Source organism: Pleurodeles waltl, chromosome 5 (genome assembly GCF_031143425.1).
Source record: "Pleurodeles waltl isolate 20211129_DDA chromosome 5, aPleWal1.hap1.20221129, whole genome shotgun sequence".
NCBI classification, from domain to species: domain Eukaryota; kingdom Metazoa; phylum Chordata; class Amphibia; order Caudata; family Salamandridae; genus Pleurodeles; species Pleurodeles waltl.
This window is the reverse complement of record NC_090444.1, coordinates 715253049-715397227: the sequence shown is the minus strand read 5'-3', so window position 1 is coordinate 715397227 and position 144179 is coordinate 715253049.

Genomic DNA, 144179 nt, shown 5'->3' with positions numbered 1-144179 from the left:
GGAGAAATCGAAATTATGCTGATACCTAGAAAAGAATCTGATTCATTCATACAAATTGGAGACAGAATGGCCCAAATTGACAAAAGTGCAGTGAATGGAGGTTTGGTAAAGAATGAGTCTGCCCCAGCCCTTCTGACAGTGCAAGAAAAGGGAAGCTGTGGTGCAGCAGATAAAAACCTCCGTGCTGATGTGTGGGCTGAAGCCCCAAGTGATCCTCCAGAACCTGCAGTGAATATAACAAAGGGCCCCAAAAATGTCCTGCTGATTATAAAACAGGTAAAGAAAGAGGAAGGGTGCAGTTTAAATGAAAAATGTTGTTTGCAAGAAAAGTCATACTTGTTTCTTTTGCAGATCCTACCACGTTTCACCACTGTCCCTGAGTGTGCTGTGTGGTCCCCCTTCCGGTGTGTGCGTGTGGGGTCGGGGAAGGGACCGAACCCCCAACCTGAACCTGGCTGAGTAAAGTGCCAGCGCCATGGATCCATTTTGCGCAAACTGCGCCTTCAGTTCAAGTTCAACTTGTTTGATTGCATTCTTCCACTGGAACTAAGCTGTGTTTTTTTTTTCCCCTTCTCGTATGGAACTCTGACTTTTGCTTATCTTCCAGCAAACCTTTCGGTGGACCGTGCACCTTTACCTGAGTAGAACTCATGCTACATCAAATTGCCAACACTGTTGAATTAGAGACTCATTTAGAGTACAAATTGCTCAGTCTTTTCTATGTAGATGTATCTGATGTGAAAGGTTATGAAATTAATGTGTTAATTCACTTCTATTGCTTTACAGGGATTGCTTTGATCATTCAAATCTGATTTGCTGATAATGTTTTTTTTTTTGTGCTGATGTTTTTTTTGTTTTTGTTTGAAACAAGAGATATGTGAAACAAAAATTCATTGGTCAAAGGGCGGAATGTACTGCCATTTAATGGAGTTTGTTTGACCAATGATTTTGTGTTTCACCACTGCGCATATTAGTTGCTCAATGTTCACCAGTAGCACATGGTATGTTTTGTTCAGTTGAGCCGCCTATTGGCTTTGACATGGCATTAGCCATTACTTTCTGTATTCAGTTTAGCCGCCTATGGGCTTTGACATTGCATTAGTCATTACATTCTGTATTCTGCCTATTGGCTTTGACATGCTGTATCCAGTTTCACCGCCTATTGGCTTTGACATTGCATTAGTACATTCTGTATTCTGCCTATTGGCTTTGACATGTTGTATCCAGTCTAGCTGCCTATTGGCTTTGACATGATGTATTCAGTTTAGCTGCCTATTGCCTTTAACGTGGAGTTAGATCTTGCAGTTGAGAATCCAAGCTGTATTTTTCCAAGCTGTGTTTTTGCACAAGATGAACCAAGATGTTTTTCTCACAGTAGACTAGACCTGATAAGAGAGGGTACATGGGTGTTTTTCTCTCCGCTTGAGCTTGGGAACAGGAGTAGTCTCGGAGACCTGGCCAGTCTCCAAAAGGCTTGCTCAGTTTTCCCAGGTCTGAGAGGAGGGGGCACACCTTTGTAACGAATGACACAGGCTGCAGAGATTCAGATTCGAATCTGCCGGACCTCGTGCTGGAGGTTGGCGCCAGCTGCCAGCAATCCCGTGTGGGTAGATGAATCTCTTTCTCGCGGCTGACAGGGGGTCATCAGCTTGCAGACCTTAGAAAGATGAAGCTGTAAATAGTTTCCCACACGGTGAAGTATTTGTTTTGCTTTGCATTCAATATCTTATAAATATAACCTGCTGTGTATATTGCAAACTGATATATTTTGTTTGATTAACGCGGGCTTGAAAGCTACTAATTTGTCATTCATAAATATTGTGGTTGGGGAAGAATTAACAACAATAAAAGTCTTCTTTGACCTCAGAAGTGCATTTCTGGTGTGTTATGTTAGTGCTTAAAACTAGATAAGAGGAAAGCACTACAGGGGCCCAGCCCGACCTCCGTCTTACCGCCCTGTTCAAGGATCACCAATGCAATGGAGGGCAAGGCCTGGAAGGTCAAAGTAGGTCTCTGGAACAGGAGCTCAGGAAGTTGCTGCTGCTCTGCACCGGGACCTATGAATAGTGAGCACGTGGAGTTGGGCTGGCTCCCTTATATAGAGCCTGGCCCAGGCCACAACCACCCCCAGTCATGCTGCAGAGAAAGCTTCTGGAAGGTCCTAGAAAGGGACCACACCCTAACACACTCAGTAAGTCTGCAGCAATACCTTGCAAAAGAACAGTTATTGAAAACATCATTAATAGTGTTTTTCAAGGTTAAAGTCTGCAATGCAAAAGGTTAACATACTGCATATAAACACAATGCATGAATTATGTTCTTGCATAAAGGCTGTGTTTTTTCATTGTAGTCGCCTGTAGAGCGCGCACTGCCCTGATGTTGACAAGGACACCCATGGATGGGGGGACCAATCCATGGTTAGTGCATGTAAGTATATAAATATATTTTTTTAAGTTGCATAGGGGCGCCTGACTTGGGCCCCTTTACATGCCATTGTGTCCAATGGCCATGGCCAGCTTCTTGAATGAATCTTTTCTCATGCATGACAATGAAAACCCTCAAAAGAGAATTTTATTATTAAGCACAACCCGCAAATTACTAATCCTAGGGAATTGTGAAATTTGGATGAGGGATGGAACATTTAAATCTATACCCCATCCATTGACCCAAATTTACACTTTACATGCAACAAAAAATAACACTACGGTCCCCCTAGTGTATACATTGTTACCTGGCAAATATTAATCTGCTTACACTGAGTTTTTATCAGCAATCAGAACTAAAACAATGAATAAAAGACCTAGAAAAGTAATAATTGATTTTGAATTGTCAGTGATAAACACAATAATAAAAATATATCCAGAAACACAAATACAAGGATGCTTTTTCCATTTTTCACAGGCATATTGGCGTAGAATTCAAAAGTCATCCTTAAGTAGAGAATATTTCTCAGCTTTCATACTACAATTTGAATTAAGGAAACTAACTGCATTATGCTTTGTACCACCTGAAAAAGTAGATGAATATTACACAAGTATCACAGATTCTAACTTTTATACGGCAAATGAGGACAAATTGGCACTATTACCAAATTACTTCGAAGAAACGTGGATTGGACACCTAAGCAGATCAGGTTGCAGAAGGAAACCAAGATTTCCAATAGAGTGGTGGAACTGCTACATGACCTGTTTAGAAGGAGTGCAAAGACTAATAATGCCATTGAGGGATGGCACAACTCCTTCAACAAAGCAATTGGAAAACCCCATCCAAACCTATATCATTTCATGGAAATTTTGAAGAAGGAGCAAAGTTTCCAAGGAATGAGGCTTCCTCAGTCACTGTCAGGTAGCCTGAACCCACACATAACCCAAAAAAGCAAAGAAATGTCAGATTTGTTTTTGGCTAAAATACAAAAATTTCCTTTAATGGTGGCTTCAGACTACCTTGACAGTCTAGCATATATATTACGTTTCTAACAAACACTAACCTAATCACCATTACTTGCCAGTTTTAAAAAGAACATGAATTAAATTGAAATTTTTGAAATTATTTTAAACTAAATTATTCCAACAACAAAAGTTCCTACCTTTGGCAGTTTTCATGTCTTCACGCTAAAATTATACCATCGCTGCATCTGTCACTGTAGAAATCTTCTTCATGAGTGATATAGAAGAAGCATTTTAGACTGCAAAATTAAAAATAAATAAATGAATCATCCTGAAAATAATTAAAATTGGTCATACAAAATGGATGATAACAAAAAATATATATACGATAAGAACATTACAAAAAAAAACAAAAAAAACATTTTACCAAACTACAAACTTTGTGAAATACCCAAAATTATATAGGCCAAAAAAACATTTTATCCCTAACAAAGGAAAAAAAGTGACTCACCAACTGGCCAAAGCTACAACATTTAAAAAGAAAGACATGAAAGACATGAAAACGAAACAAAAGAGAGTAATATTAAAAAAAAAAAAGTACGAAGGCTGTTAGGATACTGTAAATAATTCTTTTTTGCCTCCTCCATCGACCACAAAAAGAAAATAATTACAGGCAAAAATAGAAGGCAAAAATACAACATTACATTTCTATTTAAAAAGCAGTACAATTCTTTAAGGACAGAAACACTGCTAGACATTTTTTTTTTTAAACTGATGCCAGTATCCAATGCTAACCTGTACCGGAACAAAAATTAAACATTATAAACAATTTAAACTTTAGAAAGCTACTCTCTGACTTACAATTACCTCCGATATCTATCTCTGTCATAAAAGTAAACTCAAACATACTGTAAAAATAATTTTAATTTAACTTACCTGACCGAGGTGTCTGCTTCCATCCAGTCTTGACCACGACGCTCCACCGACTGAAGACAGAGACGTCAAACGACGTAAACAGAGAAAAACAGTAAAAATAGAAAACTGACTATTTCTCTCATAGGAAATAAGAGAAAAGAGAAAGAAATACCACTGAAAAGGGTTAAAAAAATGTAAATAAATTTTTTAAAAATATGTTAAAATATATAGATATTAAGTTATGAATACAAATATTTCTTTGCATTTTATAAACTATTTTAAAAACAAAATAAACATTTTCAAAAAATCTGAAAATGTGATTTTAATTTTAAGAAAATATGTTTGCATTAGAATTTTTTTATTATTGGTGCAAAAAAATGTCTAAACTGTAACAGAATTAAAGAAAAAAATGTAAAATATAATTTCTCTGATTTTTAAATAAAATAATAAAGTTGAAAAAAGACGTTAATATTTAAATAAAATATATTTGTGTAATTATGCATCTAAAAAAATAATTATAAAACACATAATACATACATGTAAATATTTATATTAACAAACAAATTCTATCATTTCCAAATTAATAAAAATAAAAATTAATAAGTATTCAGAATAATCCCCCCAAAAATGTACAAGTATTAAAAATTAAGAAAGAAATAATGTAGACATTAAAATGGAAATATAAGGAAAACTCTTTTGAAAATAGGAAACATTTTACATATTAACCATAAACATATTAGTCTCTAAAATACATTTATAATAAATATTTAAGTATTATATTAATACATAACTATTTTAGATTAAAAAGAAATAACAAAAACATTTTACAGAGGACAGCAAAGTATATAAAAAGAAAAAAAAATAGTTCACTGGTATTAAATTTAATACTTGAGTATTAATCCACTCCCCATCCATTACCCCCGCATCCCAAATATCCCGCCCCTTATTCTGCTGCATCTTTATTTTAAAAAAAAACCTGTGTTTAAATTAATGCCTGAGTACTAATACACTTCCCCACCTATAACCCCTGGATCCCATATATCCCTCGCCTTATTCTGCTGCATGTTTATTTGCAAATAATTACAAAAGCGATTACTCTGGTGCCTAAATTGATACCTGAGTATTAATACACTTTCCCACCCATGACCTCTGTATCCCATATATCCCGCCCCTTATTCTGCAGCATGTTTAAAAAAAAAAAAAATTACTCAAATGTTTAAATTAATACCTGAGTATTGATACACTTCCCCACCAATAACCCTGTATCCCATATATCCCGCTCATTATTTTGCTACATTTTAGTAAAATCTTCTAGATTTTAAAACCTATAAAAAAAATGTTAATCCACGCCAAAGCAACCCTAGTAATAATGTTGGTCCCAGAAAAAAAAATATATATATTCTTCACAAATAAAATGCATATATATATTTTTTTTAAATACAAAAAAATACTCACCCATTAAAATTAATACCTGATTATTAATACACTTCCCCACCCATAACCCATCATCTCACATATCCTGCACCTTATTGCGCTGCATTTTTGTAAACAAATACAAAAAACTATGCAGCTTTTAAATTAATACTTGAGTATTAATACACTTCCCCACACATAACCCCTGCATCCCATTTTTCCCACTATTTATTCAGCTCCATTTTAAAATGATCTTCTAAATTTTAAAACCTAAAAAATATATACACTCCCCAAAAATAATAACCCTAGTAATAATACTACTGCCACAAACAAAAAAAATACTACCCCTCTATTCCTAACATTCCGTCCATACAAGAAAGTACATAAAAATGAATATATATACATATATTTATATGTATATAAATATACATAGATATATATATAAAATATATATAGATGTATAAATTTATATATACATAAATATATATATTTCTACATTTAAATATATATATATATATATATATATATATATATATATATTTATATATATATATATATATATATATATGCTTATAAATATATTTCTCCAAATGGCCCCCTCTAGGTGCCCTCCATAAAGTCGGTGCTCGTGTCAGGGAAGGGCCAATCCCTGTATGAAATTCTCCACAAGTTGACAGAAGTCAAGCATGGCACTCCCATGAATCCTTAAGTTTCTTCTTTATTCAATGATCGATTTACCCAACACCAAAGCGTTTCAACCAACAAGATCTTGATCATGGTAAATGAGTGATCCATTTACACACAATATATAGGCCCTCATTATGAACACAGCGGTTAACACCGCCGTGTTCATGCTGGTGGTCTTTCTATAGACCGTCAGCCCCCCTGGGACCCCACTGGCCGTATAATAAACATTCTGCTGGGCCGGGACATTGTCAATGCCTCTGTGCGGCGGGTGTAGCTGCACCCATCGCACAGATCACTGCCTGTAAATCGGGCAGTGACCTACGCGATGGGGCACTGCACAGGGGCCCATGAACTGCCCATGCACAACATTCGGCCAACCTTTCCCTGGTAGGGAAACCCGCCAGAGTAAGGCTGGAGGAAGTGGGATCATTATCCGAGTGGGAGCAGCGCTGCCCTGTCGGATAATGATGCCGTCCACTGTCAGGCTGCCTGTCGGAGGCAGCCTGGCGGTGGAGGAGGGTCGCCTATGGTGGCCCTCCATGTCTTAATTATGTGAGGGTCTTGGCCGCCATGCCGGATGGCGGTATTAACCGCCACCGCTGGCATGGTGGCCCAGACCGCCAATTTCATAATGAGGCCATAGTCTCTCACATTTCATACCTCAATGGGGCATTGAATAAAGAAGGAACTTAAGGATTCCTGTGAGTGGCGTGCTTTACTTATGTCAACTTGTGTAGAATATATATATATATATGTATATAAATAATTCTAAAAAAGTAACAATTCATATAAAAACTTTCCTAAAAATAAAATCTAAACAAATAATAAACCATAACAAAAACGTACCTTAAAATCTGTTGTTCATGCAATCGTTGTTGAGGCAAAAACGTTTTTTAGACAGTAGTTGTTCTGTACTTCGTGGTGGAGACTTATTAGTTGTTTAGGAGTAGTTGTTCAGGCAGGTCATTGTTCACACCTCGTTGTTCAGGGTGTTTTCCTAAGTCATGGTACTCAATGCTGTTAAAGATATTGTATTGGTGTTGGGAGCGTCCCTTCAGCTTGATTACAACACCAATTGATCACCTACCATCAAAGAGACCATATAAAAATATAAGACTCAGGAAGTGGCTCAGCTTTGACAGTGACTCTGGGATGCTCTACCAGCCTCCCATTGACTTGTGAGATCAGTTTGGTTCATGAACGTATTGTTCAATTTCCAAGAGAGTTAGAAAGATTTTGTAAACTAGGAAGCTTACACATCTTGGTGGGGAAGTGATGGTTGGGAAGTAATGCCTAGTATAAGCTCGCACAAAGTAGCTCTCCTGTATTGGTAAAATACAAAGCATAGACCCCAGAAGGAGAGATCTCTTGAGGGGCACTTTTCAACAGCCCACCCCCCTTGTCTGCCACAACAATAGCCCCTGGAAAAAACAGATTTCCCCGGGTGCAGGCTCCCCCCTGTAGATTATGATTCCTGTGCATTATCACTGTGTGCCAAAGATGCATTCAATCAAGTAAAACTGTCTTTCAATGCTTTCATTAATTCGGCCAGATGGTGGATGGTGGTGTGGGACTAACTACTTAATTACTACTCATTATGCAGAATTGCGTATAGAGCAGCAGCGAAGGACCTCCACTTCTGTCTGTCCTGGGCAAGTTTCAGTAAGGTACCACAGCTATGGTTCAGGGTCTTCATTTCTGTTTCCACAGTTCATCTCCAGATGTTCTTTTTCCTGCCTGTACTCCATTAGTCTTCTGAGGTTCAATGGAGAGCTATTCTTAATATGCAATCTTGTCCTTTTCCTTATCCATCGCCACATTTTTCTCACAACAATGGTATTCTTGCTTGTATCTGGTGCGCAGTTTGTGGTTGAAAATGGTTTGTGGCCAGAGAATTTCAGAGTGAAAGCCCCAGTGGTACGGCTCTCGCTCCTCCACATTTACAGCAAGTCTGCGATTTAAAGGTGGACAAAGCATTGACCTCTACCAGTGAAGCCTCAGATGGCTCAGAAGAAGAAAAGCCTCATCCGGGCAACTGATTTACCACTGAGCTGCCAAATGATAGTGATAGTCAACCCCCTCCCCCATATTGAGGATGGCCGACTGTCACTAGATTTTCCTTCCCGAGGCTGCCATGGCAGTCCTAGACAGGGAAATCAATAAGTGCTCCCACGCACAGTCAGAAAACATTTCCATCTGAGGCCCATTAATTGTTTTTAACTCATACAGATTTCTGGTTTGAGAGTCTGTTTATGTAAAACAAATAGAGATGTTGAGTGGAGTGAAAATAACATGGTGCCTGCTCTACATTTCTCAGAGCCTGCATTGAAAATGTCAGTTTAGTGGTTCCAGTATAGAAGGGGATCTATAAATTGGACAGATGGCCCTCTTCTAGAGGAGCTGAATCCATGGCCTCTGCTGATATTGGGAGGCAGCATGCACAGGTCTAAATGACGCTTTTACTAAGTGTTTCCCATATACAGCAGTGTGCTAGCATTGCTTCAAGAGTTTTTAAGAATTTACTCACAGAAGGGCTTGTTACTTTTTCCAATGGTTAATTCAAGCTTATACATTTATAGTTGTGGGACAGTGTAGCATGCCTTAGTTTGGCATCTCATTGACTAGTTTACTTGTAGATTTTAATATATGTTTTTGCCCATTAGAATTTGGCACTGCAACTGTTCCTCAGCCTGGACTATCATCTCAGTGAGGTCTCAGAAGATCTCCAAGGACCCCAACAATGGAACTCCAATGAAATCAAACTTTAAGGATGAAGGTTTAGATTTCTGACAGATAAACTATGTAGAGAGCACTGGGTCTTTTATGTAGATAGTTGCATTGCTTGCCAATATGTTATGTTATGTTGATTTACACAGCACACTTATCATCCAGGGGGATATCCAGGACCAAGCAGGTGTGTAAGCATGTAGTCCTCGCATGATTGCCTGAATGGCCGGGTCTTCAGCTTCTTGAGGAACTCAAGAAGTGAGGAGGAGGCTCTGATGTGTTATGGGAGTTTGTTCCAGGTTTTCAGTGAAATGTAGAAGAAAGGGCACCCTTCTGCTTTGCTTTTGTGAATGCGGAGGGTGTGTGCAAATGAGAGTGAGTCTGAGTGCAGGTGTATGGCTAGTTGGTGGAAGGGTATTCGGCTATTACGTTATACTGCTTCCATGTTGTGCAAGACTTTCTATCTGTGCATGAGGAGTTTGAATTGGCTGTGTTGTTGAACGAGAGCCATTGGAGCTCTCTGAGGTGAGGTAAGATATGGGTGCAGCATGGGTGGTTGGGTCTGTGTTCTGCATGGGCTGTAATCTGTGTGTGAGCTATATTGAGATTATGACATAGAATTTGTTGCTGTAGTTAAGCCTACTAGTGATGAGTGGCTGGGTGATCGTTCTCTGGTGTTCTGTGGTAGCCATTTGAAGATCTTTTCAAGCATGCGTAGGTTGTGAAACATTGGCTTATGCCGTCATATTGAGCTTGTTGTCCAGGGTGATCCCCAGGGTTTTGGAGTGGTTGATGGGTGCTGTTGTTGGTCCTAGCTCAGTTGGCCACCAGGCGGTGCCCAAGGAGGACGTCTTGTTTCAGTAGTTTAGTACTTTCTCTTTGACAGAGCTAAGTTTACGGCAGATGGTTCTTGTTAGACATGGCATTATTGGTGTGGTTTCCCCCTGCCTTTTTGCCTCTTCTTCCTATGTTTTGACTCTGTGCAGGACTTTGTATTTGCTGGTTTTTGGTACTATGGACTCTTTAACACTACTGACCAGTGCTAAAGGTCTAGTGCGCTCTGTGTAAACTGTATATGTAATTGGCTATTCCATGATTGGCATATTTGATTTACTAGTAAGTCCCTAATGGGGAGCGTGGCCTAACAAGATGGCCGCCAGGACGTGATCTCCGAGCTCTCCCCCAGCACAGAGGATTTTCCTCCCTAAATCCTGGAGAATCCTAACACCTACTGCACCATTTTATGAGCACGAAAGGTGTAGACTTTGGGGAACCCAGCGCCCCCAGAAATTATCTGCCCGCAGCCGCGGAAGGCAATGGAGGGCTGGCGGCAGCCTGGGTGGGCCATGAAACTAGCTTCCGACACTTGGAGGCCTGGAGATTGAGGGGGACGACGTGGGGGCCACTGCCCTCCCAGAGCTCTGGTAACCCTGGGAGTTGGGCTGCTGGGAGGCCAGCGGTGGCAAGAGTCTGGGGTCCGTGCGAGCCCTTTTCCACAGCCGCTTATAGAGGGGGGTCTCGTTCCTTAAAGCAGATCCCCGTGGAGGGTGTATCCTGGCAGCAGAGGACCAGAGGGAGACACGAGGGAGAAGTCGGCAGAAAGAACACCACAGGCTGGGACTGCGGGCCGGCTCTGGCGTCTGGTTTGCAGCGGCCTCAGCCAGCCAGGTAACCTTCCCCTGACTCAGAAGTCCAGTGGGCGAAGGAGCAGAGCTGTGGGCTGCTGCCCTCCTAGAGAGCTGGCAGCTCTTGGCATTGAAGTGCAGGGGGGTCAGCGGTCGGGAAGAACGGAAGGTCGGGCAGATCTCTGCTTGGATGCAGCTAGAGGGGGCTCTGGAGTAGCACGGCCAACCCCCTTGAAAGGTGAGGACTGGCAGCGGAGGATCGGGGAGGAGACGTAAGGGAGACGCCGAGAGAGAGAGGGGCACGGGCCAGAGCGGGGGGGCCAGCCCTGGAGTTCAGCATGGGAAATTAGCAGGCCCCTACAGGAGTGATTCATCAGGCGCTGCTTGGGCCTTGTGCAAGCGGAACGCATGTTGGCCATCGGGCGGTCTCTTGGACTGGCCAGTAGTGGAGTCCAAAGTCTGGGGTGGAGGGGGGCCCCTGAGTTAACAGTGTGGCAGCATCGGGGAGTACCCTGCCTGCTGGCCGGCCGGGTGCCCACTTAGGTGACCAGAAGACAGCGGACCTGTGCCAGGGGCCCTGGAGAAGAGTCAATATCTAGGCCTTCTGCCTCCCTTGATAGTGTGGCACCTTGGGGGCACTGACCGGTGGCTCTGCCCGGGTAGCCACTAGGTTCCAATGGACGGGCACATCCTGCTGAGTGGAGGGCTTACTTGCTTGTGGAAGACATCCCCCTGCGTGCCAGCAGAGATGCTCTGGGCCTCCTAGGGAATGGACTGATGGGGAAAGTCATGGCGGCGGGGGTGGATGGCGCACACTCCATAACGCAATATATCACCCCAAGACAGCTTACACAGCAGCTTCCACGGCAGGCGGGGGAAGTGGGTGGGGACCCAGTGGAGCCCACAAGGGCGGTTTTGATGTAAGCCATTAAGAGACTCCTATCAGCATTGGAACACCAGATAGAAACTGTGTCTATTGACCCCAAATTGCTGAGGGTGGGCCTCTGCAAAGTCTCAGACAAAGTTACCACAGCGGAAACCAACATAGGGACCCTCCAGGGGGAAATGGCCACACTGAAAAGGCAAATGACCACAGTAAGCGCCGAAGTGGCCGAACTTGGTAGGAGGGCGAATGATGCAGAAGGACGCTCCCGTCGCATCAGGTGCTAGGGTTCCCGGGAAAACAGAGCGGGCCTCAGCACAGCAATTCCTGGAGGACTGTGTTAGGTCATCCCTGAAACCCTGTGACCTGTCAGAGATTTTGTCATTGAAACTGTGCACAGGGCCCTGGTCCCCCTTCCCCCACTGGGGGCTCCTCCGAGGGCCATCATCGCTAAAGTCCTTAACTACAGAGACAGGGACTGTATCCTGAGAACAGCAGGTCCCCAGTATGGAAACTGCAATATTTCCATATTCCCAGACTATATTAAACAGGCGAAGGAAGAGCACAAGTCTTTCTTGGCAACAAAAAAGAAACTAAAGGCCACGGGACTGACAAATATGTTGTTATATCCTGCCAAATTGAAAGTCCTACATAATAGCAAAGCATACTTTTTTGATAAGCCACAGGATGTTTGGGACTGGCTTGAAATCGGGGTAGCTGAGACCACTGGCCTGGGTCGAGAGATCAGACGATGGAAGAGAACACGGGATAATCTACCACATAGAGTATCTATCGACACCGGTGGAGAGAACCTGGAGTGAGACTCATCGACTTCTCACAGAATTCATATAGGAGAAGACGGCACTGTGCAATTGTTGCAATCGAGCTCCCCAGGGAGAGTGGGCACCCTCGGGAGAGGTTGTCTCACGCAATCTGCACTCCAGCCCAGAGATTGTGACGGATACAGTGCCATGCGAGAAAGCCTTGCGGGAAGGCTGAGGAACATTACACCAGAGAGGAAAAATTGCTATAATTTGTTCAGAACTTTGGGGTGCCATCAACGCTGAAATGAACGTTTGGTTGGCAGGCTGACTCAATAGAGTGACTCTCACTAGGTTTTCGAAGACATATGCCACCACAACGTAAAGATGCTTTGAAATAGCAAACTGAGCTTATTACATCCTTCATCCCATTACAGTAATCAGATGACTGGGTAACTTGGAGATGAAAACTGGGGGAAAACTAAGGGAACAGGTCCAGATTGGACCGGTAAGGGGAGTGTCAACATCCAGACGCAATACTGGGTGGGCTCCGATAGATCAATGCTAAATCTATGGTTGTTCATGGGAGGGGGGAGGAACTGAGGAAGTTAACTGTTCAATTTTATATGTTTTACACATTGGTTCATTTTTCACAACATGGCCGTGTCAGCCCAAGGACACCCTCACAGAGGGGACACTTAGAATATCAAGCCCAATGGTAGTCCGAAACAGATAAACTTCTCACTTGGAAAGTGAGAGGGCTTGGCACTGCTGCAAAACGATATAGGATGATGTCATTGCTTAGGCTCCAGGGGCTAAGTATCGCTTGACTTCAGGAAACCCTTCTGGCGGACACCGAAGTGCAGAAGCTGGCCAAAAAATGGAGGGGACAAAACTACTATGCTACTTTTTCACGGTTCGTCAGGGGGGTGCACATATGGATAGCCCCGGGGGTCCACTTTGCCTTGCATTTTATGGAGGTAGATACAGAGGGCAGATACATCCTGCTTAGTGGGGGCATTGGATGGTCAGCAATTGGAGATACTAAATTAAATGCCCCAAATACAGACAACCCCACGTTAGCCAGTGAACTGTCTATGCACATGGGGACTGATACTTTTTGGGTGGGGGATTTTAATTGCATTACGTACGGGGATATGGATAGACATCCCCCCAGACAAGGTACCAAGCCACGAATGACTACAAGTTTAAAAACAACAATGTCACACCTTGGGTTCAGGGACCTCTGGAAGGACACACACCGGACCCTCAGGGAATATATGTGTTACTCGAATACCCTTTGAACATTTAGTAGGCTCGATCGTATATTGCTCACCCCCAGGGTACAGAATGTATCCCATTTTACAAGATAGTTATCAGACCACGCCCCGGTGACATGTGTGTTTCAATGGGGCTGTGGCTCCCGAACCATGTATAGCTGGAGATTCCCATCAGAGATTCTTCAGGACGCGGTCGGTACACTTTAAAATCATATCGCCAACTCCTACATCTTGAGGGCGACAGATCCTGGAGGCTTCTGGCATGGATCCGCTGATGGGAGCAACCACGCTCCTTAGTTTTCCATCTCACAAACCCCCAGGGGGAGAGGCGAGAACACAGCATTAGATAGTCACAGCCTTCAGGGATCAACTTGAGGGAGTATATGAGAACCCGGAAGACCTAGATCCAGAAAGTTTAATGGCGTGCCTAACTGGGTTGCCCCTCCCTTGACCGAGTGAGACAGGGGTACATGCGCTGGAATCTGACCTTACACTTGAAGAGGCTAAAGTGGCCATTCAATCTCTCCCACTGGGTAAAAGACCGGGTAGTAATGGCTTTACAGCCGAGCTCTATAAGACATTTGTGACCGCACTTGCTCCGCAGCTTTTAGACGTATATACTGAGGCGCTAACTGCTAATATTTTGACAGACTTGATGCATGAAGGCCTCATTGCTATGATCCCCAAGTCGGGGACAGCCTCACCCGACCCAGCATCCTACCACCTTATCACTATGATTAACCTGGAAGGAAAGATCTTATGTAAGATCCTTGCAACGCAGCTTGGCCCCGAGATGACCCACCTGGTGCATCCTGACCAATGTGGGATCGTACCAGGATGAAATATGACTATGAACACCAGTAGGCTGATGCATGCCCTCCATGGGGTCAAAAATAGGGAGGAGCACCCAGCATTGGTCTCGATAGATATTGCTAAAGCGTTTGATACCTTCAACTGGGTTTATCTCCTCCAGGTCCTGGATGCCATGGGGTTTGGGCCACCATTTCAGAAGTGGGTCAGAATTCTCTACACGGAACCTTCAGTAGGGTCAGAATGGGGTGACGCTGCTCCGACATACTGAAGATACGTAGGGGAACACAGCAGGGGTGTTCCTTGTCGCCCTTGCTTTTCGCAATGGACCTGGAACCTTTGGCGCGGAGACTTAAGCTTGACATGGAGGGGTGGGGCATTCCGGTGGGTGGGACATGAAACCTACTGTCACTGTATGCGTCTGATACCCTCTTTTACCTTAGAGACTCGAGATTTTCCCTCCCTATATTGATGAAAGAGCTAGAAACCTTAAGTCAATTGTCCGTCCTACACATTAATGTAAATAAATCATTGATATTCCCTTTGGGGAGTCTAGCACAGCTCCCACCGGGGGCTCTACCAGCCATGTCCCTGCGCTGGGAGACTGACCATTTCCGAAAAAAAAGAAAGGTAAAAAAATGGAATGGAAATTTGTGCAGCTAGCCCTAGTATTGGCCAAGCATCGAGTGGTGATTGCTTGGATGAACACGCAGAGACCCAATGTACAGGGATGGCTCAAGGATGTCAAGGAATGAGCAGTGGCAGAAGAAATACGGCTACAGCAGATTAGAAGGGACGAACACCTTGAGGAAGATATACAAACATGGCAGGCGATACTTATACAAATTGAGGATATTGAAGAACCCGGGCTGATGTTTCTATGGGCACTCAGGGATAGATGATGTGCAAGCTATGTTATAAGGAACAGTACTTACACCACCGCAGGGACCGGAATGTCTGTATGTACGATGCAGACGCACTTTAACTCCTGAAATTGGTATGGGGACTACTTCTGAGAGGGATTGTCATGAAGGAGAGCGGGGGGGCGGCCTTTATGTGCAAACGTGTTGATGGTGCAATGTTCAGAATGTTCTGAGAGTTGAATGAAATGAAAATAAAGTAAAAAAAAAAAAAAACTAGTAAGTCCCTAGTAAAGTGCACCAGAGGTGACCAGGGCCTGAAAATCAAATTCTACCAGTGGTCCTGCAGCACTGATTGTACCACCCACATGAGTAGCCCTGTAAACATGACACTTACACCTGAAAGGGCTGTGCTTGTCCTCACACAATGCAGTCTCCAAACCCCTGGTGTGTCTGGGGCCAGGCTTGGGCTAGGCAGGATCTTGTGAACAACAGAGACTTTTCTTTGAGGTTTGCCTACTTCAAAGGCAGAAAGGAGTATAAGTAATGGACCCAAAACCCCAGGTTTTCAGATTACTTCTGGATCAAGAGGAACCTCAGCCGAGGAGAAGAGCTGAAGAGCTGGAGGAGCAGTACTGTCCTTTTGCTGTGAGTGTGCTTTGCTGGGTTGGCCTGCAGTTGCTGCTTCTGCCTAAGAGAGGACAAAGACTGGACTTTGTTGTGAATTACTGCTTGTGAAGTATGTCAAAGGGCTTGGATTGAGCTTGTCCCCTATAAGTCTCAGAGCCATCAAAGACGTCCTCTGCCAGCACCTGGACTCTCTTGTTGAGACTCCTACCCTGCCAAGTGGTACCTAATCCAGCCCTTGGGCCCTTGAAAGGACAAGCTGGTGGAGCCAATACTGAAATTTGTGCACAGGAGCCGTGCAGGAGAAAAATCAATGCAGCACCTGCTTCACAGCTGAAGAATTGATTAACCACCTGCATCGTGGCAGGGAAATCAATCAACACTCTTGTGTAGCTGTCAAAATTGACGCATCACCCACGCAGCCTGGCTTTTCACCACTGTGCACCCGAATTTCACACGCATCTTCGCTGGCCGTCAAAATCATTGTGATCCTACGCAGACCCAAGGTTGCCCATCCGGAAATCGACGCATCGCTCTTCTGCAGGAGAGAAAAACAACACATTGTCTACTCAACTGGAGAAGAAACAATGCACCCCTCACTTATGAGTAAGGAATCGGTGCATCGCTGACTTTTCCGACACATGCTCGCCTGTGCGGTTTAATTTTGATCCAAACAAGGTACTTTGTGTAAAACAACGCATCCATTGATTTTTATGGATTAAGACTGTTTTTAATTTAAAGAGCCATAGTGTTGTTTGTGTATGTTGGATTTTTGTTGTTTTGGTCCTGTTTGATTTAGATAAATATTGGCTATTTTTCTAAAATTGTGTTATTTCCCTTTTGTAGTGTTTCCACTGTATTACCGTGTGTGTTGGTACAAATACTTTACACATTGCTTTTGAGATAAGCCTGACTGATTGTTTCAAGCTACCAAGGTGGTGAGCAGGGGTTATCTGAGGAGTGTAACTCACTTACCCCTACTAGAGTGAGGGTCCCTGCTTGGAGAGAGTACAAACTGACTGCCAACCAGAGACCCCATTTCTAACATTGGTGATCAGCGGTTGGGATAGAACTAGTATTTGTACTTGACATACAGTGATTGGTGTACATCACTTGGCAACATACTACTTATTTTACTCTGTGGATCTTTCCTGCTTCCTTTTTGTTCTTTCTCCTTGGGAACTCTCTGCGTTTTTGGAACTCTTGCATCTTTATTGAACCTCACCCACAAGCATGTCTCAATCTGGGGATGCACCAGCTGTTGCTACAAACGTTGTGTTTGAGTTGGAAAACTGGAGGAGTATACAGTGGCTCAGTTTAAACAATTTTGCAAAGAACTTTCCTGCCCAATCAAAAGCTCTGCTAGTAAGGAGAAGCTGCAAAAGGTGCTGAGGGCCTGATTGGCAGCTAAGAAGGTTGGGGGGCACACAGAGGAGGAGAATGTGGATGAGGAGGTGCACAGCATACATGATGTTGTGTTGGGTAATCCCAAACTGCCTGGGGGGAAGTCCTCCATTGCAGGCAGTAGTGTTTCTTCCAAAGGTCTGACCCCTGAGGAGTTTCAGGACAGACAAGCAGAGAGAAAATACCAATTTGAGTTAGTGAAGATTAAAATGGAGATGGAAGAGAAAGGATTAGCCATGGAAGAGAAAAATATGCTTTTGCTCATGAGTTAAGTTTGAGAGAGCTGGACCAAAAGAGCCAGTCCAGCAGAGATGGTGACAGTAATACCACAATGCATCCTGAAAGAAGGGTACACATTCCAAAGGATTTAGTGAAGGATTACAAAAGGGAGAATGACATATACTTGTGGTTTAAGGGGTACGTGTAAGCTCTTCACATGAACATGGTCCCTGAGGTACACTAGGGGTGGGTCTGTGGAAGCACTTTGAGGTAGAGAGGAGGACCACTCATATCCCTAGAAGATCCTCAGGAACTCACCTATTCTATCATGAAGGATGCCCTACTTTCTAGGTATCGTCTCACCCCTGGACAGTACAAGAAAAGGTTGAGATCCTGTTAGAAAAAGGAATCCCAAATTTGGTTGGAATGTGTAGATTCTTTCTGTAGGTCTCTGGGTGGTTGGGTGAAGGGCAGTAAGGTAACAACGTATGAGAGGCTGTACAATTTGATTGCATGGAAGCATTAGTATAGTCTTTGTTTTCCAGAGCTGTGCCAGCAACTTATTGACAGCAAGCTCACTGTCCCCAGGAAGCTTGCCCAGGAAGTGGCTGGTGGGAGAGTACCAGGGTCCAAAAGCAGTATAGGGGAGACTCTGCCAAGCGTGGGCAGTGTCCACATCAGAAGAAGTAGAGGGGTAAGGGTAACCAGGAGGAGTTCTCTGAAGAGCCTCAACCTATTTCCCAGGGTAAGGATTTCCAGTCCCCAAGTGAGAAGAAACCATGGATCTCTATGGAGAACCTACAGAGAAGGGTCCCTACAAATATTATGCATGTGATCAGGTGGGTCACATGAGGTGGGACCCCAAATGTCCCAAGTGCACACAGGCACCCACTGGTGCTCAGTCACAGGGTTTGGCCAGTGTAGGAGTTGGTTCCAGGAGGAGGGTTGGAGCCAGCTGAGATGACCCTTGTCTCACTAGGGGACAGTGAGATGGTCCACAAGACCCTCATGCCTGAAAAAACTAAGAAGTGCAGGCAGTGGGTGACCATCAACGAACAGAGGGTTGAGGCTCTGAGAGACACAGGAGCCAGCATGACTACTGTGAGATGTCATCTGGTGTCTGAAGAACAGGTAGTTCCCCATGTACTTCACCAAGTAGTTGTGGTAGACAACTCAGAGCACCTGTGTAAGGTGGCACAGGTTCCCTTTGAGTAGCGGGGTCTCAGGTTCCTTGAGGATAGCTGTGAGTCCAACCAGGCCTGTTGATTGTTTGATAGGCAATAACCTGTTAGATTCGCCTTAGAGTGAGGTAGAATGCCAGTCACACTTGGAGATGTTGGGTCTGCCTGCGTGGGTTTGTGTGACCAATTGGTCTATGGCAGCCCGTCGGGTGATCAGGAGGCCCTGGAGCCTGAAAGAGTGGCCCAGGTGCTTGCCAGGAAAAGGGAGAGCAAGGGGCATGGGAAACCATCCCCAGAAGTGCTCATGGTCCGGGAGGAGGCTGAATCTGAGAGAGATGCACCAAGGCCTACAAGGGGACCAATGGCTGAACTGGGGGAGGTGCCCCAGCTGACCAATTGGCAGCAGGAAGATGATCCTACCTGGGAAGAATTCTGTGAGGCACAGAACTCATGCCCTACTCTGGAGGGTCTGCGGTGGCAGGCTGCAGACCAGGCATCTGGCAAGAAGTCTGGATCACACTGGTTCTATTGGGAGGATAGCCTCCTGTATAGTGAGCCTAAGGTTGCTGAGCCGGGGCAGCACACGTGCCTGTGGTACCCCAGTGCTTCAGAGTCTTCCTACTGTGTCTGGCTCATGATGTGCCTTTAGCAAGAGATTTGGGGCAGGAGAAGACCTTTGAGAGGCTTGTCATCCTCTTTTACTGGTCCCAAATATGCAGACACTCAGATGCATATTCAAGGTATTGCCAAACTTGTCAAGAAAGTGACAAGAGTTGGGGAGAAATGTAAGGTTCCCCTCCAACTTTTCCCTGTGGTCATCATATCCTTTGGGCGGGGGGATTGACATTGTGGGGCCTCAGGATGGGTTTTTCCTAGTCTTGATGGACCATGCCACCTGGTAACCAGAAGCCATCCCTCTGAGGTCAATTACAGCCCCTGTGGTGGCCCAGGTATTGATGGGGATTTTTACCCACATGGGGTTCCCCAAGGAGGTGGTATCTGACAGGGGTACCAACTTCATATTTACTTATTTGAAGTCTCTGTGGAACGAGTGTGGGATGACCTACAAGTTCACCATTCCTTACCACCCCCAAGGAAATGTGCTGGCTTGAGAGGTTCAACCAGGTCCTGAAGGGCATGATTATAGATCTGTCAGAACCCATGAGGCGTAAGTGGGACATACTCTTTCCATGCCTTCTGCTTGCTTTCAGGGAGGTACCGCAGAAGAGACTTGGTTTTAGCCCATCTGAACTGTTGTATAGCCACCCTGTATGGGGACCTTTGAGTCTTGTGAAGGAGGGTTTGGAGAAGACCTTCAGTAAGCCCCCCCAGGATCTGTTAAGTTACATGCTGGCCATTAGAAACCAGACAGCCCACTTCAGAAGACTCACTTAGGAGAACCTAGAAGCAAACCAGGAGGACGTGAAATGCTGGTATGACCAGAATGCCACTCTGGTTGTGTTTCAGCTTGGCCAGAAAGTGTGGGTCATGGCCCCAGTGGAGCCTTGTGCTCTCCAGGATAAGTGGACTGGGCCTTTTGAGGTGGTGGAGCACAAGAGTGATGTCACCTATCTGGTGAACTTGCAGACTCCTAGGAACCCTTTGAGGCTCCTGCATGTGAACTGCCTCAAACCTCACTTTGTGAGGTCTGAACTAACAATGTTCTTGGCAAAAGATGATGGGGTGGAGGAGGAGAGTGAGCCTCTTCCTGACCTCCTGTCTGCTCAGGAGAAAGATGGCTCTGTGGAGGGTATGAAACACTCTCCCACATTGACCTTAGAGCAACAGAGGGACTGTTGCCAGTTGTTGGGACAGTTTGCCTCCTCCTTATTTCCCTTGACACCAGGGGTCACTCATCTGTGTACACATGATGTGGACACTGGGGACAGTCCACCTGTAAAACTTAAGATTTATAGGGTGACTGACAAGATCAAGGCTAGTATCAAGGATGAGGTTTCAAAGGTGTTGGCGTTAGGGTTTATTGAGTTCTCCAGCAGTCCTTGTCCCGGCCCTGTGGTCTTGTTCCCAAAGGCTACTACCCCTGGTGCCACCCCAGAAATTCTTCTGTGTGGACTACCGGGGACTCAACGCCGTCACTAAGACTGACGCACACCCCATCCCCAGAACTGATGAGCTCATAGATCGGTTGGTAGTTTCCAGGTTTCTCAGCACATTTGACAACGTCTGGGTACTGGCACATTGCCTTAACTGGGGGGGCAAAGGAGAGGTCAGCATTTTCCGCCCCAGATGGGCACTACCAGTTCTGGGTTATGCCCTTTGGGATGAAAAATGCCCCTGCCACCTTTCAGAGGATGGCCAACCAGGTTTTGGATGGGTTAAAGGATTTCAGTGCAGCCCACCTGGATGACATTGCAGTGTTCAGCTCCAGCTGAGAGGAACACATGCAGCACCTCTGTGAGGTGTTGAAGGCTCTGCGGACGGCAGACCTCACTAGTAAGGCTGGTGAAAGCCAAGAAGGGGAGGGATCTGCGGTTTACCTGGGACACCAAGAGGGGAGTAGCCAGGTGGCACCCATGCAACCAAAAATATATACCATTCTGGCTTGGGAGCTTCCCAAGACCCAGTCTGAGGTGAGAGCCTTTCTAGGTCTCACTGGGTACTACAGGTGTTTGTCAAGGGGTATGGCACTATAGTTGCCCCTTGACTGAGTTGACCTCTAAAAAGCAGCCCAAAAAGGCAATCTGGACTGAGGCTTGCCAAACCGCTTTTGATGCCCTGAAGACAGTCATGTGCACGGCACCCATGCTGAAGGCACCAGACTTCTCTAAGGAATTTGTTGTGGAGACTGATGCTTCAGAGCATGGTGTGGGAGCATTTCTTTCACAGCTAAATGAAAAGGGCCTAGACCAACCTCTAGCCTTCAATAATGTGAGATTACTTCCCCGGGAAAGGAGGTGAAGTCCAATTGAGCAAGAAGCTTTTGCTGTGGTCTGTGCACTGAAGAAGCTGAGGCCCTACTCGTTTGGGACTCACGTCCAGGTTGAGAACGACCACAGGCACTTCAGATGGTTAATGCAGATGAGGCGGGAGAACCCAGGACTGTTGAGGTGGTCCATCTCCCTACAGAGAATGGACTTTACAGTGGAGCATCGCCCTGGTACAGAACACACCAATGCTGATGGTCTGTCCAGATTTTTTCGCCTTAGTGATGAGAACTCCCATGAGGTTGGGTAGTTCTCCCCACTTTTAGCTTGGGGGACATGTGTTAGACCGAGAATCCTTGGTGTGGTTTCCCCAGTCTTTTTGCCTCTGCTTCATATGTTTGGACTATGTGCTGGACTTTGTTTTTTCTGGTTTTTCGTACTCTGGGCACTTTGCCACTGCTGACCAGTGTTGAAGTGCAAGCGCTCTTTGTGTAAACTGTATGTGCAATTGGCTTTTCCCTGATTGGCATATTTGATTTACTAGTACGCCCCTAGTAAAGTGCACTAGAAGTGACCAGGGCCTGTAAATCAAATGCTACTAGTGGGCCTGCAGCACTGATTGTGCCACCCAAATGGGTAGCCCTGTAAACATGGCTCAGACCTCCCACTGCAGCGTCTGTGTGTGTAGTTTTAAACTGCCCGTTCGAACAGGCAAGTGTACATACTAGTCAGGGCCAAACCTTCCCTTTTTGTACATGTAATGCACCTTTAAGGTATGCCCTAGGTAGGCCCCTCGGCAGGGTATAGTATATGTTACAGATGGGACATGTGCTGATGTTTTTTACATGTCCTGACAGTGAAATACTGACAAATTCGGTTTTCATAGTTGCAAGGCCTATCTCTCTCATGGGTTAACTTGGGGACTGCCTTTAAATATCTTTCAAGTGTAGTTTCCCATTGGGAGCAGATAGAGATTTGGAGTTTGGGGTCTCTGAACTCACAATTTAAAAATACACCTTTTGGGAAAGTTGGTTTTTAGATTGTCAGTTTGAAAATGCCACATTTAATAAGAGGGCATTCTCTTACTTAATCATTCTTTGCCTCTACCTGCCTGTGGAATCCACATCTGAGTCAGACTGACAGTTTGCCTGTTTGTGAATTCTCTCTAAATAGTGACACAAAGGGAGCTGCGGTGTAGCATGCATATCCTGATGAATCTCCTGGGCTAGAGTGGGGAGGGAGGACCTGACACTTACACCTGAAAGGGCTGTGCCTGAGCTTACACACTGCAGTCTCCAACCCCCTGTTGTGTGTCTGGGGCTAGGCCTGGGCAAGGCAGGATCTTGTGAACAACAGAGATTTCCTTTGAAGTTTGCCTACTTCAAAGGCAGAAAAGAGAATAAGTAGTGGACCCAAACCCCCAGATTTTTAGATTGCTTCTGGATCAAGAGGAACCTCTGCAAAGGAGAAGAGCTGATGAGCTGGAGGAGAAGTACTGCCCCTTTGCCTGTGAGTGTGCTTTGCTGGGTTGGCCTGCAGTTGCTGTGTCTACCTGAGAGAGGACAAAGACTGGAGTTTGCTGTGTTTTCCTGCTTGTGAAGGGCTTGGACTGAGCTTGCCCCCTGTTCTGAAGTCTCAGGACCATCAAAGACTTCCTCTGCCAGCACTTGGACTCTCTTGCTGAAACTTCTACCCTGCCAAGTGGTGCCTACTTCAGCCCCTCGGCACTTGAAAGGACAGTCTGGTGGAACCAAGACTGAAATTCATGCTTAGGAGCTGTGCAGGAGAAAAATCGATACTGCACCTGCTTCATGGCTGAAAAATCGATGCACCACTTGCATCGCGGCTCAGAAATCAATGCAACACCCTTGTGCAGCTGCCAAAATTGACACATCACCCTATGCAATGCAGCTCTTCAACACCGTGGGCCAAAACTTCACACGCATCATCGCTGGGCATCAAAATCATCGTGAACCTAGGCTGACCCAAGGTTGACTGTCCGGAAATCGTTGCATCACTCTTCTGCTGGAGAGAAAAACAACACATCGCCTACCCGACCAGAGAAGAAACAATGCACAGCCTCACTTGTGAGTAAGGAATTGATGTATCGCTGATTTTTCCAATGCACGCTCGCACGTGCGGCTTTATTTATCATGCAAACCAGGTGCTTTGTATAAAAACAACAGATCCATTGATTTTTATGGATTAAGACTCTTTTTAATTTAAAAAACATTAACTTTACCTTGTGTATGTTGGATCTTTGTCATTTTGGTCTTGTTTGATTTAGATAAATATTGGCTATTTTTCTAAACTGGTGTTGTGTCCCTTTTGTAGTGTTTTTACTGTATTACCATGTGTGTTGGTACAAATACTTTACACATTGCCTTTGAGATAAGCGTGACTGCTTGTGCCAAACTACCAAGGTGGTGAGCATGGGTTAGCTGAGGAGTGTAATTCCCATTGCCTGACTATAGTGAGGGTCCCTGCTTGGACAGAGTGCAAACTGACTGCCAAACAGAGACCCAATTTTTATCAGTTCTCATCCATTTTGCTATCATGGCCTTTCATGATTCTGTGATCCTGCCATCGGGTGGTACTATGTGAGGACTTTCTATGCGCCTGCTGCCATCATGAATAATAGATTGGTACCTGTGCTGAACTTTAGTACTGAAAACCTCCAAGAAATCAGAGCCACTTAAGATTCCATTCCAGAGTTTACTTATCAACCACTAACACATTTTGATACTTGTATGCTGTACCCAATCATGAGTGCTGGAGAGGAGACTTTGGGTGAGTTTTATCATACTTGGAACTCTAGATTACCACTTCCAGCATGCCCATGTGCTGCCTTGCATGAGCCCCTGTCATATTACGAAATAAGATCCCATCCATGTTCCACTCTGGGTTTTTGTTCTGCTTCCTGGGACCTCTGTGCATTCCTTCAGGCAGAGAGCTGGATGGGGGAAATTTGGCTCCTCTTACCTACACTGTGTTGCAGCCTCCTCACACCTGTCCTGAATTCCAATCACCCTGTGGGAATGTGAGCTGAGAGGAGAGATCTAAGCCTGGCTTCTGCTTTCAGAACTCGTGCTTCGTATTGCTGGATGTTCCTGCTTTTCCTTCGAGTTGCCTGCACTTGTGAATCCTTCAAACCTTGAGAAGAGTTTCTGATTCCTGCTACTGCTTTTTGCAGTTTCCTGTTTTCCTGTGTCTGCCTTGGGCATGTTCATGTGTTTTCCTTGTTTCTCATTCTCACCTTCCTTTCTGGCCTGATATCCTGATTTCCTTAACAATTTTTCCTGTTAAGCTTCTTGCCTCATATTTATAGCCGGAGGGGGTTCTCTTTATTTCCTTTTTCTGAATCTCAGTTCTGTTCTTGTCTGAATTCCTGTGTTTATCCCATGTGCCAGCAGGGCATAACCTCTCCAGTACCTGTTGGGTACAGCCTCAAGTTCCTTGCTCTGAGTCCTAGTTCCAGTTTCCATGTACCAGCAGGGCATTACTTGTTCCAGTGGCTGTTGGGTACATCCTCGAGTTACTTCCTCTGAATCTTAGTCCCAGTTTCCCTGTACCAATGAGGCATTTCTTATTCCAGTGCCTGTTGGGTACAGCCTCGACTTCTTTTCTCTGAATCCCGGTTACTGAGTAAGTCCCTGTGCGGAAAGTGCAGCCGTACTAGGCACTCAGCTTTGGACACGATCATTGGGCACACCCACTCCTCCTGAGATGCTTGTTGCAGTCTATTAGGTGGGGTCCCAGCTGCAGAGTGGTTCAGAGGTGGAGGGTGGCGCCACAGTAGGAGAGCAGGGCAGCAAAGAAGCACCACACACTAACAGGAACCCAAGGCAGTAGACACAACACTTGGGTGATCTGCTCACGGGCTGCAGAGAGGCCTGCACTCAATGACAGTGATCTGGGGCAGTAGGCACAACTTTGGAAGAGAGGCACAGGACTGCAGAAGAGCTCCGTGCTCACTAGCAATACTCTGTGGCAACATGCACAGTTTGAGAAGAGTGGCGCTGGGGCTGCAGAGAAGCATTGCTCTCACTAGCGTTATTTTGGGACACAGGCACAACTTTGAATGGGCTGCGTAGGGGCTGCAGAGAAGCACCATGCTCCCTAGGGATATTCTGTGACAAAGTTCCACCTGGTCTGAGTGGCTCTGGGGATGGTGAAGCTCTAATCACAAGGTCTTTGATTTCCCTGAGCAAGCAATTTTCATGGTAGAGTACCTGTCCTAAAATCTGCATTTTGACCCTTACAGTATCAGTCCACAGTATATATAAAGGGGGAGGGAAAGCTTACTGACAAAGCAGAAGAAAGCTACAGACTAGTATAGGGAGGAGGACATCAGCTACAGAAACATGAAATATAGTAAGTAAACAGGATAATGCTGGGATAACAAGAATTTACCAAATGTTAGCAAGAGACAAGATGAGTATGAAAATAAAAGGAGACAGGCACAGTAAAAAGATTGAAACCACATTCTTAATGGGGAGAGGTAAAAGTTAGGAAAATGACAATATTATAACAGGAGGACTTTCTGGGGCCAGCAGATCCACCATCTGCCGCACTGGTGGTGGAACCCCATCTCCCTGACCCACCTCCGAAGCCCTATTCTTGCCCTTGGGTGCTCAGATAAGAAATAAAGAAGATAAAAAATAGATTAGTGGTACAGTTACTCTCCCAAAACATATTTTGACAGGCAAAGGCAAACACAGTAACATTGTAGTCTTCTAAATCAGATCACCTATACTACTAGTATGAAGTTGACCTATTCTTAATTTCTAAAAGCCTAAGTCGTATTCCAACATTTCTCAAGCTAAACTATATTTGCAACCACTAATGCAACACAACAAATGATCTTTGCTTCTCAACCACCTTTGATAAGCCAACTCAGTCTCCCTTTTCATTGCATAGATGCATACTACACCTCGCTGGGAGATTGCGATTGGGCCTAATGAGCTACATAAAGAAAGGCAAAGAGAATGCTAACTCATGGATATTACTTAGTACTGCTACCACTATCTTAGTGACAGGACAGAGGAGTATGCATCACTTCTTAAATATTCAGCCCAAGCTAGCACTGATGAGTACGACTAGGTAGCTCTGAGTACCTGGCTAGCTCAAACTCGATCACATAATATTCATCGTAATGTAAACTTAATTTATCTCTGAGTATGAGCAGCCTGCTATGTGAAAAGAATTAGCATTGTAGAATACAACAAATAAATAATTACTCACTAAGTCCTGACTCCTTGATGCCCAGCAGGTCGAGCAGATCATGCCTGTGGTCCAGTATGTCCACCCAGTGGTGCGTTAACTGCAGCTGGGTGTGCTGGAGCTCAGTTCTGCATAGCAGAATTCCGTGAGCTCCACCCAAGTCTAAAGCTAACCTGCAGTGTGTTGATTTGAACGTGGATAATGGAGTGGTCAGTCCATATGAGTGGTGAGATGGAGTTGCACTTGATGCTATCATTTGTGGTGAAGATGGGGTCTAGTATATGTTGTGCGATGTGAGTTGATTCTATGACACGCTGGGTTAGTCCAATGTTGTTTAGGATTTCAAGGAGTGCTGTAGAGCTGGGGTCAGTTCTGCCTACTAGGTGGAAGTTGAGGCTGCTGAGGAATATCAAGGCTCTGGAGTCAATGGTGAGAGGGGCAATGAAGTCAGTGTTGAGGTTAGTAAAGGTAGCTCATGGTCCGGGTGGTCAGTAGATGAGGGTTCTATTTAGGGTGAAGTTTTTGTAGATTTGCAGCTTGAAGTGCAGATGTTCCATGAATGAGGTGGTGCTTTCTGTGGACATTGAGTACTTGATGGATTCTTTAAAAATGATTGAGTCCTCCTCCTGGCTTGTAGAGGTGACCCTGCATGCAATCTTGTAGTCCACTGAGGAGGCCATCGCAATGTTATGTGTTGACATAGAATTGAGCCAGGTTTCCATGAGGAAGAGGAGATCCGGTGTGTCACTGCTCAGCAGGTCCCAGATTTCAGTTGTGTGTTTGCTGAGTGATTGTGTGTTGAGAGACATGCAAGTAAGCAAGTGTTAGGAAGTGGATTTGCTGAAGCATGTGATGCTGTGTGAGGGTGTTGCTGGCATCGCTGGTGCTTGTGTAGCTTGAGTGGGTAAGCTGCTGGAGGTGAACAGGCAGTGGGTGCAGAGGAAGGAACCTACCATCATGTGAGGTGGGGCACGGAAGCACTGGGGTGGAGTGACATCTCCGGTCCAGTGATTGGAGGAGATCTGCAGAGTATTGCTAGGGGGTTGACCAGACTAGGGTTCCTGCCTCTGGGTGTGGTCATGGCATAGACAGGTGCATACGGACTTGCCTTTCGTGCAGCAGCTGTCACTAGGAAGGTAGGGCGGGGAGGAACGCTGGTGGTAGTGGTTAGGGCTGCAGATGCGTGGGAATGAAGAGCTGGGAGATTTGGCAGGAAGAGCAGGTATGGAATGGGGAAGGCAGGAAGAATGCACAGGTGAGGGGGGCAGCTGTGGGGAGCCCAACAGTGGGGGCAGAAGGCAAAAGAAAGAGAAAATGGAGGGGTAAGAAAGCACAAAAAAGAATAATAAGAAGAATCAGAGAAACACATAATTATGTTACAGTCCTAAAGAGGGAGTGAGAATGCACGAACCAGTGAGAGAGTGCTAAGGAAGAGTGAGAGAGAAAACAAGAGCGACAGAGTATCAAAAAGGATTGCAAAAGGAGTGAGAGAACTTAAAAAATATGTGAAAAGAATACAGTGATAAGTATAAGAAAAAAAAGAGTGAGAGAGCAAATAAGAGTGAAAGAGCACAAAAAGAATAGCAAAACGAGTGAGAGAGCACAAACAATGAATGAAGAGAGTACACTAACGAGTTCAAAAACAGAAGTTAAGAGGAGCTGAACAAAAGAGAATGCCGGTAGAGAGGTGTAGAAATGGGGTTTCTGGTTGGCTAGGGCATGCACCTAAACCAGGCTGAACCCACCCGTTCTAGTCAGGGCAAGGGAGTTACACTTCCAAGATAACCCCTGCTCACCCCCCTAGTAGCTTGGCACAAACAGTCAGACCTACCCTGGAGGCAAAGTGTTGGCACAACACACACAACACACGTGACACAATAAATACACAACAAAGGAACACAACACCAAGTTATGTAAAAATAAACTGTATTGCACAAAACATAATTAGACCATACATAACATGCCAGTAATATCCTGCTACCCAAGCAGATGTCAGAACATCATATGGTACCCTGCGTAATAAGCATAGTCATAACAGAACACATAAGTTACCTATCATTCTGCAACATAAAGTAGTAGTCAGGAATCACATTACCAAAGAAATGCAATGCCAATATCAGGAACATTAGGCAGCGTATAGCAAATCATAAACTCATATTGGCATAGAATGTCCCTAGAAGGAACATTAACACATGTATGGCACATCAACAAAAGAAACAGATTAACCTATCAGTCGCAGCAGGCCCATAAAAGGATTGGGGGCAGCATATGTTGAATAACAGTGCCTGTGGTTGATGGAAGGGCACTTCTAGTGCCATAAAACTTACAAGGGGGCCCCGGCGATTCAGGCGCACAACAAGGGCCTCGTGGTGATGCTGGGATGGAGGGGGGCGGCACGAACCCCCTATGTGTTTTTATAATGGGCCTCTCCCGGGGCCCGCAATCTCTTGGGTCCCTCCTGGGCCACTATGGGCCCCTCCAAAAATGAGGGGCAAAACAAAAACCCCACCAAGGGGGGAGAAGGGGAGACCTGGTGGTGCGGGCCTCTGATGAGGATTTCCCCCACCCACATCTCCACTGGTAATAAGGGGGCCCAGTGGGGAAGGGACCATCTGTTGAGGCCTCCTTCCCCGTCCAAGATCCTAGGTGAAATGCGGCCTGGTGGAGCAGGAGGGCCTCCAATAAGGCTTCCACCCCACTCTGGGAGCAGCCGCACTGACGCGGTGCATGTGCTGCTCTTCAGCCCTTTCCAGGCTGCAGCACTGAAGCAGCACCAAAGTAGATGCCTGCTTGTGCCCCTGGGGCACCTCTCTCGGCACGCTTCATCCCAGGGGCACTTGTAGGAGCCCACCAGCTCTAACTGTGGCTCCTTCGTGGCCCGAGGGCACCAGGTGCAGCGCGTCCCTGACACACTCGGATTTCCAGGGAGCCTTGTCGGGGCGGTGATCCTTTCCACACGACGATGCGCTTACAAGCACTGTGGGGGCCAGTTAATGCGCTCTCGAGGCACTAGAAGCCCCAAAAATTAAGCGCTTCACACAGCACGCTGGCCAGGAAAGGAAGTGCTCATAGGAGAACCTGGCCAAAACATTTCTTCATGGCCAAACAAATAGTTGCAGGGGGCAGGGGCCACAACACCCAGCCCCTGGAGACAGAAAAGGGACAGCAAAGGGCAGCAAGGCCCAATAAACAGGCCAGCACAAATGTTTGCAGTCAGTGGTAGTTCCTCATAGTGAACCAGCAGGTCACAGGGCAGCACAGCAGCAGCAGTCCTAGGAGGTTCCTGGTGAGTCCCTCCAGCGGCATTCTGTGCCCAGTTTCAAGTATGTTTCTTGTTTCATGAATTGTGGGGAAAAATCCCCTGTACTTAAAATCAGTTTTGCAAAGCATTTCCAATGAAGAGGAGAGGGGGGTTTAATTAGCTATAACTGGTTCTGGGAGTGTACCCTCTCTCCTCCAGCACAGGCTCCAAACATCAGTTGGGGTTAAACAACCCTTTTGTGTAAGGCCAGGATACAGCCTTTACAGATACATGTGTGCCCCGCCTCCCCCTTCTCTCAGGCCAGGAAGACTATGCAAAATGCAAATTCGTCTCTGTGACATCTCCACCCTCTCTTTGTACAGGCTGTCTGAGAAGTATGCACAAGGTCTAACTGTCACTCTGCCCAGATGTGGATTGGAGTCAAGCTGCAAAACACCAGAGTCATACGCACGGAGAAATGCTCACTTTCTAGAATTGGCATTTCAGTAATGATAATAAAAAATCTACCAACCCAGTAAGTAGCATTTCTCACTACCATTACAACCATACCAAACATTCCTACGTTACCCCTCATAAATCAGACAATCCTATGAGAAGGCAGGATGCACAGCAGTGAGAAATCAAATAGGCTGTTTGTCACTACCGGGACAGGCCACGCTACTATGTACTTGTTCTACCTTCTACATACATAGCACCCTTCCCATAGGGCTACCTAGGGCCTACCTTAGGGGTGACTTACATGTAATAAAAGGGGAGTTCTGGGCCTGGAAAGTAAAGTTAGCTGCCAGTGGCACCTTCCTGCACAAAAATAATCATGAAAAAATTACGATTTGGTACTTCTATGTGTGCTGCTTTCTGCCATGTTGCCATTGTAGATTGTTTGTGTGCAGGAAGGGACACCTTCCTGCACATAAACAATCCCCTCAATGCAGACACCCTTGCATAATGGTGCAAGGATGCCTGCGTTGGCGCTAGGCAGCTAAATTTAGCACTGATGCAGAAAGAAAACAGTTTTAGTAAGTATGGCACATCGATGTGTTTCTGAAGTGACGCAGCAAGGCGCTGCAAATTTTGGTGCAGAACCACGCTGCACGACTATTTAGTAAATCTGGCCCTAAGTGGCTTTTTTAGCTTTTGAAAACGATATGTACGCCTTTCAAGTAAGCTGCAGATTTATCTAATGTCCAAGGAGCGCGAACTAAGGCATAAAGTAGTTAAGAAATAATTTATATAACCGAGTAAAATATAGATGTCCCCTAACCAAGGACAACTGACATGACTTTTTGTAATATGCTTTCTCTGTTTTTGCTAAGTATTTGATTCATTCCCTGGTTAGAAATAATATTGGTTTGCTTTGCACTGCAATAGCAGCTTTATAAGAGACATATTGCATTCGGGAGCTTCTGTTCTAGAAGCCATCTGAAGCACTTTGTCTGGGTCTGTGTGGTATCTCTATAGGTTAGTGGTCAATTTGTAGCTTTGTTCCATCCCAAGGATGAAGATACAAGTGATCATAGTACTGTAAATGCGTGCGTCATTTCAAGGTTTTAAAGTAATCCTCAGAAGGAACAAGCCTTCCCCGATCGCAGTAGTTTCACATTTAAGGGTGGCAGAGTTTCCATTCCACACCACAATTGTCTGTCAGATTGAATCAAGAAAAGGGAGAAGAGAAAACCTTTGAACAGCGCCTACCACAATCTAACAATTGCTTCCAAAATTGCTACCTTTTAACTTACATCCTGAATTGTGACAAGGAAGAAAATAATACAAAGTTCTATTTGCAGCGACATCCACTACAGTGGACCTGCTATAGAAAGCGCTTTCTCATGTCTTTTTTTCTGAGAGGTATTTGGGCAGAAAAACTCTCTAACACACAATTATGTGTCTCACACTGCAGATGGCAATTAATGTTTTTTCAAATATTAAATTTTTTATAAGTCTGTTTTAATTGATTTAACATGGTTTCTTGCTGGTTTGTACAAAGAACACAAAAATAAATCTGTACAGAAAAGCCGAAGAATGTCAAATAAATTAGAAAAACCAGCACACTTATTTGTACTTGCTTGAAGAAAGCGTTCATCGATTCACCCTCTACGCTGCTACCATTAGGCTGCCGTCCCAACTCTAGGTGGACATTATTGTAGGAGGCTGGCCTGGTTTGTAGTGGGTACCTAATGTACTTACACCTTAGCAGGACCATTTATCCCTTATTAGAGAAATGTAGGCAGTGTTTAGCAGCTTAGGCTGTCTAGAGGTAGCTGTAGTAGAGAAGCTTAGGCTGAACTAGAAGACATGCACAGCTCTTGCAACACCAATATAGTCACACAGTACCTATACACAATAAAAGACAATACTCAGTGTTACCAAAAATAAAGGTACTTTATTTTAGTGACACAAGGCCAAAAATATCTTAGAGGCAATACTCCTTCTAGAGGTAAGTAATATACACAATATATACACTGGTAACCTAAATTAGGTAAGTAAATATGCATAAAATAGTGCAAACAATGAAAAACACAATAGATTGCAATGGGCCTAGGTGAAACACAAACCATATACTAAAATATTGGAATACGAAAGTCGGATTCCCCTCAAGGCAAGTGTAGTGTGTAGAGGGGTGCTGGGAGTGTAAGAAAACACCAAAGGTAAGTAAAGTACCCCACCCCAGAGCCCACGAAAACAGGAGTAAAGTACAGCAAGTTTCCTCAGGACACACTAGAAGATGTGGTAAAGGATTTTGTAGGAACCAAGCAAGACTGCAAGAAACCAACAAGGGATTCCTGGACCTGAAGACCTGTGTAGAGAGGAGACCAAGTCCAGAAGTCGATGAAGAGTCCAGGAAGAACAGGAGCTCCTGCCAACCTGGAAGAAGGTGCAAAAGTGGATTTTCTGGTTGGAAGAAAAGTACAGAAATTAACCAAAGAAGATAGCTGCGGGTTCCTGCTTGGTGCAAGAGATGTCCCACGTTGAGTCGTTGTATGCAGGCAGTTTGCGTTATTGTATTCCCCCAACAAACCTTGGTTCATGCAAGGACGCAGTTTGCATTAAAGAGGAGCTGCCTGGATCCACAAGGGACCTGGGGGTCTCAACTCAGACAGAGGAGGCAGAGGGTGCTCTAAGCACTTTAGAGAGCCCTCAGAAGACCAGGCAGCACCCATGGGAGTCCCAGGACATGGGAACAAAGGAGTTGCAAATTGCACTACACAGAAGGATCCCACACTGCCGGAGAACAACTCAGGGAGCTGAGCATCACATAATAGAGTGCTGGGGACCCGAGCTAGGCTGTGCACGAAGAACATTTGGAAGAGGTGCAGAGAAAGTTAAGGAGCTGCAGACAGGGTACTGTCGTTGCACGGGAAGCAAGCTCTTACCTCCACCAAATTTGGACAGCTGGACCTTTGGACGGTCAGGATCACTTCAGTCCATCACCTGTGTTCCAGAGATCTCGCTCGTCGACAGTAAAGGAGTCACAGCGTACCAGTTGTTGTCCCAGAGAGGTGCATGCTGAAGCAGGGAAGTGACTCTGTCACTCCACGGGAGATTCCTTTGGTTCTTCTTGTGCAGGGTGAAGACAGGCAGTCCTCAGAGCATGCACACCAAGGAAACAGTTGCAATTTCTGGCTGGAGCTGAGGTTGCCGGTCACAGTAGCCTTCCTGGATACTTTGTTGCAGTTACAGCGGTTCCTAGAGCAGTCTGCAGTTGATCCGACGGTCAGAAGCTGAAGCAGAGGAGTCCTGGAGGAGTCTTGCAAACCGAATCTGAATAAACACCCTAAATAGCCCTGAGAGGGGGATTGGCTACCAACCCAGGTATGCACCTATCAGGAGGGGTCTCTGATGTGCTGGAAATGGCCACTCAGATGCTCCCAGAGGGTCCACACAACTTGGAATACAAGATGGCTAATGGCAGGGACACACTGGAGGAGCTCTGGGCACCACCCGTGGGGTGTTGATAGACAGGGGAGTGGTCAAATCCCTTTCATTTGTCCAGTTTCACGCCAGAGCAGGGACTGGGGGTCCCTGAACCTGTGTAGACTGGATTATGCAAGGATGGCACCATTTGTGCCCTGCAAAGCTTTTACAGAGGCCCCTCCCATGCCTGTAACATCAATTTCCAATAGGAGAGGGTGTAACACCCCTCTTCTAAATGGAAATGCATTGTTCTGCCTTCGTGGGATTGAGCTGCTCAATCCCCAGGAGGGCAGAGACCTGTCTGTGAGGTGGCAGCTGATGGAGCTGCAGTGGAAACCTCGGCGAGCTGGTTTGACAGTACTGGGGGCCTATGGTGGTGCCCCCAGGGTGCAAGGAATTGGCCCCCAATACCAGATTTGGATTGGGGGTTCAATTTCACAATCTTAGACACCTCACATGGCCATATTCGGCGTTACCATTGTGAAGCTACATATATGTATTGACATATATGTAGTGCACGCTTATAATGGTGTCCCTGCACTCACGAAGTCCAGAAATTTGGGCCTGTACAACGTGGGGGCACCTTTGCTAGTGCAAGGGTGCCCTCACACACAGTAACTTTGCACCTAGCCTTCTGTACCTAACGGTTAAAGATATAGGTGACTTATAAGTTACCTGTTGCAGTGAAAAATGGCTGTGAAAAAGTGTGTGCAGTATTTCACTCAGGCTGCAGTGGCCATCCTGAAGGAGTGTCTGTATGAGCTCCTTATGGGTGGCAAAAGAAATGCTGCAGTCCACATGGATCTCCTGGGAATCCCAATGCCCTGGGTACTTAGGTACCATATACTTTGGACTTATAAGGGGGGTCCAGTGTGCCATTTAAAATTGGTATATGTAGTCACTAAACTATAGTGCCAAATTTGTAAACAGATACAGCATAAGCACTGGAGTTCTGGTTAGCAGAACTTCAGTGACACAGTCAAGCATACTGACAACACATATAGGCCACAAACTATGAGCACTGAGGTCGTGACTAGCAGGACCCCAGTGAGACAGAAAAAACACACTGACAAACAGGTAGAAATTGGAGGTAACTTTCCTGCAATTAGTCAAACATTTCCCTTTGCAGCTTGATTTCCAGCAGTCGCCTTCAGTTTTTAGGGTCGAGCGTGCAAAGTGCTCTGTCCCTGGTGAAATCTCTGTAGGCTTTTAACCACGCCCATGTCACACACATCAGTTTGTTTGGTTCGTGGGCTTGCCTTTTAAAATTTGTTTGATTTAATTAGTGAAAAGCATGCATACGTAATGCTTTTTCCAGTGTTTATCCCGCCTCGAGTGCACCAGCCAACTTCTGAAAACATACGAGGCTTCATGTTTTCGGTATGGTTTCTGGACTACTTTTTCTCTTTATTTCATAGGCAGCGTGATCTCGCTGGGCAGTAGTTGAGCATTTTGCAAGACATCGATCCTGTTACATGGATATTTGCATTTTTGCAGGTTACATAGATAATTGCGCTTTTGGCATCTATGTTTCATTGCGAGCAAACTTCTGTTTCCTTTTGTGTGTCTGTTTCCATTTGTGTGTCTGTTTGGCGCTGATGGCTGCCGTCGGCTCACTTATGTTAAACTGTTTTACTTTTCATTTTCAGTTTGTGTTGCAAGAAAAGTCTGGTTAGGAGTTTACAACGCTAATAGCTTTAACTCGAACAAACGCTTGACCCATTGCAAATGCTTGATTGACCTGTCAGTCCTCAGGTCTCAGGAAGAAACAGCAGCCCCGCTTTCAACTATCATTCTACCGAGAGCCCTGACTTCACGGCATACAACATGATGGGGCCTCATGTCTATTGATTTACTCCATGTGCTGCTGTCACAAAGATGCTTAACTAAAACAAACATTGGCAAAGCCAATAGGTCTTGCCTGCACAGGCTATTGACTTTGCCATTGCTTTAGCCATGTTTTGCTGCAGTACAGGTGCTGCACACCAAAGCTAACCCTTTTTTTCCCCAAAAACTTTATATTTCACTGTCAGCGCTGGCCTGTCTCAGCACTTTTTTTTGCTAGATGGAGGGGGTGGGACAAGAAGGAGGAAGGAGAGAAGGATGATGCAACAAAGGGGACAGGTGGGGAAAAATGTGATATGACAAGGCCAGCAGTATCTGCATAACACCACTTTTCTTTTTTTTATGGTGGATGGGGCAAACAAGAGAAACAATGATGGTGGGAGGACGGGGCATGAGGCAACAGCGAGGGAGGAAGGAGGCAAAATAGATCGGAGGTGAAGAACAGTGCAATGTGATGTGGCTAGTGGTGTCCACGTCATAGTGCTTTTTTTGTTTTATTAACAGGGACAGCCGAGGATGGATGGAAGGAGCCTGCACCCACAGAAGGAGAGAAGGGGTGACAGCAAGCAGCACAGACAACAACGGAAGGAAGGTGTGGGTGGGAAACAAGCAAAATGAGCAACTGAGGGAGTTGGGAAGGGGTAGGCAACACTGCAACAAAGGATGGAGAGAATGAGGCAGGCAACATGGACAAGAACAGAAGGGTTGCAAGCAACATGGGCAACAAGGGAAGGATGGTGGAAAGGAGCGTGAAAAACAGTGGAAAGAGGGGAGGTGGAAGGGACAAGCAGCACATGCAACTATGGAAGGAAAGGAGAGAAAAGTGTGGGCATGTAATACAGGCAATAATGAAAGGAGCGAGTGGGTGGGGAAAGCAGGATGGGAAACAACAGATGGAGGTGGTGAGTGGGGTAAGCAACACTGGCAACTATAGAAGGAGGGAAGGCGGGTGGTGGCAAGAAGGCAGACAGCAGAGGGTGGAGAAGTGCAGGACGGAGCCAGCAGAAGAGAAAACTTCAGATTGCAGGCAGCAGAGTTTGTTTTCAGAAGACTGGTTGCAGATTGAAGCATAGAAGTCAGTGTGTAGACAACAGTTTACTAAGACAGGTTTTAAGGATGGGATACAGAGAAGCTGTAAACACAAGAAAAAACAGAAGATACAGCCTGCAAAACACAGACCAGAGCGAAATGTTTCACAGGACAGGCTGAAGAGACAGTCTAGGAGTAAGACAGGCAAACGTTTTTCTTCTGTTACACGACACACAGTACAACTGTCCTTGTTAAACTATTCACATGTGTAAACTAGACTTATCTAGGCAAGAAGCTTCTGGCTTCCTTACCTAATATTTATTGTTTCTTGCCATTGAGCCATTCCAATTCCTCACTGTTCAGTGAAGGCCAGGGGTCTCATGTATTATTTGGCTTTGTAAAATCTACACTATAAAAGGAACAAATACAATATTAACACATTATAATGTTGACTTTTTTAAAAACTTTAATGAGAGAGAAGGACCTTCTCCAATCATGTCAATATTTTAACTTGTTCAGTTGTACTTTTATAACAAATACCTTATCTCCTCCTTCTGTCTGTGTAGGAGGCTGGCCTGGCTCATAATGGGTACCTTGTGGTATTTACACCTTGTGCCAGGTCCAGTTATCCCTTATTAGTAGATTAGTAGTGTTCTAGCAGCTTAGGCTGATAGAGGTAGATATAGCAGAGCAGCTTAGGCTGAACTAGGAGACATGCAAAGCTCCTACTATACCACTTATGTCATATAGTACTATATCATAAGAAACACAGTACTCAGAGTTACTAAAAATAAAGGTACTTTATTTTAGTGACAGTATGCCAAAAGTATCTCAGAGGATATACTCCCTTAGGAGGTAAGTAAAATACACAAAATATACACACAAATCAAAATCAGGTAAGTAAACAGTTAGAAAAGTAGTGCAAACACTATAGAACACAATAGAATGCAATAGGAGTCAATAGGCCTAGGGGAAACACAAACCATATACTCCAAAAGTGGAATGCGTACCAAGAATGAACCCCAGGCCTAGTGTAGTGTGTAGAGGGTCGCTGGGAGTGTACGAAAACACTAAGGGTGTCTAAGATACCCCACCCCAAGACCCTGAAATGTAGGAGTAAAGTTACCCTACTACCCCAGAAAGACAGTAAAGTCGAGATAGGGGATTCTACAAAGACAACAACTGACTGCAAAGCACTGAAGACGGATACCTGGACCTGAGGACCTGCAAAGGAAGGGTACCAAGTCCAAGAGTCACGCAAGTGTCCAGGGAGGCAGGAGCCCACTAAACCCAGGATGAAGGTGCAAAAGGGCTGCCTCTGGGTAGAAGAAGATGAAGATTTTGCAACAACGGAAGGTGCCAGGAACTTTTCCTTTGGTCAGAATATGTCCCACGGTGTGCTGGAGGATGAAGAGGTAGTTCCATGCAGAAAGACTACATACAAGCCTTCCTAGCTGCAAGAGTCACGGTTCAGGGTTTTGGATGCTGCCAGGGCCCAGGAAGGACCAGGAGGTCGCCCCTTGGAGGAGGAGACAGAGGGGGCACTCAGCAATAGAGAGAGCCCACGGAGAGGCAGGCAGCACCCGCAGAAGTACCTGAACAGGCATTCAGAAGATCTGAGCATGGCGGTCTTCTCAGCACAACAAAAGAGGGTCCCACGAAGTCGGAGTCCAACTCGGCGAGTTGGGCAATACAGAAAGGAGTGCTGGGGACCTGGGTTGTGCTGTGCACAAAGGAAGTCGTGCAAAAGAGCACAGGAGCCCTAGCAGCTACAGTTCACGCAGTACACAGGTTTACTGTGTGGCATGGGGAGGCAAGGACTTACCTCCACCAAATTTGGACAGAAGGGCCTCTGGACTGTCGGGGACACTTGGAACCAGCTCCTGTGTTCCGAGGGACCATGCTCGTCAAGATGAGAGGGGACCCAGAGGACCAGTGATGCAGAAGTTTGGTGCCTGCATTAGCAGGGGGAATATTCCTTCGACCCACGGGAGATTTCTTCTTGGCTTCCAGTGCAGGGTGGGCCCCGTGCTTCCCATGCCACTGGATTCAAGCTAGCCTGGCTGATGAGGGGTGAAACCCCGAAACCGGTCCCAGGATGCTTGTTTCCAGTCCAGGGAAGACCTGGCCTAGCAGTTCGGGCTGGACTGTTCCCATGGGGAACAGGGTCAAGACTGATTTGCATATAGCTGGGTCCAAACTGGAATGGCATGGGCAGCACAAAAACAATGGATTTAGGCCTAGATCACTGTACTGGGGGTGAATGTTTGACAATGTTCAGCATTCCGTCCATCACTTGTTGTTTTTGCTTCGTCGCCCTAAGTGGGAAGGGTATGCCCAGACGTGGGCCCCGTGCTTCCCATTCCACTGGATTCAAAAAAGCCTGGCTGATGAGGGGTGAAACCCTGAAACTGGTCCCAGGATGTTTGTTTCCAGTCCAGGGAAGACATGGCCTAGCAGTTTGGGCTGGACTGTTCCCATGGGGAACGGGGTCAAGACTGATTTGCATATGGCTGGGTCCAAACTGGAATGGCATGGGCAGCAAAAAAAACGATGGATTTAGGCCTAGATCACTGTAATGGGGGTGAATGTTTGACAATGTTCAGCATTCTGTCCATCACTTGTTTTTGCTCTGGTTAGCAGAGCCTCAGTGATACAGTTAGGCTCCACACAGGGAACACATACAGGCCACAAACTTATGAGCAATGGGGTCCTGGCTAGCAGGATTGCAGTGACACATATCAAACACACTGACAACATAGCGTTTCCACTATGAGAACTGGGACCCTGGCTAGCAGGATCCCAGTGAGACAGTAAAAACACCCTGACATAGACTCACTTACAGGCCAAAGTGGGGGTAACAAGGCTAGAAAGAGGCTACCTTCCTAATATAAAGCGAAACAACAAAGTATATTATTGAAGGTGTATTCACTGTAGAAGACTAAAGATTCATAAATGTGTGTGTTTTAATGTTTAACCTTAACATGAAAATGTGTAGTTCTCATTCACATTTACACTTATGCATTTGAGTTATATCGCTTTGTGGAACTTTCCTTATATGCTCATGTTTTCATTTATAATTGTTCCATTTGCTCTGTAATTGTAAGATGCACTTATAATCGTATATTCCTAATGTGCAATGAGTGCTTTACTAAGTGACCCAAGGCCTTAAGCGGGCACATATTTAGGAAAAATGGCACACAATTGCGCTAGCGCAGTTGTGCGTCATTTTTTTAACACAAGCTAACGCCAGTCCCTAACGCTATCCGTGCGCCATATTTATAAAATGACACACAACGGCTCTAAAGAATGGCTTGCGTCTCAATAAAAGACACTACGGGGGACAGATGGCATTAGAAAAAAAGGGCGCTAGTGGGTTAAAAATGACGTTAGGCTGATTAGAAGCAAAATATCTGCCACTAGTCATCCTAGTGTAATTGTTTGACACACAAGCAGCCAAACAATGACTCCTGTCTAAGTACAGACAGGAGTCATTACCACTACCCCAGTGCCAACCACAGGGGACCAGTCTCCCGAGGGCAAGCCCATCATACCAAGTGCAAGCCAGGGGGCCCCATGTAAGGGGCCCCCAGTGGCACACCACACACACATATACACTTACCTGCAACTTGCCTGAGAAGGGCTCCCTCCTCCTGTAGTGTCTCTGTGGGGTGGGTGGTGGTGATGCTGGAGATTTGGGTGGGCATCTTTGTGCCCATTCCATGGTGTTTCCCCATGGAAATCGGCCTACCTGCACAGTAACGCCTGGTCTGATCAGGCGTTAAATAATGGTACTAAGTGGACTTATTGCAATTATTTAGGTTCACCTCCTATTGTGCATCGTTTCATCATTCGGAGTTAAATATGGAGCAGGGGAACTAGCGTCTTTTTTAGGAAGGGAACGCCTACCTTGCATCTCACTGAAGCAAGGTGGGTTGGCGCTTCCTAGAAATGACACCAACTCAAATATTTTGACGCTAGACGGGTCTACGTCAAAATTTAAATAAGGAGTTTAGTTAGCGCCACTTTAGTGACGTTTTGCTTGCACTGCAATGTTTTTTTATTTGCAGGTGCGTTCATGCGACCTCACAGTTAGTGAAAGGCATATTGTGTGTTGGAGATAGTGAGGTCCAAGAGGATGCTTTGGCAAGGAAGAAAGGTGCTAATGAACTAAGAAGAAAAGACTCCTGCCCACTTTGTCTTAGGACACTCAAGGTCATCCTGATGCTCAAACTGTGGGATGGGTGATTCGAATGGAGTTGCCAATTTCAACTGTGAGAAGACAGAAAACTATTGGTGTTGATGATATGTATTTATCGAAGATTCTGTTGGTTTAATTGATATTCACACTGTTAGTTGAGAGAGCAGATTTTCCCTGGACTTTGAGGGGTACAAACCTGTCTGCCTTTATTCTCTTTGTGTGGCTATATGCCATACAACACCTAGACGTGGGTCCCTTTCTCACTATGTCAATGGATTCAAGCTAGCCTGGCTGATGAAGGGTGATACCCTGAAATCGGTCCTAGGATGCTTTTTTCATGGCCAGGGATGACCTGGCCTGGCAGTTCGGGCTGGACTGTTCTCATGAGGAACAGGGCCAAGACTGATTTGCATATGGCTAGGTCCAAACTGGGATGGCATGGTGAGCAAAAGAATGAGGGATTAAACCCTGTTCTGTGACTGGGGGTGAGTGTTTGAAAAGTTTCAACACTCCGTCCATCATCCTTTTGTGTTGCTAAAATATTAATAGGGTTGCACCTTGCAGTGACATGCTTAGATTGTGGAGTTTTGTGGAGATTGCATGGTGTTTTGCAGAGATTCTTTGGATGCAGGGTGAGTGTGGTGTTTAGTATGGAGATGTTGAAGTTATTATCAGGTCTACAGTGAGCTACGATCCCAGGATGGTAATAAAAAGTGCAGAGAGCACCAAATTGCAATTGTCTGCTTAGTTTGGTGGTGCATGTCGTGGCAAAATTGAGATAGGGACATTTATCTTTGTGTGTGTGTGAGGTGCAGTTGGTATAGTGAACCCTAGTGCACAGGGAGAAACTTACCAATCCGACTGATACCATGCAGGTCGAGGTTTTCTTTGCGTGCTTGGTTGCATTGATTCTTTTGTGTTGAAATGCTGTCAATTCTCTAGTGGAGCAGTGTTGGAAAGTGGGTTATTGGTAGTGGTAAGTATGAACCTACCACTGGCAATAAGGGCACTAACCAAACATAGGTTCAGTAAATTAGCCCTTGCTCAACCCTTGGTAGCTGTAACCAAGCAGGCAGGCCTAACTCAGGAGAGAAGAGTGCAAAGCATTCAAAAACACCAATACAATGAATAAGTGAGACACACCACACAATAGAAACCCCACGCCAATTTTTAAAATAGGTTGTATTTGTATGAGTAAATACACACCAAAACGACACAAATCCAATGTAGGGAATCAGACATATGAATGTTTAAAGAATAAACATGTTCTAGTGCTTAGAAACACAAATTGCCAACTTTACTAAAGTAATCCAAACATCTCCAAACTTCAGGATATGTTCCCTGAAGTCCTCATTTCAGGTACAAAGGGTCCAAAACACAAATACAACAGTCTGGAATCTCCTGGATGGTGCTTGGGACCACATATATGATTGTTTTAAAGAATAAACACTTACTAGTGCTTAGAAACACAAAGCAACAACTTTACCAAAATTCTCCAAACTTCTCCAAACTTCAGGATGTGTTTCCTGAAGTTCTTCCTGCAGGTACAACGGGTTCATACCACAAAATCCAAGGGTCTGGAATGTCCTGGATGGTACTAGGAAACGTGGACCACAATTCCCACAATGCACCTGTCCAAATCCTTAAAAGTCCACTGGATGCACTCCAGGCTGGGGACTCTTGCTGGGGATGATGCAGGTGAAGCTCTGTTAACCTGTATCTGCGGGGAGTCGACTAGTGAGTCTTTCTTTAAGCAGGCACCATCCCCAGGGCTGTAGTTCCAGATTGTGCAGCAGGTGCAGTTCACTCAGAAGTACGGGCCAAGGGTGCACATCCAGATTCTAGTAGGGCAGTTCTTCTTTCTCTTGTAGTTTCAGATAGCAGACCTGAGAGGCTATGCACCTCTCACATATGTATTCCCAGCCTGGGCATCAGAAGGGGGGCACACCGACCTATAGAATGCAGAGTGACACCCAGAAGTATGCCCACTTTCTCCAAAATGTGACATATTCCTGTTCCAGAGAGCACTATTCTTTCAAAATCCATGATGGCTGAAATTTCAGCAGAGCAGTAAGAGCTGACTAAACCAACCCCCAGTGTGGCTCATTTCCATAGCTCCCCTCCTCCTAACATTCGCAAAGTCCTTCCTTAAGCCTGGTATCTGGCTGAGGGGTTAGGTGGTCTGGCATTCCCTCCTGTCCAACTTTCCTTTGAGGCTTTATGTTTTATTACCCCTACTCCTGCTCTGGCTTTCCTATGTAGCCCCAGAGCTGCCCTTCTCCGGAAGGCTCTTCCCTGGACAGCCACTTATCACTTAATCAAGGGGCTCTGCTAATCCTGTTAGCACTGACCAATCAGAGGGGACATTCAGAAGGATGGATTTTGGCTTACAGAAAGATAAGCCTTATAACTTATTTTCTGTTCAACGTGTAATAATTTCACCAATGTCAAATTGCTGGATTTATCAAAACAAATCTTTTAAGGACTTGAATGACTTTTCTATGCTTTTCCTTACTGTATTTACAATAAAATACAATGCTGTTATGATAGCCTATGGAGCCTAGTATCTACAATGGGGGAAATTAAATGATCCGTTTTTCTCTCACCAGGGTTTATAAAACATCTTTGTAAGGCCTCTGCTATAGTTACATGACCCTGGGAGTACCTAATATGTAATAATAAGGTAGATCATCACATTTAAAGCCCGTAGCACCAAAGTCAAATTGGGACATCATTTTCATTTAAATGCAGTCTGTAGAGTCAGGCTGCATTTAAAAATGACAGAAATTCTCCAGCAGTACCCACATGCAAAGGGCAGCAATTTTGCTGGGCCTCTACTTCCATGCCCTGTTATGTACTAGGGTCTTATAGGTAGTTGGCAACCCCTTGCCATATTATTTACTAGGGACCTATAGGGGCTGTCATACAAATGGTATGAATTTAACTTTTAAATACAGGCTGCAAGGCAGGCTTGCATTTAAAATGACAGAAAGTACACAGCAGTGCCCACATGCAAGTTCAGAAAATCTGTTTGGCATCTAATCTCCATGACCTATTATCTACTAGGGTCTTTTAGGCAGATTGTACCACCTTACCCTACTCTATACTAGGTACTTAGAGGGTCTGTCAGGCTAATTGGAAGGGTACCCTAATATCTAGTGTATTCTACTTCATGTGTGTGTTTTAACATAACACTGGCCTGGGTCTGGCTAACAGAGCCCAGGGCACAGTCAGAGTCAGTTACCATCAGCACCAGTCAGCAACAACAAAAAATGGGAGTGAACAGGGCAAAAAGATGACTTTGCAACAGGCAGCCAAAAGTTATTTGTGTTGTATTTTGTTATGCATGTTTGATGCTGAGAAGAGTGCATGCATGAAAATTGCAAAGGAGGGGGAGCCAAGCCACTGCAGGGAGCAAGTTTGACGTTACAGTGTGTTGCACTAGTATTGGTTGTCTGTGTCATAAGGTGTCACACTGGCATTGGTTGTTATTGCTGAACGAGAACTGTGTGTAAAGAGTTATTTCCTGGTTCAGAATGAAATTCTATCTGTAATTATTTATATTTTGAGTTGAATTGAAGTGTTTTATGTCCTTATGAGATCTAATTAGAGGGGATGTGACAATATCTGTCAGAGAGAAATAAGAGGCACCACCTGAGAATACCCCAGAACATAATATGATGATAAATATAGGACTTCATACATGCATTTGGCTTAGTCAGTGGTACAAGATCACAGAGAAAGAAGGCTTATTGAGGTTTCCAGGTTGTGGCACATTTAATCTGAGAATTATTGAAAAGTTGAGGAGAATATTATACAAGATGAAACCGCCCCCTAGACCTGCACAGTTGAAGTGCTCAGTGCTTTGGAGTGCGCGGCTCATGCCAGAGAAAAGGAAAACTATAAAGAAAGAGGAGGAAAGGCAGTCCATACTTATGAAGATGTTAGATGGGATATTGAGAAAATACATTGAGCACTGACATGCTAGAGGGAGTTAGATTGTATCCAGCCTTGACCAGTGGGACATTTGAGAGGGAGAAAGAGAAGAAAAGGAAAGGAAAGGAAAGGGAAAGAGGGAAAGCCAAAGGAGACAAACAATATAAGTGAAATCAATGATAGTGATTCTAGTGACAGCCTTTTGGAAGCATTGCTGTCAGAACGCTCACCTCGGTATAATGAGACCCGAGTGGAGAGAGAAAATAGTGTCAGTGTTGGTGGGAGCTTTGGAGTGGCTACCGCACCAGTGAATTTAAATTCCGTTCCGGTGGGAGTCACCCCAGTGAGTGTGACTCATAACTCAATAGGAGAGAGTTCAGGGATTTGTGCACCTGTCAACTCCACAGCCCTTAATGTTCCGGATGTGCTGACTGTCCTGGTTACCATTGGTCCTGTGGTTCCTATGTACAAGCCTGACTTGCTAGGAAGCACAACTTGCAATCTGGTTGTTCCTAGTGTAGTAGGTGTGTAGGGTAATGCTGCTGTTAGTCCAAATACAAGAGGATTTTTTGCTCTGATTCCAACAAACACAAATTCTCTGTGTGCTGCAAGTGCTGATTCAACTCTTAAATGGGAAGTGGCACCGCAGGGACACCCCAGAGGATGCCAAATTCTGGTATGTTTGTCTGGGATCCTCCCTTTAAATGCTAACAGTAGCTCCCCTAGAAAAGGGATTATATCAAGTGCCCCTGCTGTACAAAGTAGTCTCAGTGCTAAGGAGACAGATGAGTGGGTGAAGGCATTTAAGACTCCATCTAGTGACAATGAAAGCTCCAAGCTGAGTCAAGGAGGGAGTCGGACACCAGTGAGAGTAAATTTATTGAATGTGGCCAAATGAATATTGAATGAGATGATTAGTGTAAATGTTGAATTGGCTCGTATAGATTTCTATCAAGAAAATTAACTTATAGTCATGTGCAAGGATGTAACCCATCATGCAGGACAAGTTCATGATTGACTGTCCCAGTTAGTCCAAAACTATGAGGTAGATTTGAATAAGACAAGCGCTTTGCAGAAGAGCTTCCCTGTTTGTTTTAATAAGTAAGACATAACCCTTATGAGAACTGCAGGAATGAAAAGACAGATTAAATAATTGATTCAGAATATTGGGAAATTGAATGAGCTAGATAAATGGGAAAGTAAATGGATGAGAAAGAAAGAACCGAAGAGACATGTGGCAGAACTGGCCCCTCCTGTAGAAGGAGAAGTGGGTGCTTCAGATTTCCTATTGATGGAATTGCTCAGTGGAGCTAACTTCCATATGCCTTGGAGTAGGAGTGATCTTGCATTGCACTGATGACCTTCAAGCAGCAGGTTGAGAAATTTGTGAAGATTTACAGATTCTGTGGGTTGATTTGAATACTTTCTTCAACATTGTATTGTGGTTCTGAGTGACTTGTGAGCAGAATGTAAAATAGCCATAGAATGGCCTGAGAAAGAGCTGCTGAGAAATATAGTGACAAAAAACCCATCGCCTTTGGTGATGAAAAAGTATCAGCAGGTGATGACTTTCCTGAAATCAAAAATGTCACTCAAAGATATTGATTGGATTAAGATTTATTCAAGAAACCAAAGAGTTGTTTCATGCTTATTATGAAAAATGTTTGCAAGTGCTCAAATAGTGTACTGGAATAGAGACTCTGGAATCTAAGTATATGGGATATTTTGTGTCAAGGTTTGTGACAGGATTGAGACCTGAAATTAGCACGATGATCTGGCAGCATTTGATTTGTTGACAAAATAAATAGGTTGATGAGATCTTGAGAAATGTGAAGTATTGTAGTGATGAGACAGAAATGAAGCAGAAGAAATTGGAGGAGCGGTTTCTGGTTGCACAGATGAAAGCTACCCAGAGAAGCAGTCAGCCTCAGCCTTTTGTAGGGAATGTTGGTCTTATGCAAGAAGTGTTTCAGCAGGAAGCTCCTCTGATGCAAGGTAGAGGTCGAGGTATCCCACTTGATCTGGAATGGATATAATCAGTATGAAGAGACCAACCTTATGTCACTATTGCCATAAGTTGGGGCATTGGAAGAGGGAATACCACCATACTCTAACTAATGAGGTCCAAAATTAAAGGTTATCACAGCCCCAGATTAATAACTTATAGTCACAGAATGTGCAGAGACAGAAAGTACTGAATTTCAATGTGCCACAAGCTCCAGTGATGCAGGTTCCACAACCCCTGCTGCAGCAGCGAAATGTGAATGGCTCCAGAATGAACTCTAACCAAGTTCCAAACATGAATCAGAATACTTTCCAGGACAATAATCCATTCCAACAGTATCCTTTGTTCAAACCATCTGACAATTATGGCTCTGATCAGTCAGTCTGACAGTGCCTGAAGGTTGAGGGGAAGATATTGTGTCTGACGCAGGCTTGGAGGTAGACTCAAGGGGTCCATTTGTGGATGGTGGGGTGAATGGTCACCTTGTGTTATTCTTGGTTAACACTGGTGCTACCCACTCTGTGAGAACTACTGTGAAAAGAGTACAAGTTCCAAACCTTGCCCTTTCGGGTAAAATGATTGAAGTTATAGGAGCTGCAAATAAGCAAATGACAAGCCCAGTAACAGCAGAAATACCTGAGAAAACAGGGTCCTTAAAGAGAATCACCAATCAATTTGTGGTGTGTGATTCCAGTCTAGTGAGTCTTAGGGAAAGAAACCTCCTTTGCAAGCTTAAGTGTGTCATTTATTGCACTCCAAAATGTGTGGAAATGCAAATTTATGATGAAGGCATTGGCTTTAATCTGGTAAATGATGGTTCCCATGATGCATTGTTCACTACCATGACCGTTGATTATCTGCCACCAAACCTTAGAAAGACAGTTAAGTTTGAGAATTGGGACTTTTCAGGGAAAGACATAGGTTTGATAAAAGGAGTGGACTTGTCCGTATCATGGTGAAGCCAAACGTTGAGTATCCAAAAACACCATAATATAATCTGACTCCTGAAACATTATCTGGGATTACTCTGGTAATTGTGTCCATGCTACAACAATGTATTTTTAATGAGCTAATGGGGAGTTCATGTAATTCACCCATTATGGGCTTACAGAAGCCTAGCAGTAAGTACTGCATTGTTCTGGATTTGAGAAATCTGAATCCTATTGTTGTTCCCTGTTGTCCTGTTGTACCAAATCCAGTTGTGATTTTATTCCAGATTTCCTGTAAGGCTGAGTGGTTCACTATCAATGATCTGTGACGGAATTTCTTTTACATACCATTACACAAGGAAACCCAGTTCCTCTTCACATGTCAGTTCCAAAATTGTGTTTTGGCCCAGTCCCACAAGGGTATACAGAGAGTCCCTCCATTTTCAACCAGATCGTCAAAAAGAATCTGGAGTCCCTAGTTATGCCCTGTAATTCTGTCTTGGTACAGTACATTGACAAACTGCTGGTGGCGTCAAATACACAAGTAGCTTGCAAGCAAGACACCATTGCCTTGTTGATCCTCCTAGCTGAAAATGGACATAAAGGGCCTGATTCTGAGTGAGGCGGGCGGCGGTCGCCGCCCGCATCGCGGGAACCGCCATATGGCCGCTCCGCGGTCGAAAGACCGCGGAGGCCATTCAGGCTTTCCCGCTGGGCTGGCGGGCGACCGCCAGAAGGCCGCCCGCCAGCCCAGCGGGAAACCCCTCCCCACGAGGAAGCCGGCTCCGAATGGAGCCGGCGGAGTGGGTATGTGCGACGGGTGCAGTTTGCACCCGTCGCGTATTTCAGTGTCTGCAGAGACTGCAGAGACTGTGGGAGACCCGCCAGGAACAGGATGGCGGTAGGGGGTGTCAGAATCCCCATGGCGGCGGAGCGCGCTCCGCCGCCATGGAGGATTCACCCGAGCAGCGGAAAGTCGGCGGGAGACCGCCGACTTTCCGTTTCTGACCGCGGCTGAACCGCCGCGGTCAGAATGCTCGACGGAGCACCGCCAGCCTGTTGGCGGTGCCCCCAAAGTGTCCTCAAGCAAGTTGCAATATTGTCATAAAGAGGTCCAACTCCGTGGACATCACATTGAGAAGGGAGCAAGGAAGGTATCACAAGACAGAATTTCGGCAATTCTGAAAATGAATTTGCCAACCACCCAGAGAAAAATCACGATGTTTCCAACAATGGTGGAATACTGTCCCCAGTGAATACTCAACCTTTACCTAGTGGCCAACCCTTTACAGAGGCTGACACACAAGGATGTGTATGCTCTAGTATCTTGGGATAACAATTACTTGATTGCCTTCCTAGAGCTGAGAGAAAGTCTCCAGCATTGGGAATGCTTGTTCACAATACGTCATTTGCACTGCACTCTCTCAGTGCTTACGAAGTTACACAGCAGTGTCCGAATGCCAGTGGCCCACTTCTCTGCTACTCTTGACCCAATAGCATCTTTGCTGCCAGGCTACCTTAAAACAGTGGCTGTGACTAGTGTTAGCATAAAGAGGTGTGAAAATATTGTTATGGGTCACCCATTGACTATCTTTGTTCTCCATTCTGTTTAATTGTTGTTGACAAGAACTAGAACACAGCACTTGACCAACAGTCACCTTACCAATCATGAGCAAGTTATCCTTGCAAATGAGAACGTCACTCTAAAGTGCTGTGCTGTTCCAAATTCTGCTACTTTGTTACTCACACCAGACAATGAAAATGATGACTAAGCACCAAGCCAAGACCAGGTGTATGAGGTGAACCACTTCCTGAATCTGATTTTGTGTTGTTTGTGGATAGCTCATGTCTATAAGACTATAGAGGAAGTTTGAGAGCTGTCTTCGCAGTCTATATAGTTTCAGGAGTTGTTGTAACTTCCTGGCTGCAAGGAATATTTTCCGCACAAGTGGCAGAATTTATTGCTTTTACCAGAGCCTATTGTGTCTCAGACCAGTTGAGATGACAACGTTTACTAATATTCAGGATGGCTTCAGTGTCGTTCATGATTACAGACAGTTATGGCCCCAGAGAGGGGTTTATGACTTCCTCAGTATCCCCTGTCCATAACAGTGGGCAAGTAAAAAAGCTTCTCGAAACGTTAAAAATACCCACTCAAGTTGCAGTGGTAAGATTTTCAGCACACCACAGCGAAGATAACTATGTATCATTAGGCAATATTTTTGCTGATGAAGTTGCAAAGTATTGTGCTCATAATGTCTGTATCTCTAACGGAGAGTACACAAATGAGGGAATGGATGAGATGAATTAGAGCCTTCTATTAATAACTGCAGATACATGGGAGGAGGTAAAGAGGCTTCAGGAAGAGGTGTCAGAGGAAGAACAGCAGAGCTGGGTAAGGGCAGGTTGTGTTAAGATGGATAATGACATTTTGATTTTGGTGGATGGAAGACCTGCATTAGCAAATAGTCTGTTGCTCCCAATAGCTAGACATTTTCACGGTCCTGCTCATGTAGGGGGAGATGCCATGGTTTGACTGTTCAGGCAGACGTGATTTAATCCCAGGTTCAGATTGATAGCTGAAGCATTATCTCATTGATGTGTTGTGTGCAAGCAAAATAATGTCAAGAAAGAGAATTGCAGTAACACTGAGTCACATAGGGAGATCAGGAAGTCCCTTCAATAGGAGGGCACTAGACTTCATCGAAATGGCTGTCTGCAATGGGCTGAAGTATGTCCTAGTGGTTTTGTGCATCTTCTCATATTGGGTTGAGGCTTACTCGACTAGAAGAAATCACAATCTCACAGTGGGCCTACTATTGCTAAGGGAATTTATTCCCAGGTTCAGTTTCCCGACTTCTCTAGAGTCAGACTGAGGGATGCACTTTAACAATGAGGTCCTGAAACTATTGTGTGCAGCATTACAAGTGGAGCAAAGACTGCTCTGCAGCAATCGACCAAAAGCCTCTGGCATTGTGGAACAAATGAACGGCAGCTAAAATTCACACTAGCTAAAGTGTGTGCTTTGACATCTTTGAAATGGCTTGATGCTTCGCATCTTATGTTGATGAGCCTCTGCAGTGTTCCTGATCAGAGAACAGAACTGCACCTCCATGAGATAATCATGGGCAGAGCAATGAGACTGCCAGCTATACCCCCAAATGCACTTGTGAACATTATATTATATATGATTTGTGATTACTGCAAAGGACTGGCTGACGTGGTACGCTCTGTGTCTCATCGGCTCAAAGCAGCCGCAGTTCTGCCACATCAGGAGCAGTGCCATGACATCAGTCCTGACCACTGGGTCTTGGTAAAGAAACATGTGAAGAAATGTGTTTGGAACCTCATTGGCAAGGTCTATACTTGTGAGAAAAGGCCTCTTTTGTTGTGGTTAGCCACACTTTTTGCCTTGTATTTATTTGCATTCTCAATGTTGTTAATGACGCTCTAGTGGCGCTGTGTAGTGCGCTGTATTTACAAGGTGGCGTTAAGCCACTTTTTGTGGCTTAACAACACCTTGTAAATACGGCTACTTCACACTCAGCACTTTCCGTGGAAGGGGTGTGCAATGGTTGTTGCTGTTGGCATTCCAAAGCAACACCCATTGCATTTGGACGCTACCCCAGATTACATAAATCTGAGGCAGCGCCAATATGTAACGCCACCCGAGGAGTGGCATGAGCATGGCACAACAAAGAGAATTGCTTTCATATGTCATTGTTATTTGCTCTTTCTATGTGTGCTGCATTCTGCTGCAAACATAGAAAGAGCAAATCTCCATAGAAGATTGTTTTTTGTGCAGGAAGATATCCCCCTCAACATAGTCATCGTTGCACTATGGCGCAAGGGCGCTCTGCAGCAACTTTAGCACCGCTGCTGGGGGAAATACGGGGGTGTGCTGTATTATTGTAAATATTTTGCATCCCTGCATTTCCAACCTGGTGCTGCTAATTTTGGTGCAGCACAGTATTGCACCAGTTTATTGTAAATCTGGCCATGATTTTGCCCAAGGAATCAGTACCTCAAACTATCCAAGAGGATGCTGAGAATTCCGATCTGAGTAGAAGTTAGGACAAAGGGCTTGCACCAATGAGATCAAAAAGAACTAGAGTGCCCTGTCGGAGGTACTCTTCAACTGAATGGACATATTTTGCTGCCAATGACAGAGAGAGAGAGTTCTGGGAATATTGGGATAACAGTGCAAAACCAACTGAACCTCCTTGAATTGAACATTTTGCCTGACTTGCACTTTGAATTTCCTTTGCTTTTGGATAGACTGAGACATTTTATCCTAGATGTAATTATTATTGAATTTGAACTGTGCCTTTAGCAGAGACATTTGCATTGACATTGCTACAGAATTAAAGAAGAGTAATGAGGCCCAAGTCTGCTAAAGGACGGTAAGGTTGTCCCTTAGTAGGACAAGGAGTAGGTCTAAGAAAGACTCACAAAGATCTTGTAAACAAAATTGTTGATTTTACTTTCTTTTGCAGTTTGCACAAGTGGAAATCGACAGAGAAAACTCTACTGTTGTTATATTGCACCTAAAGCTCTGGTTTTAGCAAAGTGGTGGAAACTAGTTCTAATCATAGTGCAAGTGCAAATCATAGTAGACATAGATACATAATAGTAGGTACACTTATTATTGTAGTTGTAGTGTCAATTGTTCTCTTTGTAGGGTTATCTTCTCCTGTATCTTCCACAGTAGTTAAACCACTACCTAGTGAAATCCCTTTAGCAGTGAATTCTGTAGGTAATAGATTATACACACAAAGTGAGAAAGAATAACATGTCGATGCTTTCAGGGGAGATTGGTCTTCAAAGGCTTATTTTAATTTGCTTTTTGGAGACATTGACAAAATCGAGGTGAGGTCTTGCTATGTGTGCATGCAATTGCCAGCATAAGCTGCAGAAGATATTACTTACCATCACATTCCTTTGCCATATGGTGTCACTTGTAGTCTTTTGCTGAGTTTGTTCTATGGAACAGGACATATACAGTATTTTCAAATTATGTTTTGGTTCTTTCAGAGTGTTCCCAAGTTAAAGCATTTGAAATGACATCCTGCACATAAAGAATTAGTGATAATTGTGAGGGTCTTTAAACACATTGCATCATTAGATACTGCCTATGTACATTAAAATCATCTGACCTGTAATTTAACAGATTTTGAAAATATTTTTCTTAATTTAGTTGAAGATAGGAGAGATTTGGAGGCCAAACCAAAGACCTTAAGACTCAGCATAAATAGACCAAGGACGAAATTGAACAACAAGTGGCAGGTAATCTTCCAGTGTTGCTCTTAGATTGGAAGCATGAACAGAGATTGTGTCTCTGTACAGTTAAATCTACAGTTGATACTCTATTTGTGGAAAGGAGTGAATGTGATCACACATTTGAAGTTAGAGTAAACTGGTGGTTATTTTTAGATGGCAAAGGTCCTGTTATTCCAGGAGTTTATTTTATTTGTGTACAGCATGCTTATTTCACCTTGCCCAGGGGATGTTATGGTATATGCTACTTGGGGATATTTTTCCCGAAAATATATTATGTAGAACATTTCAAAAATCCTGTTTGGGACACCACAAATTCCAGACCTGGAGGAGGTGTTAGTGCTGGAGAAACAGTAGGGGATATTTTTAGTGCAAGAATTCCATCTGTAGGGGTGATTTTAAATGATTTGACGATCAGGAAGTTGTCTACTAAAGTAGATAAACTGTCCACTAACACAGCAGGACCCTTAATGGTTGTAGATATTGAAATGGTAGCAACCAGATCTATGGTTTTGCAGAATCATCTTGCATTAGACATTCTATTCACCACGGAGGGTGTAGTCTGTTGGATGTTGAAAGTTCAATAGTGTTGTACATATATACCCTGTAAAAGAAAAGATCTGAAGGCACATATTGTGAGTATTTCTGGACTGAAGGAAGATCTGAAAAAGTTGGAAGCAACGGGTACTTGGTAGTTAATTGGATATGAGTTTGATGCAGTTGGCAGATGGTATGGAAACCTAGAAAGTGGAATATTGGGTTCTGTCTTGAGACCCTTATTGATAAATACCCGCTGTGCAATATCTTTGGCTGTGGTTTTTGAAGTATAAAATAGAGTGAAAACAGGGAATGAAAAGGAGGAGAGTGGGTGTGGATTGGAGGAGAATCAGTGTAGATACTATGATGACTTGAAGCTTCAGGAGAAGTCTAGATGAAAAATGATGAAAACTGCAAGGTTTTAACTGGTCTATCTGATAAGATATTGGGGCTGATTCTAATTCTGGCGGGCGGCGGAGGCCGCCCGCCAGAATTCCGCCCCCATAATACCGCTCCACGGTCAGAAGACCGCGGAGGGTATTATGAGTTTTTCCCTGGGCTGGCGGGCGGTCTCCAAAAGACCGCCCGCCAGCCCAGGGAAAAACTCCCTTCCCACGAGGATGCCGGCTCGTAATCGAGCCGGCGGAGTGGGAAGGTGCGACGGGTGCAGTAGCACCCGTCGCGTATTTCAGTGTCTGCAAGGCAGACACTGAAATACCTTGCGGGGCCCTCTTACGGGGGCCCCTGCCGTGCCCATGCCACTGGCATGGGCACGGCAGGGGCCCCCAGGGGCCCCGTGACCCCCCCTACCGCCATCCTGTTCATGGCGGCTTTCCCGCCATGAACAGGATGGCGGTAGGGGGGGTCAGAATCCTCATGGCTGCGGAGCGCGCTCCGCAGCCATGGAGGATTCAAACGAGCAGCGGAAAGTCGGCGGGAGACCGCTGACTTTCCGCTTCTGACCGCGGCTGAACCGCCGCGGTCAGAATGCTCATTGGAGCACCGCCAGCCTGTTGGCCGCCAGGGTCAGAATGACCCCCATTATCTTGATTGTGATGGCTTGATTTGCCATCAGAGAGGGGATTTGAGAAGCAAAACATTTGGTTCCACCCTTGAACATTACAGAAATCATATAAACATGTGACTAACATCATATATTTTACGTGCCTTAACATTGCTAATGTAAAGTGAAACACCAAAAGTATTATTGAAGGTGTGTTCACTGTAAAAGACTAGGGATTCATATATGCATGTGTTTTAATGTTTAACCCTAACATGAACATTTGTAGTTTTCATTCACATTTACACTTAAGCATTTAAGTTATATCGCTGTATTGAAGTTTTCTTATATGCAAATGTTTTCATTTATAATTGTTACATTTGTTCTGTTATTGTAAGAGGCCATTATAATTGTGTTTCTGAATGTGCATTCAATGTTTTACTAAGTTAGCAAGACCAAAGGCCTTATGCATTTGGTTTCTTGTGTTTGACCTTCAACATGACATTTTGCTTGACCTACAATGTTCTTTTCTTTGTAGGTGTGTTCATGCGATCTCACAGTTAGTGAAAGGCATACTGTGAATTAGAAATCGGTAGGTTTAGGAGGCTATTTTGGCAAAGATGAGAGGTGCTAACAAACAAAGAAGAAAAGTCTCCTATCCATGTTGTATCCGGAGCAGGGAGACACTCAAGGTCACCATGATGTTCAAAATGTGGCATAGGAGATTCAAATGGACTTGCCAATTTCTGTGAGAAGACAGAAAACTACTGGTGTTGAAGATGTGGATTTCTCAAAGGTTCTGTGGGCTTAATTAATATTCACACTGTCAGTGGAGAAAGCTGATTTTTTCTAGACTCTGAGGGATACAAACCTCTCTTCCCTTATTCTTTTTGTGTGGCTATATGCTATATAACACCCCGATTGGAGAACTTCTACTGAGGTCCCCACTATGCTGACACATTTTTATTTCCCCAGAATTAACTACAGTTTTCTCACTATAACCTAGTTTAGGATTATTTAAGCTGCTTTAGATGTATTCAATCATAGACAAGAGAATCAAAGCTTGTACACTGATTATCTGATTCTATTTCTTATCTTTTGTATTGCTTCAACTGAAATCCTTGTATGCCTTATGCTATTGTGGTTTAATTGTATCTGACATTTTTCGTTCACCTTTGGTGATTCTGTACCTATTTAGCATGTTTTTGAGAATCATCTGCATTAGTTAAATCTGTATTAAAACTAATTTAACTCTATTAATAGTTTATTTGTCCTCACTGTGTGGCCAAATGGGTTACACTGTTAATTGAATTGTTGATTAAAGTAACTCGTGTATCACCCAGGCACATTAAAAGGTCTATTGCAGCAGGAATGGTAAGAACAGGGCTCAGCACTTCATCAGTGCATATCTAAACATGCATTTGGAATGCGAATAGGTCTTGTTTGAAATTAATATTGTATGATAGTTGGAAGCATTACAAACATATAGCACTGGACAGAATATGTATTTGTGTACAAACAACGTGATGAGCCAAAGCTCTTCTCTATTAATGCTCACATAATCGTCTGGCGACAGCTGCACCATCGTGCCAGACCATAAAAAGGTTGAAGTAATTTATAACCCAATTAAGGAAACAGAGATTTTGCTTTCGGACGAGCACCTCTTTCTCTTTACGCTGCAATAAAAAACACACACACAGTTACCATCATAAATAAATGGACCACAAGCAGAATTTGACCCATATTTCACTTCTTTGGAAAACAAATCAAATAATATTGTAAGGGACCGATGAGGCATTTAAATGAAATGTTTATATGTCTGTTATCAATTCATTTCATTCCATTCTCTCTTAAACAATTAATAGTGACAGAAAACATTTCTGTATCAATTGCAATCAATTGAGGCAATGGTTTTATTGTTTTCTAAATGCCCTGTTTTGATTGCGAAAACAGTTAAAGCCGCTCTGAATGCCCTTAGGGTCTGTACAAAGATAGATGTGACACATGTTTACAAACAGGCTATCAGGATATAAACGTCAGTGAATCCACCCACACAGTGTCAAAAGAACATTAAAGGAAAATGTAAACTGTTCCCCTACGACTACGCAGACAGGATAAAAGGATGGAAGCAGGGGCTAGATACTATTCGTGCAGCGGGTACAGTGGCCCAGAGCCATGAGGGGGCATAGAACCCTGATACTTGCTGTACTTTACAAACCCATCAGCAGTCAATGGAGCAATGTTTTTGTTATATAGATTGTGCACAAGCGAGTTAAGGGAGCTTGAGTGTATAGTTGAGTCCCGAACGCGCTAGTGTGATGAGAAAATGGAAGGTGACGAGCGGTTCATGAGGGAGGCGGCACCGCTCGAGTGGGTCGATTAAACTGGATGTTAAACAAACAAAGCAGGACCTCCGTGTGGTTTGTACCACATTGTTTGGCGACGAGGAAAACCCGACCCATTGGCCTACCGAGCGGCGTGTATAATATCCTTTCAGCATGCTGATGTTGGTTCCCTTTATGGAACAACGCCTTCTTTCAGGAGATTGAGGCGTGGCGTGTTCTCAATCCAAAGAAGCTGCTGGGTTATACAATTAAAGGGGAGTGCTTTTAAAGGGGAAGTCACTCCTGAAGCTGCCAGTTACCTAGATTTTAAAGGAAAAGTCACCCATGAAGCTTTAATTATACAATTAAAGGAGAGTGCTGTTAAAGGATAAGTCATTATTAAAGCTGCCGGTTACCAAGAATTTAAAGGGGAAGTCACCTTTGAAGTTGCTGGTTTCTGCAATTAACCCCTTCGCTGCCAGGCCTTTTCCCCCTCAGGTGCCAAGCCTTTTTTTGGCTATTTGGGGCAGTTCGCGCTTAGGCCCTCATAACTTTTTGTTCATATAAGCTACCCACGCCAAATTTGCGTCCTTTTTTTCCAACATCCTAGGGATTCTAGAGGTACCCAGACTTTGTGGGTTCCCCAGAAGGAGGCCAAGAAATTAGCCAAAATACAGTGAAAATTTCATTTTTTTCAAAACAATGGGAAAAAGGGGCTTCAGAAGAAGGCTTGTGGTTTTTTCCCTGAAAATGGCATCAACAAAGGGTTTGCGGTGCTAAAATCACCAGCTTCCCAGCTTTCAGGAACAGGCAGACTTGAATCAGAAAACCCAATTTTTCAACACAATTTTGCCATTTTACTGGGACATACCCCATTTTTACGATGCTTTGTGCTTTCAGCCTCCTTCCAGTCAGTAACAGAAATGGGCATGAAACCAATGCTGGATCCCAGAAACCGAAACATTTCTGAAAAGTAGATAAAATTCTGAATTCAGCAAGGGGTAATTTGTGTAGATCCTACAAGGGTTTCCTACAGAAAATGACAACTGAAAAATAATATATTGAAATTGAGGTGAAACAATCTGCAATTTTTCTCTACGTTTTACTCTGTAACTTTTTCCTGCAATGCCAGATTTTTTAAAGCAATTTACTGTTACGTCTGCTGGACATTTCTGGTTGGGGGGATATATAGGGCTTGTAGGTTCATCAAGAACTCTAGGTACCCAGAGCCAATAAATGACCTGCACCCTGCCTTGGGTTTTCATTCTATACCGGGTATACAGCAATTCATTTGCTGAAATATAAAGAGTAAAACATAGCTATCAAGAAAACCTTTGTATTTCCAAAATGGGCACAAGATAAGGTGTTGAGGAGCAGTGGTTATTTGCACATCTCTGAATTCCGGGGTGCCCATAGCAGCATGTGAACTACAGGGCATTTCTCAAATAGACGTCTTTTTAACACACTCTCTTATATTTGGAAGGAAAAAATGTAGAGAAAGACCAGGGGCAATAACACTTGTTTTGCTCTTCTATGTTCCCCCAAGTCTCCCGATAAAAATGATACCTCACTTGTGTGGGTAGGCCTAGCGCCCACGAATGGAAATGGCCCAAAACACAACGTGGACACTTCCCATTTTTTTTACAGAAAACAGAGGTGTTTTTTGCAAAGTGCCTACCTGTAGATTTTGTCCCCTAGCTCAGCCGGCACCTAGGGAAACCTACCAAACCTGTGCATTTTTTAAAACTAGAGGCCTGGGGGAATCTAAGACGGGGTGACTTGTGGGGCTCTGACCAGGTTATGTTACCCAGAATCCTTTGCAAACCTCAAAATTTGGCTAAAAAAACAAATTTTCCTCACATTTCGGTGACAGAAAGTTCTGGAATCTGAGAGGAGCCACAAATTTCCTTCCACCCAGCGTTCCCCCACGTCTCCCGATAAAAATGGTACCTCACTTGTGTGGGTAGGCCTAGCGCCCACGAATGGAAATGGCCCAAAACACAACGTGGACACATCCCATTTTCTTTTACAGAAAACAGAGGTGTTTTTTGCAAAGTGCCTACCTATAGATTTTGGCCCCTAGCTCAGCCGGCACCTAGGGAAACCTACCAAACATGTGCATTTTGGAAAACTAGAGACCTTGGGGAATCCAAGATGGGGTGACTTGTGGGGCTCTGACCAGGTTCTGTTACCCAGAATGCTTTGCAAACCTCAAAATCTGGCTAAAAAAACACATTTTCCTCACATTTCGGTGACAGAAAGTTCTGGAATCTGAGAGGAGCCACAAATTTCCTTCCACCCAGCGTTCCCCCAAGTCTCCCGATAAAAATGGTACCTCACTTGTGTGGGTAGGCCTAGCGCCCACGAAAGGAAACGGCCCAAAACACAACATGGACACATCCCATTTTTTTTTACAGAAAACAGAGGTGTTTTTTGCAAAGTGCCTACCTATAGATTTTGGCCCCTAGCTCAGCCGGCGCCTAGGGAAACCTACCAAACCTGTGTATTTTTGAAAACTAGAGACCTAGGGGAATCCAAGATGGGGTGACTTGTGGGGCTTTGACCAGGTTCTGTTACCCAGAATCTTTTGCAAACCTCAAAATATGGCTAAAAAAACACATTTTCCTCACATTTCGGTGACAGAAAGTTCTGGAATCTGAGAGGAGCCACAAATTTCCTTCCACCCAGCTTTCCCCCAAGTCTCCCGATAAAAATGGTACCTCACTTGTGTGGGTAGGCCTAGCGCCCACGAAAGGAAATGGCCCAAAACACAAAATGGACACATCACATTTTTTCACAGAAAACAGTGCCTACCTGTGGATTTTGGCCTCTAGCTCAGCCGGCACCTGAGGAAACCTAGCAAACCAGCACATTTCTGAAAACTAGACACCTAGGGGAATCCAAGATGGGGTGACATGTGGGGCTCTGACCAGGTTGTGTTACCCAGAATCCTTTGCAAACCTCAAAGTTTGGCTAAAAAACACTTTTTCCTCTCATTTCGGTGACAGAAGGTTCTGGAATCTGAGAGGAGTCACAAATGTCCTTCCACCCAGCGTTCCCCCAAGTCTCCCGATAAAAATGGTACCTCACTTGTGTGGGTGAGACTAGCGCCCATGAAAGGAAATGGCCCAAAACACAACGTGGACACATCACATTTTTTCGCAGAAAACAGAGGTGTTTTTTGCAAAGTGCCTACCTGTGGATTTTGGCCTCTAGCTCAGCTGGCCCCAGGAGGGGGCAGAAATGGCCTAAAATAAATTTGCTCCCCCCACCCCCCCCCCAGGGAGCGACCCTTGGCTACGGGGTCGCTTCCCTTGTGTGACGGCACAACAAAAAGATCCCTGGTGCCTAGTGGTTTCTGCCCCCCTTGGGGGCAGATTGACCTAAAATCAGCCGATCTGCCCCCAAAGTGGGCAGAAATGGCCTAAATACAATTTGCCCCTCCAGGGGAGCGACCCTCGCCTAAGGAGTCGCTCCACATCTCTAAAAAAACAAACCCAAAAAAAAAAAATATATATATATATATTTGCCCTGGCACCTAGAGGTTTCTGCACCCCCTGGAGGCAGATCGGCTTAATACCAATAGGCCGATCTGCCCCCAGGGGGGGCAGAAATGGCCTAAAATAAATTCCCCCCACCCCCTCGGGGAGCGAACCTTGCCTACAAGGTCGCTCCCCTTGCGTGACGGCGCAAAAAAAAAGATCCCTGGTGCCTAGTGGTTTCTGCCCCCCTTGGGGGCAGACTGACCTAAAATCGGCCAATCTGCCCCCAAAGCGGGCAGAAATGGCCTAAATACAATTTGCCCCTCCAGGGGAGCGACCCTTGCCTTAGGAGTCGCTCCCCATCTCTAAAAAAACAAACAAACAAAAAAAACACAAACAAAAAATTTGCCCTGGCGCCTAGAGGTTTCTGCCCCCCGGGGGCAGATCGGCCTAATAACAATAGGCCGATCTGCCCCCGAGGGGGCAGAAATGGCCTAAAATATATGTGCCCCCCAACCCCCAAGGGAGCGACAGTTGCCTATGGGGTCGCTCCCCTTGCCTGACAGCGCAAAAAAAAAGATCCCTGGTGCCTAGTTGTTTCTGTCCCCCTTGGGGGCAGACTGACCTAAAATCGGCCAATCTGCCCCCAAAGCGGGCAGAAATGGCCTAAATACAATTTGCCCCTCCAGGGGAGCGACCCTTGCCTTAGGAGTCGCTCCCCATCTCTAAAAAAACAAACAAACAAAAAAAACACAAACAAAAAATTAGCCCTGGCGCCTAGAGGTTTCTGCCCCCCGGGGGCAGATCGGCCTAATAACAATAGGCCGATCTGCCCCCGAGGGGGCAGAAATGGCCTAAAATATATATGCCCCCCAACCCCCAAGGGAGCGACAGTTGCCTATGGGGTCGCTCCCCTTGCCTGACAGCGCAAAAAAAAAAGATCCCTGGTGCCTAGTGGTTTCTGTCCCCCTTGGGGGCAGATTGACCTAAAATCGGCCGATCTGCCCCCAAAGCGGGCAGAAATGTCCTAAATACAATTTGCCCCTCCAGGGGAGCGACCCTTGCCTAAGGGGTCGCTCCCCATCTGTAAAACAACAACAACAAAAAAAATCCCCGGTGCCTAGTAGTTTCTGCCTCCCTTGGGGGCAGATCGGCCTAATTAAAATAGGCTGATCTGCCCCCAAGGGGGGCAGAAATGGCCTAAATATAATTTGCCCCCTATGGGAGCGACCCTTGCCTAAGGGGTCGCTCCCCACACCTAAAACAAAAAACTAAACAAAAAAAATAAAAAAAATAAAAAATTATCCCTGGTGCCTAGAGGTTTCTGCCCCCCCTCGGGGCAGATCAGCCTAATAATAGGCTGATCTGCCCCCGGGGGGGCAGAAAAGGCCTTAAAAAAAATGCCCCCCCTGGGAGCGACCCTTGCCCAAGGGGTCGCTCCCTTATGCCAATTTAATTTATAAAAAAAGACATCCCTGGTGTCTAGTGGGCGTTTTGACAGCCGGATTGCTTGCAATCCGGCTGCCAATACTCAGAGAGAGACTTCAAAGGGAAGGAAATACATTTCCTTCCCTTTGAAGCCTCTCTCGGCCTCCCCCACGATCGTGCTGGAAGCTGAGCTTCCAGCGCAATGGGGGAGGCTCTGTGATTGTCAGCGTGCGCTCGTGTGCTGACATCACAGGGGGGGTCGGGGTGGAAGGGATTCCCCTTTCAGCCCTGGCCTGGGGGGGTGGGGGGGTGGCCCTCGGGGGAGCGCTAGCGCTTCCCCCAAGGGCCGGTCGCAGGACGTAATGGCCACACGGGCGCTGCCATAGACGTAATCATTACGTCCATGGCGACAAAGGGGTTAAAGTAGAGTGCTCTTAAAGGGGAAGCCACTTTTGCAGCTATTGGTTTCTAGGAATTTAAAGGAGAAGTCACCTCTGAAACTGCTAATTCTGGCTGACAGTGTTCCTGGATGATTTTATTGTGACTTGAACTGACAACTGTGTGCAGTGATAGTGCACACAGTGACACACACTTCTTCTTGTGTTGGTGTCAACAACCGTGGATATTTGTGGAATAATTTCACGGTATCGTGCACATCTTAGTTGCTTGGGATTTGCGTGCTGTTCCTGAAACTTTGTTTTTTGAGGTGTGGGCTCAAATATCTCTGTGAGCAATGGAGCTCGTTTCAATTATTGCACCACCTTGTTTCCTTACACATCCAGGTACGCCAGCGATGCAGTGGGAAGACTGGATAGACATGTTTGACAATTATTTGTTGGCGTTGGACAGCGAAGAGTTTACTGCTGCGCGTAAAAAAACAATTTTATTGACCTGTCTGGGTTCAGAAGCGCAGAGATTGTTCAAGTTTATGCCAGTGGCTACAGACAATGGGGCACGCATTTCAGATGAATATAGAGAAGCTAGATTAAGATTGAGCAATAGGTTTGCTAAAGAAACCAATGTGGTCTTAGCAAGGTACAAGTTTTATACCCAACCGCACAGGGTGGGGGAGTCTATTGAAGAGTTTGGTGGTCATTCTGACCCTGGCGGTCTTTGACCGCCAGGGCGGAGGACCGCGGGAGCACCGCCGACAGGCCGGCGGTGCTCCAATGGGGATTCCGACCGCGGCGGTAAAGCCGCGGTCGGACCGGCACCACTGGCGGGCTCCCGCCAGTGTACCGCCGCCCCATTGAATCCTCCACGGCGGCGCAGCTTGCTGCACCGCCGCGGGGATTCCGACCCCCCCTACCGCCATCCAGATCCCGGCGGTCGGACCGCCGGGATCCGGATGGCGGTAGGGGGGGTCGCGGGGCCCCTGGGGGCCCCTGCAGTGCCCATGCCACTGGCATGGGCATTGCAGGGGCCCCCGTAAGAGGGCCCCTACATGTATTTCACTGTCTGCTGCGCAGACAGTGAAATACGCGACGGGTGCAACTGCACCCGTCGCACAGCTTCCACTCCGCCGGCTCGATTCCGAGCCGGCTTCATCGTGGAAGCCTCTTTCCCGCTGGGCTGGCGGGCGGTCTGAAGGCGACCGCCCGCCAGCCCAGCGGGAAAGTCAGAATGACCGCCGCGGTCTTTCGACCGCGGAACGGTAATCTGACGGCGGGACTTTGGCGGGCGGCCTCCGCCGCCCGCCAAGGTCAGAATGAGGGCCTTTGTGTCCAGATTGAGGGAGTTGTCAGATAAATGTAATTTTGGGGAGATGTGTGACGAGATGATTAGGGATCAATTAATGGTTCAATGTAAGAGCAGGAAGATTCAGGAAAGGCTGTAGGCTGCAAAGAATCCTAGTTTGAGAGATGCTGTTGACATGGCGAAAGTTGTCGTAGAGTCGGAATTGTGCATGAAAGAAATGGGAAGGTATGGGAGTAGGGAGCAACAAGTTCTGCAGGAAGTTGTGGGAGATGTGGAAACCAAAAGCAACAGTGTGGCTGGGGTAGAAAAGAAAACACAAGATGTTCAGAAAACCGAGAGAATGAATGTGAACAAGAAGAGGTGTAACAGGTGTGGTAGCAGTTTTCACAACAGTGAATTCAAGGGGTGTTTTGCAGTGGGTAAGGAATGTAGAAAGTGTGGGAGCAAAGGCCATTATGCATGGATGTGTGCTGAATGGTCCAACCTAAAAGGGGTGGCGGTGTGTGAAGATACAGGTGAGATGGTGGACCGTATACTTAGCCTAGGCGAGGATGATAAAGTCTACCGCGGTAAGAGGGAAAGTACACCCAAAGCATGGTTCACTGTTGAAAAGGTGAGTGTAGAGTTGATGGTGGATACTGGATCTAAGTACACAATCATTCCCAAAGATATTTTTGTGAAGAATTGGCCACAGCTTGAGTTGAAGTCTAAAGATATCTGTCATGGGGGCTACCAAGGGGAGGAGATTGAGATCTTGGGCTTCTTTTCAACGGTTATAAGCTTCAAATCAAGAGAAACCTTTGCCAAAGTGTATGTGGCCGAGTCCGGGCCACCAATTTTGGGTTGGATGCACCAGTACGACTTGAATATAATTTTGAATCCCAGAGGTAAAGAACAAATATTGGTAGTGGATGACGGAGATGTCAGTGCGATCCTGGAGGAAGTGGAGGAGGTGTTTCGAGCGGAGTTGGGAGAGTTTAAGGGTTATGTCCATAAAATTCACATGAAGCAAGGAACTGTTGCGGTGATACATAAAGTGAGGAAAGTACCTATTGTTGTTAGGGAAGAGGTGAGCAAGATGTTAAAGGATATGTTGAAAGAGGGGGTGATTGAACCGGTTGAAGCTCCTGAATGGATTTCTCCAGTGGTCATCACGAGAAAATCAAATGGCCAATTAAGATTTTGTGTGGATCTCCGCAGCGTCAATCAGAACATTGTGACGGACAACTTCCCTCTACCAAACATCAATGAACTCATAATGTTAATTAATGGGGGATTTTTTTTTCTCCAAATTAGATCTCAAAAGCGCCTTTCATCAGATACGCCTACATCACAATTTGCACGATGTTACCGCATTCATCACCATAGATGGTACTTTCCGTTTTGTTAGAATGCCCTTTGGGTTATCATCAGCTGCAAGTGTTTTTCAGCATATGATGACACGTGTTTTTGAGGGTTTCAGTAATGTCTTATTCTTTCAGGATGACATTTTAATTTTTGCGTCAACTATTGAGGAACATAATCAAATTTTGAGGAAAGTATTAAGGAAACTTTTGGAGGTGGGACTAACACTAAGAAAAGAGAAGTGTGTTTTCTTGACTAAAGAGATTGAATATTTAGGACACACCATTTCGGGCGAAGGAGTTAAACCGAAAAAAGATTTATTGGAGGCCATCAAACTCTCTCCATCTCCAAAGAACAAAGATGAGTTGAGGTCCTTTATGGGTCTCATAGAATACTTCTCTAAATTTGGTGAGAATTTTGCTGACAAAACAGAGGGGTTGAGAATGTTATTGCACAAAGGTTGCAATTTTGTGTGGTCAGAAGTGCAACAGGAGTGTTTTGATAAAATAAAGTAAGAGCTATGTGCTGTGAAGATTTTAGTACCCTTTGTAACTTCTTCTTCCACTATATTGACGGTCGATGCTAGTGTGTCTGGTGTAGGTGCTGTCTTGTCTCAAATTCACCATGGTGCAGAGAGGACGGTAGCTTTTGCTTCGCGCTCTCTCATTGAGAGTGAGAGGAACTACTCGGTGATTGAGTGGGAGGCTTTAGCGGCTGCGTGGGCAGTAGAATATTTTAGAACATTTTTGTGGGGTATTTCTTTCAAGTTGAGAACTGACCACAAACCTTTAGTTAAAGTGTTATCAGCAGGTGGTGCTGGTAAGGGTTCTGCAAGGTTGGCCAGATTGGCAGCTCGCTTGTAGGAGTATGCATACAATGTTGAATACATTCAGGGATGGAGGAACGTACAGGCTGATGCTCTCTCACGGATGGCTGTGGATTGGAAATTGGTTGACGGAGAGGCACTACTGATGAAGGGAGAAGAAGGAGCGGTGGCATTAGTGGAGGACTTGGTGCAAGATGGAGTGGCGGTCTTCTCTAAAGAAGAGTGGTTGCGAGGGTAGAGGGATGACTCTTTACTGCAGTACGTGAGTAAATGATTGTTGAGGGAGGAAGGAGAGAGAGTGCTGTGGCAGTGTCGGTAAGGCCCTACATCAACATTTTGGATGAGCTGTTGTCGGGGGACGGAGGTGTAATAATGAGGGGTGACAGATTTGTACCTCCGGAAAAGTTACGAAGGAAAATTATACATTTGGCACAAGAAGGGCATTTGGGACTAACATTGACTCAAAGAAGAGTTAAGGAAAACTTTTGGTGGCCGGGGGTCGATTTGCAAACTGCGCAATGGGTGGAAGAGTGTGTTCAGTGTAAGGAGAGTGAAAAAAGGCTAAAGCTGGGAAAAAAGTCTGGGATGGGGCATATTGAAGATCCAGGTGAAGCATGGCATATTGTTAGTATGGACTTCATTGGACCACTGCCTGGGGTGGGTCATGATAAAAAATGTGCTTTAGTCCTGGTGGATGTGTCTTCTAAGTGGGTGGAGGTTGAATTTATGAGGGAAGTGTCGACAAAAAGTACTATTTCTGTATTAAAGGTCCTGTTTCGGAGGGAAGGTTGTCCCCATACACTCATTACCGACAATGGGACACAGTTGACCTCCCTGGAGATGAAGGAGTTTCTGTTAACCCATGGTATCACTCATAGGCGTACTGCACTTTATAATCCTCAAGCCAATGGTATTGTGGAGCGTATGAATTGTATGGTCAAGGGTACAATTCAGTTGGCTGTACAGGGAAACCAAAATGATGGTTCTGTTGTACAGGAGGCGATCTAGGCTCATCGTACCACACAGTTGAGAGATAAGGGAAAAACGTCAATTGAGTTCATGAGATGGCGTAAGGCCATATCGAAGTTAGTGCCTGGTTGGTTAGAGGTTGATCGGACCAAACTAAGGAATCAGATGGAGATGCCACGGACAGGCGGTTGCACCGATATACAAGTTGGCGATTGGGTGAAAGTCAAGGATGGACGTGTGGGGGCAGGTTGGACAAAGTTGTGCGGCCCTTTTGAGGATAAACATGCAGGGAATTTTTATGTGGATTTGGTCAATGGCACTAGATGGAACAAAAGGAGGGTGGCTTTGTATGAGAAAGGTGGTGGAGGTGCAGGAAACTTAAATGTTACTGATGAAGATGAAGAATGCAGTGGGTTTATACTACCTGAGGAAGGTGCTGAGTGACTGGGTGCTGACGCTTCACATGAGAGTGAGAATGGGATGGAGGATCTGGAGGTACAAACATGTGTGGATAAAGAAGGAAATAAGATAGAGTTCAGGAGTGGAAGAGTGAGAAGACCACCTGCTTATTTGAATGTCTATGTGAGAGACGTAAAAAATAAATGAAATCTTATGACTATGTGAGGAAAAGAAACAAATGATGAAATGGAAATGAAATTTTCAATTGAAGTGTATCTTCCTTAGTTTATTTTGAGTTATTGGTTAATTTTTATGTTTTCTTTTTAATTAAACGGTTTATTATCCTTTTTGGAATATTTCGTTAATATTGTTGTATCCTTGTTGTAAACAAAAAAAAAAATGTGTGGTGACGGAGGGGGATGTGTTATATTAGATTGCGCACGAGCGGGTTAAGGGAGCTCAAGCGTTTAGTTGAATCCCAAACGTGCTCGTGCGATGAGAAAATGACTGCCGTGTTTTGAAGGTGACGAGCGGTTAATGAGGGAGGCGGCACCGCTCGAGTGGGTCAATTACACTGGATGTTAAACAAACAAACCAGGACCTCTGTGTGGTTTGTACCAGTTTTCTTGCTTGCATCAGGGTCCAAGGTATCCAAGCTACTTTACTGGAAGGACACCAAAAGAACTTATGCTACACAAACCATTGTCATTTTACCATCTCAGACTACTCCCTTCATTATTGTTCTTGCTCAGGTGACTCTCTTATTGCAAGGATTTAAAGAAATCACAGAATTGTTAAGTAATGAGAATCTCATCCATTACGCACCATGGGCTGTATTATTGAATGCGGCTCAAATGTGCCGTATTATCTTGAATGCACTGCCCCATGGCAGCTGCAAACGTGCGCTGCCCTAGAGGGAGCGCATTCCACTGAAAAGCGGAATGGCTGCTTTAAAGGCACTCCGGGTTTCACTATGGAGGTGGCAACCTGTCTGCACTTTTAAGGGGGATTAGAGATCCCCTTGCAGGATGGTGCAGAGAGTGACAGCACCCACCTGAAAGGGAAAGTTTGTGGAGTCTGTAGTACCCCCTTTACTCCCTTCAGAAGGCTGCCATCATAGGGTGCACTGACAGCTTCTTTGCCTCTGCACTTGCGTCTTTAATACATCGCGGGCGCAGAAGCAAAGGGATTCCCTCATTTGCATGGGGCCACACCCATATGCAAATGAGGGAACACCCTCTACTGATAGCTTTGGTGCTATAAATTTACACCAGCGTTATCTGTATTACAGAAAGGGTCGCACAAATGTCTGCGGCCCTTTCTGTAATACAAAAGTGCCCCAGGGACGTGCACATGCCTGTTGCTCCCCCGGGGCACTTCTGTAATAGAGCCCCAGATGAGCTGCTTCTTCTCACGTTGAACGTAGAGGTTATGAGGGTAGGTAAATTGTCAGAGAGACTCAGACCATTGTATAGTTTTCACACTCAGAGATGTGCGAAACCTTGCATACTTTTTAACGAGTACTGATCCCTTCATTTGGCAATAAGAAATTAGTGTGATTCCGTTGAGCTTTTAGAAGCTTAATACATATACAAGCAAAGAGCCACGCTACAAGAAAGCAAGAGCCTTTCAGGTACCCTTCCAGAAACACAAATGCGAGACAAAATAGCACACTAGGCAAATTGCAAAAAAAGAAGGGGAACAGACCTAGTCTAGGCCAAATATTAAATGTTCAGTCTTTATCATGCCCTAACGTCTATGGAAGGTAGTGCTTGACTTTATGGATGGAAAAGAGTTAAACGTTAGTAGGAAAAATATGAGCTACTGCGATACACATCCCATACACAGTGAACTGTTGGGCAGTTCACTGTTACATGAAAGTTTGAATCCTCGTGCATGGCAGTAAATGGATGCCAGGTGGCATGTTATTATCCTTAAATCGTATTCAATAATTGAAACTGCTGATTCTTCTATGATAACAAATATGTTGTTTAAATTGAATGGATCTTTCCATTTATTGACTGTTCATTTGAGAAAATTGTTAAAAGCTAAACATGTGCATCTGTGGCTTGTTTTTCACGTTGCCTGTCGGCTCTGTCAGTAGGCATTGTGATGTCACAACTGAACAGTAATATAGCCTTATAGCCTGCCTCAAAGGGCTAATATGGCTGCCAAAGGCCCTGAACCTGCTGTGTGCCTATATTGAGGAAGAGAGACGTTAATAAGTTATTACAGTAGAGCAGCTATTTCGTTTTATTATTACAAGTGGATAGTGATGCCACACAGGGATTGCGTGATCCCATGTATTACAGAAAAGTATAAAAGGATTGAGAGGTGAAAAGACATTAGAGAGTTGACTTATACAGATTGTGATTTCACTGATAAGGGGGCTTCTATGTTATGAGTAAGCTCAAGATCCAAAGAGTGACTGGTTGTGCGCTTTGCCCCACAAATTATCTGGTTCAAGTGCAGTGTTTACATATCTTCAAGGAAGTCTTCCTTATTTTGATAATGATTTATCAACCTGTGACATGCAATCTTCAATTATCAAGATGTTCATCCAAGAATGAAGTGATCAATATATCAGAGCTGTGATGAGGAAACTGTTTCTATTGATTGCGCAGCGGGAACTTAGACATATAAAGAATGGCAGTACGCTGCCAGCAAGCTCTATGCTTGCTAAATCAGCAGTTTCAACTAGAGCTACTTGGCAGTGCTTGTTTATCTTTCTGGCAGGAGGTCATTGAAGCTGGCAATTGAATTGGTATAGAAACAAGATTCCAACAGCCCAGCTACATCTCAAGTGATTTCCAAAAGGAGGTAAGTCCAAAGCATGCTTTTGGGCCCGGTCACTGTGGGTGAGGTCCAAATTTACATGAAGGCTAATTCCCACTTTTCTGTTGAAAACTAGTGCATTTCTGGAGGATCTCAGTGCAAGAGCAGTATGTGGTTCAGAGTAAGGAATGAGGGAGCTGAATCAGTGTATGAGAGAAGGAAAGTCTCAAGTTTTTTTCCAACAGATCTTTGAGAGAGTGGTTGAAGCCAATGTTGTTGTTGTGGGGATTGTGTCATTTTATTGTCATTCCTTGTGATGGAATGCTTGAAGCATGTCTTTTGTTGAGTCTGAATCATTCCCCATTTGGCTAGTAGCAACAAATTGTCAGATTTTACTGGCAAGGTTGTGCCTCAATGTAAGACTGTGAAAGAGCACAGGAGGTATTGTGGCGCCTCTTGTATCAAGTGGTAAAACGTGTGCACCTAAGAAAAAAACACCTCTTTGCACTCCATAGGGTTTATTGGACCCCAGAGAAATTAGCAAAACTAAGAGATGCAGGGAACATGTGTTGCAGAAAATGCAGCTTAATGAAGGCGGATGACTTCAACATGTTTGGATTTTGCCCCTATATTCAAGAATTTTGGGGAGAGGTCAGCAAAGTGTTAAATGCAGTATTTTGCTTGCAGATTGATGTAAGCCCGGAGTTGGTTTTCTTCGGGTGGTCACCTAATGTAGGCACCTCATAATGACACAGTAGAAACTTGTTGTTCTACTTGATGCTACTGGGTAGAAGGGAAATCTGCAAACAATGGACATCTTTGAAGGCCCCCTCAAAGAGTGAATGGCTGAATGCAGTAATTCACATTTGTAAGAAGGACTCTGATCGAATCTATACAAAAAAGGCAAACAAATTGTGGACCCCCTGGATAAGGTGGTTTGAAAGGGAAGGCAGGGCAGGAAATTAACTTTTTGGCAGCGAGGTGAAAGTCCTATGATTATAGCCACATGGGATTAAGATGTGGTGACGGGAGGGATCACCCGCATGTCAGTCTTCCCTGGCTTCCCATGCTGAGAACCTTTGATTTTCCTGGGGCCGTCCCATACCAGTAGAGAAAGATCTTGAAGATCAGTATGGAAGTGTGTAATGCAAATGAGGACACCGAAAAAAATAAAAACTGTGAAAGAGCCCTACATGAGCAATCAGTTCTTTTCATTGGACTAAACCATGACTGTTCCTTTGGAATAGATGTCAAATAGGAATTTGTGGAGGACTTCAGAGGGAGAGTCCTAAAGTTTAGTGTACCTGGGGAGATTGAAGGCATGGTGACATATAGCATTTAAAGGTGGCTATTTGTAGCACTACATACCTCCAGGTTACATCTTGCTAAACCTTTATTAAGACTGCTTCGCTTCCCCTGGTGCTACTAATGTGATTAATGATTTTTGAATGTAAGTAAAACGTTTCACCTTTGCTAGTTTTAGTTGCTGGCCCTTTGCACCTATTACCGGCCACTTCTTAGTAACATGCTGAAACGCTGAGGTTCCAATTAACAGTTTACAAAAGAAAGATTCAAGAGCCTTTCACAGGAGTCAAAAACTGTATGCTTGTTATTTATCGTGTTGTCATAGGCATCAAAAGGCAGGCAAAGACACTATTGCTGCCCCTTGACTTGTGTCAAATGATTCGAAAATTAAAAGCTGTTTTTTAAGAGGGTATAACAACGTGTATGTGCCAGGGGTTTAAACAATTCATGAAGTAGCAGAGATGCTTTTTGTTCGTTGCTATGAAGAATTGAGTACATTGTCTGAGTCACAAACGCTTGTGGGTAAATAGCATAAATTTGCTTAGTATAGTTGTTCCTGCATATGGAACTAATTGCAGTTTTTTTAAGACTTCGCATGAATTAGCGGAGCACTCCTGGAAAATTAAGAAGGTCAGAGATTCTTTGGAAACTCGTACGTTTAAACATTTACCTACGTGGAAAAGACACGTTTTCATCTTTGAATTCGTGAATGTGACTTCAAGTGGTTGTACAGTTTTGCAAAGTGGTGGTTTCCCCATTCGTCACAATTTGCCCCGGTGAGCTGGTTTACAGACCTGCACCAGTCTGTAGCAGAATACGGAGTAGGAGGAATCCGACTTGTAATCCAGAGAGTGGACAGTTATTTTTTTATTTAGAGCTAAAGATTCAAAAATGCGGACTGAGTAAATGTTCCCTGCAGAAGTCGCACGGTGGCTTTAGCAGAGGCAAACGTGATCGAAATCCAATCTCCAATGCCAACAAAGGCAAAACGCCAGTTGTAATGTTTTTCTCTCACAATATGAAGCAGTATGAAACATCATTAAAAAGATTGTGATTGAAATAGCATTTAGGAGAGATGATCACCATTTAAATCAATATCAATTGCTCAGCCACGTTCAGGTTTGATTCCATAATTTAATAAACCCTTGAAGAAAAATACGGCGTTTACAAAATCAAACTTTATTTTAGTGTGTGGGAATCGCTGCAAAACTGAATAATATTTTGCACAGCATGGCAGAGTCGCCTTTAGGTGTGCGTGCTTAAACAAATGTAATTGTTTTGAAAGCACAGATGCACCAAACAGAATCTGTGCTAAAAGTATATGATAATATGTATATAACGTGATAATTTATTATTAAACCCTTTATACCATATCTTGCTATCCCATTTAGTATCCAGAGTCTTTTAAGTTTTGAGGAACTTGCTGTTGGTAAGCTTTACCATATTGGAGGTGTTACACATTAAAAGGCCATATTTAGTTTCATGAACTAAAAAAGACAGAATATTTTATAAGAAGGATGTCAAGTGAGTGCATTACCTCATGCCAAAGCAGCTACTGTCTTTGCAGAGAGAGTTGGCAAGGTTGGAGCCAAAGAAGAAATGCCCTTTATTGAGCAAAAGCCTTGTGTGTCCTTTTGGATAGGTTTTACCCCCCCTGTTGTTTCTCAGGGCCAGACTGGGGAACCAAAAGAAGCCCTGGCAAAAATGCTCAAATCAAGCCCTCTCCCTTTGTTGCCTGGTGCAATCTCTTGCCATCCATCTATGCTGTCGGTATCCTTCTCTCTCCTCCCTCTCTTATTGCATTCTCTCTACCTTCCCTTACCCTATCTCTCTTTCTTGAAGCCTACCCATGCCCCTTGCAATTAACGTCAGGGAGCTGGGAAAAGCGACTGAGGCACCAGGACGGGCCCTGGGCTTTAAAAACTAGCCCACAGGAGCTCGGGCCCACAGGGGAAGGTCGGTCCTGCTCTTTCTGCCAGCTCTCAAAAAGGTCTCTGGTCCCTTTCCAGCACTATACCTGAAAATATCATGGAGTAAGACTTCTGCTTAGTCAGAAACTTGCAGGGGTCTCCAACCTTTTCTGTAGTAAAAGCTGCATATGTTCACTAAAAACTATCTAGAGCTATGAATATTATGAGAATTTTAATACTGATCACATCAGACAAGTTTACATGTGTGTTTTAAATATACACTTTTCAGTTGTTGTGCCTCAGCTGCACACAAGAGAGCCACTCATTGGAGACACTGGTATAGAGAATTACCAAAGTCTCTGATCAGAATCTTTTTGATGCTGACAATTGTTGATTCATTCATGGTGCCATTCTATGTGCTGCGGTTCTCAACTACCTGCACATCCTACCTTTCATCACAACATTGATAGAAACTCAACTGGAAATGTTAATACTTAAAGGTGCCGAATGTGGATGCTCACTCAGCAGTTTCTGATTAGAGGTTAGGGGAATTGAACTTTCACCAATAAGGTTTAGTTAGAGGACAATGGAAGTGGATGCCCATTCAGTAGGTCTCACTTAGGGATTGTGTTAGAGTGTTCTTGGGGTCAGCCCCTGTAGGAGGCTGGCCTGGTGTGTAGTGGGTACCTTGGGTACTTACACCTTACACCAGGTCCAGTTATTCTTTGTCAGTGAATGTAGTAGTGTTTTAGCAGCTTAGGCTGATAGAGGTAGCTATAGCAGAGGAGCTTAGGCTGAACTAGGAGACATGCAAGTCTCATGCAATACCACTTATACTTACACAGTACTTACACACAAGTAAAGACAATACTCAGTGTTACCAAAAAAAGGTATTTATTTGAGCGACACAGTACCAAAAATATCTTAGAGACAATAGTCCTTCTGGAGGTAAGTCTTATACACAATACACACTAGACACCAAAACTAGAAAAGTAAATAGTCATAGAACAATGCAAACTGTACGAAATCCTATAGAATGCAATGGGAGAAAATAGGTCTAGGGGGAACACAAACTATATACTAAAAAAGTAAAATGTGAATCACAAATTACCCCCAGACAAGTGTAGTGTGTACAGAATCGCTGGGAGTGTAAGAATACAGTAAAGGTAAGTAAACTACCCCACCCAAGAGCCCAGAAAAGCAGGAGTAAAGCACTGCAAATTTCCTTAGGACACACTACACCTCGTTTTTGGGATTTTGCAGCAGCCAACCAAGTCTGCGAAGAACAACTGCTGGATTATTGGACCTGAAGATCTGCAAAGGAAGGGGACCAAGTCCAGAAGTCGAAAGAAGTTCCAGGAAGGACAGGAGCCCCTGCCAACCCAGAAGAGGGTGCAAAAGAAGAGTCCCTGGTTAGTTGAAGTCTGCAGAAATGCACCCTAGGAAGATGCCAGTGGGTTCCTGCATAATGCAAACGATGTCCCACTGTGTGAAGATTGTTGCAGATGAGATTTCGTGTTGGAAGGCGCCAACAATCCTTGGGTACGGCAAAAGTGTGTTTTTCATCAAAATGGCGCTGGATGGACCCAGGAGGGACCTGGGGGCCTCAACTCTGTTTGAGAAGGGGCTCTCGGCACTTTAGAAACTATAGAAACTGTTGCAGTTGCTGACTTGGAGATGAGGTTGCTGAAGAAAGGTGTCTCTTGTAGACACTTTGTTGCAGTTACAGCGTTTCTTGGAGCAGGCTGCGGTTGATCCGAGGTCCCAGGATGCTGAAGTTGTTGCAGAGGATTCCTGAAGGAAACTTGCAAGCAGAATCTGAAGAGAGCCCAGAGGAGAGACCCTAAATAGCCTGAGAGGGGGATTGGCTACCTTATCAGGTATGGACCTATCAGGAGGGGTCTCTGACGTCACCTGCTGGCACTGGCCACTCAGAGCCCTCCAGAGTGCCCCCACACCTTGCAAAGCAAGATGGCTGAAGTCTGGGACACACTGGAGAAGCTCTGGGCACCACCCATGGAGTGGTGATGGACAGGGGAGTGGTCACTCCCCTTTCTTTTGTCCAGTTTCCTGTTAGAGCAGGGGTCCCTGAACCGGTGCAGACTGGTTTATGCAAGGAGGGCACCATCTGTGCCCTTCAAAGCATTTCCAGAGGCTAGGAGAGGATACCTCTCCCCAGCCTGTAGCATCTATTTCCAAAGGGAGAGGGTGAAACGCCCTGCTCTCAGAGGAAATGCTTTGTTCTGCCCTCCTGGGACTGGGCTGTCCAGACCACAGGAGGGCATAACCCTGTCTGTGAGGTGCAGCAGCTGTAGCTGCAGTGCAAGCCTCAGAGAGTGGTTTGGCAGTACTGAAGGGTCCATGGTGGAGCCCCCAGGATGCATGAAATGGGCTCCCCAATAACAGATTTGGAATGGGGGGACAATTCCATGATCTTAGACATGTTACATGGCCATATTCGGAGTTAGCATTGTGAAGCTACATATAGGTATTGACCTATATGTAGTGCACGCGTGTAATGGTTTCTCTGCACTCACAAAGTCTGGGGAAATGGCCCTGAACTATGTGGGGGCACCTTTTCTATTGCCAGGGTGCCCTCACACTTAGTAAATTTGCAGTGCAGTGAAAATGGCTGTGAAATAACATGTGCGTTATTTCATGCAGGCTGCAATGGCAGGCCTGTACAAGGGTTTGTCTGAGCTCCCTATGGGTGCTGTAGCCTATATGGATCTCCTGAAACCCCAATGCCCTAGGCACCTAGGTACCATATACTAGGAACTTATAAGGGTGGTCCAGTGTGCCAATTGAAATTGGTAAATGAAGTCACTAGCCTACAGTGACAAATTTAAAAGCAGAGAGAGCAGAAGCACTGAGGTTCTGATTAGCAGAGCCTCAGTGACACAGTTAAACACTACACAGACACACACATTAGGCCATATACTATGAGCACTGGGGTCCTGACCAGCAGGATCCCAGTTAGACAGGCAAAACATACTGACATACAGGTAAAATGGGGGTAACATGCCAAGGAAAATGGTACTTTCCTCCACATGGTAATGTTCTAAAAACCTCTGTCTACAGGCCCATTTATTTAACATATTTTAAACAACCGCCAGATGTGTTTTGCGTTTTCAGACTTGAATTAAAGTCTGCTAACTCACAACACACGAAATGTCAAGTGTAGTCCGCAAACTCGGCTCAGTGTTCTCAAACTCAGAAATTGGATCTGCCATCATTCTACAACGTCTTGAGCATATGGAATCTACTCAGAGTTTGCAATCTTTAGGAGGGGACCCAAAAATGGTCAAAATATTTTGAGCCCACGGACTCAGGTCGGGGCTCTCACACTCAAAGAGGCTACTCATTTGTCTATGACCTTCGTAGTTCACCGACTTTATACAAGCATTGAGGCCTGTTAGCCACCTTGAGATCACAGACTCTGAGTTCAGGGTTCATGAATTCTAGGTGGCAGTCAAGTTTTTAAATTTTTAATTTAAACATTGGCCTAGTCCTGGGCATAGGTCTGGGGGTCAAAGTGTACTCACCATGCTCCTTTTACTTCACCTTCTAGACCTCTATCTGTTTTTTCAGGGGACTGTCCTCTATATCTTGTAATGAGGGCTACAACAGATTTTTTTGTTGCAACCAGAAAATTAGAGGCTTTGGATCTGGGATTCAGTGTTGAGTTTGTGAACCCAACCAAAATAGAATACAGGAGGAAAAGCTCCCTAGTCCAGCGTATCCCTTTATTTAAAAAAAATTGGATCAAAAAACAATTTGTGAATTGCCCATGTACCAACATTCAATGATTCTATAAATGAATAATTTCTATAAACAAACACATTTTTGTAACACCTTTTGAGTAAAGTTCAGGTTTTAAGCCAAGGATGGTTAAATTTCATTTAGCAATTTTTTCAGTAGTTGAGAACAAAGCTTTGGCCCATATTTAAAAAACAGTTGTGCATCTTAGATAATTCACCACCTTTTCTGCGCTCCCCCTACTGCACCTAGTAATGCCATGGTTGCTCCGTATTTATAATACGGTGCACCATGGAGTTGGTTAGTACAATAGTGTCCAAGGGGTTCACGCTATTGTGGCGCTTTGCTACACTAGAGTCAAAAATATTGACGGTAGTGTAGCAAAGTGCAAGGAGGCACATAGGTTTCCATGGGAGCGTCTTACTAATGCCTGTTTTGAGTAGCGGTTAAAAACAACACCAACAATGATGCAGTGAAATCTGTTAAATCTCACTGCACCATTTATGAGGGCCTCCTGGCGCCAGAATGCCCCCATTGCATACATTATCCCCAGCGCAGGCATAATATGGTGCAAGTGGTTACAAAGTGGAGCAATTCATGTGCCATTTTGTAAATATGGTGTGTGGAAAAAGTCATGTTTGTGCCGCCTTAGCATAAACAAAATGATGCTATGGAAGTGCTAAGGGTGTGCTAGGGGCTTGTAAACATGCCCCTTTTTATGGCAGTTAAAATGGGAAACATTCTTTTTGACGTCCTTTTTGTAACACCCAGACAAATAAGACTTGCCAAGACCAAGCCTGTTTCACTATTTGGTTGGTTCCGTGCAAATCTGTGAAACAGAGCAAAGGTTAGAAGCAAAGTAAAAATCGGCTTTTCAATGAAAACTAACCATACTTTAAAAGTTGCTAACATCAACTCTAATATATGTATTTGTAAATGTGTGTTTGTGTGTGTGGATATATAAAATGAAAAGAAGAAAAGTTAAAGCTTAATTATAGTTAGAAAAACTTCATTTCCCTCTACAAACCAAGTTTAAACTACAGAAATTTGAAAACTTCTAAACATATAGGTATAACTTTCATTTACAGTTTATTCACCACCTTCAAATTATTATAAATAGCGGACCTCGTAATGCACTCTTTTTCAGCTCACTAACCAGAGAACACTAGCTATACCTCACCACTCTACCATGCACTGTGTTGTGGAATCCAATTGAATAGTGTAGAGTGAAGTGGTAGGCCACAAATGGGAGTGGCATAGAGTGGAATAGCGTACAGTGTATTGATATATAGTGGAATACCATAGAGTAGGAGTGGCATACAGTGAAATGGCTCAGAGTGCAATAGCATACACTTGAATGGCATATAGCAGAGTGGTATGCATTGGAGTGGTGCACACTGAAGAGGCCTCCATTGGAGTTGCATACACTGTAATAGCATAGAGTGGACTGGCATAGAGTGGAGGTGTGTACAATGTAATAGCATAGAATAGTGTTGTCGAGCGAAGCAGCATAGCATGCAATAGTGTACAGTGGAGTGGCATATAAATGAGTGTTATAGACTGGATTGGTGTACAGTGGTGGGGGTAGAGTGTAATAGCATACAGTGCAGGGGCATACATTGGAATGGGGTCGAATTGAATAGCGTTGAATAAAGTGGCATAGAGTGAAGTGTCATACACTGGAGTGGCATACGGTGGAACAGTGTACAGTGGAGTGTTGTATAGTGGATTGCTGTTCAGGGAAAAGTAGAGTGGAGAGGCATACAGTAGAATGGCATAGAGCGGAATAGCGTACAGTGGAGAAGTGTCCAGTTGAGTGGCATACAGTGGAACATAGACTGACATGGCGTACATTGGAAAAGTGTATAGTGGAGTGTCCACCAGGGCATGGCATACAGGTGTATTTGAAATTTAGCAGCAATGTAGATTATGGTGTGCAGAGTAACGCAAAACAGCAAATTACACTGCCTTGTGTTTCTCCAGATTTACCAATCAACACAGGGCCACGAATGTCACGACTCACGTGCTGCTGGCGCCTGCAAACCGCAGATCTAGTGGCGTAGGTCTTGAGGGTTCGGCTTTGGCCCAGAAAAGGGCAACTCTTTCTAGTAGCCACGGTGCTGCAGGCAGTGGAAACGCCAAGAACAGACCGTGCCCTTTAGAATTAGTGCCAGAGGGAAAAAACCCCAATAAAGGGGAAAAAACCTCCAAAAAATGGATTCCTGAAACGAAAACAAAACCAGGAATCAAACAGGAACAAAAAGCAGGTAAATGCAAAATTGAAAAGATACAGAACCGAAGGCTAAGAATCAGGAGCGAAGACACAATCTGAGCAGAAAGTGATGCAGCGCAAGGAAAGGGAGAAAACAGAGCCCTTATATACCAAGAAACAGGAAGTGACCAACAGGAAGTAAAAAGACACCATTTTAGATAGGGAAAAAGTACATAGGATAGAATAGAACAGGAACCATAGAAAATAGGGACCAGGGAATGCTGGGAAGAAAAAGGTAACATGGGAAGGGGGAAAGACATAAAGAAAGGACAGAAAATGCCTCGAAAAAGTAAAGAAGAAAAAGAAGAAGAAGAAAGAAAAAGAAACAGGTAAGGAGGGGTCAGGGGAGAACAGGGACACAACAGAAGGCAGAGCGAGGCCCAAAATAATATCTGGGGCCTCGTGCTGTACAAAGAAGACTCGGGGCGCGCCGCGTCCTGAGAACGCGCTGCGCGGCGCAACAGTAGGTCCCCCCCGAAGGTCTAGGTTTGAAGGGAAACAAACGATGAAAACGAGAAATCAAAAGAGGGGCGTGAACAGAAGAAGCATCTTCCCAAGAGCATTCACTAAGAGGATAACCCTTCCAGTGAATCAAATACTGAAGACGCCGGTGAAAAAGGCGAGAGTCACAAATTTCTTGAACCTCATATTCAGGGACATCATTCACCAACACAGGAGGAGGACAAGGAAACTGACGAGAGAAAGGATCAGGGACATAAGGTTTGAGTTGGGATACATGAAAGACCGGATGAATTTTCCAAGTATGAGGCAAGCGAAGACGAACAGTGACAGGATTGAGCAACTGAAGAATACGAAAATGCCCATAATAGCGAGGCGTGAACTTATTCAGAGAAAGACGAGAGGGCAAGAATTTGGAAGAAAGCCAGACTTTATCCTGAGGGTGATAATCAGGAGTGGGTCCACGTTTCTTATCAGCGATCTTCTTCATATATCTCTTAGTGTGCAATAAATTAGATCTAATTAGCTTATGGAGTTGCAGGAGACGTTTGGAAAAAGATGTAATGGCAGGCAGAGGAGAGGTAGATTGAGGAGCAGTAGGAAAAGAGGTCGGATGATAGCCATAGGAACAGAAAAAGGGAGTGACCTTGGAGGCACTATGGACAGAATTGTTGTAGGAATATTCAGCAATAGGAAGATAAGTGTTCCAGTTGCTTTGGGTGGAATTACAAAAACAACGAAGGTATTGTTCTAGTCCTTGATTCAAACGCTCAGTTTGTCCATTGGTCTGAGGATGGAAACCGGATGATAGTGCTATATTGATATTCAGTGTCTTGCAAAAATGTTTCCAAAACCGGGAAATATACTGGGGACCCCTGTCAGACACAATGGTATGTGGAAGTCCATGGAGACGGAAAATATGGTCGATAAATATCTGGCTCAATTCTTGGGATGTTGGTAATTTCTTTAGAGCAGTAAAGTGGGCCATCTTAGTGAAAGAATCAACAGTGACCATGATAACCTGGTTTCCAGCTGATGGCGGAAGTGAACACATAAAGTCAGTGGAAATAGTATGCCATGGCGTTGGTGGAACTGGCAAAGGGTGTAGTAATCCTGCAGGTCTGCTACGGGGAATCTTGACTTGGGCACATATGGGACAAGCCTGAACATATCTTTCGACATCTGATTTCCAGGTAGGCCACCAGAAAGATCGCGAAAGAAGTTCTTGTGTGGCCTTAATACCTCTATGTCCAGCAACCGGTGAATCATGGCACATCTGTAAGGCTTTGTCTCGCACTCTGTTAGTAGGGAGGAATAACAACTTCTGATGAAAAAAGAATCCTTCTTTCTTGCATAAAAAGGTTCTTAATTTCTCTATTTCGCTATTAGACAGGCTGGAATACTCCAGTTGTACCTCATCCAGAAAAGATTGAGCAACTCCAAGGATCTTACTAGGCTCCAGTAGAAACTGAGATGGGGAAGGAGTACAATCTGGATAGCGTCGAGACAGAGCATCAGCCAGAATGTTTTGAGATCCAGGAATATAGGTGATGTAAAAGTCATACTGACTAAAGAAAAAGGCCCAACGCGCCTGGCGACTATTTTGGCATACAAAATTACGTAGACATTGCAGATTACGGTGATCTGTTCTCGCCTCGAAAGGCTCCTTGGATCCCATCAGAAACTGTCTCCATTCGATGCAGGCTGTCTTCAGAGCTAACAACTCTCTTTCTAGTACAGAGTAATGTTGTTCAGCTGAAGAGAGAATATGGGACAAATAGAAAACAGGATGTTCAAGACCATCATCTTCTTGAAGTTGAAGCAAGACTGCTCCAATAGCTTTTTCGGAAGCATCGGTAACTACGATAAACTGTTTATTGGTATCTGGATGTCTCAAGATGGGAGCTTGAGTGAATGCCTTCTTTAATTCTTGAAAAGCTGTTTCAGCCGCCTTGGTCCAGACAAACCCCTGTTTTAGATTTTCCTTCTTTAAGGTATGGGTTATATGGCTGGTCTGTTTAGCAAAGTCTTGAATGAACTGTCGGTAAAAATTTGCTAATCCTAGGAAACATTGTGTTTCTTTGATAGAACAGGGAGAAGGCCACTCTAGAATTGCTTGTACCTTTTCTAAGTCCATAGCTATGCCGGTGGAACTTAAATGATAACCCAGATATTTGACTTCCGTCTTATCGAACTCACACTTTTCGGGTTTACAGAATAGTTGATGTGCTCGGAGTCTGTGAAGGACTTGTTTCACATGAGAAGAATGGAGTTCGGGGTGTCTGGAAAAAATAAGGATGTCGTCCAAGTAGATTACGAGTGTCTGGTTCAAGAGATCGGAAAATATTGAGTCCATAAACCTTTGAAATATAGCAGGAGCGTTCGTAAGACCAAAGGGCATGACTTTATATTCAAAATGACCGAACGGTGTCCTGAACGCTGTTTTCCACTCGTCTCCTTCTTTTATACGTAAAAGGTGGTAAGCTCCCCGAAGATCCAACTTGGTAAAACGTTGAGCCCCTCTGACTGCCTCTAAAATATCCTTAATGAGGGGCAAAGGATAACGATCCTTTATAGTTATCTTGTTTAGGCCTCGAAAGTCTATGCAAGGACGAAGATCTTTGGCCTTCTTAGGTACAAAAAAGAGAGGAGCCCCTGCTGGAGAAGATGATGGAACAATGAGACCACCCTGTACATTTTCCTCCAGATACTCCTTAAGAACTTCCTTTTCAGGTTCCGTGAGAGAATACATCCTCCCAAAGGGAACGACTGTTCCAGGTTCCAAAGGAATAGCACAATCGTACTCTCGATGTGGAGGTAATACAGGTCTGGATGGTTTTTGAAACACGTCTTGGAACTCTAAATAATGTTCAGGAACCCCTTGGACAGTGTTGTTGGAATACTCCGTAGTACTCTTCATAGGTGTTAATCTGTTTGGTGACCAATATTTATCGGAAGCAAAGCAATTTTCTTGACAAAACTGTGAGGATAAAGAAATTGTCCGGGTTACCCAGTTCACATATGGGTTATGTCTAGTAAACCATGGAATTCCGAGAATAATGGTATGGTTGGGAGATGAAATGAGATCAAAAGAGAGGTGTTCTTGATGATTACCAAACTGTAAATTTAACATCAAGGTCGTAGTATCGACTGGACCTGAGGATATTAAAGAACCATCCACGGTGTGTACTTGTTCAGGAATGTCTTTGGGTTGAGTGGGAATTTGCAGATTAGTGGCCCATGTCTTATCCATGTATATACCACTAGCACCACAATCCAATAATGCCATAGTTCTTTCTTGGCGGCCATCAGGTAGTTGTAATATGACTGGTAACACGAACAAGTAAGTTGTATTGTCGTTGAATGAGCTGATAGAAGGTATAGCCGATGATCCCGTCCCCTCCCTTCTTACAGAGGACGGGAGGTGGCGTTTCCCAAGGGTCTAGGTGGACGTACAGGACATGTACGAAGCATGTGACCAGCAGAACCACAGTAGAGGCACAATCCCTTCTTCCGTCTGTCTTCCTTCTCACTAGCAGAGAGTGGCCCTCGAGCAGTATCCACTTGCATGGGTTCCCCTTCTATATCTTTAGCAGGAGGACGAGATTCCTCAGGATGAGGTGGATACATCCGTGAAGAGCTTTGCTGAGACACTCCTCTACTCCTTCTCTTCTCCATTCGTCGTTCTTGAAGACGATACTCGATGGAAAGTGCTTGATCCATGAGGCCACGAAGATCTTCAACTCTGGTGGAATGTACTAATTCATCCTTAATTTCTTCCTTAAGTCCTCTGCGAAACAAAGTTACCAGGGTACGCTCCACCCAAGTGGTCTCTGCCGCTAATTGACGGAAAAGTGTAATATATCGGAGGACATCCTGGGAACCTTGCTGGATATCACATAATGCTTCCTCTGCCGAGGCTTCCAATCCTGGGCGACTAAACATTTGTTTGAAGCGGGTCACGAAGGCAGAATAGTCCGACAATACTGGATCGTTGGATGACACCATCGGGGTTGCCCAGGCCAAGGCAGGACCGGATAATGCACTAATAAGATATCCCACCTTTGTCCTGTCATGAGAGAATTGGCTAGGTCTGAAGGCGAAGTAAACCGTTAATGCATCCAGGAATTCACGCAGTTTAGTTGGTTCACCAGAGAAGCGAGGCGTTGAGGCGGAGATAGTCGGAACATCGCCACTGCGGAGGGCCAAAGCCTGTCGTAAGACCGCATTCTCGTTGCGCAATTGTTGCAATTCCTGAGCTTGTTGTTGAATAGTAGTCAAAAAAGATGAATCAGGATCTGCAGCCGCCGCCACTGTGTCATCCATAGTATCAGAAGATGTCGGAATGGTTTGGCGCTGCATTCTGTCACGACTCACGTGCTGCTGGCGCCTGGAAACCGCAGATCTAGTGGCGTAGGTCTTGAGGGTTCGGCTTTGGCCCAGAAAAGGGCGACTCTTTCTAGTAGCCACGGTGCTGCAGGCAGTGGAAACGCCAAGAACAGACCGTGCCCTTTAGAATTAGTGCCAGAGGGAAAAAACCCCAATAAAGGGGAAAAAACCTCCAAAAAATGGATTCCTGAAACGAAAACAAAACCAGGAATCAAACAGGAACAAAATGCAGGTAAATGCAAAATTGAAAAGATTCAGAACCGAAGGCTAAGAATCAGGAGCGAAGACACAATCTGAGCAGAAAGTGATGCAGCGCAAGGAAAGGGAGAAAACGGAGCCCTTATATACCAAGAAACAGGAAGTGACCAACAGGAAGTAAAAAGACACCATTTTAGATAGGGAAAAAGTACATAGGATAGAATAGAACAGGAATCATAGAAAATAGGGACCAGGGAATGCTGGGAAGAAAAAGGTAACATGGGAAGGGGGAAAGACATAAAGAAAGGACAGAAAATGCCTCGAAAAAGTAAAGAAGAAAAAGAAGAAGAAGAAAGAAAAAGAAACAGGTAAGGAGGGGTCAGGGGAGAACAGGGACACAACAGAAGGCAGAGCGAGGCCCAAAATAATATTTGGGGCCTCGCGCTGTACAAAGAAGACTCGGGGCGCGCCGCGTCCTGAGAACGCGCTGCGCGGCGCAAGCTGAATGCTCGGCTCGCGCCGCACCACGCGGCGCAACAACGAATGGTGGCCTTGCATTCGTATGTAAATCTGACTTAAGTATTGGATTGCCCAAGTGACACCATGAGTGATGCAAGGGTGCTGCAAACCAATAATACTGCTAGGCCTTAGTTATATCTTGATTCATGGTATACCATGATAAGTCTGCAGTATACCGTGGTACATGTCAATGACAGACAGTATATAATTGAGTAAAGGCTGTTTTCAGAGAATTAAAAAGCAACCATATGTTTTTTACTACTGTTTGAGTGTGTTCATTGCTAGGGCCTTAAATATAGGTAGGTTGTGGGTCCCTAACTATTACCAATTTACTTAAGTGGTAATAGGTAGGGACATTGATTTGTATTTTTTACATATATTTATGGCCATGTACTGCACTAATTTCACAAAATGTTTGAAATTCTGTAATAGTTAAAAAGTAACAGAAATCACTAAGTTTAAATGGCTTATATCTTAAAAAGTACTTACCCTACCTAACTGCATTAAACAAAAAGCATCATCTCTGCACCATAATGTATAATCCTGCCAAATTCCATGTAAATCCATTCAGCTGTTTTTGTGCTACATAAAATACAATAGTGTATGGAAAATGCATTGGTGGAAAAACACAATTTTGGGACTCTCTTTTATCTTTGCACTATCTTAAGGATTCACCAGAAACATTAACATCATCTCAAAATGTAGAAAATGCTACAGGGTTGGAAAGTTTTGTGGTGATTTGTCAAATGGGTGGAAAGTTATTAGGGATCTAATATCTGAGGAATTCCTGCCTTTGGGGAATACTAAATTTAACTGCAGGTTGGCAATCAGATTTAATGTGATTTCTTTCTTTTTATCTATTGTATTGTTATGTATTTGCCCATTGGTTTACATGATCAAGTGACCATAAATGTATATTTTAGTTGTTCATGCAGTAATTTTGAAACCTTACATATGCAGTCTAGTTTATGTTTTGGCCTTCCAAGCTACTTTTAATAGGATTGAGATACACACGAAGCCCAAAGTGAATGAAAGCCCATCACTGTTGTTAGAAAATTAAGATTATTATTTTTCATCCTAACGCTCAATTATCATCTCCTTCATATAGTAGTTTGTGTAGCTCGTTGCTAGGTAATTTTTCCATTTCATTGCACAGGAATACACAGGGACGATGGTTTTTGTTTGGCTTGTTGGGCACAGTTTTATTATGTGAGCCACAGAGCATGCAAAGAAACAGTATGTGGGTTAAGACATATTCTATTCATTATGTATTTATTTATAGGTTTCCATTAGCATGTGACCATAAATGTAAATGATTTTATACGTTTAAAAAAAAAAATCTATTTCCTACCTATAACATCCCTGTAATCTTAGTTTTTTCCAGGGAATATGGGAATATATATATGTTTCTATATAAAAAAAATTTTTTTTTTAACTTACATATATCTTTGGTGCTGCTAGACGAACCTTCATGAAACTTTCCCAAAAACATTTCCAGTCGGATCAGCTGCTGCCTGGGATGTTTTGGGGTGATCTGTCTGGGTGGAGGGAAAAAAAAGAGGGGATCCCAAAACACATTTTCCCCATTTTTTTCATAGAGATTTTGAACAGCACTGGCACAAAAACTACCAAATTTGGCAGGAAGGTAGATCCTGGTTCAGAAAGAGTGCTTTTTTGTTCTGGTGTATTTCCCTTCAGTAGTTCATGAGAAATTAAGGAGAAAACAAATTTGTATATCTAGGGACACAGATCCTTCACAACTCCGACATGGAGCACTACAAATCCATGAGCCACAGGGAGGAGTTTGATTGGCTGGGTGCAAATTCTTCAGAACATTTCAGCCGCTGATTTCTTCAACGGGAACGGTGCCGAGGGATGGGTTTTATTTGTGAAATGGGTATAAGGGGTCGGGTAGAGGTACTCTGACCCCATGAGAATAATGTAAGGGGTTGAGAGGGATATATTATGAGTTTAAAGAGGTAAGAATGTGTTTTTGCGAAAGACCGTAAATCCGCGACTCCATCGCGGCACTCAACGCAGCCCCCAGTGTCATACTGCGATGGAGTAGCGAATCCTGCTAATGAAATTAAAAAACGTATATATTTCAACAGTTACTCAGAGACACACAGAGAGACTTTTTCACCCAATCAGAGAGCCACTCTAAACCTCATACACCCACTCACTGGTGCAATCAGAAGCTCAGGCACGCACTCAGAAACCCACATAGACACTCATGCACCCACTCACATCCCTACTCAGATAATAATGTACCCACTGAGAGGCACATGGTGTCAGCCATGAACCCACTCACACATGTAGTAAAAAATATATATTTAATCAGCTAATGCTGCACAAACTGTCATACTTAGTCACAGTCACCTCAAAATACTTTTTTACCTACTCACAAACCCACTCAAAGTCTCATGCACCCACTCACAGATCCACTGAAAAGCTTATGCACACACTCAGAAACCCAAATAGACACTCATAAACCCACTCACAGACCCACTCAGCTAGTAATGTACTCACTGAGCGACACATTGAGACCGTCATGCACCCACTCACACCTGTAGTCAAAAATATATATTTCATCAGCTAATGCTGCACACACTGTCACACTGAGTCACATACACTCTGACAGAGTTTTTCATTCACCCATAAACCCAATCAGAACCTCATGCACCGACTCACAGAGCCACTTATAGGCCGATTAATCCACTCACAGAGACAGTCACACATGTATACACAGACTTAAACAGATAGTGTTGTACCCACAGAGAGACACATTAAGGAACTAATGCGCCCACTCACACACCGTCTCATAAATTCAATATGAAGCTCATGCACTGACTCACAGAACCAATAATAGGCTGATGATCACAATCACACCCCCATGCAGACACTCACAGACCCACTCACAGACCCACTCAGATAGTGACGTGCGCACTGAGAAACACATTGAAGCACTTATGCACCCACTCAGACGTACTCAAAGAGCATTCCAGTCACTCATAAAGCCAATGACAATCTAATGTACCAACTCATAGAAGCAGTCATAGACTCATGAGCTCACTTCGAGACCCACTCAAGCACTCACACATTTACTTACAGAGCCACTGAGAGACTAATTAATTCAGAGATCCACTGACAGCCTAAAGCAGCCAGTCACAGGCCTAATAAAACCCTCATACACTCATTGACAGAGCCACTCATACACTGTGACAGCTAGTCAGAGATCCACTCACAGTATTATGCAGATGCTTACATACTTATTGAGATAGTTATGTAGGTACTGATAGACCGATTTGGACAGTGATGGAGCCGTTCAGAGATGCACTTAGAGAATGTCACACCCACTAAGAGACCATGTGAGAGACTGATGCTCACACCTATAGCCTTTATGTAATAGTGATGGACCCACTGATAGAGCCGTTGAGACACTGAGACAGCCTCTTGGATTAAAACTCTGATACTTATGTATGCAGTCAGAGACATACTTGGACACCTGTGTGTGTACTGACAAAGTGACTCAGACAGTGATGCAGGCAGTGACAAGCCCACTGGGAGAGTCATGCACCCATTGATAGTGCTGCTCATAGTCTCTTCCACCCATTTAGAAATCCACTCAGAACCTGAGGGACCTATTCCCATATCAGCTGAAACACTGTGGCAGTCAGTCACAGACATACAGAGGAACTTATATACTCAGTCGTAGGCACTGATAGATAGCTTTGCAACCAGTCAGAGACCTACTTACAGCACTTTTCTGTTAGTGACAAACCGAGTGACACCTTTATGTACCCTACTACAGATCCACTGAGAACCTCAGGTACCCACTGACACAATCAGTGAGATAGCCACATATGCATTTACAAACCAACTGAGATAGTAATGTATCCACTGACAGATCCACTGAGATACTTGTATACCTATTGACATATGCACTGACACACTGCTTCAACCACTCAGAAATCCAGCTCAGTCACAGAACCTGAGGCAGCCACGCACAGGTTTACACAGACAGTGAGACACCCACTCAGATAGTCACATGGGCACTGAGGTACTCATTCTGCCAGTTATGCACCCAGTAAGAGACCTTCGCATAAAGTGACGTATGCAATGACATAGTGACTTATACAGTTATTCAGCCACTGACAGATGTACTTATAGAGTTTTTCACCCACTTAAAAAGCTCTGTGAATGTTGTCCATTGAGTCATAGTAGGCAATTTTAATTCCTGTTATTTAGTGCAAAATGTACTGATAGATATAGCAAATAAATAAAAATATATGATAAATATGTTGGCTGTTGTGCATTATATTGTGCTTTTGGTATGTGGATCAGTGACGGAGTTGTGAATCTAATTTTTTGTTAAAAAAATAAAGTAGTCTTTTTTAAAAACTTTAAAAGTGTGTGGTATGTAGGGTGGCTCTAAGAAGAGCCTTTGTGTTTGTTGGTTGTATATGTTTAGTGTACATATGAGCGAATGCAGTTTAAAGTTACTTAAAAATACTCTTTTGCTCTCATCTGTGAAGTGCGCTCCATCACTCCTGTATATGTCATCCATGTCAAAGTGGAGGCTATTATTGTAGACTGAGCCCATGTTATGGCCTCTGAGAAATGTTTCCTGGCTTTTTCTATTTGTGACAAAATGGAGATGAAGACTTCCATTTTGCCTCTGGCATATATTAGAGAACACAAAGACAGTGTGAGGGAAAAGGTACATTAATTTAACAAAGGTGTCCTTCATTAGTGTGTTCAGTACTACTGAAGTCACTGTGCCCAGGTCATTGGCAACCCAAGTTATATCCACACTAGGCAAACCAAGGTCCCTGCTAATGCCACTTTTTCATGCATACTCATTAGCCCAAAAAACATAGCTGTGGCCTACAATCCACACTCTGAACATTTTGAAGGAAAGGAGCGATTGCACACAAGAGAAGGCTGCAGCCGATTGAAGGAGGTCTGAAAATGTGAGGTGGTTAATATGGAGGGGCTTGCACATTTTTTTAAAAACATTTATTTGATTGGATGTTGTGAAAAGAGTTATATATCAATTTAGGTTGTGACTAACAAATAGAAGGTTGTGAATTAATGATAGGTTCTTATTTTAGTAGCACCAGTAACTTTGTTTTTAATGTGATTACATTTAGTGGTTGTAAACCACACCTGCTGCAGCATAGAGTAGCGCTGGACTGCTGCTACCAGTAAATGTACTGAACCTTTGAACTCCTGGTACAGTGCAGTGGTCTAGAGGAGGTTGCTATGGTACCTGTGGACATTCAGTGTGGGGGCAGGACCATTTCTTAAAGGAGACAATCCCTTAAGACTAAAATAGACAATTTGGTGGAATAGGTTTTCAAACAAAATGTTTTCTAGATATATAGCATGTGAATTTTTTTATAATGAAGTGAAAAGTGTGGAATGAAATAACTAGAAATAGTTTTTTTTATCCCTGACTGGATTTGTGACTCCGTCACGAATTATGGGGGTCTGTGCAGGGGGATGCAAAGGAGTCGCGAATCCGGTAGCACACAGTAGGACTTTGGGCTTCTGAGTAGGAGCACAAAATAGGGTTTACAAACTGTACCCATTGAAAAGTAAGGTAAAATAAATAAAAGATTAAACAGAGTTTGTGATTTGCCATTACATATCACATAAAGCAAAGTTGAATAAGCTGCCATTACTGGTTGCTTGGCATGAGAGTGTTCTACCATTCTTAGTCTATATTTTTATTGAGATAAAAAAAGTGAACTGAAATTGTGAATGTGATTGATTTATCATCAAAAGACATTTAGAGGTATGTAAATTGTAGTATTATTTTCGGAGGGAGGCTTGTCCCCTAATAAATGTAAAAAAAACTAACTGTACATTATATTTTTTTTAAAAAACAATTGTAAGCAAGGAGTACTGACAGAGATTTTTAATAGTTAATAAAAAAAATTATAATATGGTAGTAGACTTTTTGGCAGAATGTCTGAAAGTTTAAATTGAGTTTTAAGTGGAAAGGCCTTTGAACCATTATAGGTTTATTGTTTTATTATACAGGTAATATTTGAAATAGGAGATTTGTAAGGTATGAGAGGTATTGTGAGAGTACTGGAACTGTGTAGTAGATGCAATTGAATGTTATTGGTAAGATTGAGTAAGGTATGTTAGAAAGAAAAGAAAATATGTGGCATAATGCAGTAAGATTGTATGGGTGCTCTTGGACCTAATTAGTAACATTTCAACAGCCAAATATCACAATATATCAATAAAATAAATTGTTATGGAAAGGGCCTTATACTGAGTGCCAGAGTTTGTGGTGTAATATTTTTAATTTATGAACAGTCCAGCTAGAAAGAAAATGTTTCATTTTTGTAAAAATCTGCTGTTTATGTGACAGATGATGGATTATGTGGCAGGTGTGTCTATTGTGTTATTAAGAAAACATTGTCACAACCTTATTTTTGGGGGGGCGCTGGTTTCTGCCCTTGCTATAGTATGTGATTATAGTAAATCACATATAGCTCCAGATATCTACAGGCTATGCTGTAAAGTAATGTAGGGTCTTATGTGTATGTTGTTTAACTGTATCTTGACATGTAACAACATTTAAATGTTTGTGGAATTAAAATGAATTTGCATTGCTTGTTGTTGTAATGTTGTTGAATTTTATGTGGAAGTTGAATGGAGAGAATCTTTCAACATGCTGCATGGGCTGTTCAGTTGTGCAAAACAGTATTTTTGTAATTGACACAATGAGGGCATTTTATAATGAGGGAATTCTAAAATATATTTTTATTTGTACAGATATATTTCTGGAGTGGAACAGAAGTGAAAAATGCTGAATAAAATACAACAGAAAAAGAAAGTGTGCAACTTCTATTATCTACTAGCAAGTCATAAGACAGAAAAACAACATGTGGAAAATGCCAGTAAACACATAGAAGTTGCTGGCAAGCCAACCAAAACGTTTTTAAAAGCTGTGTGTGGCAAACTGAAATATTTGTAAACTGGAAAAAAATAAAGATAAAACGTGTGAATAAGTTGTGGAAACTAAAAAAAGCTGTGAAAATAGACAGATGAAGTTAAACAAAAAAGTTGAAAGGTCAACCAGGAGGTAACAACAGTTCAAGGAAATTAGAGTCAGAATGTTTAGTCCTAGAGTATTTCAGAATCTTGTTAAGAGTATGAAACAATACAGAAAGAGAACAAAAGTATTTAAACAAAAAAATTGGTTGAGGATATATTTGATAAGGGGTTTGAGTTGAAGAGGAAACTTTCTATTTTGATCATAAATATAATGAGAGGTCCGGACAAAATGGTGTTGGGTAAAAAAGATGCAGCCAAAGGAAAATACTTGTTAATAAATGTAATTCTTGTAAAACATTTGGAGGAGAACGGAACCATACATCCAGCACAGAACCTTAGTTTGATGAAGAAGCATATTTACAAGAGACTACATTAGTACATGCAGTGGATTTAACCGGTAGATATTATGAAATGAAGGAAAGGACTCCAAAAGAAAAAGAAAAGATTGTTCCTAGAGATGTTGAAAGATCTGTTGCTGTAGGTGTTTCGGGGACATGTACTGAGCGCCCGGTATACCTGTGGAGTCGAAGTATTATTTGTAGCATTCAGCACAGATCTAATGATTTATTAGAAGTTTTGTACATGAATTTCCAAGTAAAACTCTGAAGAGAAAACAAATCTATTTTGCAAGGCTCAGATCCTTGCAAAGTAAGAAATATAACACATTAACAAGGGCATTCTTAGCATATTTATCTAGGAAAGTGTGCCAGAGCATCTTTCGTCACTTTAGAATGCTAACAGTTCACCATTCGGAGATGAGAAGTTTTGTTCTGAGACTTTACTATGTGAAGACTCCAGCGATATGTTTAGGAGAGATGAAAAGAGTACCTTTGCACGGTACTGTACAAGAGGTAGAAAAGGTTTGTGACAATGTCCATTTTCGGTTCTTTGGTTCTGAAGAGGATTGTAATATGAATGAGGATTTTGTAGGTAGAGATATTTTAGAAGAGAGTTCTCAAAGTGGCACTGAGAACTTCCAGGAAGAGATCACAAAATGTAACAAAACTATGTCTGAAGGGGACAACAAGGAAAAGTGGCAAGAACTTGCTGCTTATTTATTTGTAGAAGAACAGTTTGATTTGTCAGTCCGACAAATAATTTGGAAGCACTGCTATGACAAGTTAGAGGATCAGATAACACCAGCTAGAGCAGTGTATAATAGTCTAGAATTTATAACTATTCCAGAACAACTACAAGATTTAAACATATATGAATCTATCCATTATACAATCTGAACATACATTTCAAGCAATCATACATTTGGAACCAAACACAGGTACATTGCATCCCACAGAGTTATTGAAAGGCCTTAAATGAAGACGACTGTATTTGTCATTCAATTTTAAGAGCAATTTTGAAACTATCAAAGATGTTGACAAAGATAATGAAGAATGAGTTATTATTTTGGTAAATGGTGTACCTACTAAAAATAAAATACTTTGACAAGAGTTGGTTAATGTTAATAAAGTTAAACAATCCAAATTATACCTGGTACAAAATAATGTTTATTATAAAGATGTTGATGGTGCAGAATCATATTGAAAATATTGATGAAGATGATGAGTGTTTGTCTGGAGTGGGACAAGTAAGAAAAGTGGATTCAAGCCATTCTGAAAAAATCTATGAGCACTACAGCATCCATCCATTACATTCAAAAGAAGTCATTGGTGATGCTATAGATCTTTACCTGATGAAGCAAGGGAAGGGAGCTCCAATGAGTGTGTGGGAAAAGAGCTAGAAGGCTTGCTGCTTCCCAAACTTGTTTCCTACAGGAGTAGGAGGTCGGTATGATGATGGGCCTATACAAATACCAGCAGCTAAATACCAATCAACAAGATTATACTCAGAAGATCCAAGATTTAGACTGTGCATTCCATACATATTTCACCTTCTATTTGAAAGCGACTTGTCTGGACTATCATATGCAGTGAATCACACATTAAAAACAGGAGCTCATCTTCAGAATATATCTGTAAGAGAATTTGTTAACTAAGTTGAAGAAAAGGATGAAAACTTGGAGTACAATATAATTAATTTAATGGCGTGCCAATGTGGTACAAATTAATATTAGTTCCGCTGTCATGGAGAAGGAAAATGTATGCTGAGAAATCTAGGACCACCAACATGGTGTGCAGAGTATGCATGGGATGATCTCATTGAATTTTGGGGAGAAGCAAACTCTAATTTGAAAGATGTTAATGTGAAGTCAGCTGGAGATCTGTGCTCATTAGATCCTGCTAATGTTTGCAGATATTTTAATCACCAATTCTAAGCTATCTTTGCCTTCATCTGCATCAAAAACAATCCTGCACTTGGAGAAGTAACAGGTTTTTTTTGGGTGAAAAACGTACCAGGCAAGAAGTGCTCCTCATATTCATATGCTACTATGGATAAATGATACACCAACATTTGGATCAGAAAGTGATGCCTTTGTTTTGTCTTTTATAGAGCAGTATGTCACATGTGCTGTCCCAAAACAGACAGCTGACAGAGCTCTTAGAGAACACGTTTTGTGTTTCAAATTCATGAATGTGGAAAGTATTGTTGTTGTAGATACAGATCAAAAGAAACAAATTGTACACTATGTCGATTTGGTTTTCCACGCCCTTTTATTTCAAAAGGAAGAGTGAACAGTTTATGTCTTCAGTGAGACATACAATAACTTGGAAATTACCAAAGAAAATATATAACTTAAAAAGAAGTGAAGATTCCAAATATATTAATGACTACAATCCTGTCCTTTTGTAAATATGGAAAAAAAACTCTTAGCAAGAAATTGTATTAATTTAGCTTGAAAATGCTATCTCATAGGGAAATGGGGAGTTATGAGGCCTGTGACAGTTTGTACTCAAAATGTAAAGAAATTGTGTGAGTTAGTCTTGGTTTGTCTTACACAAGAAACAGAGAATTGATGTACTTTCCTGAAATTCAGAATCTGGTAGAGTTTGAACCTGAAAGTACTGATATAATGAAATCAAATATGTTGGATGCAGAAGAAGTCTACATCTAGAGGACAAGTGTCTTTATGAAATTCCTCAAAACTACAGGTATAAAATTAATGTCTCTGAGAACATAGAAGAAGGAAAATATGCTCTTCATGGTTGTGATGGATGTTTGGTAAAACATTAAAAAAGAAATGTAATTAACCATCGGAAATTAACCTGTTAATCTCATAACAAAAGAGAGGGTTTTTTTATTTAGCACTCCTTCAGTTGTTCAAACCTTGGTGTAGTAAATTAAAACTTGGGGATTACAACTGCTACAAAGAGTTTTTTAATGCTGTCAAAGATAGTATTGAAAAAATGAAGAAATTATTGCAGGTGAGGTAGCTAAGGATATATCTCATAGCAGCTAAAGCTCAGCACCTCCATGTCAGGATCCTCTTGGAAAACCTATAATTGAAAAGAAGCTGCAGTAGCTATGAAAGAAGTGGAAACTGCAATGGAACAAGCTAAGTAAGAATTAGTAGATTTGGAATAGTTAGTTAAGCAACTGAATAATAAGCAAATTTACAATTGTATTGAAGTAAAAAGCAAAATAGAAAATGGATTGCAACATGAAAAGAACTAATGCAATTGCTCATCTTTCAAGCCAATATGGTAATATATTAGTGGTCAAGCTGGTACTGGAAAAAGCTTTTTAATTAAAGTTCTGTTAACTTATCTACCAAACACTACAGATTCAAACTTATTGTGTTTGGTAATGCCACACACTGGACTAGCGGCACAGAATATCAAAACAATTACTCTACATAGACTTTTGATGCTGCCAATTAAGCATGAAAATAAACTGGAATAATAGAAATTATCAGGTGAAGCTTGTAATGAGATAGCAAGAGTTTTGAGGAAAATGAAGCTTTTGATTATTGATGAGGAGAACGTGGTTTCTAATCTAATGCTTGCCTTTGTGCACTTAGAATACAGGAGATTTTAAAAACTGAATATTTCTTGTTTGGAGGAGAGCATTTGATTGTTTTTTGGGGATCAACTACAACTCACTCAAGTAAAAGGACAGCCTGTTTTCGAAACTCTTTCACATGAACAAACTTGAAACTCATTGGGAAGTATTGGCTGTGTAAACATTTGGCAGTATTTTGAATACAAAGAACTTGTTAAAAATATGCATCAAGCGTCTGATATGGAGTGTGGAAATATTCTAAAGGGCATTAGACTAGGGGTTCTAACAAAAGAGGTAAAAGTGAAGTTGGAAAGTCGTCTTATGAAAAAGCGGTTTCCCTCTAATAAGACACTAGCAGAACTGATGTATACATTTTGTAAAGAGAGGAAACAGATAGTCTTGTTGATGCCTACTATTCAAGACTATGTTACATTTAATAAGGAATTACTGAACCCTGAAAATGAACAGATTTTGGAGAGTACTGCAATTGACAAGATGGAACATCAACGTGTAACTGTATTCTGAGTCCAAAATTACAAGATAAATTAGAATCTTTGGAAAAGCCTGTATCAGGGACTGCTGTTCTAGAGAAATGTTTATGTGTTTCTAAAAACTACAGAGTAATTTTAGGACATACTTTACATGTAGAAGGATTGGTAAATGGTGCCATGGGTAATGTTGTTGATTTCATTAATCGTGATCAGGTTGAATTCTTAGCAATAAAGTTTGATGAGATAGATGGCATGAAACAAATTGGGCAATGTGTTATGCAGTTTTTGCTTGTTAAAGATTTGTATGTAAGATGAAAACAGTTTCCAGTTTTGTAAGGAAATGCCTCCGTGGCTTGGTTACCCCCTGACTTTTTGCCTTTGCTGATGCTAAGTTTTGATTTGAAAGTGTGCTGAGGCCTGCTAACCAGGCCCCAGCACCAGTGTTCTTTCCCTAACCTGTACTTTTGTTTTCACAATTGGCACACCCTGGCATCCAGGTAAGTCCCTTGTAACTGGTACCCCTGGTACCAAGGGCCCTGATGCCAGGGAAGGTCTCTAAGGGCTGCAGCATATCTTATGCCACCCTGGGGACCCCTCACTCAGCACAGACACACTGCTTGTCAGCATGTGTGTGCTAGTGGGGATAAAAGGACTAAGTCGACATGGCACTCCCCTCAGGGTGCCATGCCAACCTCACACTGCCTACAGGTATAGATAAGTCACCCCTCTAGCAGGCCTTACAGCCCTAAGGCAGGGTGCACTATACCATAGGTGAGGGCATAGGTGCATGAGCACTATGCCCCTACAGTGTCTAAGCAAAACCTTAGACATTGTAAGTGCAGGGTAGCCATAAGAGTATATGGTCTGGGAGTCTGTCATGCACGAACTCCACAGCACCATAATGGCTACACTGAAAACTGTGAAGTTTGGTATCAAACTTCTCAGCACAATAAATGCACACTGATGCCAGTGTACATTTTATTGTAACATACACCCCAGAGGGCACCTTAGAGGTGCCCCCTGAAACCTTAACCGACTACCAGTGTGGGCTGACTAGTTTTAGCAGCCTGCCACACACCAGACATGTTGCTGGCCACATGGGGAGAGTGCCTTTGTCACTCTGTGGCTAGTAACAAAGCTTGTACTGGGTGGAGGTGCTTCTCACCTCCCCCTGCAGGAACTGTAACACCTGGCGGTGAGCCTCAAAGGCTCACCCCATTTTTTACAGCACCCCAGGGCACTCCAGCTAGTGGAGTTGCCCGTCCCCTCCGGCCACGGCCCCACGTTTGGCGGCAAGGCCGGAGGAGATAATGAGAAAAACAAGGAGGAGTCACTGGCCAGTCAGGACAGCCCCTAAGGTGTCCTGAGCTGAGGTGACTCTAACTTTTAGAAATCCTCCATCTTGCAGATGGAGGATTCCCCCAATAGGATTAGGGATGTGCCCCCCTCCCCTCAGGGAGGAGGCACAAAGAGGGTGTAGCCTCCCTCAGGGCTAGTAGCCATTGGCTACTAACCCCCCAGACCTAAACACACCCCTAAATTCAGTATTTAGGGGCTCCCCAGAACCTAGGAACTCAGATTCCTGCAACCTAAGAAGAAGAGGACTGCTAAGCTGAAAAACCCTGCAGAGAAGACGGAGACACCAACTGCGTTGGCCCCAGCTCTACCGGCCTGTCTCTCCACTTCTAAAGACACTGCTCCAGCGACGCTTTCCACAGGGACCAGCGACCTCTGAAGCCTCAGAGGACTGCCCTGCATCTAGAAGGACCAAGAACTCCAGAGGACAGCGGCTCTGTTCACCAAAGACTGCAACTTTGCAACAAAGGAGCAACTTTGAAACAACACGGGTTTCCCGCCGGAAGCGTGAGACTTGCCACTCTGCACCCGACGCCCCTGGCTCGACTTGTGGAGAACAATCACTTCAGGGAGGACTCCTCGGCGACTGCGAGACCGTGAGTCGCCAGAGTTGACCCCGTGAGCCCCCACAGCGACGCCTGCAGAGGGAATCCCGAGGCTCCCCCTGACCGCGACTGCCTGCTTCAAAGACCCCACACCTGGTAAAGGCACTGCATCTGCAGCCCCCAGGACCTGAAGGATCCGACCCCCAGTGCAGGAGCGACCCCCAGGTGGCCCTCTCCCTTGCCCAGGTGGTGGCTACCCCGAGGAGCCCCCCCCTTGCCTGCCTGCATCGCTGAAGAGACCCCTTGGTCTCCATTGAAACCTATTGAAAACCCGACGCTTGTTTGCACACTGCACCCGGCTGCCCCCGTGCCGCTGAGGGTGTACTTTCTGTGTGGACTTGTGTCCCCCCCGGTGCCCTACAAAACCCCCCTGGTCTGCCCTCTGAAGACGCGGGTACTTACCTGCTGGCAGACTGGAACCGGGGCACCCCCTTCTCCATTGAAGCCTATGCGTTTTGGGCACCACTTTGACCTCTGCACCTGACCGGCCCTGAGCTGCTGGTGTGGTAACTTTGGGGTTGCTCTGAACCCCCAACGGTGGGCTACCTTGAGCCCAAACTTGAACCCCATAGGTGGTTTACTTACCTGCAAAAACTAACAAACACTTACCTCCCCCAGGAACTGTTGAAAATTGCACTGTGTTTAGTTTTAAAATAGCTATATGTCATTTGTGTGAAAACTGTATATGCTATTTTGCTAATTCAAAGTTCCTAAAGTTCCTACATGAAATACCTTTCATTTGAAGTATTACTTGTAAATCTTGAACCTGTGGTTCTTAAAATAAACTAAGAAAATATATTTTTCTATACAAAAACCTATTGGCCTGGAATTGTCTCTGAGTGTGTGTTCCTCAGTTATTACCTGTGTGTGTACAACAAATGCTTAACACTACCCTCTGATAAGCCTACTGCTCGACCACACTACCACAAAATAGAGCATTTGAATTATCTCTTTTTGCCACTATCTTACCTCTAAGGGGAACCCTTGGACTCTGTGCACACTATTCCTTACTTTGAAATAGTGCATACAGAGCCAACTTCCTACAAGTTTGTTTAGCATATGATGTAACAATCCACAAGACTCAGGGGTTAAGTGTTAATGCTGCATTCACAAACATTGGAAGTACAGTTTCTAAAGAGGGAATGTCAAATAGAACACTGTCAAGAGTTCAAAGATAATCTGGTTTGCTTTCTGGTTGATTTTGATGAGAAGAAGGTTAGTGCAGATTCAAACTGTGTCAGCGAGTATAACAGACTTATAACTAAGTATGCTCTTTATTTAGGACAATATCCTGTTTGTGAGAAAAGGGTATTATGTCCTAAGCAGAAATTGGTTACACAAAAGTCTGAAAGCACAGCTAAAGAAGAATGTGTTCAGAAGCAGAAAGTGGAAAAGGAGGGAGACATGGTTGGTTACATGTTTGATAATATTACTGGTGTTAACTGCTATGCTAATGTTATTTTGAATGTCATGTTTCATCTCCCACATGTTGTAACTGCAATATAGGAAAAACACAAAATACATTGTGTGCATCACTGTTTAATTGCCTTAAACGGTTATCTCGTAAGAGAACTGTAATACAAACAGCTTCAGGAATTAGAGATGTCGTAGACAAACACAGAGGCTCTGTTGTATTTACTCCAAATGCTCAACAGGATGCTAAGGAGTTTATTATGGTAGTCTTTGGAATTTTAGAAGAAGCAAATCTGAAAACTGAAGATATATTTGGACTAAGTTATACATGGAATCATGAGTGTGAAGCTTGCTCTTTCTCATCTGCTACTGAAATTGAACCCAAGGGAGTTCTGTGCTTAAATCTGCCATATTGCAAAATTGTGTCTTTTGAAAAATTACTAAAAACGAGGGATCAAACTATGATGTGTGCAAATTGCAATTCAAGTGTGTTTTCTACATTGATGATACAGAGGACTGGTAAATATATTATAACAATGTTACAATGATGCAGAGCTGATGGAACACAATTTGGCACCGAAATTACTAAATTTAATACTGGCCAAATGTATATTTCCGGTAGAACATATTATACTTTGGCTATCATCTTCCATAAAGGGATAAACATTACCTCTTGAAATTATATTGTATACTTGAAGACTCATAATGGATGGACACAATGCAATGATACTAGTCTGCAATTTAAACAAAGACTAGCTTTTAAACTTCCTAATTCTTAATAACTGCTTCTTCAACCAAAGTTCTGAGGCACTTGACTTTGATATTATTAAATGTAATCTTTTTTGCATATGGACTTTGTAGGAAAGTACCATCTTTTTTCCATGGTTAACCCCATTTTCTGCCTGATGTCAGTGTGCTTGACTGTGCTCACTGGCATCCTGCTAACCAGGACCCCAGTGATTATGCTCTCTCTCCTCTAAATGTTGTTGTTGCATACTGGTAAACCCAGTATTTCACCCACAATTGGTATACTGGTGCCCCCTTTTAAATCCTTAGTATATGGTACAAGGTACCCAGGGCATTGGGGTCCTGGGTGTTCCTTATGGGCTGCAGCATTTCTTTTGCCACCCATAAGGAGCTCAGGCAAACCTTGCTGCAGCCTGAGTGAACACACTATTTCACAGCCATATTCACTGCACTAAGTAACTTATAAGTCACCTATATGTCTAACCTTCATTTACTGAAGGTTAGGTGCAAAGTTATTGTGTGTGAGGGTACCCTTGCACTATCAAAGGTGTCCCCACGTTGTCCAGGGTGAATTCCCTGGACTTCGTGAGTGCGGGGACACCATTATTAGCGGGCACTACATATATGTCAATGCATATATGTAGCTTCACAATGCACTCACTCTGCAGTGACGACCGGTGGCGTGGGTCCCCGCTCCAGACGAGCGTGTATCCAGCAACATGGGTGGTAGACTAAAGTGACTCGACATTCCCAAGGTCCAGCTGTCCAACTTTGGTGGAGGTAAGAGCCTGCCTCCCCATGCAAGACAATACTGCCATGCACCGCATGACTTGCAGTTGCCAAGGCTTGTGTACGACCATCCAAGAAGTTCTTCATGCAAAGCACAGCTTAGGCCCCCAGCACTCCATCCTGAGACGCACAGCTTCCTGAGTGGTTCTCCGGTGGGGTAGGATCCCTTTGTGTTGTGCTGCATGGGCCTCCATTTGCACCTTCTTTGTCCCCATGCTGTGGGACTCATGTGCACGCTGTCTGGTCTTCTGAGGGCTCTCTGAGTTGCTGAGAGACCCCTCCGTCTCACCCTCCTGGGTAGAGTCCACCAGGTCCCTCCCGGTCCTGAGGAGTGCCATTTTCCACTAACTGCAAGCTTTGCATGTGCCAATGCTTGTTGATGGAATCCAGTGATGCAAACCAGACTGCAATGGTATTGCAAGAGCTTTGCATGTCTCCTAGTTCAGCCTTGGCTGCTCAGCTACAGCTACCCCTAGACAGCCTGGCTTCTAGACACTGACTACATTTCACTAATAAGGGATAACTGGGCCTGGTATAAGGTGTAAGTACCTTTGGTACCTACTACAAACCAGGCCAGCGTCCTACACCCTTGTGTGCCACTGTTACACCCTGTTGGCTGTCCAATGCCAAGTTCCCATCATCCCAAAGCTAATGGATACAGGAGCTGTGAAACATACAATTGGACCACCCACTCTGATCTTCACCTAAACATAGTCCCCACTCCTCTGGACTGTGATGTTAAATACTCAATCAACACCAATTTGCATAAGCCAAAGTGCATGTGTCTTCATTGTTCCCCTGGCCCACGCGCCCCCCACACCTCCAATCACCACTACACAGCCAATGACCTCCACGCCCTCAATCCAGGACGCTCCACCATCTGCTTCCAGTCCACTCCGAAGCACACCAAAGGACCCTTCTCCTGCGGAGCCTGCAACTTCACCTGCACCCTAACCACCAAGCTCCGATACAGAGCCGCAGACAACCACCTCAGCTGCATTCTGCTCAACACCCACTCTGTCCACAAGCACGCAATCAAACTATGGGACCTACTGACCTCATTATCACCTGACCTCGCATTTCTCACCGAAACCTGGATGAATTTGGCCCTGGAACCCGACATAGCCATAGCCATACCTGAAGGCTACAAGATCACTAGAAGAGACCGCACCAACAAACCAGGAGGAGGAATCGCCATAGTCCACAAAAGCACCATCAGAGTCTCCACCAGCTCCCACAACACCATCAACTCAGCCGAGCACCTCCATTTCAAAATCCACGTCAACGTCAACACCACCCTCAGAGGAACACTGGTCTACAGGCCGCCTGGCCCCCGACCTCACTTCTGCACCGACATCGCCAACATCATCAGCGCCCAAGCCCTCGCCTCCACTGACTACATCCTCCTCGGCGACCTGAACTTCCACCTAGAAAACAACAACGACATCAACACCACCAACCTACTCGACAACCTCTCCAACCTCGGCCTTAAGCAACTCGTCACGTCGCCCACCCACACTGCAGGACACACACTCGACCCCATCTTCTCAGCCAGCAACCACGTCTCCTTCAGCCACTCCACCAAACTCCACTGGACCGACCATCGCTGCATCCATTTCTCCTTCCAGAAGCCACTCACTCACCACCTCACCACTCAACCCCCCTCCACTTTTGGAACAGAATCTCAACAGAACAGCTGATCTCCACCCTCGCCCGGGCACCTCCTCCTAGGACGCAGTACCCCAACACAGCCGCCACCAACCTGCATCAATGGATAGACGATTGCGCCAACACCCTCGCACCACTTAAACAACCCTTGGACATCCACCACAGATCCAAGACCAGCTGGTTCACCTCCGACTTACAGGCCTCCAAACGGGAGTTCCGAAGAATGGAGAAGATCTGGCGCCTTGTACCTAACGAATCCAACCACATCGCCCTCAAGACTGCCATCCGCAAACATCACCAGCTGATCCGCACCACCAGAAGAACCTACTACAACAGACACATAGACACCAATGCTCACAACAACAGAGAGCTCTTCGGCATCATCAAAGAACTCTCCAACCCCAGGCCCTGCTCCTACGAACCCCCGCCATCACAGTGGCTCTGCAACTCCCTCGCTACTTACTTCAGTCGAAAGATCGAAGACATCCACAACAGCTTCAAACACCAGACAGCCACGAACCCAACGCACCAAGCAACGTTAACCCTCTATGTGCCTGGACCCACGTCAACAATGAAGACACCATCAACACCATGGCCTCCATCCACTCAGGCTCCCCCTTGGACCCCTACCCACACCAGATCTTCAACAAAGCCAGCGGCATCATTGCCCCCCATCTCCGCGCCATCATCAACAGTTCCTTCGAGACAGCCACCTTCCCGGAGAGCAGGAAACACTCCGACGTCAACACCCTGTTGAAGCTAGCCTGGCTGATGAGGGGTGAAACCCTGAAACCGGTCCCAAGATGCTTGTTTCCGGTCCAGTGAGGATCTGGCTTTGCAGTTCGGTCTGGACTGTTCCCATGAGGAACAGGGTCAAGACTGATTTGTATATGGCTGGGTCCAAACTGGGGTGGCATGGTGAGCAAAAGAACGATGGATTAAACCCAGATCTATGACTGGGGGTGAGTGTTTGACAATGTTTAGCATTCCGTCCATCACTTGTTGTTTTTGCTACAAACTAGCTTCACCAATACATAATCCAAGTGCACATGACATCCAAATCACACATACCTGTTTATCATAGAAAGTAGTGACAAATCAGGTCAGTCCTGTTGTCATGTGCCTCACCCTCGCCTGTCTCCTCCTCAGTATCAGAGTCACCGGCCTCAACTACTGCTCCAGCATCCATGCCCCCCTCCTCCAACAGTGGGATGTGCCTTCTGAGGGCCAGATTATGGAGCAAGCAGCATGCAACCACGATGTTGCAGACTCCTTTGTTGGTATTGTAGGGCACAACCGGACACATGAAGGCAACGAAATCTAGCTTTCAAGAGGCCGAAAATCTTCTCAATCACCGCCTCATCCGGCCATGTGCCTTATTGTACCTGTTCTCCACTCCTGTAGTTGGTTGTCTATCAGGTGTCAGGTGCCAGGGCATGTTGGGGTATCCAGAGTCACCTGAGTGGAAAAGGAGATATGACAATAGGTAACAATGCTAGGCATGGTGCAGACTGTGTAGGGAGGGATATCAAACATCTGACATGAAGAGCAGTACACATAACTATTAGCCAGGCCCTTTCTCCATGTAGCTGTAACATCAATGCAGGGACACTGCTGTTCCTCAGGACATAGGAATCATGTACCAAACCAGGATACTTCGCTGTTACATGTGTTATGTACTCGTCTGCAAGACACACCACTTGTATATTGATCGAATATGTACTCTTCCGGGTTCTTTAGACCTGTTCCTTAGCCCTTGGAGTTACCAAGGCAAGGTGAGTCCCATCAATGGCCCCTATTACATGTGGGACATGTGATATATTGTAGAAAGCTGCTTTAACAGTGGGCGATTCAGCACATTGTGGGAACCTTATGTATCTGTTCACATGCATGAGTAGGGCATCCAGCACATCCTGTAACACCTTACTGAACTTGTGCTGTGACATCCCTGCAGCCAGTCCCACAGTCACCTGAGATGAGCCACTCACTGGAAAATGAAGGGATGGAGGGATGGCACAGGGATTTCTCAAAGCCGGCAGGAGGTCTGGCTCCAAATGGGTGAAGAGTTCCCTGATGGACACACGGTTCAGTCAATAGGTCATGATGATGTGGCGCTCTTTCATGGTTTCAAGATTTACTAGGGGTTGGTAAACTGGTGCATTCCTCCTCACTCCATTTTGGTGGTATCTAGGCAGGGAGACCAACAACAATCTGGGCACCTCTCACAATGCTGTGAACCAAGTATGACATACGACAATCATGAAATATTGGTCATGTAAGTTGGCTGTCATGTTGTGGAAAGACACATTACTCCACACTCCATTCCTAGCCAGACAATGCCACGTGATCCCTCTGACAAAGGACTGGTACAGGACATGTAAACATAGTCTTTCCATGTGTTCCACCATACGGATTGTCAATACAAACATATGTAGTGACAAGTGTGGTGATATCACCTGACACCCACTACATATGTGATTATTCACAATATGTAACCTACATGAATCATTTTGTGATGATATCCAGGTAATGACGCAGTGTGAACCCAGGACAGTCATGTAACATACTAAAGTGGCATCCGCCTGCTGCATCCATTGGACAGATGGAAATGACCTCATTCCGCCGCTGGCAGTCGTCATGGCGGAAGGCGGTCGGAACCACCGTGCAACTCCTCATTGGTTATCATTGACATCTATGGGAAACTGGGACCAATGATGACCACCGCCGGTGCTGACGGTCATGACGGCTGCGGTCATGACCGCCATTTTGTATGGGCACGCTCACTTGACTACTGGCATTCAGGCAAGGAAGACCTCCACTTCGTGTGCTGCTGTGTCCTGAATCTTGGAGCAACGATGGCACGCACTGCAAGGGATAGGGCCCCAGCCTTCACAGCTGAAGAGCTGGATACACTGGTGGAAAGGGTCCTACCCCAATAAGGGCAGTCGTATGGGGCTCCAGGCAAAAGGTCAGCACAACGTCCTTTGTTCCACATTTCAGGTGGTGTTTGACGGCGAATGTGTGTGCACATTGACATGTGATGACTGATTTAGGGTTTTGCATGCACATTATGGCCCTCATTACAACATTGGAGGTAAATCCCTCTTACCGCCGTGCAGAAGACCGCCAACACACCGATGCAGCGGCGGAATTCCGCTACAGCTATTACGACCCACAGCTCGGAATCCCCCATAATCCAGACACCCACACAAGTCTGCCACACCAAAGGTCAGTGATAAACTGGTGATAACAAAACCGCCACCGTCACGCCACCAGGAATACGCCCACACTATCACGACCCACGAATCCATGCGGCGGTCTTTCAACCATGGTATTCCATTGGCGGTACACACCGCCGTGCTCAAAATACACACACATTTACAAAACACAACCACATTGGACAATTCGAAATACACACACCTGATACACATACACACACCACAGACACACCACACCCACACACCCAATCCAATATAAAGCACACACATCACCCACAAACCCTTACAACCAAAATTTTGAAAGAAGGCCAGAGAGAGACACCACCAGAAACAATACCAGCATCCACAGACACACAACATCATCACTCACACAACATCCACACACCTCAAACAACACACAACAACAATCCCCTCACACATCACAACACACACCACCTCACACATCACCCACACCACATCATGGCACCTCAACGACACCCCAGGTTCTCTGAGGAGGAGCTCAGGGTCATGGTGGAGGAAATCGTCTGGATAGAGCCACAGCTATTCGGATCACAGGTGCAGCACACCTCCATTGCTAGGAAGATGGAGCTATGGTGCAGAATCGTCGACAGGGTCAATGCAGTGGGACAGCATCCAAGAACTAGGGATGACATCCGGAAGAGGTGGAATGAACTACGGGGGAAGGTGCGTTCCGTGGTCTCCAGACACCAGATTGCAGTACAGGAGACTGGCGGTGGACCCCCAACTCCTCCCCCACAACTAACAACATGGGAGGAGCAAGTCTTGGGAATACTGCATCCTGAGGGCCTTGCAGGAGTAGCAGGAGGAATGGACTCTGGTAAGTCAACTCTTAACTATTATATCCCCCACCCTACCTGCATGCCTTCACATACTCCCACTCTCACCCTCACCCCCATCACTCCAACGCCTCACATATTTCCCACTATCACAACCCACCCATCCAAACACCAAGCCCTGCATGCAACACCAAGGCATGGACACCCATCATCAAAGCATGTCCACTACAGATACCCACACAGACCCCACACCAAATATCACACAAGGACCTAGACAATAATGCAAGCACTGGAGTACAGGGTCACTCCCCCATTGCACACGATGACACACACAGATGCAATAATCATGCCTTTAAACCCCTGCAGCACCCCTACCCAATGTCACTGGACAGGTGGTACCAGACATATCCAGTCCCCCCACAGAAGAGACCCACAGTGATGACAGCAGCTCTGCACAACTGGATCAAGATGACCAGCCCGGCCCATCTGGGACCTCGGGACAGTTGGTTCCCCTGACACTGGCACAAGCCACCACAGAGCCTCCCCCCTCAGGAAACACCAGCACATAACCCACCCAGCGGGCCCATCCCTCTGTCCCCAGGACACGTCAAGCAGCAGTGTGTTCACCACCACAGGGAACCCAGGCAAACCCACCACCCCAAGAAAATCAGGGACCTGGGGGCAGTTGCAGTGGGCACACGGGGACAGATGAACAGGAAAACAGGAGAACTGGGAGGACTGCTGTGCGACAGGGGGAGGACAGGCCCAGGAAACCCACTCTCCACGAGGCCCTCTCCAACATCATGGGAGCGTACCATCATTCCCAGGAGACGATGGCAACTGTACTGGCCAAGTTTTAGGAGACCCAGCGGCTGCAGGAGGAACACTATCTGGGGATCAGGGAGGAACTGAAGTCCATTAACACCACCCTGGTCTCCATTGTAGGGGTGCTGCAAGACCTTGTCAACACCAGGAGGGACACTGTGGCACAACAAGGGGCCCCTGACACTAGCTTGGATGATGAACAGCCCTCCACTTCCATTTAATTGTTCACATACCGATGAAACACAGCTGTAGGGATGGAGGAAATATAGCAGAGGTCACAAAGTGGCACCCAAATCTGTTAAATGGAAAGGCAAAGTGACAAGTCAGGGTCCATACACTGAGTGAAAATGACAGACGTATGATAGCTCAAACAATAGTATGAGATGTGTGAGGCAGTGACATCTTCTTACCTGTGTCTCACTGGAAGTATTGCTGGATAACGTTGTTTCTGTTGTCGATATCCTCTTCTTCTGCCTCCTCTTCTTCACTGTCCACAGGCTTCACAGCTGCCACAAGACCTCCAGCTGGACCATCCTCCAGCAGAAAAGGCACCTGTTGTCGCAAAGCCAGGTTGTGCAGCATACAGCAGGCCACGATGATCTGGCACACCTTCTTTGGTGAGTAGTAGAGAGAACCACCTGTCAAATGGAGGCACCGGAACCTGGCCTTCAGGAGGCTGAAGGACCGTTCGATCACCCTCCTAGTTTGCCCATGTGCCTCATTGTAGCGTTCCTCTGCCCTTGTCCAGGGATTTCTCACTGGGGTCAGTAGCCATGACAGGTTGGGGTACCCAGAGTCACCTGCAAATGTCGAGGGACAACTGTTAGACACAAACTAACCCGTAGGGACAACCCCATACCCAGACAACTATTCACACTGTTTAGGGTCCATGTCCTCACCTATTAGCCACACACGGTGCCTCTGGAGTTGCCCCATCACATAAGGGATGCTTCTATTCCTCAGAATGTAAGTGTCATGCACTGAGCCAGGAAATTTGGCATTCACATGGGAGATGTACTGGTCGGCCAAACACACCATCTGCACATTCATCAAATGGTAGCTCTTCCGGTTTCTGTAGACCTGTTCACTCCTGCGGGGGGTACCAATGCCACATGTGTCCCATCAATGGCACCTATGATGTTGGGGATATGTCCCAGAGCATAGAAGTCAACTTTCACTGTGGGCAAATCCTCCACCTGAGGTAACACGATGTAGCTGTGCATGTGTTTCAGCAGGGCAGACAACACTCTGGACAACACGTTAGAGAACATCGGCTGGGACATCCCTGATGCAATGGCCACTGTTGTTTAAAAGCAACCACTTGCCAGGAAATGGAGTACTGACAGGACCTGCACTAGAGGGGGGATCCCTGTGGGATGGCGGATAGCTGACATCAGGTCTGGCTCCAACTGGGCACACAGTTCATGGATTGTTGCACGATCAAGTCTGTAGGTGACTATTACGTGTCTCTCTTCCATTGTCGACAGGTCCACAAGCGGTCTGTACACCAGAGGATGCCACCATCTCATCACCTGCCCCAGCGGACATGCCCTATGGACGAGAACAGAGAGCAGAGAGTCAGACAACACTGACGTATCACAAAATGTCATTTGCACACATTTATTAATCTGTAATGCACCTGTTACTGTGTGTATGCAAGGCCTACATTGGTGTGACACAGTTAAAATGAATGCCATGTGGCTCCCTGAAAGGCGGTTGCCTGACCTGTAAGGTTGGACAAGGGGATATGAGGTAACTGTGCTGGCGTTGTACACCGTCGCGGTAGGCGGTAGAAGACCCCTGCACAATCCTGCATTGGTTAACATTGGAAACTATGGGTCCGAGGAGCCAATGACGATGTACGCCGGCGGTGACGGTACGCACCGCCGCAGACGTGACCACCATTTTCTCTCTGTTCACTCACTTGATACCTGACCTTCAACAGGAGAGGATCTACACTGCAAGTGCTGCTGTGACCTCAGTCTGGAAGCGACAATGGCTCATTTGTCTGGGGAAAGGGCCCCTTCCTTCACTTCAGAGGAGTTGGAGAAACTAGTGGATGGGGTCCTCCCCCAGTACACAGAACTGTACGGTGTTCCAGACAAACAGGTGAGTACACTGTGAGAATGCTGCATGGGCAATGCCTGTTTTAAGTGATGTGGATGGAAGATAAATGGGGGGGGCTGAGGCCTGCATGTGCGGAGGGTGAGTGTATGTGCATCAGGGCAAGGGTGGGAAGTGGCCCAATGAGGATGACGGTCCGGATGGGTAAAGATTTTCCTTTTCCCCTGTACTATTCCTCTAGGTCAGCACCCACCAGAAGAAGGATATTTGGCGTGTCATCGCCAAGGACGTCCGGACCCTGTGGGTCCACCACAGACGGAGCAACCACTGCCGGAAAAGATGGGAGGACCTGCGCCGCTGGAGCAAGAAGACGGCGGAGGCCCAGCTGGGGATGTCCTCCCAACGTGGGAGGGGTGCCCACCGCACCATAACCCAACTGATGTTCCGGATCCTGGTGGTGGCATATCCGGAGTTGGATGGGCGCTTGAGGGCATAACAACAGCCACATGGGGGTGAGTACACTCTTATTCAGCTGACTTTGCGCACATTATAAGGTGTCTGGGCGGGGGGTGGACAGTGGGTTCCCCTAGGCCAGGGAGAGCTTTGTAGGCGAGGTCCCTTGTGAGGCAGGCTCTGTGGCACCCCAACCCCACTAGTGGTTAGTGCCGTCTACACCTAGTCAGGCTCCTGTGACTTCCAGGTGTGCAGCAATCGGGCTTAGGCCTTGTACCCCATATGCTGGTGTGAAATCTATGAAATATAAGTGCATGGCGTAGTGCAGAGGGCTGCTGTGTCTGTTGAGTCCGCCAACGGTAGTGGTGTTGCATGCACTGAACATGTCTTTCTTCTGTATCCCCCCCCCTTTTTGTGGTCTCCCTGTTCATGTGTGCAATAGCATCATAAGGCGGAGGAGCAGTGGCACCGGAGCAGGAGGGAGCTGCATCCCACTTGGCCCTGGAGGGCGAAACAACGGAGTCTGAAGCCACCAGTGGGACGTAGGGCGGCAGGAGCTCCACAGCGGGGACAGGAGCAGACAGCAGTGACAGCGACTCCTCCTCTGATGGGAGCTCCCTTGCGGTGGTGGGCCCCTCTGTGCCCCCCGCATCAACAGGTACAGCTGCCACCCCCCTACCAGCACCGCTCTCCCAGCAGCCCCTCAGCGTGTGTCCCGTGCCCGCTCACCCAGGATGGTGGGCATCTCCTTCGCCCCACGCACCTCAGGCCCTGCCCCAGTCAGCCCTGCTGCCCTCAGTGAGGAGGCTATTGACCTCCTGAGATCCCTCACTGTTGGGCAGTCTACCATTCTGAATGCCATGCAGTGTGTTGAGAGGCATTTGCAACAAACAAATGCATACCTGGAGGGCATTCATTCTGGCCAGGCAGCCCAACAGAGAGCATTTCAAGCTATGGCCTCAGCACTGATGGCAGCCATTGTCCCTGTGTCCAGCCTCCCCCCTCCAACTTCCTCCACCCAGACCCAATCCCCTGTACCTCAGCCTATCCCAAGCACACCATCAAACCAGCATGCACACACATCAACACACAAGGGTGGCTCAGGCAAACATACGCACCATACATCCCACTTGCACTAACACAAGAATCATACCCTTGCACACATACCAACATCCACTGTTTCCGCTGTGTCCCCCTCCTCCAAGTCTCCCTCCTCCCTCCCAGTCTCGTCTCCACTCACACCTGCATGCACTACAACCGCAGCCACTACCTCCATCACCAGCACGCCCATCACCACACACCGCTCACGTGCACTCACCACCCCCACTACCATTCACACATCCCCAGTGTCCTCTCCCACTGAGTCAGTGAGCCCTCCTCCCAAAGTACACAAACGCAGGCACACACCCACCCAACAGCCATCCACCTCACAACAGCCTCCAGCCCATGCACCTTCACCCAAATTCAGCAGACGTACACCTCCTACAACCACTACTTCTACCTCCACTCCCAAACCCCCTCCATCTACCAGTCCCTGTGTGTCTAAAAAACTTTTCCTGGCTAATATTGACCTCTTCCCTACACCTCCCCCCCGTCCCTCCCCTAGGGACAGGCTTTCGGGGTCCCAGCCCAGCACCTCAGCCACCACATCCCAGGCACAGTGCTCCCAGCAACTGCAGGGCTATGTAGTTCACCAACCATCAGGGCTGCCAGTGTGCCACGGAGAGAGGGCAAGGATATTCCGCCACCTGCCACAGTGAAAAAGGTGCCCGCATCCCAGAGGGAGAAGCTGAAAACACCTGCCACCAAGGGGTCAGGGAAAATGAAAGGGTATAGTGGCAAGACAGCTGCACCACCATCAAAGGTGGGGGAGGGCCAGAAACTGAAGGGCAGGTCAGGAGAGGGCATGGTGGCATCGACGGAGGGACCAGTGTCACACCTTCTGTCCAATACGACGCCAACCTGTCTGGCAGAGAAGACTGCCACTTGCACCGCCACCTGTACCCGCACATGTACCGCCACAGACCCCACCGCCAGCACTGCTGCCACAGACCCCGCAGCCAGCACTGCCGCCACAGTCCCAGCCACCAGCACTGCTGCCACAGACCCCGCAGCCAGCACCGCTGCCAAAGAGCCCACCACCAGCACCGCTGCCACAGAGCCCCTCCGCAAGGACCGCTGCCACAGAGGCAGCAGCCAGCACCGCTGCCACTGAGCCCGCCGCAAGCACCACTGCCACAGAGGCCACCACCAGCACCGCCACCACAGAGGCCGCAACCAGCACCGCTGGAACAGAGCCCGCTGCAATCACCGCTGCCACAGAGGCAGCAGCCAGCACCGCTGCCACTGAGCCCGCCGCAAGCACCGCTGCCACAGAGGCCACCACTAGCACTGCCACCACAGAGGCCGCAGCCAGCACCGCTGGAACAGAGCCCGCCGCAAGCACTGCTGCCACAGAGCCCGCCACAAGCACTGCCGTGACTGCCACGCCGAAAGCACCGCCGCGACTGACACCGCCGCAAGCACCGCCAGCGGTCCCGCAACATCCTGAGCCAGTGACACCACCGCAGACATGGCTGCCAACCCCAGTGGTCAGTTGTCCGAGGCTGGTGGTGAGTTCCAGGAGCCTGGGCAGCTTCCATGAAGCATCACTGTCATCACAGTTGTCACCTGCACATGGAATGCGAAGCCGCAGCAGTGTGGGGTATGTCTCTGCCTCCATGGAGTATCAACCTACCTGTACCTCGGCAATCTTGTGGCACACACACCCAGGTGAGTGTAATGTTGTGGCCATAATGCACGTGGAGCACTCTGGTCACCAGGCCCCCTCCAGAACCAGTGGAGTATCACATCCACTACCTCAGTCCTTGGCAGGATGAAGCACTCTGGGCAAAAAGCCCCCTCCAGAACCAGTGGAGTATCACATCCACTACCTCAGTCCTTGGCAGGATGAAGCACTCTGGGCACAAAGCCCCCTCCAGAACCAGTGGAGAGATACACCCACTACCTCAGTCCTTGGCAGGATGAAGCACTCTGGGCACAAAGCCCCCTCCAGAACCAGTGGAGTTTCACATCCACTACCTCAGTCCTTGGCAGGATGAAGCACTCTGGGCACAAAGTCCCCTCCAGAACCAGTGGAGAAAAGCATCACTACCTCAGTCCTTGGCAGGATGAAACACTCTGGGGACCAGGCCCCCTCCAGAACCAGTGGAGAATGTTATCCACTTGAGAGACTGTGGCTTTGCACTCCCCAGGATAAAGCAGTGGGCAAACCACCACTGGAGAAACTTGTGAGACTGTGGCTTTGCACTCCCCAGGATAAAGCAGTGGGCAAACCACCCACTGGAGAGACCTGAGAGACTGTGGCTTAGCACTCCCCAGGATAAAGCAGTGGGCAAACCACCAACTGGAGAGACTTGTGAGACTGTGGCTTTGCACTCCCCAGGATAAAGCAGTGGGCAAACCACCCACTGGAGAGACTTGTGAGACTGTGGCTTTGCACTCCCCAGGATACATCAATGGGCATGGAACCCCCTCGTGGAGCAGTGGCATTGTGCGTTCATCAGGCTGAGGTGCCCACCCTCCCTCTTCCCCTGAGGTGCCTGTATATTTTCTATGTGATGTCCCTCCAGTGTTCTCTCCATTTGGAGTCAGGTATCTAGTGTGGGCCTCGCCCATGCATTTTGGGCCCAGTGGTCCACGGACAATGATTGGTGCACTATCCGGACTTGTGTAGTTGGTGTACATAATTGTATATACTGGGTTTTGAGTTTTGATTAATGGATTTTTATTGATTACAATCGTTCAAATAATTTCCTTTTGTCCTTGCATTATTCAAGGGGGGTGGGGGGTGTATATGTAATGTTGTTGCATGTGTTTGTGTGTATGGTGTTGTGGGTGAGGGTGGGGGTGTTGCATGTTGCGTGTGTCTGTCACTCTCTTTTCCCTCCCCCCTCCCCTGTGTTGTAGGTGCAGTACTCACCGTGGTCGTCGCCTCCGTCGTTGGAGCTCTTGATAGAGGAGCAGGAAGATCATCGCCGGCAGTAACTGCAGTTCTGGCTCCATGGCGTCCTGGTTCCTCGTGGGGTGTGGAGAGGTGAGTGATTTTCCCTTCTGTGTTCTGTTTCCGCCGTGTTTTTATTCGCGTTGGTTCCACCCCGCAAAAGGTGGCGGATAGCCGTGTTGTGATAGGGTGGGTGGTACATTATCTTCCACCTGTCTGTTGGCGGTTACCGCCGCGCTGTTTGTATCGCCGTGTAAGTGGCTGTCTATGTTGGCGGTTTCAGCCGTGGTCGTTATTCCATTTTTTTTTCTGCCGACCTGTTGGTGACCGCCAGGGTTGTAATGAGGGCCTATGTCTATAGCGTGTGGTATATTGGTAATGTGCATTGGCCGTGTATGTTGTGTGTCAACAAAGGTTACAGCTGTATTGGTATCATTTACATTCATGTTCTCCATTTTCTGAATGTTTCCCATACAGGTCAGCGCTCACCAGAAAAAAGGGTTGTGGGGAGCCATCGCCAAGGAAGTGCGGACCATCGAGGTCCATAGCCAGTGGAGCACCCACCGCAGGAAGCGGTGGGAGTACCTGACAAGCTGGGCCCGGAAGACCACAGAGGCCCAGCTGGGGATGGCCTCCCAATGTTGAAGGGGTGCCCATCAGACCCTGACCCCCTAATGGCTCGCATACTGGCGGTGGCCTACCCAGATTTGGAAGGGTGCTTGAGGGCAGCACAGCAGCCACAAGCGGGTAAGTGTAGACTGTTAGGTGACTTCTGCATGGTTGTCTACTGTGACCCTCATTGGACTTGGGATTAACGTGGTAAGATGAAATTTGGAAGTGTACAGTCCTGATTGTCACACCAATCATGTTGGAGTGTGACACGTTAGGTATGTAGAGCCATGCAGGAACAGAAGTGATGGTACTGTAACACACATTCTACTGTACATATGGGTTATTCAAATGTTCAGGCATTTTACTGGCTTCATACTCCATCTCTGCGTATACTGTAGTAGTCCAAAGTGATCTTGTTGGCACTGTATTTGGGTATTGACAGATATGTTTAGTTAACATTGCAATTGATTTATTTGCACTATCAATGGACATCTGTACCGAATGTAATCCACACATTTAGTTTGTGTGCACGGTTCCTCTGAAGTCAGATTTGTTTCATCCTGTCATGACTGACACTTAATTGGGTATGTTAATGGATTAAATTGTTGGATTAGTCATTTAGCCAGTTGACAGACATATAGGACTTTTCAATCAGGTGTCTAGGCTGCAGGGATGAGGTAATCGGTGATAAGTTTGGATATAGCTGGCAGGACTCTATTGTTCATGACTGCAAAATGGGCTCTTGTTTTCCCGACAGGGGAAAATGTGTGTATTGTTTGAATGTGAAGTGAATCGGTGGGTTTTTACCATTTCCTACCTTTCTTTTGCTTCAACCCTACTTCTCTGTCCACCTCAGTCTATGTGTTCATTAGCATCCTCTGGTGTAGGAGGAAGGGCACCGGACAGTGGGGATGCAGCAGCCCACGGGACCCAACAGGCTGGCACCAGCGAAGCCGAGGAGACCAGTGAGACAGAGGCCTAGGGGAGCACCACGGGGGAGACTGGAGCTACCACAACATCTGATTCAGATTCCTCCTCCGATGACAGCTCCCTGGTGGTGGCGGACGCATGTGGGACCACCCTAGCACCATTTTTGTCTGACATCCCCCTTACCAGCACCGCCCTCCCTGTAGCTCCCCACCCAGTTGCCCGTTTCCACTCACCCAGGATGGTGGGCGTCTCCTTTGCAGCAGGTACCTCTGCCCCTGCCTCAGTCAGCCCTGCTGCCCTCAGTGAGGAGGTTATTGACCTCCTGAGGTCCTTCTTTGTGAGAGCAGACTACCATTGTGAATGCCATCCAGGGACTGGCATCCCAGATGCATCAGTCCAATGCCTACCTGGAAGGCATTCACGGTGCCTTTTCTGGCCTTCAGAGATTGTTTCAGGCTCTGGCCTCCTCATTGATGGCAGCCAGTGTCCCTTCATCTTCAGTGACCCCTTCAGCTACCTGTTCCCAATCCACAACGCCTCTCCCTTCACCCATCTAGGGCACAACTACAGATCAGCATACACCCACTACAACAGACAAGGTGCACAAAGACAAGCATAAGTACCACAAACAAACCCACAGGCATGCACACACACAACACACCTCTGCATATGCAACACAAGACACTTCCCACACTGCCTCCCTTACAGTCACATCACCACTCACACCTGTCAGCACTGCATCATCACACACTGGTCCTGCTAGCATTCCTGTCATACCATCAATCACCACAGCAGCAGACTCAGACACCCACACCACATCCGCACTCACCATGACCACCTTCTCTGCCACCTGCAGCACATCCACCTCACTTTCACAGACTACCCCAACATTCATTCACTCATTCTATTCCCTCTCCCAGCATTTCAACCCCCTCCTCCTAAGATATGCACACGCACCCACTCACCCACCCAACATACACCCACCGTTCACATGCACACATTGTACACACAAGCATATATGTACAGCACACCAACATATCACACGAGCACTCCCTCTACCTCTACTCCCGTCCCTCATGCATGTGACCACCCCGTGTACCTAAAAAAGTCTTCCTTTCCACCCTTGACCTCTTCCCTACTCCTGTCCCACCCAGTGTTGCCCCTAAATGTCATGATCCTCTGCCCCTCCCAGGCCCTCCCACCTCCCATTCCTCTAGTGCTCCCTCTAGTGTTTCCCCTGCTCCTACACCCAGCAAAACATCCACCCCTCCCAGAGCCAAAGTCTCCCCTTCCAAGCCCAAACAGAGACACCCCCTTCCAAATCCAAGCCACCCTCACTACCACCACCCCCAAGCCCCTTGGGTGCCTGCATGTCCAATTGATGCCCCTATGACATGGGTGTCAATTCGCTGTCAGGAAACAAGTTGAGACCATGATATGTGAACTATGTGTCTTGCCGTTCTGCATGCTGGACTTGCAATTTGGCACCCTCTGTATGTAGTTAATATTTCTTGTTATTTTTATATTACATCTGCCCACATTGCAGTGGTTGTCAAGATGAGATGCTTGTCCAGGTTTCCTTCTACATGGTAGTGCGTTATCTGTGTGTAACGGTGTGTGAGGTTTGTGTGTCTGTGTTGTTGCGTGCGCTGGCTAGATGAGTTGTGCCATGTGCATGTTGTAATGTGTTTGACTGTTTGGTTGTGGGATTGTATGGGTGTTATGTGCATCCGTGTATGATGCTGCATCTGTGGATTTCTTTGTATGTTGGTTGTATGTGTTGTACGTGATGTGTCACATGTGTCATTGTTTGGATATGTGTTCACTGCTATTGATTGTGTGTCATTGCTACATAGTTTTTTGTGTTTGTGGATGTGTGGTGTCTCACAACGTGCCTGTCTATGACTGCATTGAAGTGTTTGTGGTCTAGTTGTCATTGGGTGATTATGGGGTGTTGTGTATGGATGTGTATGACTGTTGGTGGTGTTTGTGTGTGTTGTGCTGTGTGTTTAGCATGTATCTGCTTGGCTTTGTGTTTAGTGGGTACTCGGCTTTTACATAATGTGTGTGTGCATGTGAGTGTGTATATGTGTGTGCTGGTACAGTATGTTTGTATGCATGTGTGTGTATGGACTTTGCTGTCCGTGCTGAGAGTGTGTGTTATGTGTGGGTGTGTATCACTGCTGTTTCCTCCACTATGTGCTAGGCGTACCTACGGTTGTTGTCTTCGTCGTTGTCACTGGCCATAAAGGTATATGGAGAGATACAATGCTGAAAGGACTTGCAAGTAATTTGCCATGGCGGCCGTGGATGCGTCTGTGTACCTGGAGGTGAGTGTCTCCTTTTGTACGTTCTGTTTCCTCCAAGATTTTCGTCGCAGTCACCCTGCCCTGGATTTCCTGGCGGTCTGGTGACTCGAAATATAGTCGACGGGACATTGGTTACCGCCAGCCTGAAGTTGGCTACCGTTGCCGGCTGCTGCTCGTCGGTGGTGGCGGTACTGGGGGTAAGTTGTCTGTGTTGCATTGGATTCATCGCCTTGCTCTTTATATGGTACCTGGGTAGCGTCAAAATAAAGTCACATGGATGAGTGTGTGTCGAAAAGGCCAGCGATGCGCCGATTTCCCACTCGCAAGTGAGACCGTGAGTCATTCGTCCTCCAGTTGGGTCAGCATGCATTGTTTCTTCTCTCCCGCAACAGAACGATGCATTGGTCCCGAACGTGCACCTCGTGCACCTCTGGTCCGGGCAGGCTTTGCATAGATTTTTTTTCCACGCCTAGTGATGTTGTGTTGAAATCCGTTCAAACGGTGTCAAGAAACCGTGCTCTGTGGGGGCTTGCGCTGTTAAAAGCAGCCTCTGTGGGTGTTGCGCATCGGTCTCCTGCATGTAGAGAGTCAATTTTAGTCGCAAGGCCTGCAGCGTGTCATTTATCAGCCACAAGGCAGGTGGTGTGTCGAATGTCTCCCAGCACGGCTGTCTTTGCGTGGATTTCTGACCTTTCAAGGGCCCAGAGACAGGTTAGGGCACCACTTAGCAGGCAGGACTCTCAGCAGAAAGCCCAGATGCAGGCAGAGAGAAGTCTTTGTTGTCCCTGAGACTTCAACAACAGGAGGCAAGTTCAGTTCAAGTCCTTGGAGATCCTTCACCAGTGGGAAGTCACACAAAAGACAATCTTTGTTCTCTCTCAGGTAGAAGCAGGTACTGCAGGCCAACCCAGCAAAGCACAGTCACAGGTAAAGGGGCAGTATTCCTCCTCCAGCTTCTCCAGCTGTTCTCCCCGGCAGAGGTTCTTCCTGGTCCCAGAAGTAATCTGATTTTCAGGGGTTTTAGGTGCTCTTCTTATACCCCTTTCTGCCTTTGAAGTAGGCCTACTTCAAAGAGAAGTATATGTTGTTTTCAAGATCCTGCCTTGCCCAGGCCAGGCCCCAGACACACACCAGAGGGTTGGAGAATGCATTTTGTGAGGGCAGGCACAGCCCTTTCAGGTGTAAGTGACCACTCCTCCCCTCCCCTCAGCCCATCAGGATATGCAGGCTGCACTCCAGCTCCCTTTGTGTCACTGTCTAGAGGATAGGTGCAAACAGTCCAATTGTCAAACTGACCCAGGCAAGGAATCCACAAACAGGCAGAGTCACAGAATGCTTTGAGCAAGAAAATGCCTACTCTCCACAAGTGGCTTTTTCAAACACACAATCTAAAAACCAATTTCACCAAAAGATGTATTTTTAAATTGTGGGTTCAGAGACCCTGAACTCCATATTTCTATCTGCTCCCAAAGGAAATATACACTTTAAGGATATTAAATGGCAGCCCCCATGTTAACCTATGAGAGAGCCTTGCACCAGTGAAAACCGAATTTGGCAGTATTTCACTGTCGGGACATGTAAAACACATCAGTACATGTCCCACCTTTAACATACACTGCACCCTGCCCAGGAGGCTACTTAGGGCCTAGATTAAGGGTACTTTACATCTATAAAAAAGGGAAGGTTAAGGCCCGGCAAGTGGGTAAACTTGTCAAGTTGAATTGACAGTTTAAAACTGCACCCACAAACACTGCAGTGGCAGGTCTGAGCCATGTTTACAGGGCTACTAATGTGGGTGGCACAACCAGTGTTGCAGGCCCACTAGTAGCATTTGATTTACAGGCCCTAGGCACCGCTAGTGCACTTTACCAGGGACTTACTAGTAAATCAAATATGCCAATCATGGAAAGCCAATCAACCATACAATTTACACAGAGTATATCCACTTCAGCGCTGGTTAGCAGTGGTAAATTGCCCAGAGTTCTAAAGCCAACAAAAACAGGTCAGAACAAATTGGAGGATAATAATATTCCATTAAGAGATCATGGGGGTCATTACGACCCTGGCGGCCGGCGGTAAGCTGGCGGTAACACTGCCAACAGGCTGGCGGTGTTCCGCCAGCTATTATGACCGTGGCACAATAGCCATGGCCATACTGCCGGCCCCTCCAACATACCGCCAGGCTTCCGCCTGGCGGTCATAATCCCCAGGGCCTGGGGATTATGAGTCCCCGACCGCCAGCCTGTCCGTGGTGGTAAACACCGCCATGGAAAGGCTGGCGGTAAGGGGACTTGGGGTGCCCCTGGGGGGCCCCTGCACTGCACATGCACTTGGCATGGGCAGTGCAGGGGCCCCTAGGCATAGCCCCGTCGCGCATTTCACTGTCCGAATTTCGGGCAGTGAAATGCATGACGGGTGCTACTGCACCGGCTGCACATCAGCATTGCCGCCGGCTCTATTACGAGCCGGCAGCAATGTTGATGTGACTTTTCCGCTGGGCCAGCGGACGGTAACACTGTTACCGTCCGCTGGCCCAGCGGAAAAGTCATACTAGGGAGCCAGGAATACCGCCGGCAATGGCGGTATTCTGGCTCCCGCAGCCTCGGCAGTCTTTTTGAAAGACCGCCGAGGTTGTAATGAGGCCCTATGTATACTTATAGTTACACACACAGTAACTCACCACTACAAGTACAAAAACACACATTTAGTCACCCAATAAGCTCTTTGTACACCTATTAACTCAACCATTGAGCACCTAATACACCCATTCACTCTGTCATATAATTATGTATGCATCCATTCATTCACCTATACAGGTAGTTATGAATACTATTATTTATGCATTGAGGAACTCATGCACACATTCACTCAGTAACACACCTATTTATACATCAAGTCATTCACCATTACAACTACTCAGGCTCCTATTCATTCATCTACACACACAATCATATACCTATTATGTCAGCCAGATAGTCACTGACACACTCATTCACTTACCCATACATCCACTTGCACAATCAATTATCCATGCACCCAGTAACTCACTGATAGAACCATTTAAGTATGTATACATTGACTCACACATGCAACAATAATGCAGGCATTCACTCACCCATACAAGTTCTGAGGTAGAAATGTAGTTATCCAGAAAGTTACTCATGCATTCATTGCATCGCCTATACAGATACACATGCATGAACTGATCCACCTTTAGAGGCACTTACAAAGGTCCTGAGTCAACAACAGACTCACTAATAAATAGCGTGACTCACCTACGTAAGCACTGTTGCAGCCGATCACCCACCCGTACAGTCAGTCACTCATGCACTCAGTGATTCACGTATACAGTCAGTCATGGATCCAGTCATGCAGCTATACAGCCATTAATGTACTGTCTCTCACCCATGCAGGCAAGGAAACATGCAGTGACTCTCTAATACAGCAACTTATGGAGCAATTTACTCACTAATTCAGTCACTGACACGTACATTCACTAACCCATACAGGAACTCATACTTTGGTTCATTCACCCAAAGACTTAGGCCCTAATTATGACTCTGGTGGTGTACCGACCGCCAGGGCTGCATTGGCGGTCTGAATACCGCCAAAGTGGTGGTCCGCCAAATTTGGTGGCGGTGGGACTGCCACATTATGACCCTGGTGGTTCGGGCACGGTCAAACTGCCAGCACCTCTAGTTTCCCTCCACTGGAGGGACTGGTGGTGCTGGTGGTCCTAATCCACCAGGGCAGCACTGCATGCAGCGCCACCCTGAGGATTACGAGCCCCCTCTCTGCCAGTTGTTGCATGGCGCTAGCACTCCCATGTAAAAGCTGACAGAAATAGGATGCAGGAGGCCCCATTGGGTCAGGGGCCCCCATGGACTTTATGAGCTGGCGTCAATGTTGTGGGCTGTTCCCCACTGGGCCAGCACTGAACTTGTAATGGGGCCCGCGGGAAGGCGGCCGCACTCGCAGCAACCTGACTGCAGGAGTTTGGCAGGCAGGCTTTTCCACCCGCCAAACTCAAAATGACCCACTTAGTTATGCACCCAGTCACTTAATCTTATTCTCACTTACATACCCTCTCACTCACCCATACAGTCACACATAGAGCCACTCAGTCACAGATTCAGGCTTTCATTCACTCATTCAGTCATTTCTATCCCCACTCTCACACCCACATAAGCCCCCATGCAGTAACTGATAGAAATACTCAATCAACTGTAGTCCCACTCACCCATATAATCAGTTTAGCATAGAAATAGCAATTCCACAGTCACTCAGACATACACAGAATAATGCACCCATTTACCCACTCATGTATACATGTATACATCCACTGAGTAAGCTGTGCACTTACTTACACATCTAGTCATTTATCTGTAGAGCTACTCATACACCCATTCAGTGACTTATTGATGTACTCACACACTCAGTGACTTCCTCATACAGGCATCAATGCAGTCAGTGACTTATGAATACAGCTACTCATGCAGCCAGTGTATGACCCATCCAGTCACGCACACACACAGTCAATCATACAGCCAGAAATACACTCAGTCATTTACCCATACAGATACACAATCATTCACTCACTCTTAGAGCCACGCAGTCAGCCAGTCACCCATATAGACAAGCATTCAAATGCACAGTTAGTCATCCATACACGCACACTGCGGCAGACATTCAATATGATGTACAACCACTCTCACACAAAAATATTGACCCAGTCACACACTCATACAGCCAGTTAATCAGCTATAGAGCCACTCTCAGTTGTTTTCAGTCAAACATACAGTCATGCACACAATCATGCACCCAGCCACTCACAAATACATACACTGATGCATCAACTCACTCACCAATACAGCCAATTACACTCCCAGTTAGTTACTTCTAGAGGGATTCACACACCCAGTTACTCAACAACAGAGGCACTTATTCAAATATTCATTGTTTTAAATAAGTACTATAACAGGCACTCATTCATCCTTTTTTGTAATAGTAAAAAGATGGTTCTAACAAGAACCGTTGTTTGTGTTTTTGGAAGAGTTTTATGTTTTTTTGTAATTTTTGGGGTATTTGTGTTTTTTAAATTAACAGATACAAGTAACATTACTTGCAACGGCAAGTAAAAAAAATCTGGAACAATGCAACAGGCAAAGTAACAAGGAAAAAAATAACATTTATGTGCATTTATAATTTGCACAATTATAGAAATAGCTTGGTCCCCTACAGTTAAAGTAGCTTTAAATTTTGGAAAAAATGCCTACTTTTCCAAGTTCTGGAATGATTGGTGGAATTGAGGAGTGGTAGAAGATGTTCCTGGTTTATTGGTACTAGATTTTGCTCCTGTCTTAGTTTGAAACCTGCCAATCTCTGCTCAAGCCAGCTGAGTATTGTGCATCGTACTGAGATGCTTGTACATGCTGCCAGTTCGGCAGCTGTATTTTGTTCTCACTGCCTCTTGAAAGGACTTTCTTACAGATATTGCTAGTCACTTTTCTGGCATTCACTTTTTTTTCTCCTTGTGAGAAAGAAAGAAATTCCTAAACAATGCTGGTCTTCCTTTTAAATGGTTGTTCCTCCACTTCTTCTTCTTCATCAAGAAAAGGTTGTCATGCTTCAGGAACATTTCCTGGAGCAGCTGCCATGTCATCTGCGTCTCTTCCCTCCAGCTCTTCCAAAGCAACTGAAGACATGTACTGCCCCCCCCCCCAAACTGATGTTGGAAAGAGGTGGAACCTTTTCATATTTTTGATGGAAAGGTGTTCCACCTATCAGAAGCCTTTATTTTTTATTCACGTGGGATGTGCAACCACTACGCGGATCCTTCCCGGTGGGATTGTGATGCCATAAAATATAATAAAACTAATTTAAAAGTCAATATTTTCATCATGTATTGCAATTGTTTATGTCCAGGATTAAACCTCTTTATCTAAATTTTAATTTAGAAGTGTATAATACAGCATTTTTAATTTTTAAAACTACATTGGAGTCTCGGACCCAGCGCAAATCTGGAAATACGTGGGCCATAAAGATGCGGTGGAGTTGCAACTTTACAATTTCATACTAAATTAGTATAAACCTTTGTTTATTTCAGATTTGTAATGCATTAAGGAACTTCTTAGAGAACCTCTTGAGAACTAAAAAGGTTTATATACACTTTATGTTAGTTTTTTAATGATACTGAAACTACGTCGAAGTCGCGGACCAGTCACGAATGTGCGCAATGGGTACATGGCTCCAGTAATTTTATTTAAAAATATATATATACATAATAAATGTATATTTGAGGTAAACATTATTGTATATAGTCTATATGTTAGTACATAGAATTTTATTCTAATATGAATTTAACTTTATATTTTGTTATTTAAAAAATAGATACTAGTTTTACCACTATAGACATATGTACTAGATATTGTATTAATTAGTTACAGCAATAATAAATGTAGATAACATATTAGTACAGAAACCCTATAAAATTATTTTAAAAAAAGGATTCAAGAGCATTATAATTATGAAATGTAATTAAAAAAATCTTGGAAATTCAGTATAAAAAACCAAGGTTAAAGGGACATTATAGTTAGGATATATAATTAAAAAACCCTAGAAATTCATAAAAAAAAAAAATCTTAAAGGGACGTTTTAGATACGAAATATATTTTAACCAAACCTAGAAATTCACTGAAAGAAACAAAGGTTAAAGGTATGTTATAGTTAGTAAAGACAAATAAAAAACCTTAGAAATTTACTGAAAAAAACAAAGGTTACATCAATGTTATAGTTAGTGTTTAATCTTATTCGTATTAAACAAAAAACATCCATCAGTTATAGTTACCTCCGCTAACTATAACTTGCACCCCTGTAATGCACTGCTAATGACCTCACATATTACTTCAGTCATGACATGGTCAGTGACATTACTGATGACATCACCTATGATGCCACCTGCCCCCCCACAACCCCAGGGACCACCACCTCCCCAGGATTTTAAAAGAAAATGATGTGTGGGCACAGCCGCTCTGCAACCATGGGGGCCACCACCTCCCTGGGGCACAAAAGAATTGTAACGGGGCCACCCCGCAGCCCTAGAGACCGCCACCTCACAGGGGCTTTAAAGTAATATTCAGGGGGCCCCGGCAGACCCGAGGACCACCACCTCCCCAGGGTTTAACTCTGATTGAATGTAGGGGGCGCGTGGCCCCCCGCTGCCCCAGGGACCACAACATCCTTGGGGCTATCAATTTATACAGTGCCCGGGGGCTGTGCAGCTTCCCTGCAGTCCCGGGGACTGCCACCCTCCAGGGCCACAATAAAAAAAAGTGAATGGGGTCTGTTTCGGACCCCAAGCTCTGGGGACCTCTACCGCCCTGGGGCAAAGAATGTTGGATGGGAGGGCCGCATGGCCCCCCCCACGAGCAGCCACTGTGGCCCCGGGGGCTTCCACCCCCCAGGGCTGGCTCCTGCTATGTTTCTGGGTGCCCACCCCAGGGACATAGCTGTTTGCTTTTGCTTGTTGGGATCTGGCAGCTCCCACCAAGCAAAAGCTAACAAAGTCCCCTTTCCACAAATATGTGTGCAGGGAAGACAGATAAAACATTGCTCCCCCTAGCAGTCAGCTGCTATTAAAAGCAGCTCCTTGCTTGAGGGAGCAACGCCGGCTCCCACAGGACATGAGGAGCTGGCTAGGACCGCGGGGACCTTCAGGCTTCCCCTGCGGTCCTGTCACACATTATCTCTCTCTTCTATCCCATAATGGGATGGAAGAGAGTGAGCGAGAGATATGGTCATTGCAATGGTCTCCCCATGCAATTACTTAACAAACAGTAAGCAGTCACCTATGGTATAATAGGTAAGGTCCCATATACTTACACTGAAAGTTGAGGGTTCTAGTCTGGGTGTGTCTGTGGTCTTTTCCCGATTTTAATTTATTTAACACATTCAAGGTACATTCTTTTTATGTTCAAATACATTTCTATTTTCAATTTGTCCAGAAATATCTCATACTTAGTATATCCTTCACCAAAGCCTAAAAAACTCAGGAGCAGATTTATGGAACGTGGCGCTGCACCAAGTGCAACACCACTTTCCCTGTGCTCCTTGGCGCACCCCTACCGCCACCATGCATGTGCTGTATTTAAAATACAGCGCATCATTGCGCAGGGTAGGGGGTAATAGTGTCATTATTATAAGGTAACTATAACTTGTGCCTTCGCCATGCATTGCTAATTACCCCAGGTATTAGAACACTTATGACAACTTTTATAACATGCATGGTGGGGGCACGAGTTATAGTTACCTTAGGCTGCGAATTAAAGTTACTTGAAATACCTCTAACTATAACTGCTGAATTTCTCTGGTTTTGTGCAAGTAAATTCAGAACCTAACTATAACATCCCTATAACATTTGTTTTTTTAAGTGAATGTCCATTTTATTTTATAGGCGTGATGTGTACATGCTCAGTACAGTTCATGATGAGAGCACTTCTCCCATCATGGTTTGGAGTCAGATGGCAGAATTTCACAAGCTCACCTGTATATTTAATTACAACAAGTACATGAGTGGAGTGGACAAGAACTAACAGGTTCTTCAGCCATGCAATGGCAGTCTTAAAACTCACACTTAGTACAAGAAACTGCTTACCCATCTGGTCCAGATGGCAACAAACAATGTTTGTGTTGTTTATCATCAGACAACCACAAGAAGACCTTTCCTTGACTTTCAGTTGTCTGGGATTGAAAGTCTAATTTCTAAAGAAGCAGGAGCCTCTACTTGATATGTTCTGGAGGACATTTCAAGGTGTCAGGAGCGACACTTTGATTGTCACATTTCTAAAACACCCAAAAAGGATGTAAAGTGTGCTTCAAGCAGGGAAAGAGGCAGGAGAGTCATGTTTACTGTCCCCAGTGTCTATCTCAGCCACCCTGTGTTTTCCTACTTGCCTTATGTTGTATCATACTACTGCGAAAATGACTGAGGTGGAGCTACCATTAAGTAAACCTTTCAATGGCTGTACATGGATACCTAGCATCCATGGGTCACTACTTCGCTAGGCAAGCAGCCGTAAAATGTTTAGTTCCTCTACTTCAGGAAATCATGGAGTTTTTATGGCCTGCTCGACACCTTCATCCGTCATGAGAACGTGATAGGTGTTCTGTTCGCTGATTGAAAAGTGCATTATATTCCCCGCATTGCATATAGTGGTGGATAGAAAATATGCCATATTGTCATAGAGTACTCTGTGTGGCAAAATGTTAAAGACATGACTGGATTTTGAATTGCTCATTAGGGAACTTATGTATACTACACAAGGACTACCCTAATTGCCCACGAGAGCCAGAGTAAGTGTAATAAGTTAAACAAATGTCCCCTGAGACTTTTTGACCAACATTTAAACTTGCTTTGAAAGTGTACAAACTCAATTAGTAACTTGTATCATAACCAATTCATTGAAAACGGGTACAGGACACAATATTATGCCTGATGATTTTTTTCACATCTGTAGTATAAGATGTGAAAAAAATCATCATACAAGATATTGGGCCTCATTAGACTTTGGCGGTCTTTTAGTAAGACCTCCAAAGCCGATGCAGCCAACAAAATGCCAGTGCTGGCGGTCTACTGACCGTAATATTAAGAGTCATTGGAGGAATCCGACTCCGAAGAGGCGTTTGTATTGCCATCACTGCATGCCAGCAATACTCCGCCTGCAGTATTACGAGCCGTAATACGGCTTGGCAGAGTCTTGCTGGCATGGTGGCACTGTCAATGCAAAAGCGCCAGGACCCATCCCCTCCCAGACGACCAGCTTGTCGGAAAAGGTCATTTGATCGTCTGACATGGGAGTGGGTGAAGGGGGTGTCTGTTTGTGTGGGTGTATTAGTTCTAGTATGCAGAGGGGGTGTAGTATTAGTGCTAGTATGCGGAGGGGACAGCGGGGTGGTGAATGCGTGCGTGTATGCGATTGAATGTGAATGTTTGTGTGCGGGTATATGCACATGAATGGGGGTGTTTGAATGCATGTTTCTGAGGGAGTAGGGGTGTGTGTCTGCATGTATGCGCGTGAGTGGGTATGTGAATGCATGCATGCGTGTAGGGACGGGGGTGTTTGTAAGTGTGTGGACAGGTGGAGGGGTGTCTGCATGTGTGTGGACATGTGGGGTGTGTATGCCAGCAGCAGGAATGGGGATTCCAGTCACCAGGTGCGCTACCACCAGGGTTTTTGTGGCGCGGTGACAGCCACGTAAAGTCTGATGGCCTGAAGCCTCGTAATCCAGCTGGCAGGCTGAGGCCTGCCGCCGGGTTGGTGGTGCTCACCGCCAGCCATGTCAGTGAGACCGCGCAGGCAGGCCAGGCAGTGTTGTGGAGGTTTGGTTTCTGCCAAACCCTACAACTTGTGATGTGGCGGTATTTACCACTGCGTCCCCGGCTGTAAGACTGCAACGGCAAGGCTGGCAGTCTGATGACTGCCAGCCTCATAAGGAGGGCCTTTGTGTCCTGGGCCCTCCTTCAATAAAATTGGGTATGACACAAGTTAGTAATTGAGTTTCTACACTGTCAAAGCTAGAATAGAAGTGTTGCTGAATGAGTCCCACAGGACATTTGTTTGGTTCATTACTGTAGGGTACTTAGGCAGTATTCCCCAGCATGTTAGCATTAGTTTTAACGTAGCTATGCTCGCTCAGTACGAGGGATAAGCCTCAGAAGGCATACTCAGACACCCCCATCTTCTATCGACAAATTAGATAGATTTAGATTAAACAAAATAAGTGCACTGATGGTGCATAAAAACACATTTTCTTGAGCTTATAGTAACTAGAGACAGAAGGCATTAGCATAGGTTCACTTGGCAATTATGCAGGACTAGTCAGGACTCTGATGAGGACAGAGACATGAAAGGGCAAGAAATGTTTATGGTAGGTGTGCTTTCCCAGGATATTGCTTAGGTAGAAGGCAGATAGTAAATGTGGTACAGATACACATGTCATGTCTTCATCTTCACCTATTGATTCAAACCCATTAGTGTTGCACTCCCCACCAAATCTGAAATACTATGGCATGTATGGGGCAATGCTTGACCTGCTTGCCATGTTTACACTCCCTCAGAACTTAGTAGATGCTCAGTTTGCAGTATAATTAGTGCATTACAGTCACATTGCTGCACGTAATGGTGGATAGGACATATGCTACATTCTCACAGACTACCCTGTGTGTCAAAAACTACTAGCTTTCACAGGTCACGATGTTCTCTTTAGGGAACTTCAGAAAAATTTCCAGCATGTTTGCCTCCGTTTCAAAGGTATATGCTCACTTAGTCTGAGGAATGATGCCTCGGGTCATACTCCGAGACTGCCAACTTGCTTCCACAAACTGGAAGGAGTTGGATTTAGTACAGTGAGTAAGCTAAAGGGGCACGAAAGACATGTCTTCCTGAGCCTCATGTGGCTGTCATGGGAGCCAGTCATAAAGGTTCACTAGGCACATGTTCGTTGATGTTCAGAAAGAAGGATGCGGTTACTTAACAGGTGGTAAAATGTAGTCAAACTTACTCCGTCCTGTGGTGAATGAATATGACGGGCTCTTGCATGGCGGCTCATGTAAGGACTACCGTTGACCCGCATATGGTCCATTCCTTTCGTGGGCCCTAGGCCCAGGCACACACATGTGGTTGCATTTTTATCTGGACAAGAGAGCTGAATGGTGGATGGTAAGAGGTTTGTGGATTCCTGCATATTCCTGTAGTTTACGTCACATAAATGCAAGGAAAAATAGCATTTCTAGTCAATGTTTCACCTTTGCAGGGTATGCTGGGTAAGAAAACTTGGGTGGATCCACACAAGTGACACCTCCCTGGACTTCCCTTGATGTCTACTTTTCAGACATGTCTGGGTTTGATAGGTTTCCTACATGGTTGCTGACACCGGGACCAATTAGTACACCAACCATAGTTATCATTATGGCCACAATATGTTTTGGGCCCTTCCCTGTCGCAGGCACTTGGCCCACCCACACAAGTGAGGTAGCATTTTTATTGGAGGACCTGGGGGAATGATGAGTGGTAAAATGTTTGTGCCGGCTAGGTGATCCCACAACTTTCCCACACAAAAATGTGTGGAGAATGTGACTTTTCAGCTACATTTGAGGTTTGAGGGGATTCTGGGTAAGAACATTTTAAGGGATCCATACAAGCCACACCTCCCTGGACTCCCCTGACTGTCTAGTTTTCAGAAATGTCTGGATTTGGTAGGTTTCCCTATGACCAAAAACTCAGGTGCCCCCTTGCAAAACCAGATCATTTATTGATAGATAATTTTGATATCTCGACAGTACGTTTTAGGCTGTTTCCTGTCTATCCACACAAGTGAGGTACCATTTTTGTGGGGAAACCTGAGGTAATGCTGGGTGGCAGGAAGTTTGTAGCTCCCCACAGATTACAGAGCTGTCCATCAAAGAAATGTGGGGAAAATGTAGTTTTTTAGTCAAAGTTTGAGATTGGCAAAGAATCCTGGGTTAAAAAAAAGGGTGGTGAGAGCCACGCAGGTTAGCCCATCCAATCTCACCCTAGGTGTCTAGTTTTTAAAAATGTACAGGCTGGCTAGTTTTCCTTAGGTGCCGGCTGAACTAGGGTCCAAAATCTTGACCTACCCACATTGGAAAAAAAAGGGTCAGTTTTTGGTGTCATGGGCTCTAGACCTACCCATTCAAGTGAGGTGCCATTATTCTGGGGAGACTTGTGAAGGCATAGCATAGTAGAACATTTGTTATTTCCTATTGGATTTTGCTGCTTTTGTGCCTTTTAAATGTAAGCCAGTGTATAAGAAAGACGGCATTTTGAAAAATACCCCCCAAATCACGCTAGCATGGGTATCCACAAATTCAGAGATGTACAAATACCCACTGCTCCTAAACTCCATATCTTGTACACATTTCAGAAATACATAAGTTTCCTTGAAACACATTTTTCACTCAGCCTATTTCACTATAAAAACTGGTCTATATTCAATGAAAAATCACTGTACAGTGGAGCTCAGTTGTTGGCTCTGGATACCTTGGGTTCTTAAAGAACCAACAAAGCCTAAATATATTAGTAACCAGACGTGTCTAGCGGACATAATAGTATATTGCTTTTGTCAATCACCCATTGGGACAAAAAGTTACAGATGAAAATGTTGTCACAAATGGCTGTTCTTTCCTACTCATTTTCAATATTTCTTTATTTCAACAGTTATATTTTTTGTCAAAGGCTTGGGAGATCTACACATATGAACTTTTGATGAATTCATAAGTTTGGCTACATTTCAGAAATCTATAGCATTTCTGAATCAACGATGTGTTTCCAACTGGTTTACACCACACACTGGAAGTATGTTGAGAGCACAAAAAATAGGCAACCTCTTAGAAAAATGGCAAAACTGCGTTGCAAAATTAGGGTTTTTGGATTCAGCTCAGCATGTTTCTGAAAGCTTGGAGGATTGTGATATTCGAACAGTATACTGTTCCTGGGTGCCATTTTTAGGAAAAAAAACATACACTTTGAACTGGAGCACTTTTTCCCTATTTTTCTTTAAAAAATATAACATGTTGCTATATGTTGCCTATTTACTCATTCCCCTACATAGGAATCCACAGACCTATGGCCACCTTCACAATCCCCAGGATGTTGAAAAAAAGGACGCAAATTTGGTATGGATACATTATGTGGAAAAAAGGTTATGGAGCTCTAATTGCGAACTACCCCAATTAGCCAAAAGGGGCACAGCACTTCGGGGGGAAGGTCCAACAGCTAAGGGGTTAAAGACAGGATATGTTAAGTAAGAAAAACTCCTGTTTTCATGAAATTAAACTCCCTAAAACTAAGGTAGGGTTTGTGAGTTAAGTCAGAAAAATTTAAGCAGCAAGTGTCAGTAAATATGGCATTGAATGAAAACGAAATAAAGGCTCCAATCAAGAAAAGGAGGAATGTTTTTGCTCTGATCTCGGCCCCGTGATATACCTCCGTAAAAAAAATTGTTGTCCAGAGATTTTCATTTTAGATTTGCGGTTTTGGATCATTAGAGAATTTAGCTTGGGCAGACATTGCTGATCCAGGCCAAATATTTCTGCACAGCATTTAAAAAAATGACAGATGTGTTGCAGTGATGATATAATATTTCAGGAACCATGAGACCTATATACTTCATTTGGTGTTCAAACAGAGACAGAAAATAACTCCTCAAAGCAAACTTTCCACCATTTTCCAAAATGGCAGCTATAAAAAAGGAAGAAGAGACATATATAGAAATAAAACAAATAATAATGGTTTTAATCCTTTTATGTATACAATGAACAATGCTGATGATGTGCATATGAAAAAAAAAAATTAACACTCCTGTTTTAGACACATTTTCATAGTTCACTTTATTTATTTGGTTCAGCAATCGCTTTTATTGGAAGGACAAAAACAAATTCTGTCATAGTATATTCTCACCAGAAAAATCATAATGTCATTATTATGGCTCAATACAGTTTGATCGATGTTGACCATTATTTCTCTGGTCTCACTGAGTGTGAACTCGTAGTCAGCACTCAAAAGTAGGTTTAAAACTTAATTTTCTTTTTCAAAGAGTGACACATTTACTAAAGACTGGTGGCTATGTTGCTGCTGTGGGCTCATTGTACATTCATATTTTCAAATCTATGCACTTCGAGTGGGCATACAAATCCGCTGCAAATACATACACCTCGCTGTTTAGAACAGCTACTAGGTTGAAAACTTCATCTTGGAAGAAACTAGCTGCAGATAACAACAGGTTTGCCCTCTGAGATTCACATACTCTGTACTTTGTTCTTTTGTCAATCCCTTTGGCCCTTGTTCTGGCTAAACCACAGATAACACATTGAAGATCCTCTGCTTTCTGATCAGTTGTTGGAGGTGGACGAGGGTAGCCATCGATCTTCTAAGTGGATGGGTGTTGGAGTGTAGCTTTCATATTCAATATTAACATGACATGCTTGCAAAATAATGTAGAACGAAATTGCAGAGAATTGGATTAATGTACTACTAATGTCCGCATTTGAAATGTGCCCACCGGGAGTGGCCACCAATGTATATGATAATTAATGAACTTGAATAATAATGAATTAATAATGTGCTAATGTGTGATTTTATACTAGCTTTATGAATCATGTATTAATGTTTTGCTAAATTAGTCACTAGGCCTTAGTTAGCAAGAGTCGGGCCTAGCTGCCTGGTCTCATATTAACTGTGTTTTTCTAACTTGCGATGTGCTGTCTTTGCTGAAGGACATGTAGCTGTACTTTTCCAAAAGCTAGAGATGTGTGCGTGCTGTAGTAAATTCTTTCTCATGAGACCCGACTTGCTCAAGGAGATATTCTTGCTGAATGCAACAGTGTAATTCGCAACAGGTATAAGGTCGCCTGAACTGGTAAAGACAATGGAGCTACTGACAGAAGCCATGTGTGTAACTTTTCTTACCTGCCATTTTACCCGATGAAGACGTAAATCACAGGAGCCAATAAACTGCATGAGAACTGTCTTAGGTGAAAATTCCAGTAAGGTGATCAACAAACTTTTGGACAGAGATAGTGGTGCCCCCGATTTTGCCCAATTGGAAATTAGGGTTTTGTTCGACAGATTTGATATAATGACAAGCCACAAGGAGAAGTCAGCCATTATTTAGCCTTTACCTAGTCATTGCGAGCCACTCTATGCCACTTGCCATTGCGTGCCTTTTAATCCTTTAGTCCTGCCTTAAAACTTTGCTGCCTGATATCCTAAACCATCCTCATCTTCTCCTTACTCTATAACATACTTCTCCTCCTTATGAGGGAAGGGTTTTCTGCCCTGTTTGCTGAGAATTTGCTGTTCTATCCTGGCTGATGGCGAATCGACTGCTGTCCTGAGGACGAAGACTGACTCTGTATGCTGACCCATTACGGAGGGTAACTATATGATAATGAAATTGTAATTGTCTATTTGCCTTTTCTTTCTAGGTACCAACTGCTCTTAGTTAGAGGTTTTTCCAAATTTGTGTTGCTAAATTGTTTTGCATAAAGCCCAACATGCTGATGCTAATTAGAGGTTAGTTAAGGAGTTCACTAATTATGGGTGCAAATAGACAAATGACAGAATCCTTGCTTTGTTGAATGTTGTACTAATGATACGCTGCTGAAATAGATACATGTTGACTCCGTGTTTTGTTCTAATGTTTATAATCTTTGCTTTGCTTAAGTCTTACTCAAGTTGCCATATTGTGACATTGTTGATGTATTTTCTGGTATTGAGACTCATAAACTTGCTAGTAGAGTGTAACAAATAGGGAATAAATATCACAATCTTACTAAACTTTGCGTGGTTAGTCATGGCTGAAAGGTCATGGTGAGATTCACTACTCATTAATGTCATTAATTAATTTGATTGATTTGTTATTGTAAATATTGATGAGGTTGTTGATCTATTGATTGAAATGCTGTATAGATAGATATCTCTTCTTAAGGTGCCTCGAATCAGGGTCAAAAGATTCATTGGCCTAAAACGAGTCCCCGTGTAAGTCAAATTATTAAAGGTGGGACGCGTTATCACGGGCATTGTGTTTGGCTGTCATTGCTTTCTCAGAAAACTCAGATTCCCTTTGTGATTCACTGGTTTCTGCTATTTTTGATGATTTGTTACAGGCTTTTTTCCATTGAAGATGACTTGTGGCACATGTTACAATTATAAAATATTTGATCCTCTTCAGCCATGAGTTTCAACCTTTTGTGAACTTCGTCCTGCCGTATTTCTGCAGTGTCCAGCCGCAGTTGCTGTTAGATTTTCTTTCGGATTAGTTTGGCATATGACACATTTTTCTTTGTTGAAGTAGTTCTCAGACTTTGTTGTTAGCAACACTGTCAGGAGTTAAAGATCCTCTGCTACCACCTGCTTCACTCAAGTTTACAAATTTGAATCATCGGAAAACCTGAAACAAAAACTTTACTGAAATAAATTACCTATGATGACTAAAACACATCGTTATAGAGCTGTCATTTTGGAAAATGGTGGAAGGATTGCTCTGAGGAGATATTTTTTGTCTCTATAAGACTACTTGACCCTCAAAACCTATGTTTTGACAGCAAAATTAAGTAAATAGGTCTCATGGTTCCTGAAATATGAAATCATCACTGAAACACATCCGCCATTTTAAAAAACTCTGGTGGTCATTCTGACCCTGGCGGTCTTTGACCGCCAGGGCGGAGGACCGCGGGAGCACCGCCGACAGGCCGGCGGTGCTCCAATGGGGATTCCGACCGCGGCGGTAAAGCCGCGGTCGGACCGGCACCACTGGCGGGCTCCCGCCAGTGTACCGCCGCCCCATTGAATCCTCCACGGCGGCGCAGCTTGCTGCACCGCCGCGGGGATTCCGACCCCCCCTACCGCCATCCAGATCCCGGCGGTCGGACCGCCGGGATCCGGATGGCGGTAGGGGGGGTCGCGGGGCCCCTGGGGGCCCCTGCAGTGCCCATGCCACTGGCATGGGCATTGCAGGGGCCCCCGTAAGAGGGCCCCTACATGTATTTCACTGTCTGCTGTGCAGACAGTGAAATACACGACGGGTGCAACTGCACCCGTCGCACAGCTTCCACTCCGCCGGCTCGATTCCGAGCCGGCTTCATCGTGGAAGCCTCTTTCCCGCTGGGCTGGCGGGCGGTCTGAAGGCGACCGCCCGCCAGCCCAGCGGGAAAGTCAGAATGACCGCCGCGGTCTTTCGACCGCGGAACGGTAAACTGACGGCGGGACTTTGGCGGGCGGCCTCCGCCGCCCGCCAAGGTCAGAATGAGGGCCTCTGTCTAGAAGAAATCGGCCCAGATAAGCAATGTCTACCTAAGCTAAATTACATCCCTAATGATACAAGAACACAAATCAAAAATGAAAATCTCTGGACAACATTTTTTAAGGAGGTATATCATGGGACCAGGACTACTCTGGAAAGTTAGTCTCTGAGCAGAAATATAAAAGGAGCATAGGCTTCTGAGAGAAAGGGAGAGAATGACCTCTTGCAAAGTTAGACCAGGTGAGTTTTCTAACTAACTAATGCAGATTCATGAAGTTAAAACATGACATTTCATCCAAGTAATGCAATGCATATGTTACTAGTGATTAAGAACCAATCAAAAATCACTGTTCCTACTGTACATGGTGTTGGCCTCCTTCTCACGGTTAATACAATGACAGATTCTTCCATCATTACTGCCTTCACAATACCTCACAAGTATTCACCTCTCCTGCCTCTTGTCCTGTGCAGGTGATGAGAATCATCATCCAAACAATTAATTGTAATAACCATGATCTTCAAGCATGAAGCTAACAGAAAATAATACTAATACATTTAATGATGACACTGGTGCCTAAAACAAAATTAGTTATGCACAGCAAACAGAAATGCAACATTTTATTTCCAAGATGGATTTGGACACTTAATATGCACATTCTAACTATAGTTAATAAAAACATATAAATCACTTATTTCACTAAATATAAGTGTACAAAATGGGTGCACAAGTATAAGCAAAAGTTAGATGTTTTACAGGTTAACATTCCATCAGCACAAATTACTGATGGTGGCCCTGCATCACCAATTTCCCCCATCCATCATGCAAAACATCCACCACTTTCCCTCGTGACATTTCAGGAACCAATTACTGACCACTGCTACTTATGTCTCAATTCCTCTAGCTTCTTTAACTCATCATAAACCGAACACTGTCTCTCCTCCAGTTCTACTTCTTCCCTTTCTTTTCAGTCCCTTGCAGTCTGCTGGTTTCTCTACACCTTCCTGTCCTGTATGTTTTTCCTCTTTCATCAGTCTGAATCCTACTACCATGAAGAACGATCACATTAAACAAAATGCATTAATCAAAATAGGCTTCAATATAGCACCTCCAAGCCCACTAACTCCTGAAGGTCCTCTAAACCATTTGCCTACAGCAGAAAATAATTTCCCAATTGCTCTCCAAGCACCTGTCTCTTCTTACTCTTTCATGTCTTTATATAGACATGTAATTTTCTTTACATACTTGTTGATCTCATTGCTCTTATCTGGCACGTAAGTGCAGCGTTGTTGGACATGTAGTACTTTATAAATTCATCCTAAAGGTAATCTATTTTGAAAAAATATGGCTCGTATTGCTATTAATTCAGAGTTTTTGGAACCTAATGCACCTGTTTTATCAGCTGCTATCCTGACAACCAAAGTGGATAACTTTCGAATTTTTCATATAATTCAAAATGACAATTACAGAAGGAATAAAAGCACCCAAAATATCACCTACTAATTGTGACGCACTGTGAAAATATCTCCCATGAATGGTTCTACTTTTGTCTTCTAATTCATTTACATGATATACTTTTGGAAACACTAAACCAATAAAACAACTAACCACCCAATTAGAAGGGAAATGGAAATAAGCATTAGTCCCACATACTGTACATAAGACACTCCAAGAATCCCCACAGATGTCTTCTAACCACAATATATTTGGTTTGAACCTCTAAGCCTTGTAGACATTTACTCCATCCTACCTCCAGTGCATTACTTTCCCTTGTAGGAAAGTATGATCTTTATGGCATGCTTACCCCCACTTTTGGTCTGTTTGTGAGTGCGTGTCACTGTGTTTTTACTGTGTCACTGGGATTCTGCTAGCCAGGACCCCAGTGCTCATAGATAAACATCTATATGTCAGTGGGTGTTGCCTGTCTCACTGGGATCCTGCTAGCCAGGACCCCAGTGCTCATAGTTTGTGACCTAATGTGTATGCCTGTGTAGTGCCTAACTGTGTCACTGAGGCTCTGCTAATTAGAACCTCAGTGCTTACGCTCTCTCTGCTTTTAAATGTGTCACTATAGGCCAGTGACTTCAGTTACCAATTTCTATTGACATTCTGGACCCCCCTTATAAGTCCCTAGTATATGGTACCTAGGTACCCAGGGCATTGGGGTTCCAGGAGATCCTTATGGGCTGCAGCATTTCTTTTGCCACCTATAGGGAGCTGAGACAAACCCTTACACAGGACTGCCACTGCAGCCTGCGTGAAATGGCGCACACGCTATCTCACAGCCATTTTCACTGCACTTAAGTAACTGATGAGTCACCTATATGTCTATCCTTCACTTGCTAAGGTGCCCCTACATTGTTCAGGGCAATTTCCACGGACTGTGTGAGTGCGGGGACACCATTTCACGCGTGCAATACATATAGTTCAATACCTATATGTAGCTTCACAACTGTAACTCCGAACATGGCCAAGTAACATGTCTAAGATCATGGAATTGTCCCACCATGTCAAATCTGGTATTTAGGTGCCAATCCCATGCATCCCTGGGGCGCCGGCATGGACCCCGGGTACTGCCAAACTAGCTTTCTGGGGTTTTCTCTGCACCTACCACTGCTGCCAACCCTCAGACAGGTTTCTGCCCTCCTGGGATCTGGGCAGCCCAGTCCCAGGAAGGCAGAACAAAGGATTTCCTCTGAGAGCAGGGTGTTACACCCTCTCCCTTTGGAAATAGGTGTTACAGGCTGGGGAGGGGCAGTCACCCCCAGCCTCTGGAAGTGCTTTAAAGGGCACAGGTGGTGCCCTCCTTGCATAAACAAGTCTACACCAGTTCAGGGACCCTTTGTCCCCTGCTCTGGCACGAAACAGGACAAAGGAAAGGGGAGTGACCACTCCCCTGTCCATCACCACCCTAGGGGCGGTGCCCATAGCTCCTCCAGTGTGTCCCAGACTTCAGCCATCTTGCTTTGCAAGGTGTGGGGACACTCTGGAGGGCTCAGAGGGGCCAGTGCCAGCAGCTGATGTCAAAGACCCCTCCTGATAGGTCCTTAGCTGATGGCAGCCAATCACCCTCTCTGGGCTATTTAGGGTCTCTCCTGTGGGTTCTCTTCATATTCTGATTGCAAGTTTCCTTCAGGAATCCTCTGCAACAACTTCAGACTCATCTTACGTCAGATCAACCGCAGCCTGCTCCAAGAAACGCTGTAACTGCAACAAAGTGTCTGCAAGAGACACTTTTCTTCAGCAACCTGAGCTCCAAGTCAGCAAATGCAACAGTTTCCATGGTATGCACGCTCTGGGGACTCCCTGTCTTCCTCCTGAACCAGAAGGATCAAAGAAATCTCCTGTGGAGTGACAGAGTCACTCCCCTGCTCTAAGCAGGCACCTTACATGACGACAACTGGTACCCTGGGACTGCTCTCACAGCAATGAGCATGCTTCTAAGGACACAGAGGGTAGACATCATCAACATAGACTGTCCTGAGGTCCTGCTGACGCAATTTGGAGGAGGTAAGACCTTGCCTTCCCCGAGAGCGACGGTACCCCTGCGTACTGTGTCTTTTTCACCTCCTGAGGCCTCTGTGCACTCTGCAAAATTCCTTCTTACACAGCCTGGCCCAGATCCCCAGCACTCAATCCTGCGATGCTCAACTAGCTCCCATCCCCTCTCCTGACGATGAACATGGATTCAGCAACATGGGTGTAGGAGGCTGGCCTGGTTTGTAGTGGGTACCTTGGGTAATTACACCTTATACCAGGTCCAGTGATCCACCTTAGTGAAATGTAGGCAGTGTCTAGCAGCTTAGGCTGTCTAGGGGTAGCTGTAGCAGAGCAGCTTAGGCTGAATTAGGAGACATGCAAAGCTCTTGCAACACCACTATAGTCACACAGTACTTATACACAAGAAAAGACAATACTCAGTGTTACCAAAAATAAAGATACTTTATTTTAGTGACACAAGGCCGCAAATATCTTAGAGGCAATACTCCTTCTGGAGGTAAGTATTATACACAATATATACACTAGGAACCAAAATCAGGTAAGTAAACAGTCATAAAATGGTGCAAACAGTGAAAAACACAATAGATTGCAGTGGGCCTAAGGGCAACACAAACCATATAATAAATTGGTGGAATGCGAAAGTCAGTTTTCCCTCTAGGTAAGTGTAGTGAGTAGAGGGGCGCTGGGAGTGTAAGAAAACACCAAAGGTAAGTAAAATACCCCACCCCAGAGCCCAGGAAAACAGGAGTAAAGTACAGCCAGTTTCCTTAAAACACATTAGAAGTAGTGGTAAAGGATTATGCCAGAACCAACCAAGTCTGCAAGAAACCAACAATGGATTCCTGGACCTGAAAACCTGTGGAGAGAGGATACCAAATCCAGATGTCGATGAAGAGTCCAGGAAGAACATGAGACCCTGCCAACCTGGATAAAGGTGCTAAGGTGGATTATCCAGTTGGAAGAACAGTACAGAAATGCACCAAAGAAGACAGCTGCGGGTTCCTGCTTTGTGCAAGAGATGTCCCAAGTCAAGTCGTTGGATGCAGGCAGTTTTTGTCACTGGATTCCGCTGACAAGCCTTGGTTCACATAAATATGCGTTTTGTGTCAGAGAGGTGCTGCTCGGGCCCAGGAGGGACCTGGGGGTGTTGACTCAGACTGAGGAGAAAGATGGGGCTCTCAGCACTTTAGAGAGCCCTCAGAAGACCAAGCAGCACCCACAGGAGTCCCAGGACACGGGGACAAAAAAGTTGCAAATTGCGGTTGTTGCAGCACTACACAAAGGAATCTCATGCCGCCGTAGAACAACTCAGGGAGCTGAGCGTTGCAGGATAGAGTACTGAGGACCTGGGCTACACTGTGCACGAAGGACTTTTGGAAGAAGTGCACAGAAGCCCAAGGAGCTGCATAACACATGGTGCACAGGGGTACTGTCGTGGCAAAGGGAGGCAAGCTCTTTCCTCTGCCAAATTTGGACAGCTGGACCTTTGGCTAGTCAGGATCACTTCTGTCCACCACCTGTGTTCCAGGGATCATGCTCGTCGACAGGAGAGGAGTCCCAGAGTACCGGATGTCATTGCAGAGAAGTGCCTGCTGAAGCAGGGAAGTGACTCCGTCACTCCACAGGAGATTCCTTTGGTTCTTCTGGTGCAGGGTGAAGACAGGCAGTCCTTAGAGCGTGCACAACCTGAAAACTGTTGCAGTTGCTGGCTGGAGCTGAAGTTCAGGTCCCAGTAGCCTGTACTTTGTTGCAGTTACAGCAGTTCCTGGAGCAGTCTGCGGTTGATCAGACGGTCAGAAGATGAAGCAGAGGATGCAGAGTAGTCCTGGTGGTGTTTTACAAAACAAATCTGAGGAAACACCCAGAGGAGAGACCCTAAATAGCCCTGAGAGGGGGATTGGCTACCTACCCAGGTATACACCTATCAGGAGGGGTCTCTGACATCACCTGATGGCACTGGCCACTCAGTTGCTCCCAGAGGGTCCCCACACCTTAGAATTAAAGATGGCTAACACCAGGGACACTCTGGAGGTGCTCTGGGCACCACCCCCGGGGTGGTGATGGACAGGGGAGGGGTCACTCCCCTTTCCTTTGTCCAGTTTCCCACCAGAGCAGGGATTGGGGGTCCCCAAATGGGTGTAGACAGGATTACACTAGGAGGGCACCGTTAGTGCCCTTCAAAGCATTTCCAGAGGCTCTGGGAGGATACCCTTCCCAAGCCTGTAACACCTATTTACAATGGGAGAGGGTGTAACACCCCTTTCCTAATGAAAATAGGAAATGCATTGTTCTGCCTTCCTGGGATTGAGCTGCTCAATCCCCAGGAGGGCAGAAACCTGTCTGTGAGGTGGCAGCAGCTGGGGCTGCAGTGAAAACCTCTGAAGACTGTTATGACAGTACTTGGGAGCCGTGGTGGAGCCCCGGGGGTGCATGGAATTGGCCCCCAAAAACCAGAATCAGATTGCGGGTACAATTTCCAGTTCCTAGACACCTCACATAGCCATATTCGGAGTTACCATTGTGAAGCTGTAGAAGGCTGGCCTGGCATATAGTGGGTACTTGATGGTACTTACACATTGTGCCAGGTCCAGTTATCCCTTATTAGTAGATTATTAGTGTTCTAGCAGCTTAGGCTGATAGAGGTAGCTATAGCAGTGCAGCTTAGGCTGAACGAGGAGACATGCAAAGCTCCTACTATACCACTTATATCATATAGCACTATATCATAAGAAACACAATACTCAGAGTTACTAAAAATAAAGGTACTTTATTTTAGTGACAATATGCCAAAAGTATCTCAGAGGATATACTCCCTTAGGGGGTAAGTAAAATACACAAAATATACACACAAACCAAAATCAGGTAAGTAAAACACTTAGAAAAGTAGTGCAAACACTGTAGAACACAATAGAATGCAATAGGAGACAATAGGCCTATGGGGCAACACAAACCATATACTCCAAAAGTGGAATGCGAACCACGAATGGACTCCAGGCCTAGTGTAGTGTGTAGAGGGTCGCTGGGAGTGTAAGAAAACACTAAGGGTGTCCATGATACCCCACCCCAAGACCCTGAAAAGTAGGGGTAAAGTTACCCTACTAACCCAGAAAGACAGTAAAGTCGAGATAGGGGATTCTGCAAAGACAACAACTGACTGCAATGCACTGAAGACAAATTCCTGGACCTGAGGACCTGCAAAGGAAGGGGAGCAAGCCCAAGAGTCACGCAAGTGTCCAAGGTGGGCAGTAGCCCACTAAACCCCGGATGAAGGTGCAAAAGGGCTAGCTTTGGGTGGAAGAAGCCAAAGATTCTGCAACAATGGAAGGTGTGAGGAACTTCTCCTTTGGTCAGAAGATGTCCCATGCTGGAGGATGCAGTGTTATTTCCACGCAGAAAGACCTCAAACAAGCCTTGCTAGCTCCAAGAGTCGCAGTTGAAGATAATGGGTGCTGCCAGGGCCCAGGAAGGACCATGAGGTCGCCCCTTGTAGGAGGAGACAGAGGGGGCACTCAGCAACAGAGAGAGCCCACGCAGGAGCAGACAGCACCTGCAGAAGCACTTGAACAGGCGTTCAAGAAATCTGAGCACAGCAGTCATCTCAGCACAACAAAAGAGGGTCCCACGAGGTCGGAGGTCAACTCAGCGAGTTGGGCAATGCAGGACAGAGTGCTGGGGCCCTGGGCTGTGTTGTGCATGAAGGAAATCTTGCAAAAGTGCACAGAAGCCCTAGCTGCTGCAGATCACGCAGTGCACAAGATTTCTGTCTGGCGTGGGGAGGAAAGGACTTACCTCCAAAAAATTTGGACAGAAGGACCACTGGACTGTCGGGGTCACCTAGACACAAATTCTGTGTTCCAGGGACCGCACTCGCCAAGATGAGAGGGGACCCAGAGGACCGGTGATGCAGAAGTTTGGTGCCTGCGGTAGCAGGGGGAAGATTCCGTTGACCCACAGGAGATTTCTTCTTGGCTTCCAGAGCAGGGTGAAGGCCGACAGCCCTCAGAGCATGCACCACCAGGAAACAGTAGAGAAAGCCAGCAGGATTAGGGGATACAATGTTGCAGGTAGTCTTCTTGCTACTTTGTTGCGGTTTTACCAGCGTCCTGGAGCAGTCAGCAGTCGATCCTTGGCAGAAGTCGAAGAGAGAAGTTCAGAGGAACTCTGGTGAGCTCTTGCATTCGTTATCTGAAGAGGAACCCACAGGAGAGATCCTAGATAGCCCTCAGAGGAGGATTGGCTACCTAACCAGGTAAGGGCCTATCAGGAGGGGTCTCTGACGTCACCTGCTGGCACTGGCCACTCAGAAGTCTCCATTGTGCCCTCACACCTCTGCATTCAAGATGGCAGAGGTCTGGGACACAATGGAGGAGCTCTGGACACCACCCCTGGGGAAATATCATGCAGCTTTTGAGACCTGTCCATCACTTTTTGTGACACACAGATAGAACAGGCTACAAACCCATACCTACAAGGCCATGCAAAGCCACTTTGCCTGGATTTTCATGGCCTTGTTGAAATGGAGAGAGGCAAAGGCATAGCAAGTCGCTGTGTTGCTTTACACTGCGTCACGGGGCATACCACGGCCATTGCATGGCTTTTGCAATGCAAAACACGTTTTTTATTGCATTCCCTGACTTACAAGGATCTGTAGACCATGGAATGAGACTAAGGTGGTCCTTACAACCCTGGCGGTTGGTGTTAAACAGGCCGGCAGTAAAAAATTTGCAATTA